Genomic DNA, 144,179 nt, shown 5'->3' on the forward strand with positions numbered 1-144,179 from the left:
CCTTAAGCTGTTGACAAGTTGCACACTTGGCTACAAATTCTGCTATATCTTTCTTCATACCACTACACCAATAAATTTCTCGCAAATTGCGGTACATCATGATGGCTCCTGGATGAATGGAATAATATGCACCATGCGTTTCTGCCATAATCTGCTGCCTCAAACCATCAATGCATGTCACACATAATCTACTCTGGTACCTCAACGCACCATCTCCCCCTTAGGAGAAAACCTCTATCTTTTGATTTTTAACTGACTCCTTCATATTAACTAAACTAGAATCCTTATCTTGTTTCTCTTTCAATTTCGAAACTAGAGAAGATTCGGAACTTCTCCGAACCCAAATATTTTCTTCCACTGAATCAACCAATCTCACACCTAATCTAGATAACCGGTGAACTTCTCGAACTAACTTATTCTTATCAATCTCCACGTAAGCAACACTACCCATAGACAATCTACTAAGGGCGTCTGCCACTATATTGGCCTTGCCCGAATGATACAACACACTCATATCACAATCTTTCAATAATTCTAACCACCTTTTTTGCCGAAGATTCAATTCTCTCTTGATTAAACACATACTGCAAGCTTTTGTGATCCGTAAACACATCAACATGCACCCCATAAAGATAATGTTTCTAGATTTTCAAAGTAAACACAACTGCAGCTAATTCAAGATCATGGGTAGGATAATTCTTTTCATGAGGCTTAAGTTGTCTAGAGGCATAGGTTATAACCTTACCTCTCCGCATTAAAACACAACTCAGACCAACTCTAGAGGTATCACAATACACAATAAAACTATATGTACCCTCAGGTAATGCTAAAACTGGGGCTGAAGTGAGTCGAGTCTTCAACTCCTGAAAACTCTTCTCGTAGAAATCTGACCACTGAAACTTAACTTTTTTCTGGGTCAATCTAAACATAGGGGATGCAATAGAAGAAAAACTCTAAACAAAACGTCTATAATAGCCAGCTTAACCCAAAAAACTTTTGATATTTGATGGAGAGATAGGTCTAGGCTAATTTCTTACTACTTTTGTCTTCTGGGGATAAACTCTAATACCCTCACTGGAAATAATATGACCAAGGAAAGCTACAGACCTTAGACAAAATTCACATTTTCTAAATTTGACGAACAAGTGGTGATCTCTAAGAGTTTGCAATACGATTCTAAGATGGTCTGTATGATCACCCTCACTACGAGAGTAGACAAGAATATCATCGATAAATACTATAACAAACATATCCAGATACTATTTGAACACTCTGTTCATCAAGTCCATGAAGGCTGATGGGGTATTTGTTAGCCTAAAAGACATGATTAGAAACTCAAAATAACCATAACAGGTTTTGGAAGTTGTCTTCAGAATATCACATTCCCTTACTCTAAATTGATGATAACGGAATCTAAGGTCTATATTGGAGAAGTAACTGGCACCTTGGAGTTGATCAAATAAGTCATCAATTCTAGAAAGAGGATATTTCTTTTTAACTATAACTTTATTTAGCTGACGATAGCCAGTGCAAATATGAAAAGAACCATTTTTCTTTTGCATGAATAGGATGGGAGCGCCTCATGGATAAACACTAGGCCTTATGAAAACCTTATCTAATAGATCGTTAAACTTCTCTTTTAACTCTTCAAGCTTGGCTGGGGCCAAACGGTATGGAGGAATAGAGATAGGTTAAGTATTTGGAAGAAGGTCAATCCAGAATTCTATTTCCCTATCGGGAGGCACCCCTGGCAAATATTCAGGAAAGACATCAAGAAACTCATTGACTACACTGACTGACTGAATGGTTGGGGTCTTAGACTTAGTGTCTTTGACTCGAACTAAGTGATAGATACACCCTTTGGAAATCAATTTTTCGCTTTAAGATAAGATATAAAATGACTCTTGGGAGACACTGAATTACCTTTTCACTCAAAGACTGGCTCATCTAGAAATTGAACTTCACCACTCGGGTGTGACAATCTATAGATGCATAACAGGAATGAAGCCAATCCATACCAAGAATAAGATCAAAGTCAACTATATCTAACTCTATTAGGTAGGCTAACATGATTTTATGAAGGACAGTGATAGGACACTTTCAATAGATCTATTTGCCAATAACTAACTCACCCACTGGGGTAGAAACCAAGAAGGGCTCAGGGATCCTTTCAGGACCTATTTCAAAATTGACTGCAACTAATGGGGTCACATAAGAGAAACTCAACCCAGGGTCTACCAACAAATAAACATCAAGATGAAAGACATGAAGTATACCAGTAACAACATCTGGCGGATCCTCCCATTCCTAACGGGATGGTAAAGCATAAAACCAATTGGAGGAACTAGTGCACTAGTAGCCTGTGTATGGGGGCGAACATATCTGTTCCCTTGCTTAGCATGTGGACACTCTCTAATTCCATATCCCAACTTACCACAACCATAACAACCTTTCTGTCTCATCAAACACTCACTGAGATTATTTTTACCACACTTGGCACATGAAGGATAACTGGGTCTTCCACTCATACTATTCTGAGATCTGAACATAAAAAACTTACCCCACTACTACTGTCTAGCTCTGGGAGCAGGAGCACTAGCTGAAGATGGTACTGGCATAGACGAACGATTCCAAAATTACAAATAATTTCCGCCTCTAGACCTAGTCTGGCCATACTCAAACTGACTAGTTCTAGCCTTCTTATTACTTATCTCTCTTCCCTTTAACTTTTATGCCTCAATCTGCTGGGCATGAATTATCAACCTATCAAGATCTATGTCCTCAATAAGCATGATAGTCCTACACACCTTGACTACCAAACCAGATACTCCAGTAACAAACTTACTCATACTTGCCCTAGGATTAGCCATCGTATCAGGGGCATACCTAGACAACTGATTAAACTTAAGGCAGTACTCCTTCACTGTCATTGAGCCCTGCCTTAGGTTCATAAACTCCTCTATCTTAGCTTTTCTCATTTCACGCAAACAGAACCTATCTAGAAATGTACTCTGAAACACTTGCCAACTCATAAGAGTTGTATTCTTACCTCTACTATTTTTCTATATAACTACCCAATCATACCCTACATCCTTCAATCTATAGGATATCAAATCTATGCTCTCCTCTTTAGAAATATGCATAATTTAGGTGATCTTTTTCACCTCATCTAAATAAAGTTACGGGTCTTCATATGTTTTTGACCCAAAGAACTCTGGCAGATTTATTCTCATGAAGTCTCTGGCTGCTACTAAGTCCCCATTCTGCTGAAGTGGAACTGACGCTAGATGGTTGCCCTGAACATTGGCAGTCACTGTCTGGGCCAACGCCTGAAAGGCATCCCTAAACTCAGCATAGGATACGTTCTCATTTGGAGGATCAGCGGGCTGGGATGGCTGGTTACTATTTGTGTAGGTGTTAGCTTGACGAGGAGGCATATTCAACTGTCACATAAAAGCATGAGTTAAAAGTAAATAGAGATACTGTAAGCACGATATATCACGAAAGAAACAGTTGATTTCCTAAAAATATCCCATAGCCTCTTGCTCATAAATATAGCATACTTCACACCCATGATCAAGACTCTATGTAACGCGGCTTGTCTGAATTCCTAGGACTCTTATGAACCTTATGCTCTGATACCAAATTTGTAACACCCCGAAACCTGGCCTCGAGACGTCACATGGTGCTCAAGACTATGAGTAGCCTTAAGCTAACCCTGTCTTCCTTCTACTAAGTCTGAATCTCATACTAATAGAAATATAGACATAAGAGTCATATTATATTAAGAAAACTGTCAGAATATAATATCTAGAAATAATGTTTGAAAGTTTAATACTAAATAATCTGAATCAAAACTAGCAGTCTGACAAGCCTCTACTACTAATAACTAGAGGGTCACTAGGACAAACTCATAGCTGACTTGAACAGTCTGAAAAGAACACTAAATCATCTAAGTTGAAAATATGAATAACAAGTCCACAAACTATGGGGACTCACCAACTGTAGATGTAGATAGAGATGTTCAAAATCACTCTCACTGCTGAAACTAACCACCTGAACCTACATTATAAGATAATATAGCATATAGACATATATGTGGATCAGTACTTTGAGGATGTACTAAGTATATGGGGGTGAAATACATACGTAAAAACATTATATCAATCATCTTCATAATTATTAAAATAATACATGTTAAATTGAGATGACTCACATAAGCTTGAGTAACTGAGAAACTAAAATCTGTAATCATGAGTAGTAAAGCATATTGAATAAATCTAGTGAGTCATAACACTTAGTTCTAAAAGCTGAGCTAGTGATCTGTCTGTAAATCATGTTGTCTAAGTGTAGAAAGGACTCACTTTTATATATGAAAGTTGAAATCTATAACTAATATCTTTCTATAAAGCATAATCTGAAAAAGGTTGTGAGCCTTTACACTTAGTTTTCTAAAAGCTTTTCTGTTATTCATTTCTATTAGTATTACTCTTACTATAGGGAAAATACTTTATCTGAAGGGAGGTTCGTCTAACCAACATAAACCATGTGAGCTAACATGGATTCCAATGTCTTGCTCCCCTATGGGGAAAACCTCATAATGGGCAGAGGTGTTATACTCTTGCCAAGGAGTATAACCTAATTTAAGTGATCACATTTTTATCCGTCATCCATAAAGAAATAGGAATAATTGATAATCTGTACCTACGTTGGTTACAAAGTTCTATGGAAGTTAGGGCACGCTAATCCCACACTTCCCACTCAGTGCTAAATACTGTAGACACGTAATTTTGTCCTTTCCCGAAAATATTTTAATCATTTTTATTTTATTTTATTTTTTTAATTTTTATTTTTATTTTTATTTTTATTTTATTCACCTTACCATACTTTTGTTTAATTGATAATTTCTCCCAAAAAAAAAGAAGAAAGAATTGAAAATAACTAAATACGTAGCATCTTTGCTACCTCACTATGCCACCTCAACACCTCACTTTCCATTTTTTACTGAATACATGCAAAAGGCACACGCCCTACTCATTTTTCCACACGCCACCCTCATCTTTCCACATGCCACACTAACTTTTCCACATGCCACAAACTTATTCCCACAAGCCACCAATTATATGCTTCAAAATAGGATAATAAATAAAGAAAAAGAAAAACCAAATAAAAAATATAAAAGAAAAATTCTAAAAAGGAAAAAGGGGGAGGCTCATTATTTCATCATCATCTTATCCACAATAACAACAATCACCAAATCATCTTCCTACCAAGAAGAATAAAAAAATAAGGGAGAGAAGAGAGAACGCTCGAGAAAGAAAAAAAAAATCAAGAGAGAAATAGTATCGTGAACAGTGCTGTGAATAGTATCATGAATAGTGTTGTGAACAGTACGTGAACAGTGTCGATTTTCGGGTTCGATTAGATTTATGGAGCTTCAGTTTTGGGTCTCAAATTTTTCAATACGGAGTTGGAGTTCGGCATTGTTGAGGTCCTATTAGAAATTCTATAGTCCAGGCTTTCTTGATTTTATTATCAACGAAATCGATTCTTCAAAGGTTCATCTCTCAACTCTACTTTTTTATTATATCGAAGTTGGTTAATATCGTAATTTTGTGGTGCAGTTTTGAATATTTCGAGCAAAATGTTAATTGTTGTTGTGGATATGAATGATTGGTATGCTTAAATATTTGAATCTTCGTTGGGGTATGTGTTGTTGGTTCGGATTTTGAAAAGTGATTTGCTAGTTGAACTAGTTTAATAATATGGTTAAAAATGGATTTGGGGGATGAAATTGAGAAATTGATAAAAAAAAGTTGAATTTAGTTCAGTTTTGGTTTATTATTGTTTTGTTTAATTCGTCATGAGCATGAATATTTTTGGACTGTGATAAAATTATGATATGTTGAAATGGATAGGCGAATGAAATGGATAGGCGAATGTTGGTTCGGGTAGGAAAAAATTTAGGAATAAGTTTTCTTGTTGAATGTTTGAATGTGGAATTTGAGTTGAACGATTTGGTTTTAGTTCTTGCATTTGGAAATGTATTCATTTCATCGGGGAATGCCCCGCGATCACTTGTATTTATTCGTCGGGGAATGCCCCGAAGTATTTGTATTTGGAGAAAGTCCGTGATGAAGGCCCGTGGCATCGGGTAAAGCATTAGAGCATAGTTTAGGATTAGTATAGGTTTACTTTTCAGTTCTTTTTTTTTTACTTTGGTTTGTAATAATTAGACTGAACACTATATTTGGATTTGTTTTGTTTCGTGTGTTTGATTTATTGTTTTATGTGCTTTGTGTGGTTTATACATTCGTAGTGTCATATTATTTGATATGCTCCACCAAGCGACCGTGGTCGAACCACAGGATCGAGGGGCGCCTAACATTTTCCCCTTGGTCTACAGAAATTCTTAGTCGGAATCTCTGTTCGTGGATCAGTATTATAGAGTCAAAACCGTTTTGGAAAGGGATATCCAAGGGTGAATTGGTACACCCGATTTATGCCAAGTGGCGACTCTGAGTTTTGAACATAAATAATTCTTTTCGAAACAAATTTTCATCTTTTGTTACTTTACTAATAAAAACCCTTTCGAAACATTAAAACAACCTTTATGGAGTTAAAAGCTGTCACACCCTTTTTTTTTACTAAAAAGATTATATTTTAGTTTTTAAGGTTCGAAAGGGTTTTTATTATTAAAGTGACAAAATAAAGATTTGTTCTGAAAAAGGATTACGCTTATATTCAAAACTCAGAGTCGCCACTTGGCATAATCCGGTGTGCCAAGTCACCTTTGGATAATCCTTTTCAAAACAATTTGACTCTTTAAAACTGGTTTGTAAACAGAGATTCCAGCTAAGGAATTCTGTTGACCGAGGGAAGGTGTTAGGCACCGGTCGATCTCGTGGTTAGACCACGGTCACTTGGTGGAGCGTATCAGCTAATTTGACATTATAAAATATATAAACCACACAAAAACACACGAAAACAATCAATCAAGCAAACAAAACAATCCAAAATTTAGTATCCAATCCAGTTATACAATCCCAAAATAGAAAAATGCAAAAATATGAACTACGCTAACCTACACTAATCCTAAACTATGCTCCAATGCTTTACCCGATGCCTTGGGCCTTCATCACGGAGTCCTCCGATGAGCATTCTCGGATGAATAAATACAATGTGTCTCGAGATACTCCCAGGCTAAATGAATACATTTAAATTAAATATGATAAACTAGAAAGAAACATTCACACGCACATTCCACATTCAACAAAACACACAAGTTCTAAGTTTGCTTACCCAACCTACATTTGCCTATCAATTGTCTGCCTAAACATGATACTATCAATTTTACAACTTGATATTTATTCTGAACGAAATAAAATAACAATAAATCAAAGGTAATCCAAATTCATCTTATCAACCTTGCAATTCCCATCCCCAATTTCATACTCAAATCAGACGATTAGTTCATTCTTCAATTAACAATTCAATTTTCTTCAACATCCAAAATCAATATCAAACATACATACAATAAAAATTCAAGCATACCAAACACACCAATTATTCATAATTATGTAAGATTAGAGGAAGAAAAGATAGAATTGGATCTTCAGAGCTTTCAATTGACTTGACAAGAGAAACAAGAACTGTTTCGAGAACCTCGAAGAATACCACGAAATCTAAACTCCCCAAATCAGTCGAGAATAACAGCCCAGAACCACGATAATCTAAGTTTCAATTGAAACAAACAGATTTATAGATGGAATCGATGAACAACCAAGACCGAACACCGAAGTATAATCCGAACAAACAAAAATCCGCAAGGAGTAATAAGTTCCAAAGATCAAGATTTAAAAAATACCAATAAAAACCCAACAAAACCAGAGTTCTGGTGAAATCCAACGTCGACAGAAGACGACGACGAGAGGGGTCGGATTTCGGCAGATTCTCGTCTAAAAATCAAAAGAAAAGATGGGGTTTAGAGAATTTTGAGGGCTGAACAGGTTAAAACTGACAAAACGAAGGTGATTCCAGGGAAGCACAGATCGAACACGATGGACTGCAGACGATTCTGGAGAAACAGTCGCCGGAACGGTAACCAAAAGCAAAAAATTCCTTCTCTCCCACAATTCTCACGCCATTTTTACTTCTTTTCTCATTGTTTTTTACTATATCCATGGTCTGTGCGTGTTTCTCCAAGTGTAGTGTGTGTGTGTCCGAAATCGTAAAAAAGAAAAGGAAAAAAAATGGCGTCTTCTCTGGTGTTTGTCTATTTTTCCTTTTTCTATGCGTATGTGTGTATTTGGTGTATCCTCAATGGAATTGCATGGGTGTGTACTCTATGTGTATATGGTGTTCCTAAAAGAAAAGAAGAAAGGAGCTGATGGCTCCCCCTATTTTGTTTTTTTCTTTTTTATTCATTTTTTTTTGGAAAGAAACGTGGAAGGGGTTAAAGGTAGGGGTAGGGGGTAGGTCGTTAGGTGTCCTAATTTAATAGGCAGGGTTGTTAATTAGTTATCACAAGAATAATTGGGGATTGGGTTTGTTATGGGTTTGTTTAGAGTTGTTTATTTTTTTGTATTTTTATAGAGGGGTTATCACATAGATGAGGGTACACGATAGGATAAAGTAAAAATGGGTAAAAGATATTAGGGAGGGATGAAATTAGGTGTCTACAAATACTACTCCCTTTTTAATATCTATGCTCATTCTGTTGGAAATCCACTTTATAAAGCTAGCATAAGGGTTATTACGAAACCAATTATGCATTTATCTGATTCAATCTGTGAATAAACTATTCTAATTTTTGAAATCTATAATAAATCTGTAAGGTGGATTCCAAATCTTATCTGAGGATTGAAAGATCAAAGCTTTATTAAAAATCTAAAAATAATCTGATCACGGGATGCTTAAAGCATCTTCTTTCTAGAAATATCAACATTTAATATTGGGCTTAGTAACACATGTATCAAGTTTATGTTAGAATATCATAAAGTTCATGCATGATATTAAGAATAATGATAATTCAATTCAAAATCTGAAATTTACTGCAATAGGCATGAAAATATAGAATTAAACATGCAACTCAACTCCATAAACACTTGAAATCTCATAACCTTGCAATTAGCAATAATGGGTATGAACCCTGATATAAAACTTATGTAAATTCATATAAAATCATACAAATTTATAGTTAAAAGCTAGTTTTAGGTACGAGGATGAAAGAGGATCCTTGTTCATAACCCCCACATACCTTAATTGATGAAATTTCTAAGAAAACTTGAACTTGAATCTCTATTTGTGCCTTTGAAGATGAACTCTTGATTATCTTGATGTAAGAATCCTTAATTTTAAGTTTTCTTAGAGAAACAATGGAGGAATTTAATTTCTTGGAGAGTAAGCTTTGAGCTCTTTTGCTTTGAGAGAGAATAGATGAAAATAAGCGTAAAGTGCTTAGAATAGGCTTAATTCCTTGTTTATAACAAATTGGGGTCTTGGTAATTGACCAAAGTGCCCTTTTTAAAATTTTTATTAGAACTGGAAATAGTCTTTTTTATTTATTTATTTTTCATGCCTCCGCGATGCGCTACTATCGCGGTGGCTCACTGGAAAAGGATGAGTGGGAACTAGAAGTTCAGCGTGATGCAGAGCTATCATGGTGCACTACTAAAATGCCATTATGGCTATCACCTCGATACGCCACTACCGCGATGAGCTACTGGAAATTGACAATTGAGAAATTAGACCTCACCGCGATGCGAGCTTATTGCAGTGGTCCACTGGAATTTAACGAATGGAAATTTAACCCTCACCGCGATACGTAGTTTGTCCAGATGGCGTACTGCTTTACTAAAATGCCATAACTTGTCAATCGAGTATCGGATTTGGGAAAAATTGGTGGTATCCATGGAAAGCTTATTCAATTATTTACACAATGGAGGGTCTAATCTGGAAAATTTCACATGTAACAAAAGTTATTCAATTTTTAAGCTAGCCTTTTACATTTTAGGGGCTAATCTGAGCTAGGAAAAGTGCGGCGTATTACATGATACCGCTAATAATTGAATGGTAATTGGATTGTTTGGACATGGTTTTAATATGGGCATTAATGGCGGGATGTGTAACTAAGCCGTGGAAGGTGGAGGCTTTGGGGGAACCAAACTGGAAACTCATATTTGCTGATATGAGGGGTCTTTGATGACCACGTGCGAGTATCACATTTTATATTTGAGGGATGTACTAGTTGATAACGGATTAACCCACAATACGGAAACAAGACACAAAACACATGATAAATCGAGAACTAAAAGGGGAATAAGTCTCGTCTAGCGATAATACCACAAGAACGAGATGATACAAAGTGTACTTTACACCAAAAATAGTCAACAACAAGATGAACACGAGATGATAAGACAACAACAAGAAGATAACAATACACGACTTTACTAGAAAAGAACACAAATACGATTACAAGAAGTGTAAGGATAGGAAGTGAGACATCAACTCTCACAAGAACTAAGAACCTAAGTGTATGTCACACACTAAGACCCTTAATACTTGTAATAGGAAACACCAACACTCTTACAATGACACAAGAGGGCGTGAACGACTCAAGCGCCAAGGTTTCTAACAATGTTTTGCAATACTAGCGATTCCACCCTAGCATCACCTTTATTTCGGATTTTGGTCGCTTTTCCAAGCCCTAAACTAAGGTGGTACACTCCTCATACAAGAGAGAGTTTGGTTCATAAGCCCATATCCGTGATTATTCTTGTATCATCTTCTCCATCTTGAGAGAAATTTGCCCACAAATTCACGGCTTCACTTTATGCAATTGGCCACTTTAAGGAAATCACTCAAAACAGTCCACAAAACATGAAGATGGCACAAAATAGTCCGCAAAACACATAAGGAAGCCGAGGGCTCAATAACACAAGGCTCAGCCAACTTCTTTATTTTGAACCTCAGTTTCCTCTCCATCTTGAGCCTTGTCTTCAATTTCATCCAAAGCACATCCCAACTCCTTTCTTGGTGGCGGGTTCCTTGTGGTTCTATACGTCTTCCCCTCAACTTTATTTCCATCATATAAGCATCATTGTAGACTCTATGTCCCTCATGTTCCTTTCTACCATACTCTTTTAAATGGATATATCGGTTTTGGGGAAGTGGAGTTTTGGTTGAGAGAATTGTTTTGGTAATGTGGAGCTTCGGTTGTAGAGATTGGATGGGAGGAAATTGGCTTTCAAGTCCCTCTTGTTGGACTTGATCAAATTAAGAGGGAAGTGACCTATTTAGGTCTCGGGTTGGAGGACATTTGGTGGCTTGGCTTATGTCTATGTCACTTAGTGGTGGTCTTGGAGGATTGATCGTTTGAGGTAAGGTTTCAGGAGTAGAAACATGAGAGTTCCTTCGAATCTCTACTCGTTCCATCATCTCAAGTATAGTATACATATTCGAGCTAACTTTTTCAAGGCCCGCATTCGCCTTAGCCATGTCTCGAGAAATAGCATCAAGGTGGGCCAAAATGGCTTCCATTATGGCCAAGAAGTTACCGATAAAATAGAAAATAAGTTAGTTGTACAAAGGGGTGATGTGGCAGCCTTTGATTGGTTGCGGATAGTGATATGGCAGACTTGGAATGATTGTGGAATATTGTGGAAATCTAAATTTTTTTTCTTGTTTTCAATTTGGATTTGTCAATTCACTTTGGAAGAGAGGAGTTTCGGTTTTGGGAGGAAAACAAGAAGATTTGGAGCCTTTTCAAATTAAAAAGGGCTTTGACTTTCCTTGCACCCTTTTGGAAAAACACCTTTTTGAAAGCTTTTTGGCTTTTTCCTCTTTTGTTAGTCTTGGAAAGTGCCCTTTCTCCCTGTGGTAACAAGACTTTTTGAAAGTCTTTTGGTCCCTTTCCTTTCTTGTAAGAGTCTTGGAATAAGTTTTAAGACTAATAAGACCACACTCTCTTTATTCACTCACTTAGATCAAACAAACAACTCTAAATACTTTTTCTTCAACAAAACATGAATATGGTGAAGAACACCAAGAACACACTTTTGAATCTTGGAGTCCTAAGGTTCAAGTTGGACCTACCAAACAACAACAACATCTTTTCAAGCTTAAAATCATAGCACAATATCCACAATACACGTTCAAACCTTGAACCAATAACACATCACACTTCCAAGAACAATAAGAACTTCAACAACTCTAGTCGGCCACAACCTTCAACAACAATCTTGTCAAGATCTTGGACTTTGACTCAACAAGTGTTAGTGAACAAGAAACTAACACAAGAAACTATTAAGACAAACAAAAAAACACACCAAAATCTAGACACAAATCTCAGCCCAAAACAACAAGAAGACATAATTTTGGCCAAGACAACAAGAATGGACAGATTTGCTTCTTTTTGGAATTTTCAGTTTTTCAACATTTATTTTTTTGATTTTTCAACTTAGAGAGCCCAAGATTGGTAGTGTAGGAACATAACCAGCCTTATCTCTGATACCAAATGATAACGGAATTAACCCACAATACGAAAAAAAGACACAAAACACAAGACAAACCGAGGACCAAAAGGGGAACAAGTCTCGGCTAATGATAATACCACAAGAACGAGATGATACAAGGTGTACTTTACACCAAAAACATCCAACAACAAGACGAACATGAGATGATAAGACAACAACAACAAGATAACAACAATACACGGCTTTACTAGAAAAGAACACAAACACGATTACAAGAAGTGTAAGGATAGAAAGTGAGACATCAACTCTCACAAGAACTAAGAACCTAAGTGTATGTCACACACTAAGACCCTTAATACTTGTAATAGGAAACACCAACACTCCTACATTAACACAAGAGGGAGTGAACCACTCAAGTGCCAAGGTTTCTAACAATGTTTGGCAATACTAGCGATTCCACCCTAGCATCACCCTCATTTCGGATTTGGTGGCTTTTCCAAGCCCTAAACTAAGGTGGTACATTCCTCACACTAGAGAGAGTTTGGTTCAAGTGTTACAACTTTCAATATCAATAAACAACTAAAGAAATAAAGACCTAATACTAGCCTATTTATAGACTTATTACAACATAAGTGAAATGTCCAAAAAGCCCTTAATGAAGGAAAGACAAAAGGCACCTATAGAGTGTAGTCCAAGTGTAGTGTATGGACGATTTTTGGTGCATAATTAAGTCCTCTTTGTCTCTTCAATTGCACACACCAAGTCTCGGGTCCAACGCGTACTCTCATAAGCCCATATCCGTGATTATTCTTGTATCACTAGTCATCCCATGGGATATTTCCTAGTTGTAGGGCTACACGTACTAGGACTCTTTCAGCAGTGGGAGCTAAACGCATACGGCCCATGGGTCTAGTTAAACGGCAAGGTTACACTGCCCAGGAAAAAGTTTTAAATACATGGAAAACTCGGATTCCCTTTCCCAAAAATTATATATATGTATGGTTGTATGCATCGTGGATGATTTTACTTGGTTTTTTAAATGGCATTACTTTATCTTTATCCTGAGATACATGCTAACGGTCACTCGTTAACCCATCTACTAGTAGTTTTATACCCACATTATGTAAGAATCAGCTATTTGACTCATCATACATAGTGATTGACTCGGGGATAACTTTTGGATTGAAGTGGTGAGCTTCCATCTTTCTGGAAGGCTCCATTTTATGATATGGACATTCCCAGAAATTTTTCTTTTGTTTTGGATATTGGTTTTTGTCATGGTTGGGGGCATGTCCCAACCAGATATTTGTATTCTCTTGGATAGAGGTTTTATGGTACTTTTGAGGGTTGGTATAGGCAGGATAGGTATTGGTGTTGGCCTTGGCACTGGAATAAACTGGGAGGCTGATATCATCGAACATGATTTCTCACAGTTCCATCGTATTATCTTTGGGGTTTGATTATCATATTATGTTTTGATATCCTCTTTGGTTTGGTATGGCATGGATGGTTGTTTTGGTAAGGGTAGATTCGGTTGTGTCGGTCATGGTTGTGACCCTATCCCAGAGTGTTCATGAGAGCATTTACACAATCTTGTTATATGCTCGAAATTCTAATCAACTAAGGCTGTGGAAGGTGGTTGGGTTGGGTTAAGCGGGCAGTCCCCGATCCTGGTTAGACTTGAGATGCCCATTACGTCTAGGTCATGATTCGGGTCGTGACATCATATCCTTAAGTAACTCAAGCCAATATCGCTGCCTCATATTAAGATCTCATTTATTGAAGAACTACTAAAGGCTACAACCACTACCAAAAATTGGGCCTATGGCAACGGACTTTTTGGCGATAGTTGCAAGTTCGTCGTTATAGATATTTTATAGCAATGTTTTTAATCATAACCAAAAATAATAGTTCTATTAGCACTATGACCGTCGTTATTGAAAATAAATATTGCAATAGGTGCATATATAGCAACACTTTTTTAAACCGTCGCTATAAAAACATCTATGGCAACAACTAATGGAAAAAAAAAAAGGCAAAATGGCTTTATTGGACCCCTGTACTATGTTAGTTTTGTAAGTTGGACACTTCTACTTACATGTTTGTCATCTGGACCTTTGAACCCATCAAAAAGCAATATTTCGCACTCTTTGACCATTGACCTTGCCTATGTGGCAAGGTCATGGTGACTAGGACAAAGAGAGTGTAACCACTCGCCTAGGGGTGCGAGTAAGGGTCAATTTTTGGCCAATTTTACATTAAAATAATTAAAAAAATAATACAGATAATATTAAAAATTTAAAAATAAAATAAAAAAGGGTCCTTTTTTCCCTCCATCTTTTAAAATTTAAAAAAAATTGAAAAAATTTACAAATAATTTAAAATATTTTAAAATTTTAAAAAAAAATTAAAAATATTTTTAAAATTTTAAAAAAATTTAAAAAAAGATCTTTTTTCCCTCCATCTTTTTAATTTAAAGTATTTTTAAAATAATTTGAAAATACTTTTAAAATATTTTTAAAAATTTTAAAAAAAAAAATTCCCTTCCCACCCCACCCCAGCCCGTCCCCACCCCCACACTCGTTAGCCCGTCCTTTTTTCCTTCATCCTTTTTAATTTAAAAATATTTTTAAAATTTTTAAAAATATTTTTAAAAATTTAAAAATATTAAATTTAAAAAAAAAATCTCACCCCCCTCTCCACCCCCCCCCCCCCCCACCCCACCTCCCCCACCCCAAGCAGTCCCCACCCAGCCCGTCCCCAGCCCCACGTAACCCCTCCCCCTTCCTTAGCCCCCCACACCACCTAGCCCGTCCCCATCTCACCCAGCCCCACACAACCCCTTCCCCAGCCTCCACCTCACCCAACCCCCTTCCTCCAGCCCCCAACCCCTCCCCCAGCTCCCCACCCCACCCCCACACAGCCTCTCCCCCATAATTAATTTAAATTAAATATTTTAAATATGTAAATCATATTTAAATTAATTAATTATTTAAGTAAAATTTATTTAAATTAGGTAAGAATTTTATATTTGATAAATTAATTAATTTAAAATTTAATTAATTGAAATAAATTAATTAGTTAAGAATTTTAATTGATTAATTTTTTACTAATTTAAATTTAAAATTTAAATTAATTTATTAAATTTATTTTAATATTTAATTAGTTTTAATGTAATATTTTTTTAATTATTTTTTTATTTTAAAAATAATTATTCAAATTTTAAAAGCATGATTATTCAAATTTTTCTACAATTTTTAATTTTTTTCTTATTTAATTAAATTAATTTTAATATTTAATTTGTTATATAATATTTTAAAAATGACTTGGAATTTAATGTAATACTTTTTTTTAAATAACGTGGCAGATGATGTGGTACGCATGACAGATGACATCACACGTGGCAGTTGATGTAGCGGCAGCTGATATGAGAGTGTGTAAACAAATATATCAGTAGAAGTATCAACTTACAAAATTGATAGAGTAGAGAGGTCTAATACAGTATTTTACCAAAAAAATCATCCATTGCATCACCACCATAATAATTCAGATGTGTCTGCAATAACAAAACATTTTTCTCTTTTCTCAATAGAAAATATCGATAAACCAAAACCCATTTCTCTTTCTCAATAGCAGCGTTCTTTTTCTTTCTTTCTCAGGTAAACCAAAACCAGTTTCTCTTTCTCGATAGCTGCTACTAGAAAAGGATTTTGCAAAACGTTTTCTTAGGTTTCTCTTTCTTAGCTGCTACATCACCCGTTTCTTAGGTTGCAAAACCAAATTGCAAATCTCAATAGCAGGTTTCACCGAGATTCATTTTAAAGGAGAGAGAAAAATGATCCATTTCTCAGTTTGGACCTTTTGCTTTTGCAACTTTGGCTTGCTAATCAAGTTTAAAGAGGAAGGTGAAGAAAACTAAAATAACAAGGCAAAGTTATTACTTCTCTGCATAAGGGGTTCTGAATCTGTAACAAATCTCAGTAAACATGTTTCTCACTAGGTAATATTTGCATTTTCTTGTGGCTTACATTTCCTCTTTTGTCAATTAAATCTAGGTTCAAATTTCAGGAGTGGAATTTGGGCTCGAAAACTCTAAACATGAAAAGGTTCCATTTCTCAGATTCGAGTTCTTAGCTTTAGTTTTAGTATCAAAATAGCATCTGGGAATAGATAAATGGAAAATCCATTTCTTAGTTAAATCGAAAATCAAGTATTGTAGCTTTCTTAGGTAAATCAAAAACCCTTTCTCAGATAATAAATTTTCAAAGCATCTGTGAAGAAAGTGTTACTCAAGAGGGAAAATTGATTTTCGAAGCGTCTGTGACAGAAATTGAATTTTGGGGGTGAATTTTGTGAGGAGAAGGAAATTGGAAATCGATTGAAGAAGAAGCTCGTTAAGGAAAGTGAAGGTTGGGATACCCCGAAGCTAGTGATAAAGTTGATTGAAGGTAATTTATTTGCATATTATTATTGGTATTATTATTTAAACTGCCAACAAATCTAAGCTTTGTTTATGTTTATTTGTTGTTTTTGCTCACAATGGTATCTTCATTACTGTCCCCTTCACGAAATAGTCGTGACTTTTGCTTTCTGAGATTCAATTAGGCTAATTTTAAAATCTAGATACCTTAATCCTCAATTGATTCCTCAGGTGCACTTTTCTGAACTTAATGTTCTAGAACGATAACAGTTTTTTCCTAATTTTCCCGATCACCTTTTCTCTCATGTGTATTAAATTGATATCCTCTTCGTCGAAGTAGCTACTTTCTTGTTTGTGTTTTTCGTAGGGAATGGAAAACTCGTAATTGGGGGTGATTCTTCTTTTACGATGTGTTGAAGTGTGTTTTGACGATTATATCGAGAAAAAAGTTAGATATGCTATTGATAGTAAAAAAAATTGTTTAAAACATCGGTGTATATCGTAACAAAAATGGAGTGATAGAGCTTGTGGGAGTTGTCATTGTCATTGGTGATGAATAAATAGATGATGTATTGATGTATGTTTGTCATTAACGCACAACTACATTGTGGGGTTGTTGGTGTCAAGTTTGTTGAGTGCATTCAATGCAATTGAACCACCACCTAAACTGAGCTTGTGGACAAGCAAATGGCACTTGAACCTAGACAAACTACCCATGTCACCAGAGAGATGCTGAATCAGAATGTGAACAAAATTTGAAGTGTGTTGCTCGTAAATTACTGAATTCTAGGTTAATAATTATATATAATAAATGGTTTTTAATATTATTAGCTTAGGACTGTCCTTGGTGTAAGAAAGATAGGAAGTGATAGGACAGTCCACTTGCGGAGTAAGGGCAAATTGAAGTATACAAGCATTAGATATGACATACAAGCACACCAAAGCGTTGCAAGAATTGGTCAATTTGATCAATTTCCAGCAGCTTGGTTCTCCTTAAAATACCCTAAGGGAAATTGGAATTCTGGATCAATGACTTGTGAAGTATAATTTCTTCTGAACTTGCCATGGTTGTAATGACACCTTGATATATGAGGATCTGGAGGTCGAGTTTAGTAGGTAGTCGAGAGTTGTGTAGTTTCTCTTTTTATTTATGTATTTATTTATTATTATTATTATTATAATTATTATTGTTATTATTATTATTATTATTACTCTTTAATTGACTGCAGTCTTTGATTTTATTATCACACATTGTTTCTTTTGCTACATTCCTTTGCTTTAATTACTGTATTATTTACTGTTGCTATTGTTTTCTTCTTCATTCTTTATTTTAAGTATGGCTTTTCACTATTGTATTTCCTTTTAGTATGATATTCTTTACTTGAGCAAAGTCTATTCAGAAATAACATATTTACCTTCACAAAATAGGGGTTAGTCCGCACTCACACCATCCTTACCAGATCTCACTTGTAGGAGTATACTTGGTATGTTTTGTTATAATAGGACTATCGAACTTTTTACTTAAACTTTTATGTCTATATGCTTGTGTATGCTAGTAAGTCGGAGAGTAGGTATAATATAACTGTGTAATTTTATAGAACTACTGGTTTTAAAGGACCACTAATTTGTCCTGGAAAACAAATTCTTGATTATTGGAGTGGGAAGGGAAGAAAATGGTATTTAATGGTTACTTAGAATCCATATTTTTGACTCAAATAGTTTGGGAATGAGATCTAGTTGTTACAGGTCTTAATGTACTGTACTCAAAGGTTGATATCTACTCTATGATTATCAATTCTTTTACTACTTTGAATTAAAGGTCAATTTTGTTCAGATGTTATGTTATTCGTTAGGGTTTTATGACTGAAATTATGTTCTTTAGGAAGTTGATCCAACTGTGGAGAATGACGATACAATTAGATCAAATGGAATGACGATACGATTAGATCAAATGGAAGTGGAATGGATGATTTTCTGTCTGATTTGGCAAATTGTTATTCCTGGAATTGATGAAGCTATGAGTTTTGCTGAGATGCTCAAGTAAGTGATGTTTCTCCATGACAGCTAAATCCCATATATGGTTGCTGCTCCCAAAAGAATAAGATGATTTATGAACTTCTAATATCAGGTGTTAAAGATATGCAGTTAATTATATGTAGTTTTGATGATGAGCAGATGACTTCAAGGGACCAAGTCCCTGGATGTTCGAGGCAACAACACAATTGGAACGCGCCAGCACAGCTTTGCCCATTTGTGTAACTAATTGGAAGGTGTTGTTTGTACTAATTAGGACACGTGGTCCTAAATTTGAAGAAAATTTTGAAGTAACCGGTGATATTTTAGGAAAAACTAATTAAAGATTAAAATCTGTATTGAAGGTCACAAATGACAAGGTTATAAGAACTTTGTCCGAAATTAAGCTCTAAATATTCAGTAAAAAGGCATTATTATAAAAAAAAAAACACATTTTCAGATATCCAGTATGAAGAAAATGAATTTTTATTTCATACTTCACATTCTGGAAAAGAAATTGCCGAATGGAATATAGATGGTTTAGCAGAACATCAAATATATAATAAACTACATGAAATGGGAATGATCATTACAACATATAAAATTGTCAAAATGTCAGATAAACAAGCAACATTTATGATTATATCAGGTTTTACAGGTACTATGATAAACAAGCAACATTTATGATTATATCAGGTTTTACAGGTACTAGAAAATACTGGTAGGATAATTATCTCACAGATAATAATAGACAAAGCATTTTAAATGCTACAACTACAACTCAAACTATTAAGATCGTGTCAACAGGACAAACATTTGAAAATCAAGTCTTACAAGATGCCACCGCCACTTTAATTTATAGTATAGCTGAATATTTTATAGGAGAGCCTCAGCTTTTCCAAGATAGAAGCTTAGAAATGTTATCAAATTTATCTTGTCCAAAATTAGATGATTTTAGATGGTATAAAGATATTTTCCTCAACAAAGTCATGATTGTAATCATGATTATTGGAAAGAAAAATTTATAAGTGGTTTACCAACTTTATTTGCAGAAAAGGTTAGGACAAAATTAAAAGATGAATTCTAGGGAAAAATTCTTTATAGTAATTTAACTTGTGGTGATATTATAAGCTTTATAAATGTCACAGGACTTGAATTATGTACAGATATTAAACATAAAAAACAACTTAAAAAAGATAATAAAATAACCAGAAATGAACTAGAAAGCTTTTGTCAAGATTTTGGATATATGAAGTTATCAGCCTCTACAAAGGAAGCTACCAAGAAGATTAAAATACAAAATAAAATTATAAAAATGAATCCAAAAAATCTCATTATTATAAAAGATGATTTAAAAGATCCAAAAAAGTTTGTAAAGGTGAATATAAAAATAATAATAAAATATATTGGAACTACAGAAAAACAGGTCATAACGCTAAAGATTGTCGGGTTCCAACTAAAAAGACAAGATAAATATGTTAGAATTAGTAAACGAAGTTGATAAATTATATTCAATTCTTGATGAAAATGAAAATAATTCTTCTGAAGAAAGTCTTAGTGATGATAATCAACTTAATGTAGCATACAGTTCAGATAGCAGTGAATTAACAGATCATTGTAATTGTGCGGTGCAATTTGCACTTGCAGTAGTTATTTTATAAATACAATAGTAATAAAGAAAAAGCGGCCTTATTTGGCATGATAGATCATCTAGAAAATCCAACTCTTAGGAGAAAATATTTAATAGCTTTAAAGGGTATTGTTCTTGATCAATTAACTTGATAATAAAGAAATTATTGAACCCTTTAATATGAAAAATGTACTAAATAAATTTACAAGACAAAGTCTGAAACTACAATACAAGATCTTCAGACATAATTATTATACGTAAAAGAAGAACTTAGGCAAGTTAAGCAGAGACTTAACAATCTAGAAACAGAATCACTTGCTAACAAAATATTAAAAGATTTAAGTCCAAACCAAGACCCCAAATCACATCAGTTTGAGCTTGGTGAAATATAAGGAGTGAAAAGTGATAATAAAGAAATAGTCTCTAGAAATAGAATCTCTAGAAAAAAATTCCTATAAACAAATCAGGAATTAATACAATTACTATAGTTAAACCACAAAGTAACCATATAATAATTACTATAATTATCAATAAAAATTATGAAATTCATAAGATTGCATTATTTGATATAGGTGCTGATGAAAACTGCATTATAAAAGGATTAATTCCTATAGAGTACCTAGAAAAAGGTACGACACGTTTATTCTCCGCAATAAGAAAAAAGTTTAAAATAAATTATATCTATGGCCAGAAGTGTGAAATTTTGATTTTTATGTTATTTGACCATTTTGCCCTTTCCCGTAGTTGCTATATGCTGATTTTGTGGTGTGAAAATAGTTGGTACATTCCCCAATGACTTTAGAAGAGTTTGAGGTATTTAGGGGGTTTAAGTCCGATAGTTGACTTCGGTCAACATTTGATGTTTCGAGTGTTGGATGACAATTTGGACAGTTTCATTATATCAGAAATATTGAATTTGGATTAGTAGCAGGGTTGGTTTGAATTCAGGGCCTTTAGTTTGTATTTCAAATCCCCATTTGAAAAACTAGTGAAATTTGCCTTAAAGGGATCTCAGCGGTTAATTAATTGAAAATGGTCTTTTTTCAAAAATCTGATGTCGCTATTGAGTTCGAATGCTCGAAAATAGACTGATAGCATAGTTTATTTGCATTCATTAAATATTGATCGAATCCCGATGGGTTGATCAATAACTTTACAAACTTAGCAAAGTTGTTGATATGCCGAAGCTGGTGCAACCGCTTTAGTGGCCAAAAGGCTGCTTTAGCAGTTATGCACCACTTAAGCGATCAATGGATCAGTCGTCCACAGCTAAAGCGGGGGGATTTACCACTTTAGCGGGTGCCACATTAATAATAAGGGTCATGTCGCTTTAGCGGTCACCAGCCGCTTAAGCAATGACTACTTTAGCGGCCATTTAGTCGCTTAAATGGCTAGCCTGGATTAGTATATATAGCTCATTTTTGAGATTTTGCCCCATTTTTGGACCTTTGAGCTTCAGAGAAGGAGATATACGAGGGTTTTTTCACCGATTTTCGTATAAGTAACCTCTAAATTCATATTTCCATTATTTTACATTGATTATGCCTTCGAAAATACTTGTTACCTCAATTTTGAATTGGATTTTTGGGGTTTTACTAGTAAAACTTAAAATAATTTTTCTTTAACTCATTTTTGCATGGGTTTTCAACTATAGACTCCTATAACCTTGGAGAATGTGTTTCTAAAAGTAAATTTCAGTTTTACCCCTTTTGTTTTCAAACTCATTTTTTGAACCCGTTTTGGACCTGATCTAGAAAAAGTTGATATGGGTATCATTAGCTTTATTTTAATGTGTTGAAGTTATAATTATATATTTTAGTTGATTCAGAGGCTGTTCAAAAAGGGAAAACACCATATTAAAGGACTTTAGGTTTAAATTTCGACACTTCGAGGTATGTTATGGCTCAACTTTCTTCACACTGGCCTGGATAGTTAATGAATAAGTAAAATATGATATGAGTTGGGAAAAACAACTATGGGAATCATTTTTCTAGCGATTACATGTTGCGTGATGCTTGAGTGGGGACTTATATTTTGTTGTTGTTGACTTGAAATGTCTGTCCCTTTTGATGCTTATATATACATATATACATATATATATATATATATATATATATATACTAGTGTCGTTTGGCCCATGCTAAACTCGGGCCCAAACTATATTAACATTTATATTTGTAATTTTTTTACTTGCTATTTTTTCTTTTTGTTTGTTTTGTATCATTATATTTAGCTAATAATGGTCTAGTTTGATTAATTTTTTGATATTTTTAAAATCTTAAACTATATATATGTTTCAATTTTTGTCCTATTTTTTTAGTTCGTCTTAAAAAAATGATCTATTTTCTTTTTGGATTAATTCAGCTTTCCACGTGGCACATTTAAGATAATAAGATCAATAAATATTTTGTTCTTGTCTACATATTTTTAGTTTAATACCATAAAATTCAAAATATTCGTTATTTTTTCCTTAACTTTGTGTTAAGTCAAAACAAAACAAATAAAATCAAACGGAGGGAGTAAAAACTTTTATAGGTTAAAAATAATAATTTTTTATGGTATATTTTAATCTTTCTTTTCATTTTCAAACAAATGCACACACAAAAAATTTTCTCCTTTTTATTTTACTAAAATTTTTTGAATGAACGCCTTTAACGATCTAAATTGATTTTTACCTTATGTATTATTAGTTTCATTATTTTTTCTCAATTTGGTTTTATGCCTGGTCGCTCCACGACTGAGGCAATTCACCTTGTGCGGAGACTGGTAGAGCAGTATAGAGAGAGGAAGAGAGATCTTCACATGGTGTTTATAGACCTAGAAAAGGCGTATGACAAGGTCCCTAGGAGGTTCTTTAGAGATGCCTGGAGGCGAGGAGGTTCCGGTAGCATACATCAGAGTGATTAAGGACGTGTATGAGGGAGCGAAGACTCAGGTAAGGATAGTGGGAGGAGATTCTGAGCATTTCTCAGTCTTAATAGGGTTGCACCAAGGATCAACTCTTAGTTCGCTTTTATTCGCTTTAGTGATGACGTGATGACGCAGAATATACAAGGCGAGGTGCCTTAGTGTTGCTTTTCGCGGATGATATAGTTTTGATTGATGAATCGCGACAAGGGGTTAATGATAAGCTGGAGATTTGGAGAGAAACCCTGGAGTCTAAAGGTTTCCGATTGAGTAGGACCAAGACGGAGTACTTGGAGTACAAGTTTAATGACTCAAGACATGAGGAGGAGGCGGTAGTAAAGTTGGATTCTCAGGCGGTTTGCAAGAGGGATAATTTTAAGTATCTTGGGTCTATGATTTAGGGGAATTGAGAGATAGATGAGGATGTCTCTCACCGTATTAGGGTAGGTTGGATAAAATAAGGGCTCACTTCGAAAATTTTATGCGATAAGAAGGTACCCCTCAAGCTTAAAGGCAAATTCTTTAGAGTAGCAGTCCGGCCTGCGATGTTGTATGGAGCTGAGTATTGGCCGGTTAAGAATTCTCATATCCAAAAGTTGTAGGTGGCGGAAATAAGAATGTTGCATTGGATGTGTGGATTCACAAGAGCGGACAAGGTTAGGAATGAAATTATTCGGGAGAAGGTGAGAGTGGTTTTAGTAGAGGATAAAATGCGGGAAGTGAGGTTGAGATGGTTTAGTCATGTGATGAAGAGGATGTCCCAGTTCGTATGTGTGAGAGGTTGGCCTTGGAAGGTTTCAAGCGGGGTAGGGGTAGATCGAAGAAATACTGGAAAAAAGTGATTAGACATGACATGGAGCAATTACAGCTGATTGATGACATGACTCTGGATAGGAAGATATGGAGGAAAATATTAGGATAGAGGGCTAAGGGTGTGGTTGAGTTATAGTCAGTAGGTAGGGGAATTGTGGTGTCCTTTGTTTGGCAATGTACTTTTTTGTGGATGTCGTATTTATGTTATTTTATTATGTTCTATGCTTTTGATGTTTTTGTATACTGCCTTTTATTTTGAGCTGAGGGTCTATCGAAAACAGTTTCTCTACCTCGTTAGAAGTAGTGGTATGGACTGTGTACACTCTACCTTCCCCAGACCCTACTATGTGGGAATATACTGAGTTTGTTGTTGTATTTTTTCTCAATTAAACTTTACATTGGCTAATTCATTTTTTTTAAATAGTACAATATTTGATTGATATAGAAATATTTGATACTACAAACTATTGTATGATTTGTGATAAATTAAATAATTAAAGTCAGACTCAATAAAATACTTTTTGTAGATGTTTCTTAAATGAGTTCTTACAAGTTTATTAAAGCTTCACAAATTTCTTGTGAGGAAAGTAGTTTTTTTAATTAAATTACTATTATCCCACATAAAAGACGACAATAAAATTTTGAATTAATTTTAAATTTAGTCGGATAATAGATATTTTATAGTGTCACTATCACTTCTTTATGACTCATCATTTTTGTATAGTATTTTAAATGCCCATGTAATTTTTCAAATTTACTAAAATGGATGAGATCTTGAAAGGTCATTAAAACTTAATTAATGATAAAATAAATAAAATATAATCATGTGAGGACTACCAAAATAAGATGTTCTCCCTTATATATAGTATAGTTTTATAAGGCCCGTGATAAGCTCGGACCCGAACTCAAATAATTTGATATTTAAGAATAACATGATTTAATATATATATATATATATATATATATATATATATATAATTGAAAAATATTAGCAAACCAATTTATGAGCATATAATTAATTTCTTTTGTAATTTCTCAATTCAAGTTCATGTTTGCAATTAGGAAGATGAAGACGAAAGTCATCAAGTGGATCAATCATTTTACTCAAGTCTTCTTATGTGTGATGAAAAATATATGATTTTATTTATAATTTCACGTGATAAAAATTCATGCTAGTTAAATGTGGTGCTTTCAGCGTAATTTTTTATTAAATTAAGAAAAAAAATAGACTCACTAAAATGAACATCGAGAATCAATTGATTCTCTCTCTATAGTTGATGCTTAAAAATATTGATTCTCAATGGACCAGAAAAAAGATTTTAAAAATAATTTAATTTTAATTTATGTTCTTACCTTAATTTTTAACTTTATCAATAATTTTAATTTCCAGCATATGAAATATGTTTGATATTTTAAAAAGTAATGGATGAAATTTTCCACAAAAAAAAATATTCAATTTATAAAAGATAATTAAGAAATACATTAGAATCATACTTGATTCGATAGAAATAAAATATAACCTCATACAATAACTAATTTTAACCCCTCTTTTTCATCCCAAGGTATTTGTACAAAACTCTTTCTTATGGAAAATAAATTATTAAAGATAAATACTAAGAAAGAAGAAAAAAAGTGATGAATTATTCACGCAACAGATAAAAGTTCTCCATGGCCAGAATATCTTTTTTTTTCCTAAACTATTTTATTCATATAAAATATTAATTTTGTTAAGGCTTTCACTTACAAAAATTAATTTTGATTAAAAAAATTAACAAAAGATAGTCAAATTAAAGTTTTTTTTACCTTGTGAGCAGCAAAGGAAAAAAATTAAAGCTTTTTAATCTTGTATTTCATGAAGCATGAAGTACAAGTAATTTAATAAATAAAATAATTAAAGGATATTCAACACTTATATTTTGCAACAAACTTGATTAAACAATATATAATTATGAGAAACAAAACATTATAATCGAAGATTCTAAAAATTATTTATTGATTAGTTAAACAATATAAGAATTTAAATGGTTCAATTGATTAACTACCTAAACTCCATTTTATTGGTAAATATTTGATTTTTGGCTTTGTAATCTCCTCCCTAATTTCCCTTGTCCTACTCCTAATTATTTTTTTAAATAATTAATTAAATATTTGAAATTACAAGAGAAAACTTAATAATAGCTTCTCATACTATGACACATGTGCCAAGTGCAAAGGTCCATATAATAAGAAAGAAGACAAAATAACTTCATCTATATCATCCAAATGCCATAATATTATAGGATTATAAAATTAATTAAATTACTATAAAAGATAAAATCATGACATAAAAGTAATTAATTGAAAAGATTAAAATTAAGTTGAAAACTTTTATAAGGACTACCAAAGTCCTTGGATTGTCTCTTATATATAATAGTAATATAAGCATTGCTAGTGGAAATGGTATGAGCTACCATTTGGGAACTTTTCTGCTTGCTGGTTGCGTGTTCATAGTATTTTCTTTATTTATCTTATTTTGCACTTCGCTCCGTCGACCTATGATACCTATTGAGTACAAGTAGACCATATCCACCCCTACTATGCACTTTTAGTGCAGATCTCAATTCGAGTACTACGCGTTGCGGTTGAGTTTCAGGTAGAGTTGATCAGATTCGAGGTACTGGTTTGCTCCAATGTTCGGGGCAAATTTCAGATCTCATCCTATCTTTTACTTTATCTTTCTTTTGGGATCAGAGACAAATTTGTATTTAATTTTCGTATATTGTACTTAGATACTCTTACATTTGTGGCACTAGTTTTAGGAAGTTTATGACATTCTTTCAGTTTTCCTTGTTATAATGAATACGTGACTTATCTTTGTTCTAGGAGTCTCGTTCATTTTATTTTCTTTTATTATCTCATACCTCTTTCTTCTTCAAGTGATTGACTTACTTATCAAGATTGAGCCACAATAAATGCCATAATGACATCGATTTTTGGGTTGTGACAAACCCTAAACCTACTTGATAGCAAGAATTGAATTAAAAAAATCAAAGCGTCCTAAAGTCAAATACACACAACATTTTTTCTCCACAAAAAAGATAGTAAAACCATGGGAAATACCTAAACAAAATAAGGCACAAACACAAGTAATACTACTGCTAGTAGAATTTTGAGACGAAATGTGAACTTAAATAAGCAAAGTTGTATAGTCTATTATGGATTGTTTTAGTGAAGGGCAAAAATTTTAAATCACTTTTGTAAGTTGTTCAAACTTAGTGCTTGTTTTGTGTTGCTTATTTCCATAATAAACACTTATTTTGAGAAAAAAAATATATTTTTTTTAAAATGGTGTTTGGTAAACTTTAAAAAGTGCTTTTAAAAAGAAACAGAAATAGTTTTTTTGCTTCTGAGAAGAAGCAAAAATTTTCTGCTTTTAAAAAAAAAACAGAAGTAGAAGCGAAAATTATTTTATTATGACAAAAATATCCCTATCACTCGCACACTCTCTCTCAAACACATATATATCCGTTATTAATTAATTAACATATCTTATAAATTTGATTAAAATTTGATTTCAAAACTTTCATAATTCTTTATTTTATTTTATGATTTATATATTATTATTATTATTATTTCATTTTCACTTTCACTTTGGTTAAAATTAATTTGAAAATATCATTGATGATGATGAGCGAAGAAATATATAACTTTTTTTAATTATTGTTAATGATAACAAATGACAAATAAATTATGTTACAAGATTAAATGATATTTTGATAGTATTTGTAATTTTTTTTTTGAATATTTAATTTTAAATAACTAATTCATGAAAAATGACATATTTGTTACTATGTATTGTACATTTATGAATATGACGATTGCTTATTCTTTTTTGTTTGATGTTATTAATTAATAGTTAAATTATTTAAGCAATATATAATTATTTAATATTTTTAATGAATTTATGTATATAAATATTGATTGAAAATTATAGAGTATGTACTTTTTAATTAAATAAAAATAAAATTTTAATTATAAATATTATAATAGATATTTAAATAAATTTCTATATAAATTAATTTTAATAATAAAAGTCTATTAATACATGTCCTTTTTGATCTTTTGTTTTAAAAAATAATTCTTGAAAAAGATTATCCAAACACAATCTGTTTATGAAAAATATTTTTAAAATGAATTTATTAAACATAAATTACTTTTTTTAAAAAGCACTTTTCTAAAAAACTAATTTTAAAAAGTAATTTTCAAATAAGCAGTCTTCCAACAGCAAAAATTCCAAACGGGCTCTTAATATACCGTAGATGTGGATAGATGTAGATGCAAAAATAAGAATATAAATGATTAAAAATATTACAAATAATTTTAAAATAATATTTTCTATTACCAAGCAAACAAAAAAGTCAAATTTTACAAATATTTAATTAGAAAGAAAGATGTGAACAAAAAGAGAGTACAAGGAAAAGAAAAGAAGAGTTACGTACGGAGCAGAGGAGAGAAGCAAAATAGAAATCCAAATGAGTAATAGCTGGTATGGAGTTTTTAGAAATTGATCTCACTTCTCTTTAAAACTTGCCCCGATCCGTCTCTTCTCAAATCTCAGTTTCATGACCCTAATTTTCTTGAAATTGATCCGTTGTTGAGGTGAATTGTCATTTCAATAATTCAGAAGATTCTAAAACCCTTTCAGGTACGTTTTATTTTGTTGCTTAAATTCATTTGGGTTTCTCTATTTCTTTTCATTTTTTGTTTCCATGCTTATTCATTTTTGTCTTCCTGCAAGTTGGGTGTTATAAATTTTGCTATCTTTTGTGTTTTTGTTATTTCCAGAAAAAGAGTTAGCTCTATATTGCTTGTACGTATGTATTTTTAGCAAAGCATTAGCAAAAAGTCTTGCCGTTTTTACTAATTCTATGCATCTGTTCAATCAAGAAAAGATTTTGATTTCTGTAACCTGTTATTATGATAAAAAGGTGGCTTAGCATAGCTATTCGTAGTTATGAATAATTCAAAGTTAACCAGAAAATACTGACTTCTTTATCAAATATTGGTGTTGCTGTTAAATATTGATAATCAGGTGCAAGTTTTAATTGACTGGAGTTCAGCTAATCGGAAAAAAATGGGAGTACCAGCATTTTATAGGTGGTTGGCCGATCGATACCCGCTCTCAATTGTGGACGTGGTAGAGGAAGAGCCTAAAGAGGACATTGATGGGTTGAATGTTATGGTGGATGTTTCAAAGCCAAACCCTAATGGCCTGGAATTTGATAACTTGTACTTGGACATGAATGGTATCATTCATCCTTGTTTTCATCCTGAGGGAAAGGTGAACGGGTGTTTCTTTTTGAAAGTCTCCTATGAATTTATTTGGTATTTGATTTACCTAATTCATTTAAGCTCATGCACAATGCATGCGAGATTTTTTTTATACAATTATTTAGCAAATAGTTTGTTAGCACTTATATAATCCCCTCGTTTCAATTTGCTTGTCTTACTTTTCTTTTTAGTCAGTTTTAAAAAGAATGCCTCTTACCTTTTTTGGGAACTCTTTAATTCTATCTTTTCACACGGCATATTTAAATTCACAAGATTAAAGGACATTTTTGTACATTTTACCTATCTTTTGTTTAAGGCCACAAGATTCAAAAGTTTTTACATTTTTCAAATCCGTGCTAAATTTTGACTAATTGAAATGGAGGGAGTGCTTTCTTTGTTAAAAGGATGTTATTCTTTTGTGATTGTACGCTAGACAGTTTCTAGGGGAACATGCGTGCATCATGATATGCATTTGGATAGGTAATTTTTTCAACCTAGTCATAGTTTCTAATGGAGAATGATGAGTGGCTGTGAAGCTTGCATTGGGGGAGATTGACCTCCTCTGAGTTGGATAGTATTATTAATAATGGGAAGAAAATTCCCGCATACAAGAGTTGTACCAAAAGTAGAGAAGCTATATCAAAACATGATTCTCTACAAAGACCACCCAATCTTCTATACAAATAGAAATATTCAGGGTGCACCAAAAGCAATTAGAGAAAGTAGGCTATTCCTTAGATGTGCAAAATCATATTTGATTCCCTCAAAAGTTATCCCATTTCTTTTACTTCATAGGTCTACATGGGGCTATTGGAGCAAACTTCTATGCCTTTTGTCTTCTATGTTGTATTCCCGCCCAATTGTGCAACACATCTTTAACTGTACTTGGCATCACTTATTGTACACCAAAATAATTCAATACCCTCTCCACAACCTCTATGCCACTTCACAATGTACCAAGAGATGATCAACTTCTTCACCCGTTCATTTGCACATGTAACACCAACTAACATAAGTGATATTTCTCTTTCTCAAATTCTTTGCTGTCATAATCACTCCCATCGCTGCTAACCATGTTAAAAAGCACACATTTCTAGGCATCTCGATAATCTAGATCGGTAAATGTGGAAAATATGTCTCCTCTATCATAAGCAAGCTCTGGCAGAGATTTTTGATAGTGAACAAACCAGAGCTCCTCAATGTACACCTCCACGTCCATAAGGGTTGAACCTAAATTGAGCCTGAATTAGCTCTAGCAACCTTTGAAACTCTTCCATTTCACAGTCTTGTATTTTTCTCCTGCATGCGAGGTCCCAAAGTACTCCCCCTTCATTCTCGCTATGAATTTGGTAGACCAAGGACTCCTTTTGATTTGAAATACTGTACATATTAGGAAGGATATTTTCAGTATATTCTGTCCACACCGCTTATGGTTCCACAAACTAATCCTTCTTCTCCTGTACCTAGGCCTAAAAGATATGTACCTAGGCCTAAAAGATATGTGATCACTGAAGCCTTTTACTCTTTTCATTATGCTTCACCACATACTACAACCAAATGGAACAATACTTTAGTCCTCCACCCTCCTTCCATTGTGCCATATTTCTCTACTACCACTTCCCTCTAAAAAATGTTTTTCTGTATCCCAATTATCCATAATCACTTTCCGATTAATTCCTTGTTAAACACCTTAAGATCTTTCACCCCTAGAAACCCCTCACTCTTCTTTGGAGTTTTGATGGCCTCCCAATTCACCAAATGAATCTTTCTAGTACTACCCCTCGTATCCCATAAGAAGTTTCTTTGGTGTCCTTCTAATTTTTCTTTGACTTTTGTTGGTGCTTGCAACAAAGACAAGATAGGAATACTCGATAAGGTTCTTTTTATGAGTACTTCCTTTCCACCCTTCCACAAGTACCGCTTTTGCCAACCTGTGTTAGTCTTTTTTCAACCCTTTCAATATTCCACACTACAAGGTCCTTATGCATCGTTCCCAAAGGCAAACCTAAGTAGTAGGAAGAGAGCCCATAGGGCAGTTGAACACTTGTGCTAGCTCTTCAAAGTTATCCATCTCGCCCACGGGGTAAATCTCACACTTTTTGAGATTGATCTTGAGCCCTGAGACAAGCTGGACTACCCCAAAACCTTCTTTAAATATGTCAGCTAACCCAAAATCTGCATCACAAAAACTAGCCGTAAAGAGTAAATGCGTGACCCTTATGCTACTTTTTTGGTCGAAGGCGTCAAACCCCTCAAATATCAACCACCCACTGCCTTATCCTTTATCTTACTTAGAGCTCAGAGCTTTCATGACAAGGATGAAAAGCATTGGGGATAGAGGGTCCCTTTGTCTGCGACCCCTCGAGCTCTCGAAGACGCCACAAGGATTACCATTAACAAGAGCAAAGAATTTGACGGTGGAAACACACACCTTGATCCATTTTCTCCATCTTTCCCCAAACCCCATCTTCACTATAATAAAATCCTGGAACTCTCGATTAACGTGATCAAAAGCTTTCTCGAGTTCCATCCTATAGCGGATGCCTGGTTCTTCTTTCTTCGAAAGTCCACAAGTTCATTTGCCACCAAAGCTGCATCTAAAATCTGTCGACCTTCCACAAACACATTTTGAGAGGTAGAAACAGTCTCATATCAATGGCGAGGCAGTGTCGCCATATGCCTCCATGGCGATGTGACCTGCGAAAGGCGACGCCTTTTTATTCTTTTTAAAATTAGGGTTTTAAGGATAAAAGATAATTTTAGGGCTTTTATTTACATTTTGCTTTGACTGCTACCATTGAGAGGTGACTGCAAGTACGACTGATTCCGACAACTTTGGCATGCAGCGACTGGTAAGTCGTTTCGCTGTTCTTTTTTCATTTTCTATTTTCTTCTTATTTTCTCAACTGGTCAGTCCTCATAGTCTATTGATTTCTTCTTGATTTTTATTCTCTTCTAATTCTTCCTTTGATTTTCTCTTTTGTTTTTCTTCTTCTTCTTCTTCCTTTGTTTTCTTTTTACAAAGAGTAAAAAATAGTATCTACTATCGATTTTTAATTTTTTCTTGAAATATTTGCTTATATATTATTGCTATTGAGATTTTGATTATTTATATATGCAATTAAATATTTTAATTTTTTGGTATTAATTGTCGCGGCACTGTTCGGGGTTGGGGACGAGGGGGAGTAGGGCTAGGTGGGACAAGGGTGTTTCTAGGTTGAGAATTGGGTCCTAAGTCTATAGAGCTGGTAAAGATTCTTAGAAAAAGGAGGGTTAGTATAGCGTGTGTCGAGGAAACTAAATGGGTAGGCACTAAGGTGAGAGATGTGGATGGATATAAGTTGTGGTACTCGGGTAGTGTGAGGCATAGGAATGGGGTAGGTATCTTAGTGGGTGTCGAACTTAGGGAGCAGGTGGTGGAGGTTAAGAGAGTCATTGATAGGTTGATGTCTATTAAGTTGGTCATTGGAGGGTCTTCGGTGAACGTTATTAGTGCCTATGCTCCGCAAGTAGGTTTGGATGAAGAGGAGAAGAAGGGCTTTTGGGAGGTTGTGGATGAGGTGGTGAGGGGCGTTCCGAGCTCTGAGAAGTTTTTTGTGGGTGGAGATTTCAATGGGCATATTGGGTTTTTGTCGAGAGGCTATGATGATGTGCATGGCGGTTTCAGTTTTGAGGAGAGGAATGAAGGAGAAGCTTCTCTGTTGGATTTTTCTAGGGCTTTTGGGTTGTGGATAGCGAATTCGAGCTTTCCGAAGAAGGAGGAGCACCTTATTACTTTTCGTAGTTCGGTGGCCAAGACTCAGATTGACTTTTTGCTCTTTAGGAACTTTTTGCTCTTTAGGAAGGGTGATAGAGCGCTATATAAGGACTGTAAAGTCATACCTAGCGAGAATCTTTGTAATGGACCTTGTAATCAATCAAGGCAGAAAGAAAAGAAGTGTTGAGGCTCGATCTAAGATTAAGTAGGGTAGCTTGACTTTGGCTAGTGCTTTGGAGTTGGGGGAGAAGTTAAAGAGTAGGGGGTTTTGGGAGGGTAGAGGGGATGTGGATTGTTTGTGGGAGACGACTGGCAGTTGCATTAGGGAGACCACTGGAGAGGTGCTGGGTATATCGAGAGGTCGATCTGGCACTCATCGAGGGGGCTAGTGGTGGAACGAAGAGGTTAAGAGGAAGGTGGAGTTGAAGAAGGTGGCTTATGCCAAGTTGGTTGAGTGCTAGGATGATAAGGAGAGACAGACGAATAAAGGGGAGTATAAGGTAGCTAGAAGAGAGGCTAAGTTAGCGGTAACGGCGGCTAAGTCAGCAGCTTTTGAGAGCTTGTATGCGGCTTTAGAGGAGAAAGGCGGGAATAAGAAGTTAGTTAGGCGTGCCAAGGCCAGAGAGCAGAGGGCTCGTGACCTTAGCCAAGTGAAGTGTATCAAGGGAGAAGATGGTAAGTGTTGGTTGAGGATGCCCTCATTAGGAAGAGGTGGCAATCATATTTTCATAAACTTTTGAACGACGAGGGGGACAAAGGTATTGTGTTGGGGGACTTGGAGAAATCTGAGGAGTGTCGCGATTATGGTTATTGTAGGTGAATCGAGGTTGAGGAGGTCAAGGAGGCTATTCGTAGGATGCGTCGGGGTAGGGCAACGAGGCCTGACGAGATTCCAGAAGATTTTTGGAAGTGCACCGCCGGGGCAGGTTTGGAGTGGTTGGCAAGGTTGTTTAACATCATTTTTAGGACGGCGAGGATGCCTGAAGCTTGGAGGTGGAGTACGATGATTCCATTATATAAGAACAAGGGAGATATCCAGAGTTGCAACAACTATAGAGATATTAAGCTGTTAAGTCATACTATGAAGGTTTGGGAAAGGGTGGTTGAGTTGCGGCTGAGAAGGATCGTGACTATCTCTGAGAATCAGTTCGGTTTCAAGCCTGGTCGCTCGACTACGGAGGCCATTCATCTTGTGAGGATATTAGTGGAGCAGTTTTGGGAGAGAAAGAAGGATTTACACATGGTGTTTATTGATCTGGAGAAGGCATATGACAGAGTATCCAGGGAGGTTCTATGGAGGTACTTGGAGGTTAGAGGGTTGCCCGTGGCGTACACTAGGTCGATTCAGGACATGTATGATGGCGCGAAGACTCGTGTGAGGACGGTAGGTGGAGATTCGGAGCCTTTTTTGGTTTTGATAGGTTAGCACCAGGGATCCACTCTTAGCCCTTTTTTATTTGCTTTGGTCATGGATGTTTTGACGTAACATATTCAAGGGGACCCTTGGTGTATGTTATTTCCCGATGACGTGGTTCTGATTGATGAGACTCGGGGAGGAGTCAATGATAAGTTGGAGATTTGGAGATAGATTCTGGAGTCTAAATGATTTCGGTTGAGCAGGACTAAGACGGAGTACTTGGAGTGTAAGTTTAGTGATGTGTGGCTGACGTGGTTGTGAAGCTGGACTCTCAGGCCATTCAGAAGAGGAAGAGTTTCAAGTATCTGGGGTCTATGATTTAGGGCAATGGTGAGATTGATGAGGATGTCACATATCGTATTGGGGCAGGGTGGTTGAAATGGAGGCTCACTTCGGGAGTTTTATGTGATAAGAAGGAACCCTTGAAGCTTAAAGGTAAGTTTCAATGCTTGCACATATGAAAGTGAGAGGTTCCAACTGTAATGGAAGATCCATTGCGGATAACCGATAATGTTTGATATAACCAATAATGTTTGCAGGGCAGATTGAGCAGCTTAAAGTAAATGATTAATGTGAAAGATACAGTGGGGAAAAGTTGGAACTGAAATAAGACGAGACAGGATCTTAGATGAGATTCAGCAGCAAAGCTATAGTGAAACTTATCTTGATTCACATAAAGACAGAAATAGGATGGAGGAATTTAAGGCATTTACTTGGTGGGGTGGAAGACAAAATGCGGGAAATGAGGTTGAGATGGTTCGGATATGTGTTGGGGAGAAGCACAGATGCCCCAGTCCAGAGGGTGAGAGGTTGGCTATGGATGGATCAGGAGAGGTAGAGATAGACCAAAGAACTATTGGGGAGAGGTGATTAGACATGACATGGCGTAGTTGCAGCTTATCAAGGACATGACCATGACCTTAGATGGGAAATTGTGGAGGACACGAATCAGAGTTGAAGGTTAGTAGGTTGGAGTGCGTCCTTGCTAGTAGGTAGGAGTGCGTCCTTACTAGTAGGTAGAGTGCATTGTCTTGTTTCCGTTACTATTATCTTAAGACTACTCGTGTAGTTTCTTGCTCTTCGATTTATGGTATTATCTAGTGTTTCAAGTAGTTCGATTGTAGTATTATATTGTTGTAGTATTGTTCTGCGACTATCTATTGTTATAGTTTACTATCTATTATGTTGTGTACATCCATTACGCCTTTTTATGGTGTCTTTTGTTATGAGCCAGGGGTCTATCAGAAACAACCTCTATCTCACCCCTGAGGTAAAGGTAAGGTCAAGGTACACCCTACCCTTTCCAGACCCCACTCTGTGGGAGTACAATGGGTATATTGTTGTTGTTGTACTTGGTCATTTTACTGTGGTAGCTGTAAACCAATATCTTTTGACATATTGGCTACCTATGAGGCACTTAATCCAAAAGTAGTTTTTGATGAATGTAATCAAGGATGTGTAGGATGATGAAGAATCACGTCATTTCATGCTAGGCATTGACAACTGAGATTTGAAATATGAAATATCAAAAAAATGCAAAATGTCCAATCAAATTACTTTATAGTTGGTCATTACTACCTTCAAATCTAGAGTTCACTACCTTAGTAGACATTATCTGGTCCCAAATAGGATTTTGACAATTTGTTGCAATTACTAAGTATATCTCCCCCTTTCTCTACTGTTTGTTCCTTTATTTGGGCACTACTTTTGTATCAAGGTTTTTCTCCACCTTGCAGTGTGCACCAGCATCTTATGATGACGTATTCAAATCAATTTTTGACTACATTGACCATCTTTTCTCATTAATCCGTCCAAGAAAACTCCTCTATATGGCTATTGGTAAGTTGTGTCTGATGATGTTTTATATCTTTACAGCTTCGATCTTTAAAGTGCTAACTTCATTATGTATTTCTTAGATGGAGTGGCTCCTAGAGCTAAGATGAATCAGCAGAGAACCAGGCGTTTCAGAGCTGCTAAAGATGCTGCTGAATCTGTATAACTTTTCCTTTATCTATGTGGTTTAACATTGTAAATGCATGCATGTCGTTCAATTTTATATGACATGCATCTCATTCAATTTTTTTGACAGGAAGCTGAAGAAAAAAGGCTGAGAGATGAGTTTGAGATGGAGGCTGCTATTTTAATGCCTGCAGGAAAGCCTGAGACATCTGATTCAAATGTTATTACTCCGGGTACTCCATTTATGGCAGTACTATCAGTAGCTCTTCAGTATTATGTACAGTCGAGGTTGAATAAAAATGCTGGCTGGCGGTCTACCAAGGTTGTTCTAGTATATTACTAAAGTTATCTTGCTTTATTATGATATTTTATGATCGGAGGATTCCTTTACCGGAGTAATCCTTTCTGGTTCTTTTAGAATACAATTCTGATTTTCAGGATACCCTGTCTCTCCTAACTTGTTTACTGGGCTGCATTGGGTGATTATTTGAAGGTTATCCTTTCTGATGCTAATGTTCCTGGTGAGGGTGAACACAAAATTATGTCCTACATCCGCTTGCAGCGTAACCTTCCTGGCTTCAACCCAAATACCCGCCATTGTCTATATGGTCTAGTGAGTGAAAGAGTTACATTATTGTTTGATATCCTTTCCATTTTTCTTGATACAAGAATTTGATATGTTTTTGATAGAATCTTGGTTCATCCTTGCTAGTTTGCTTTCAACCAGTTTTGCCTCATTTTCTTTTTGAGTTTGTCTTGATCATCTGACGTCTTAATTTCTTCGTAATTATTGAATGTACTTTGTATAGGATGCGGATCTTATTATGCTGTCTCTTGCTACTCATGAAATCCACTTTTCCATATTGAGGGAGGTCAGTAGCTGCTACTACCCAGTGGCAGTGCATTCAAATTAATTTGTTTTCAAAAACTGAGTCTGATCTTCTGTACAGGTTATTACTCCACCAGGTCAGCAGGAAAAGTGTTTTGCCTGTGGTCAGGTTGGACATCTTGCAGCAGGTTGTCGTGGTACAAATGGAAACCAAGGCGAAGATGGAAAGGCTGCGCATGACACACCTATTCACAAGAAGAAATATCAGGTCCAAAAATTGATGCCTGTGCTTTAGTTTCCAGTTTGAAATATCGTATCATCTAATACTTGGTCCATCTTGTTAACACATCTTTGTCTCATTTACAGTTTCTCAACATCTGGGTGCTGCGAGAGTATTTGCAATATGATTTAGAGATTTACAACCCCCCATTTCAGATAGACTTTGAAAGGGTTGTAGATGATTTTGTTTTTTTGTGTTTTTTTGTTGGAAACGATTTTCTTCCTCATATGCCAACACTGGAGATTCGAGAGGTATGCAGTTATCCTGATATAAGCCTTTTCTTCCAGGTTAAATTTCTGGTAATAATGAGCTTTCTCTTTTAGGATATTGTACTCTGATTGTTAAATTTCTGGTTATAATGAGCTTTTCCTCTATGGATACTGTACTCTGATTGTTAATCTTGGGGATGTTAAAATTCTCTGTCGCATAACATTGCAACTGTTATTCGTCCTTTTTTCCAAGTGCGATGCTGCCAATCTACTTATTCGGTTAATGTTTCCTTAATCCTGTTAACTTTTCCAGGGTGCCATCAATCTGCTGATGTTCATCTATAGAAGGGACTTTACGACAATGGGTGGCTATCTTACAGATGCGGGTGAGGTAATTTACTTTTTGACAATGCAACACTTCAAATTTCTCACCAGGACTGAAGTTATATGTGATGTAGTGCAGTGTGCTTGTATACTATAGATGTTTTCATTGTTCAGTCAGATGATCATTTTCTTGATATACCTACTTTCCTAGTGCAAGTACCGTTTGATAGTGTGATTATTTCAGATAATTTAGTTCATTTTATTTTTTGAAGGTTATGAGTCCGAACCCTTTGCATAGCCTATATTGGTAGTATGTTATTTCTCTGCTTTGTGAAATGTCCTTGGCTAACTGGCTAAAGTAATGCCCGGGGAAAAGGAACTTTGGTTAATTTAGGGGCTATCAAGACTTTTGGAGATCCACTTGACCTTTTTATTTGCAAGAGCATGTGGTAATGCTCAAATTTTAGACCTTCGTCTTTCTTGTTCTCAATCTTCTTTTCACTGTGGTGGTAAAGCGGAAATTTGTTTGATATTCCAAGAGATTATATCATCCACTCTGAGTTTATAGTAATGGAAGATCGAGCTCAGTGTGCTAAAGTGTTTGTTGAAGTTGAACTTTAAGATTTGCATCTATGGAAGATAACTGTTTGTATTAAGTCAAAGTCAGTGACCTTTTTTTTTTGGATCACCGTGCTGTCCGGGCCAGCTTGCGAGCACCTCAACCAATTCCATGGGATACCTGCCACCCGCCACCTCCCACCAGCAACAGGTATCAAGTAACTCTGTGAACCAAGGCTAAAACTGATCGGAAGAATGACCTAGTATTTGTCTCTGTTGCGAATTGAATTTGAGACCTCATGGTGCTCAACCCAACTTTATCGAACCAATAAGCCACACCCTTGGGTGCATTATAGTAATGTCTTGTCTATTCTCGTGCTCTACGTCTCTCTAGCTTAATTTTACACAATTGTAGATGAAACTATGTTTTTTAATTTATTTTTATCAATTGTTACTGTTTCTTTTTGGGATCAAGAATTGTATGTAAAACAACTAAAAGACATTACAGGAGAGCCAGGTAATATATCTGATAGTTCTTTTGTTTCATTTGCTTCTAAATATCACCACTTTGATTCAAGGAATTTGCTTCATTCTATGAGACATGGTTGCTTGAATTTTAGAGCTAATATATAACAAATTTTATTATGTAGTCATACAAGACACGACTAGCTTTGAGAGTGTTTCTTTTTCACTTTATATATAAGTTTGGTTTCTCTGTCCGCAATCCTATATTTTGGTTGAGTAATATGACCATACATTCACAGGTTTTTTTGGATAGAGTAGAACATTTTATTCAGGCGGCAGCAGTGTATGAAGATCAAATCTTTCAAAAGAGAGCTCGGATACAGCAGGTGATCTTTTCAATTCCTTTTTGAAAATTGTCGCTCAGACCATGACACAAAATTCAACGGAAAAGAGAAATTCTAGGCTGTTTCTGATTCTGAAACTATGCTTATAGTGCTATAAGATAATTATTTGTCAGGCATATTAAATATTGTTTTTCCTTCTTAGTTGCACTCCTTTTTATAAGAAATCCGGATTGCTTTTTATGAATTGTTTTACTGATTTTTTACAAGTCACTGCACCTTATTTATGCTGAATCTTGGATTGTACTTGCAGTTGACACTAGTTACTTTACCAAATTTCTGTGATGCTGTAGTCTGTTTTGTTTATTTGGCTCTAAAAGTTGCATATTTGGTAGAATAGCATGTTATTGTTCAACATGATGTATGGCTGCTTTGATCATCATTTTCTTGTTATTGTTATCCTGATCTATGTTGCTCAGATTCTTCATAGTCCTTGTCGCACCCCTATGACACGACATGGGTGTGATTCTGGGATTCACACCGGATTTGGTCAACTTACCTTGAGTGCTTCTACTACATATATGACTGGAAAGTACATATTGATCGAGTATTTGATTTGATTTTTGGGTTTTTATACACACACACACATACGTACATACATATATATTATACTAGATAGAGGAGCCCGTGCTAGCCCAAGCCCAATATATGTTACTTATCTGATCTAATTATGCGACACAAATGAAATTTGGAGTGTCAACCAATTAATTATTGTGATTCATTAATAGGGAGATTAACACCCAGAAAGTGTTAAATGCTGAAAGGACAGAAGAGCCAAGGATGGTGGAAGGAGAGAAACTTCAAGGAGCCTGTAAAGAGGTCTAGATGGATGTCGGGGGGATTTGAGTCGGACTATATGAAGGGCGATACCAGCGAGAATGGTATTTTCAGTAGGTGTGTGGTGGGGAGTTCCCCGGATTGCAATGAAATTCCTACCCAAACAATTTTCGAAAGTGGGCAAGTCAGACATGGATAGGCATCTACAATATCCAAGTCTTCGACATGAATGGTACCTAATTCTTGTTTGAATTCCAACAGGAAAGATATGCTGAACACATTCTAAGGGGAGAATGGAAGAAACAAGGCAAGAGCATCAAGCTGGACCGGTGGTCGCCAATGGCGGGGGCATTTCCATTGCAAACCAGGTTCAAACGTTTTGGATCTGAGTTTTAGGTCTCCCTCTACAACTCTGGTCTCCGGAAGTGATGATAGAAATTGGGGAGAAATGCGGTGGTTGGCTGGAGACGGAGGAGGAGATGGAACTCAAGAACCATCTGAGATGGGCCCGAATCAAAGGGCCCTATGGAGAAAATTCTGACGACAGTCGAAGTGAAAGACGGAGAATGGATTTTCACACTTTCGGTGTGGTTCGAAGCTCCGGCAAGGTACAGAAAAGTCAAAGAAGATGACACCAGTAGGTCGGATAAGACCTTTCGCAAAAATGGGGGAGAAAAGTCGGGTCAAATTGCAGAGGAGAAAGAAGCAAATCAGAGAGCTGGAAAAGTAGTAGTGATGGAAGAACCAGTGGACATTGATGTGAAGGGAGGTTTTTACACGAGGGATATAAACTACTCTCATCTGGCAGCAACCAGTAACCATAAGTGGGACCAAGGCCTTCTGAATTTTGGGCCACCAACTCATTTAAATAAAAGCGGGTCTTTTTCAAAGCCCAAACATTTAGCCCAGGGGAAAAACAAAAAACCCTTATCTGCAGAACCATTCACAGACACAATTAACTTTGACCTGAACAGAACTACTGAAGATAGAAGTTCTGCAAGTTTTAACCATGAAATTGAGATGATGAAGACAGATACGCACATGCAAGATGAACCTGACACTCTTGACTATTGCGAGTTCTGCCCAGGTGGAAACAAACTCAGAAATTGAGTCGCTGGTAATTGACGAAGGGAGAAGAAAAGCAACATAAAATCAAATAATTCCTCTTGAAGAGCCTTCTCCTCTTCAATCCGACTCCAGTAATTGTAGTGGGGAGGCAGAGGCAAGAGCGACCTCATGGGTTCAGAAGAACATCATTTGATTAAGCAAAGAATTTGGTGCAATGTTCGACGGGCTAGAAAAAGATGCCGAAATACTTTTCGAGAAACTCGACCAGAGAAGGGAAATACCTAAGACCAGCATCAACACTAATCAATTGTTCCCAAAAGAGGTTCAAAATTTGATATGTGATATAAAATACAAAGACGGGGAACCTAGAAGTGAATGGAGGAAAGGGAGGCCTCCAATTGGTGACCAATGGAAGTAAAAAATCATTTCTTGAAACAACAAACCCAGTATATTCCCACATAGTGGGGTCTGGGGAGGGTAGAATGTACGCAGTCCATACCACTACCTCCGAAGAAGTAGAGAGGCTGTTTCCGATAGATCCCTGGCTCAGGACACAATGACAGTAAACAAAATCGTCATTGAACATGAATAGTCTCTCTCCTACTTCTTAGGACTGTAGAACACTTTCCCGCTGACTTTTCCATCAGAATTCTCCACCGTTGTTCTCATCAACCCTAACTACAAACTTCTGTTGTAGTTTGCTGCCACTCCTTTCTTTTTCCTTTCTCTCTTTCTTTTGTCATGGGAGACAACGTGATTTTCTTCCATGCTGGTTTTAAGTCCTATGACATCTCAAAGTTCAGATCAAGTGCAGAAACCTGGTTTGAATGGACTGAACGTAGCAGACATCTGATGAGGAAAGCTACTGTTAGCATTAAAGTAATGAAATGGATAGTTCAGGTATTTATTACTGCCTCTAAGGAGCGTAAACAGACAGTTAGAAGATGGACAGTAAAGGACCATTTTGCAGAATTCTTTTGTACTCTTAAATACAATGAACATGGCAGGTACATTAGATTCATTGCTATACTGGGGGGCAGGAGGCCTGTTATTATAACACCTGAAGTTACATTAAATGCTGGTTGGGGGGGGGGGGGGGGGGGGGGGGCTCAGAAAATCATCAGGTTCATCAATGCCACAGATGAAGGGGAAGTTAATGCAGAAGCTGTAAGGCCACGCATTGAAGCCCCGTACATGGAAGCCTTCAAAACCAACAAGTGGGAGACGGAAGGAATGAAAAAGCCAGCGATCAAATCCTCAATCTCCAGAATAACCATTCCTGGAAGATCGGTGCCTTCAGAAGAGGATGTACTTGGAAGATGCATTGTTGGAAGCTTCTCGGGTCATGAAGCCCCAACTTTGATGACATTCGAAGATGGATCAGTAGCAATTGGAGCACCTTCTATGGAGTCAATGTTTATGGAATGAATGACGCTCACTTTCTTTTTGAAATGCCTTCCCGGAAGAAGGCAGAACATGTTCTAAAAGGAGAATGGAGCTGGAAGAAGCTAAAGATGAACCTACAATGGTGGTCTCCCACCTCTGGGTGCTGGCCAGATGGAATTGCTAGAATTTGGGTCTGGATTCGCCTTCTAGGGTTACCTGTGAACTTGTGGTCTCAAGCCACATTCCAACAAGTCGGTGACATAGGTGGCGGTTGGATTGAAACTGAAGAAGAAACCAATCTTAAGAACCATCTTTACTGGGGAAGAATCAAGGTCAGAGGAGATGGAAGTGCAGTCCCAAAAGAGATAGAGCTGGAATGTGATGGATTCATATACAAAATCCCCATCTGGTGCGAGATTCCGGCGACGGTAAGAAGAGGACAGCAGATCAACCATGAAAGAGGTGAAGGACCGATGGGTAATGAGGGTAACCTAACCTATATAGAAGAGAACAACTTTCCAACACTTCTCAGGCTGTGCAGGTCATAGGTCATGTGGGCACATCGAAAGATGGGGCTGATTTTAAAAATAAGTCATGTGATACACATGTGAGGCAGCTGGAGCAAGGTATTTCGACCCAATTTAAAAGAAGAGGTCAAAAATTGGGCCCAATCTCTTTTGACCCAATTGTACAAACCTGGCCCAAGCTCCACTTTTCAGAGCCCAGTAGTCAGATTGACTACTTTCTGGATATAGAAATTAACGCTAATATTGGCTTCAAGTCGAGTGGCATAACATCACTTACAGAAGGAACAGACTGTCATCGGGAGGAAGCTCTTGATCAGACATCTTCTTCCATGAGGGCTTCAATTACAGAAGAGGAAATCAAAATAGTTGAAATTCAGCGACATCAATCCTCCCAATCTACTCCAATTTCTGCTAAAACTTCAACCCCTTTGATACGACATGAGCTTTTAAACAATTTGCTTGCAGAGGTTCTGTCAACCTGCGACAGAATAAATTTGACAGAGGAGGACAATGGACAGTTGGTGAACACTAGTGGTGAATTGCCTCTTATAGTAATGGAAGATCCAAAGAGTGACTGCGCTGAAGTTCTTAATCAACTTTTACATACCGAATACGGAAATTGTGGGGAAATCTGGGAAGTTGAAGAAGCCGAACCAATTGTGGTTCAACATCAAGGTGATCATCAAGACAAATAAGTGGATACACCAATTTGGGTCCGTCAATATTTGATCAAATTACGCAAACTATTTGGAGTCGATTTCCAGGGACATAAAGAAGAAGCCATGGAACTTCTCATGCAGATTGATAGCAGTAGACAAGCTAGAAGAATGGAGTCAGAGAGTAATATCAGAAAAACAGATTCAAGGGGATACAAGAGCTGAAGGGACTGGTCTCTTTTGACGTTAAATTCAAAGATAGTGGAAGCAGGATCAGGGGGAAGGCTTTGACTTTAATTGATCAATGAAGATTAAATTAGTCACGTTGAATGTGAGGGGATTAAACAACATAGACAAGGAGAAGATTAGTGAAGAATTCTCTACTAGTGTGGGGTGCAGACATCATATGTTTGCAGGAAACTGAACTTGAGGGGGATGTAGAAGACATTGTTAAGCAAATTTGTGGAGGTAGATGGACAAGTTTCGCCTGTCTCGAGGCCAACGGAACTAGGGGTGGAATCATAATGATATGGGATAGAAGATAATGGAAAGGGGAAGTATTTCAGATTGGGGTTCATACTTTAACCTGTAAATTTGAAGGTCAGTTGCAGGATTTCAAATGCCATATCACAAGTGTATATGCTCCAAACTGTCACTTTGAAAGAAGGGAGATTTGGGAGGAAGTAAGTGCTGTGAGGGGCTTGATGGAGGGTCCATGGGCAATTTGCGGGGACTTCAATATAGTCAAATTTCCTACAGAAAAGAGGAATTGCAAGAGAAGGTCCATAGCTATGGTGGAATTCTCAGACTTGATAGAAGACATGAACCTTATTGATCTTCAACTGGAAGGTGATGCTTATACTTGGTATAGAGGGGACACATACACTATCGCCTCAAGAATTGACAGAATTCTAATATCCGAAGAGTGGGATGACAGTTTTAGCAATATCAGACAATCCCTTCTGCAGAGAGTAACGTCTGATCATGTCCCTGTTATACTGCAATGTGGAGATAGGGACCAACAAAAATCATACTTCAAGTTTGATAATTGGTGGCTGAACACTGATGGCTTTGTTAACAAAGTTAAAGAGTTGGGTGGACAACATTTGACTTTTCAGGAAAACCTGACTACATTTTTTCTTGTAAAATGAAAGCTTTGAAAGGAAAATTGAGGGAGTGGAGTAAAAGCAATCAAGGCAATCTGAAAGTACAGAAGTCAAACTTGCTTAATCAACTGGCAGTGTTCGACAAGATATTGGAAAGCAGAAATTTAACAAAGGAGGAATTGGTGGAGAAGGCATTCGTACTAATGAAGTATGAACTTTTGAAGAATGAAGAAGAGGCATGGAGGCAAAGATCAAGGGCCACTTGGTTGAACGAAGGAGACAAGAACACTAAGTTTTTTCACAAAACTGCAAATGCCCATAAAAGATGTAACAACATTGACCAATTAATGATCCGTGATGAATTAATATCAGAGCCACAGACTATCAAGAATGCGATTCTGGAATTTTACAAAGAACTCTACACGGAGACTGGAGAGTGGAGGCCTGGAAGCAACTTTGAAGATTGTCCCGCAAATTTGAAGGACAAGAAGTCCTGAGAAGTTTGAAAATGTGTGCCATGGTTAAGGCACCAGGCCCTGATGGATTCACAATGGGGTTCTTTATTAAATGTTGGGAGGTGCTCAAACAGGACATCATGGGGGTATTCCAAAATTTCCATTCTCATGCTTTCTTTGAAAGGAGTTTTAATGCAACTTACATTGCTTTGATTCCCAAGAAGAAAGGTGCAAAGGAGTTAAAGGACTACATGCCAATAAGTCCCATAGGAATCATCTACAAGATTATTGCAAAAGTACTTGCTGAGAGACTGAAAAAGGTAATGGAAAAGTTGATACAGATGACATTCATAAAAGGAAGACAAATAATGGATGCTATTCTTACAGCCAACGAAGCGGTGGACTCAAGACAGACGCAGAAGAAGCCTGTTGTTCTTTGTAAGCTAGATAAAGCGTATAAACGTGTAAATTGGAAGTTCTTACTTAGCATGTTACAACAAATGGGCTTTGGAGTGAAATGGATCAAGTGGATAAAATTTTGCATTTCTACTGTCAAATTCTCAGTCATCATTAATGGTTCCCCAGAAGTTTTTTTCCAAGCTCAAAGAGGTCTCAGGCAGGGTGATCCATTATCCTTTTTTTGTTCATAATTGCCATGGAAGGGCTAAACAACATGATCAAAACAACGAATCTTAATGGGTGGATTAAGGGCTTTGAGGTAGCCATGAATGGTCATTATAATCAGGAGATTACACATCTCCAATACGCTGATGACACCTTGATATTCTGTGATGCAGATGTGGAGCAATTGAGAATTCTAAGAATTATCTTAGTCCTTTTTGAAGGTATTTTTGGGCTACATATTAATCGGAGAAAGTCATCTTTTCCCAATTAATGAAGTAACACACATAGAGGCTTTGGCAATGATTCTAGGGGGAGAAGTAGGGGCTCTCCCTACTTAGTATCTTGGTATGCCATTGGGGGCAAAATTAAAATCTACAGGGATCTTGAACAATGTCATAGAGAAATGTGAGAAAAAGCTTTCAAGATGGAAGTGTCAATACTTGTCATTTGGTGTGAGACTCACTCTGATTAATTTTGTCCTAAATTCTATGCTGACTTATATGATGTCCCTTTTTCCCATTCCAGTGGGAGTCACTCAAAGACTAGACAACATTAGAAGGAAGTTTTTGTGGCAGGGCAATAAAGAAAAAAAGGTGTATAATCTAATAAAGTGGAAAGAAGTAATTCTAAGCAAGGTTCAAGGCGGACCGGGAATTAGAAATTTGAAGAATCACAACAAATCACTCAAATTGAAGTAGTTATGGAGATATTCTCAAGATCCTCAAAGCTTATGGAGCAAGGTGATCAAAGCTAAGTATGAAGTGGAAGATAACTGGATGACAAAGCCAGTTAACTTAGCTTATGGAAGCCTTTGGAGGTCTATCAGAGTACTATGGCAACACTTAAATGTAAAGTCTCTATCAAAGTACTGTTAGAATATAAGTAGAAATAGGAATATCATATAAAAATCTTACTTAGAAAAGGATTGTACTATAGTGTCTATAAATAGGGTTATAGGGTCTTAATGTAATTATGTAAACACAATTCAATAATATTTTTTCTCGATTATTTCTCACATGGTATCAAAGCATTGGTGCAAAATACACCACCACCAAGAGGATCGGAAAGCTCAGGCGACAACTCCCCGACCAAAACCACCGAAAAGTCACTTGCCACGCGCCCCCACACTCCTGTTGGAATTCCGACGATATCTGACCAGCTTTTGTTTTTTTAGTTTTAGCGAAGTTTCACAGATTTCAGTCGCCGAAACCTTAATTCTGGCGACTTTATTTTTTTCGGTGAATTTTAAGCAATTTTCAGAACTCTAATTCTATTTCTTGGTATTTTTAAGTCAAAATTTCCAAGATGTCTTTTGGATATGATGTTTTTGTCCCTAGAACTACTGGAATCGGAAGTTCAAGTCCTATGATCACTTCCAAACCATTAATGGGAAGTTCAAATTATTTAGCTTGGGCTTCCTCCGTTGAATTGTGGTGCAAAGGTCAAGCTGTCCAAGATTATTTAAAGATGAAGACAAGTACGGTAGATGAAAAGACAAAATCTAGCGCGGAAGATGCAAAAGCCAAAGAAATATGGGAGAAAGTTGATGCTCAATTATGTAGTCTCTTATGGCGATCTATTGATTCCAAGTTCATGTGCCCTTGTTTCGTCCATTCCAGACATGTTATCTAGTTTGGGAAAAGGCTCGTGCTTTATACACTAATGACATCTCGTTTTATAATGTGATATCTCGAATGACCAACTTGAAGAAACCGGGATTCAATATGTCTACTTACTTGGGATAAGTACAAGCAGTCATGGAAGAATTTGATACATTGATGCCCGTCACTGCGGATGTGGAAAAACAACAAGAGCACAGACATATATTGTTTTTAGTTTTTACACTTGCTGGATTTTCTATCGACCATGATTCAGTACGTGATAGATTTTAGCTAGACCTACGGTTCCTACAATTGATGAGTTATTCTCTCGTCTGCTTCATTTTGTCGTGCCTCCCAGTCACAAAGTAATTTCATCACCAACCGTTGACTCCTCTATTCTAGCATTTCAAACCATAGAAACACGAACATATCAACCTATGGAGAATCGGCGAGGAGGTGGTCGTTCTAGAAAATCTCGGTCAAAGTGTAGTTATTGTCATAAAGTTGGACACACTCAGGATTTATGCCATATTTTGCATGGTCCACCACCCAGTTATGATCCTATTATTGTAAAGGAATATAATGAGTTTCTTCGGAATTGAGCAAGTAAGCAGACATCTCCACAGCCTAATCGACCATCCAATAATGCTCATATTGCCTAGACAAAATATGATAAGTTCCTTGAGTATCGAGCAAGTAAGCAGGCATCTCCACAAGCAGCCTCAGCTGCCCAACCTGATACTTCTGTTGCTGGTAATCCTTTTGCTTGTGTTTCACAGTCTAGTACTCGTAGATCATGGGTCGTGGACTCAGGTGCTTCTGGTCATATTTCTGGTAACAAATTACTTCTGTCTGTTATTGTTTATTTACAATCTCTTCCTGCTATTACTTTAGCCATTGGGATCTGAACACAATCAAAAGGAGTTGGACAAGCCAAACCCCTATCTTCTGTCACTCTAGACTCTGTTCTTTATGTCCCTGATTGTCCTTTTAATCTTGCATCTGTTGGTCGTTTGAAACATGCCTTTCATTATAGCATAACCTCTTTTGATGATTCTTTTCTAATGAAGGACCGCAGTAACCTTTACCATCTTACCTCCTCAAATTCCTTCACAACATGCTCCGTTACAAACCCTCCAGACCAAATTCACAAATGTTTAGGACATCCGAGTCTATCAAAGCTACAAAAAATGGTGCCTAGTTTGTCTAGTTTATCCACATTATATTGTGAGTCATGTCAACTTGGGAAACACACTTGTGCTACTTTTTCACGTAGTATTGAGAGTCGTTCAGAGTCTATTTTCTCATTAGTTCATTCTGATGTTTGGGGTCCTAGTAGAGGCAGTTCACCTTAGGTTTTCGTTATTTTGTTAGTTTCATTGATGATTTTCAATATGTACTTGGGTTTTCTTAATGAAAGGTTGTTCTGAGATATTTTCTATATTCACAAGTTTTTGTGCTGAAATGCAAACTCAATTTGGTGTTTCTATTTTTACTTTTCGTAGTGATAATGCCTTAGAATACTTATCCTCCCAGTTTTGGGAGAAATCATCAAGGAATTATTCACCAGACATCTTGTCCTTACACCCCTCAGCAGAACGGTATAGCAGAAAGAAAAAATAGACATCTTCTTGAGACTGTTCGCACTCTTCTCATTGAATCCAATGTTCCGCTGCTTTTTTGGGGCGGTGCAGTCCTCACATCTTGCTATCTAATTAATAGAATGCCATCGTCTTCCATTCAGAATCTGGTTCCCCTTCTATATTGTTTCCATAGTGACATCTCTATTCTATCCGTGTCTTTGGGAGCACATGCTTTGTTCATAGCTTAGCCTCGGGAAAAGATAAATTAACCCCTCGTGCTCTTAAGTGTGTCTTCCTTGGTTACTCTCGAGTTTAAAAAGGGTATCATTGTTATTCACCCGATCTTCGCCGATACTTTATGTTCGCCGATGTCATCTCTTTTGAATCTTAACCTTACTATACATCTTCTGATCATCCTGATATCTCTGAAATTTTACCCGTGTCTCCAGTTTTACTCGCACCATCCTTGGTCTTACTCGTATCTCCAGACTTACTTGAACCAACCTTTGAGGAATCAACAATTACTTTTACGTCTCCAACTGCAGTGCCACCATTTCTGACTTATCATCGTCGTCCGCGTCCACCATTAGTCTCAGATGATTCATGTCATGCGTCGGACGCTGCTCCTATTGCGGACTTGCTTTTTCCTAGCCCATCAATTCCACTTCAAAAAGGTATGCGTTCCATTCGTAATGCTAACCCACATTATACTTTCTTGAGTTATCATCGTTTATCATCACCCCATTATGCTTTCATATCATCTTTGTCCTCTATTTTCATTCCTAAGACTATAGGTAAAGCATTTTCTCATTCAAGATGGAAACAGACTATGATAGTTGAGATGTCTGCTTTACACGCGAGTGGTATTTGGGAGCTTGTTTTCCTTACTGCAGGTAAATCTACTGTTGGTTGCCGTTGGGTCTATGCAATCAAAGTTGGTCTAGACGGTTAGGTTGATCGACTTAAGGCTGGCTTTGTTGCCAAAGGATACACACAAATATTTGGGCTTGATTATAGTGACACTTTCTCTCCAGTGACTAAAAATAGCATCTGTCCATCTTTTCCTATCCATTGCTGTCGTTTGTCATTGGCCTCTTTATCAGTTGGATATTAAGAATGCTTTTCTGCATAGTGATCTTGAGGAAGAAGTCTATATAGAGCAATTACCTGGTTTTGTTGCTTAGGGGAGTCTGGTAGCCTTGTATGTCGATTGCGCAGGTCACTCTATGGTCTGAAATAGTCCTCTCGAGCTTGGTTTGGAAAGTTTAGCACAGTAATTCAGCAGTTTGGCATGATTCGTAGTGGAGTCGATCACTCGTTGTTTAATCGACATTCTCAACCAAATCTGTGTATTTATTTGGTGGTTTATGTTGATGATATCGATATCACTGGCAATGATGAAGATGGTATCACTAAATTGAAGCAATATCTCTTTCAACATTTGCATACTAAAGATCTCGGCAGACTGAAATATTTTCTAGGCATTGAGGTTGCTCAGTCCAGATCAGGTATTGTTATTTCTCAACACAAGTATGCTTAAGAGATTCTTAAGGAGACAGGACTGATGGGATGTAGACCCATTGACACTCCTATGGATCCAAATGCTAAACTTCTGCTAGGACAGGGGAAGCCACTCAGTGATCCTGAAAGGTATAGGCGGTTAGTTGGAAAGTTGAATTATTACACCATGATTAGACCTGACATATCCTTTCCTATGAGTGTTGTAAGTCAATTTATAACTCCCCCCCGGGATAGTCATTTGGATGCAGTTCGTATTCTGCGATATATAAAGTCAACTCCAGATAAAGGACTACTTTTTGAGGATCGAGGTCACGAGCATATCATTGGATACACAGATGCTGATTGGGCAGGATCACCCTCTGATAGACGTTCTACCTTCGGATATTGTGTTTTAGTAGGAGGTAATTTGGTGTCTTGGAAGAGTAAGAAACAGAGTGTGGTTGCTCGGTCTAGAGTGGAAGCAGAATATCGAGCAATGACTGTAGCAACTTGTGATGTAGTTTGGATCATACAATTGCTGAGAAAACTAAAATTTGGAGAAACCGGGATGATGGAACTTGTGTTTGATAATCAACCAGCCCTTTATATCGTATCGAATCCCGTGTTTCATAAGAGGACTAAACACATAGAGATTGATTGTCACTTTATAAGAAAAAAAAATACTCTCAGGTGATATTGTTACAAAATTTGTGAAGTCAAGTGATTTACTTGCAGATATCTTCACCACGTCCCTCACCGGTCCTTGTATTAATTACATTTGTGCTAGGTACATATGACTTGTATGCACCAGCTTGAGGGGGAGTGTTAGAATATGAGTAGAAATAGAAATAGTATATAAAAATTCTACTTGGAAAAGGATTGTGGCACTAATTTTTTATGTCTTTAAAATAGCCCTAAATGCTGATGAATACAACAGTACTAATTGTCAAAAAACTTCTTGTGATTTATAGTGCTTTTTATATAATTTTTACATAATACATGTTATTCCCTCATTTATGTGGCACTAATTTTTTATGTCTTTAAAATATTTTAAGTTGTTAATTATTGTAATTTATAATAGTTTTTACGTCCTTTTCAAAGAATATATGTTACTCCATATATCTCAATTTATGTAGCACTGATAGAATTTTGAGAGTCAATCCAATTTTTTTATGTCTTTTAAATATTTATCGTTGTTAAATATTATAATTTATAATATTTTCTTAATTTATAAATATATAACAGATTTAGAAAAGTAAGACGAACATAAAAAAACTGAGAAAATACTAAGTAGCAACTATAGTACACGCATATAAATCTGCAATGAAGAACATCACATGGACCCCACATGTTATACTATAAAATCAGCACAAATAGTAGGTCTGGGACCCATGCTCAGAATGACATAATCTATACAAAATGGCAAGGGTGAGATAGTTGAGTCAGGAAAACATTATTAAAGGTGCTACAGTACTACTTTTTTTTTTAATTTTTGGTGAAACTGGTGACTTTCTATATATTTATAACTGATTCATTACATAGTAGTCAGGGAACACTGGTCCCTATTTACAGCAAAAGAAACTCTAAGAACCTGCAGCTATTCTTAACACCTAGATGGAGTCTAGTACATCCAGAGTTTCTACAGTTGCTACAGAGTAAGATAGTTCACGCCAAAGACAAGATGCAGTTCATTTTTATATGTTGAACTGTGTTGCTCCTATTCTCTAAACACCTTGAGTTCCTTTCTTTCCAAACAGTCCACCAAATGGATGCAGGTATCATTCTCCATCTTTCTCCGTCTCCTGTCTCCCTTCCTGCTTCTTCCCAGCTTGCCAAAGGTGATGCAATGTTGTCTGGCATAATCCAGGCGATCCCTCCGAGAGCCCAAAAAATCCTCCATACTTGTCCTGTTACCTTGCAATGGAGAAAGAGATGCTTTAATGTCTCAGCCGTTTCTCCACATGAGCAGCATTTGGGACATATGGTAATCCCCCTTTTTATCATATTCTCTTTAGTGAGACAGCTTCTCTGGCTAGAAAGCCAGACAAAACTAGATACTTAGAAAGGGATCTTGGTCTTCCAAATATGTTTCCAACCATCAATCTGGTGACAGCTAAAGTTCAACTCCTTATAGCCCCATATTCACTTTATAGTTCCCACTATTGTGCCCATTCCACCATAGTTTATCAACCCAATTCCCAATTATTTGGCAATCTTCTAAAGGTGATGTCCCATCCCTGATTTATCTAATGCTTGGCTACTGTTCTGTGTTGATGAACCACTAGATTGTAGATGTAAGGGAGCTTCTCTTTTAGGCTCTCGGTACCTAGTCACACATCTTCCCAGAAGTTGGTCCTGCTCCCTTCTGCAATTTTTATGGAACATTTGCTTTTTAGCAAAGTCCATAAATTTCTGATAGATCTCCATAGGCTTACTCCATAAGGAGTGCTCATCTCCTTAGTCATCCACTTATCCTCCTCATATTTTTCATTGATGGCTCTTCATAACATTTGGTCTTCTTTTGTGTTCTGCATAGCCATTTTAATTTTAAAACCTTGCTTTGCATTTTTAGATCCCTGATCTTCAGACCTCCTTTTTTCCTGGTCATTATTATTGCCTTCCATTGGACTAGTTAGAAACCCTTTTTTTCCTTATTACGTTGCCACAAAAAGGATCTTTGGATGCTGTCTAGTCTTTTGATGACACTAGCGGGAATGGGAGAAAAGGTTACATATGGGAAGGTAGGGCATCTAGCACTGAGTTGATGAGTGTCTCTTCCTCCTAGTGACAAATATTGACATTTCCACCTAGATAGCTTCTTTTCACACCTTTCTATAACATCATTCCAAATTTCCTCTAGAGTCATGCCTAGATAAGCAGTAGGCAAAGGCCCCCCATCCCCACCCAAGTATTGATGCTAAGAATTCCATGTCATGGACATCATTATAGGGTACAATATTATTCTTGCCTAACCAATTAAATTGCTCTATTATGATTTTTTCCTAGATTAGGTTACAATTTCATTAATCACAAGGCCAAAATCAGCCATATAAAAGCAGTATACCAGAAAGTAAAGAACCTACCACACGACATGGTTCTCTACAAAAGATACCCAATCCTCTATACAACCTAACACTACATGGGAGCACCAAAAATAAATAAAGGATCGGAAACTACTCCTCAACTGCCCAACAATCATTTCTACCCCTTCAGAAGCCCTCTTATTTCTCTCTGTCCAAACGATCCACATAAAAGCTAGAGGGGCATTCCAAGCTCTGCTGCTTCTAGTTTTCCTGCAAGCCGACATTTCCATCATAGATCTAGGCATCAATTAAGATAAACCAAACTAGCTAAACATATACCACGACAATCTCATGGTCTGGTTGCAATGTAATAGAAGATGATCAACTTCCTTACCCATCTCCTTGCATAAGTACACCAGTTAATGCATATGACCTTACTTTTCTTTAGGTTTTCAGCCGTCAAAATCACCCCTCTAGCAGCTAACTGTAAAGAATGGATCTTGGGCCTAATTCAACCTCAAAAGCTAGCTCATGAGGGGAGGATTGTCCAAGTCTATATAAGGAGACCAATTACCCATCCCTTTTCTGATGTGGGATACTTAACACTCCCTCGCATTAACACTCCCTCGCATGTCCAAGCCTCGTTAACTTGGTGAACAAAGATTGGGATGGGCCTGGCTCTGATGCCATGTAAAGAACTCAACCTCAAAAGCCAATTCATGAGGGGAGGATTGTCCAAGTCCATATAAGGAGACCAATTACCTATCTCTTTTACGATGTGGGATACTTAACACTAACCTTGAGAAAAACTCACCTTCCTCAGCATCTTAGGAATCCAAACCGACTTTACGGGGAAAGCCTTCCTTCACCAAATAAAGGACTGGATAGAAAAAACCCAATTACTCTTTAACTGCCACCCTATGGAAATAATTCGAATTGGCATCCCCCTCTTCTAACCACAATGCCCTAGATTTTTGTCTCCAGCTAATCTCTTTAGCCATCCCAAAAGCAGCTAACTCCCTATTTAAGCTCGCTTTTCTCTCTTTTGCTCTCTCCTCCAACTCCCTCCCCATTTCTAATCTTTCTAATTCCCCCACCTCATTTAAAATCTTCCTCATCTTCACCTCTACTCTCCCTAAAACTTTTCTGTTCCACACCCTTAAATCCACTTTAAGCATCTTCAGCTTTTTTCCAAGACGAAAGGATGATATCCCCTCCACGACATAGCTACTCCACCACGCCGCCACCTTCTCTCCAAAATTCGAGGCTTCCAGCCACATATTCTCAAATTTGAACAGTGATCTTGCCCTTACTCCATCTACTACCATCTAGCAAATGGGTGAATGGTCTGAGGTCAACCTCGGTAAAAAAACTTGAATCACACAACCTAGACTTGGGAGAAGATTCCCCTGATCTGGACCAAGTGAAATAAGCTCCTGTCAAAAGTAAATCAATAAGATAATGGTTAACAATAAACTCCGAAAATTCTTCCATGACCCTGGAAATAACCCTACAACCCACCCACCCTCTTCTCTGGAAACCTAATAGTATTAAAATCCCCCTAGCACCCAAGGAATGTCTCATCTCCCCAATCCCTCTCCTACTTCTTTCCAAAACATCTCCTTTGAGCCTTCCCCCATAGCCCCATTTCCAAAGTTTCTAAACTTCATACTAATTATAAACTCCCCCTTCAAAATCTCCACACATTCCAACTTGCCATCATCCCACATAACTAGTATACCACCCGCGATTCCCCGAGCTGGTAGGTAATCGTACTTCACCCATCTTCCTCCCCACACACTTCTCACTATTCCATCTGTCAAAGTCTCCATTTTAGCCTCTTATATACATATCAAGGTTGCCTTCCATTTTCGTCTCTTATATACATATCAAGTTGCCCTTATTCTCTAAATCCTACTTTTAGGATTGCCCTTCTGTTGGGGTTGTTCATCCCCTCATGTTCCAACTAATGATTTCACTATCCATCAACAAATACTTTCCTCAACCCCCCTTTTGAACCCCTGACATCCCTTGCTCATCTCTTTATTTCTCCTACCATACACCAACAACTTTCGCCTCCCTTCAAGCACCAAATTAGGATTGCTCTCCTCCTCCAGTCCGTTATTTTTCAACTCAATCCTCGCTCTGGCCTCTTGATCGATGGAATATAATTGATCAATAACTTTCCCCTCCATACCTTCAAAAGACACACCTAAGAACTTCCCGAAATTAGTGTACTTTTCTTCTGCTCATTTGGAAAAATTCCTTTCCCCCATAATATTTTTGGCTTCCACGGAGATGTTCCCATCAATATTCGCAGCTGAATTGAAAGAAGAGATAAATCTCCCACATAAGCCTCTTTGCCAGCACAAACCCGCCAAATCTCCCCTTATCCAAAACCCCACAAGTGCCAAGGGAAAATCTGCTACCAGATCAGTGCTGTGCAGGGGTGTTCTGGCCCTTTGTAATATACATTTATTGGCTGTATCCACACTAGGATCCATACCCTCGAATCCTAAAATTTATGTGATGAAGAATCTGACCATTAGATCCGCACCCGTATCGGATACCTGCGCCCGAGGCTGAGCAACTTAGATCACGATGATTGTTGTTGTTGGCATTCTTGTTTCATTATTAATATTATATATAATTTTATATTTTTCTGATTCTTTTTCTCATTGCAGTCAATAGAAAATAATGGAAGGGCAAGAAATGAGGTTAATGATCAGCCACATCCTCCGGCAGAGGACAAGGTGCAACGTTTCTTTTAAATGTTACACTTCCTGATACTAGAGAAGTTTATTGAAGTGATAAAGCGAAAATCTGGGTCCGCTCAATTTCGGATATCAGTACTTTGTTCCAAAATTTAGTCCCCGACCCCAACACATCTTGGGGTGGTTATCTGAATTCTGTAAATCTGTTTCACTCTATGCAGCCTATATCTTTCCAATACTAACTAATTGCAGTTTAAGGCAACTTGGCGTTCTCTAAATCACACACTTATCCCATCAGGATAACTATTTAATCACAACTAATTGGTATCCTGCCTACATGGATCCTCGCGTCGATTGTATTCTGTTCTAACTTCTAAGTTAAATATCCAATAGTTTTGAGAGATTTTAGGTCTTCTATATGATTTTAAAATCTTCACTTCCACGACATTACTATTGTTGAATGGTGTGTTTACCTTTACCTGATCAAAGTAAAAAATATTACTTATTGAATAGTGTGTTTTATACTTGAGAAAAAAATTAAGGATTGTGATGAAAATCTTAAATTTGTTGAGGAACCCATGTTGCTACAGAATGTACTAAAATAGAGAGGAGAATAAATGAAAGAAAAATGTGTTAGATAGAGTAACTCTATGGAAGTCAGAAATTTTACTCAAAAATTGTGCCCAATTTATACCTTGGCTGATAAAAAATTATGCCCTGTATGTCGTAGTTTGCGGCTGGCTTTAGTTGCTTCTAATGTTCAAAACATTGTAGGAGTTGTATGTTACTGGATTTTGAAAGTAGAACTATATTTCTAAATGTTATATCATGTTATTGCAGAAAAAAGGTTTGGCTGCATGCATGCAGCATATATGTAATTCATTTTATGGATGCCATCAAATGTCTATTACCTTTTAGGTGAAGCTAGGAGAGCCTGGATACAAGGAAAGGTATTATTCCGAGAAATTCGGTGTATCAACGGCAGAGGGTATTCATGAAGTCAGACTAGATGTAGTAAGTTTTATAGAATGTTGTTTAACTCCTCTTGCCCTCCTCTCATAATCTGTTCATATTATATTCAAGTGGATTACTTGTCTCTACTTCTGGGCAGTATTCCCTCCTTTCCATGTAATGTGCCATTGTGCTATTGGGCACGAAGTTAAATAAAGAAATGACTTTTGGCACATACCAAAAGTACCCTTAAAATGTACGATTGGTTTTTAAACACGCAATAATAGTTCCATGGCTATATGAAAAGTATCACTTAAACATGCGATGATATATCTGGCTATAAGAGTATCATTATGGGTAAAGTAGGAAGTAAAGTTAAAGAGTTTCCAAGGAGAGGAAGGTGTCATTTTTTTTTTTTGGAATTGAAAGGTTGTCATAGAAAATGGAGCATTGAAGGAAACTAACAAAGGAAAGAGTGCCGCATAAAATGGAATAGAGTATTAGGAAATGTGAGAAATATAAGAGAAAAATATTATTGAATTGTTGTAACTACATTATTACATTGATGCCCTATTTATAGACAATACATTCCAATCCTTTTCCTAATAGGACACTACATTACAATCCTTTTCCAAGTAGGATTTTATATGTTATTCCTATTCCTACTCATATTCTAACACTCCTCCTCAAGCTGGTGCATAGAAGACATATGTACCAAGCTTGTTATGGATGTAACTAATATGAGAATCGGTAAGGGACTTGGTGAAGATATCTGCAAGAAAACTGATAAGGACTGCTTTGGACGTCGGGGAGACCTTAATGGAACGGAACAATCTGAAAAAATAATTCGAAAAGTAGTAAACATCGCTAGAAAGTTGATTTGTCACTAGAAATTTATAGAAAACTGGTATAAAATATATGTATCATCTCAAAATCAAGAGATGAGTAGATCTTGAACAAGAAAGTCACCGGAAACTTAGCCGAAATATGCTCACACACCGGATTATAGATTTGATGGCTGAAAATTGACTATAATCTGAGGAAAAAATTATATAGGTAGGGTCGGAGTGACAACATGACCCTACTGAGAAAGAGAAATATGGGTAGGGTCCGAATGATGGCATGACCCTATTGAGAAATAAAAATTATATGGGTAGGGTTGGAATGACGGCACGATCCTACTGGAAAAGAGAAATTATATTGGCAGGGTCTAAATGATGGCACGACCCTACTGAAAAAGAAAAATTATATTGGTAGGGTCGGAATAATGGCACGACCGCACATAAATTAGATCTGAGGAGTCACCAAAAAGATGTACGGAACTACGTAAATTAGATCTGAGGAGTCACCAAAAAGATGCATGGTGCTATGCATCTTAGATATGAGAAAGTAGTTCGGAAAGATGCACGGTGCTACGCAAATCAGATATGAGAAAATAGTCACCGAAAAGAAGAACGATGCTAAGAAAAATAGATATAAAAAAGTAGTCACCGAACATATGCGTGGTGCTACGCAAAGATATGAGAAAATAGTCACTAGAAAGATACACAGTGAGTCAGTGACCCAACTTTTGGTAACATAATCATTGGCCAGACGGGTAGCATATATGGATTATAGCCGTCGGCCGGCAGCGAAAACTCTTTGATTCTTTACCAAGATCGTGAAGCTTTGATACCATGTGAGAAATATAGGAGAAAAATATTATTGAATTGTTGTAACTATATTATTACATTGAGGCCCTATTTGTAGACAATACATTCCAATCCTTTTCCTAATAGGACACTACATTACAATCCTTTTCCAAGTAGGATTTTATGTGTTATTCCTGTTCCTACTCATCTTCTAATAGGAAAGAATTGCTAACTTTCACTATGTCATGTAATCACATAGAATCACCTTTGGCCCTAGCTATAAAGTCTGCAACAATCAGATAACATTAACAACATACCCAGTGTAATCTCACAAGTGCGGTCTGGGAGTGTAGGATGTATGCAAACCTTACTCCTACCTGTGTGTGGTAGAGAGGTGGTTTCTGGTAGACACTTGGCTCAAAGGAGTATAATTACAACCAAATAACAAGAGGAAGAAAGCAGTTGAATTAATAGGTGGTAGTAAAATTGAAGAACAAGATACAATGCGAATAATAACTAATACTACTTTTTTTTAAAGCATAGCGATTACTACTAAATAAGGAGAAGATTGGAAAAGGAGATTACCCCTGCCTTTCCCACATAAAAGTGATACAACTAGACTACATACTACCCTTATACTCTAATCCTCGACCTCCATACCTTCCTATTTAGGGTCATATCCTCAGTAAGCTGGAGATGAGCCATGTCCTGTCTTATTACCTCCCCTAGTTCTTTTTCGGCCTACCTATACCTCTCCTAAAATAGGCAACTTCTCACACCTCCTATTCGTGGATCCACATACCTCTTCTTCACATGCCCAAAATCATCTTAGCCTTGCTTCTCTCATCTTGTCCGCCACGGGGACCACTCCCTCCTTGTCTTGTATAACTTTCGTCCTTAATCTCATTTCTCCTAGTATGATATGATAACACATCTATCTGAGTGTCCTCATCTCCATGACCTTCATCTTCTGTATGTGTGCGTTCTTTACTGGCCATCTCTCTGCCCAATACAACCCTAAACACCACCCTACAGAACTTACCTTTTTAGTTTTGGTGACACATTCTTATCACATAGTCGCTGTCATTTCACCCACCTTCGCTCCGATTCGATGTGCAACATCATCATCCATCTCCCCGTTCCCTTAGATTATAGACCCAAGATACTCGAAATTTCTTCTCTTGGGTATGACTTGTGCATCGATCTTCACTTCCACCTTTGCTTCATGTGTGATGTAAATAAACTTACACTCCAAGTACTCTGTTGTAGTTGCTTAACTTGAAATATTTAGATTCTAAGGCTTGTCTCCAAATTTCCAGTCTATTATTAACTCCACACCTGTCTCATCGAAAATACGATGTCATCCACAAATAGCATACGCTGTGTCACCTCTTATTTCTAAATTTAAGTTAAACTATTTTGTCAATATTCAGTTTTGAGAAGGTGATATCTGGCTTGATTTCTTTCTGGAATTTTGTATTGTGTGTGTATGATGTTCTAGCGGTTGGAGCTAGACATGTAAAAACTATGAAGCTTAGAACAAGGCAAACAGGCTTTGTGATGGTATTTTTAGTGTTTAATGCTGATGTAGGAGGTATAGTACAACTTGCGACTCATTTTGTTCAAATTAGGAATAAAAAAAGGGCTGGTTGGTGCACTAAAGCTCCTGCTTGCACAGGGTCTGGGGAAGGGCCAGACCCCAATGATCTACTAAAGCTCCTGCTTGTGCAGGGTCTGGGGAAGGGCCCGACTACAATGGTCTATTGTACGCAGCCTTACCTTGTATTTCTGCCAAAGGCTGTTTCCAAGGCTTAAACCCGTGACCTCCTGGTCTCATGGGGGAAACTCCACCCGTTACTCCAAGGCTCTCCTCCAAATTAGGAAGTGTGGTTATAATGGTAATATGCTCTAACCTGCACTTCCAATAAGTTGGTCATTCTGTTCATTGTTTGTTTGAGTTACTCCTAGAAGTAAAGAACTAGCTGCTTTTAGGTTGGAGTGTTGTACAATTTTACTTTTCCCATCCCGATCACTTTACTATGATGGGTTTGTAGTTTCAATGAATTTTTTGGACAAATTATTAGATTGCATCGTTAGACACATGGAACAAACTAGGTGATTTTTCAGGTTACTCCTTCCATCTCAACTGCTTGACCCAACACTCTTGGTGTGGAGTTTAAGGGTAATATATTTGAACAAATAAATGTTTGAATTTGGATGACAAGGGTTGGAAATAGTGGTTCAAAATTTAAAGATGTATAGAAGTCAGTGAAAAGGTAGCACATCAAATATGAAATAAGATGAAGTAGGCTTAAATATTATACTGTTTGAGGGAGCTTAATATTTCCATTTAAACAGAAACTCAAGTTCTTTTGGGTAACACAAATTGGAGTAGGTTTTAGTTTTATCACAGAGAGAGTAATTAATACTTTCAAGATGTTTTTGTAACATTTTTGTATCTGAAGCTCACATTTCTGAATGGAGCATATTTTCGTTGGAAATATTTGATCGATTATGTTTTTGGCTCCCGTGAGGATTTTCAGTTGCAAAATTTTCACCCCTTGTTTACCTTGTCTGCATCTCCAATCACCTGTTGGGTAGATGTTTCTCAGCTAGATGTAAAATCCGTTCCTCAGGTGTGCTGTTCTTCTTTCTGAAAAGGCATAGATGTTAGCCTTTGTTTGCTTAATTTTCTTTGTTAGGTTAATTTGGCTTCCATAGCTCTTCTGTTGCTTCGTGGCCTTCATTTGGGCTATGATTCTATGACTTTACTGTCCAGGAATTCCTTATAATTACTTTATTATTTAAGTCCTCTAAGGTATATGCTTTGTCAAGTTATTCTCAACAATTTTGTTGGGAAAAAGCAGGGTAGATTTTATCATTGCCAAAAAGATGCCGAGGGAGTGCTGCGAATTACAGAAGTTTGTTGAATGTGCCCAGTTGCATAAAATCAAAAACAATTTACAAAATCATATCTATGCCAGTAAGCTAGTGGCGCAAGACAAAATCAGTCTCTGGGCTGGATCCCATTTCCTTCAACCTATTCCACCCACCACCCAATTCATTCAGGAAAAAGGAACAAGAGTGAAAATTCCTTCAGACATTTATGTTTTTCTCTTCTTCCACAATGTCCAGACAATGCATAATTGTGTATTATCATATTTCAGATTTGCTGCATCTTCCTGTTAATTTTTCCTATCATAGTGTCCGGACAATGCATTTTTTTTTGAAACTGGTATGATATCCACAGGTATACTACAATTAAAAGTGTAGTTCCCCTCCAAAAACTATTACAACTTATTATCATTTTCGAGCTAACTGGTTCCTATAAATAGTCTAACACATCAAATGTCTTTTGTTTGAGCTAATACATCATGTTTACACCAAAAATAAGAAAGGCCTAGACAAGTTCATTTTGATCTTCTGCAAGCTGTTTGCACATTCTCAAAACATCTGTTGTTCCTTCCTCTCCAAATTATCCACCATATACATGCTGGGACAATCTTTCATCTCTCTTCCATTGAAGCATTAACATCCCTGTTCCAGCTGCTTAGGACTCCCTTATACTCCCTGGTTTCACCCACCTGATTCCTTTCAGGCAAATGAACATTCTCCGATGCCTGATTTGTCCACTTGCAATGCAAAAAGAGATGGTTTATTGTTTGAGCTTGTTCTCCACAGAGAGAACACCTAGAAGCCAACTGGTAGCCTTTTTTTTGTAAGGTTTTCGTGAGTCAACTGCTTCTTTAGTCAGTAACCATAGAAAATAGTTTACATTGTATGGCACCTTAGGTTTCCAAATAATCTTCTATGGCCAACTAGTCTCCTGTCCTCATGACATGAGCTCCTTGTAAACCGATCTGATAGAGAACTTCCCTTGACTATCTCCTCCCATGTCAACAGATCTTTCTCATCAGTGAGACTAGTGAAGGAAGCTAAAGAATTTTGAAATTCTGCCACTTTGTCAATTTTCCAGGCATATAAGTGTCTTCTTAGGGCTAGATTCCACCCTTGCCAGTCCACATTGTAGCCATAGTGGCCAGTTGTTGTTGGCTTAAAGTAAACTACTAAGGATGCAGTTGTTTCATTGTAGAGTCACCATTCCAGTTATCTTCCCCAAATGGGGTCTTTTGCCCATTGCCAACCTTTACTCTTGTTCTATAGTGTAGTATAGGCCACAGATTCCTAATTGCCCTCCACACAATGCAATTATATGGAGTACTTACCATCTTTGTCATCCACCTATCTTCCATACCATATTTTGCTGTGATGACATCCCTCCAAAGCACGCCTTCCTCATTAGTAAACTTCCATAGCCACTTCATCATGAGACTTTGATTTTGCTTTCTCAAATTTCTAATTCCCAGACCTGCTTTCCTGTTCACAATCAATTCCTCCCATTTAACTAAATGAAACTTCTTCTTGTCTTCGCTTCCTTGCCACAAAAATTTTCTTCCAAGGGCATCAATACTTTTAGCTACACTGGATGGGATTGAGAATACAGACATCATATAGGAAGGTATTGCATCCAACACACTGTTCACTAGGGTCAATCTACCTCCTAGAGAGAAATATTGACTCTTCCAGTTTGTGAGCCTCTTTTCACATTTCTCCAAAACCCCATTCCAGATGCCTTTTGATTTACTCTTGGCACCTAAAGGCATGTCTAGGGAAGTTGTAGGGAGCTCCTACTCTGCCTCCCAGTTCTTTTTTGTTTTTTTGGGGAGAATGGTAACAATTAATCTTTATCTCCACAGGTATACTACATCAAAATATGTAGTCCCCCTTCAAAAGTATTACAACTTACAACTTAAACATCTATTTGTTGTTCCTATGAATAGTTTAAAACATCAAAACGATATTCTGTTTGAGCTATTAATTTCTCTTTACACCAAGAATAAAACAGAGCTAGACAATTCATTTTAAATTCTGCAAGTTGCTCTGCTTGTTTTCAAAACATCTACTATACCTTTGTTTCCACACTGTCCACGAAATGCATGCAGGAACAATCTTCCATCTTCCTTCCTTCCTGGTTGCATTGCCATCATTGTGCAGTTTAGTAGTCCTTTTATGGTCCCTGTCCTCACCCATTTAATCCTCCTCAGATAGGTGAACATCTTCCGCAACTGGTCTGTCCACATATGATGTAAAATAAGATGATTGATTGTCACAACATGTTTCCCACATACAAACCATCTGAAACACAGTTGAAAGCCTCTCTTATTCAAATTCTCATGTGTCAATAACTTTAACCAGAAGCAAAGTAAAGCAGTTCACTTTATTAGGGAACTCTGCCTCCCATTTTTGTAGCCAACAACTATCTCAACAATTGTATTGATGGGATAAATGAAGCTCTTCCCCAATAGATGTGGAGACCTGATACTGCCTCAAAAATGATAAATATGACCCTGAAAATCAAAACTTGATCTACCTCTTGCTTCACAAAACACCAAAGTATCATCTGCATATTGGAGATGAGCTATCTCCAAATTGTTAGGTCAGCTTGACTTCCCCTAATCCATCCCTTCCCTTTTGCCGTGTTGATTAGACTATTCATCCCTTCCATAGCTCATGGGTAACCCTGCCTCAAGTCTCTCTGTGAAGGGAAAAATCCGTTAATTAAGATTGAGAACCTCACAGTGCCAATGCAATGTTTGATCCAGCTTATCCATCACCTTAAAAATTCCATTTTCCTTATATGTGAAGCAGAAAGTTCCAGTTCAGAAAGTCTATGACTTTCTGAATATCTAGCTTGCAAACCATCCTTGGCTTGTTGCTTATTTGTCTACCCTTTACACACTCATTGGCTATCAGCACAACATCCATGATCTGACTCCCCTTATGAATGCCATCTAGTGCCTATCCACTAGGCTATATATCAATTTCTTGAGTCATTCTGCTAGAAGTTTGGCTATGATCTTGTAGACTACCCCAATACTATTGGGTCTAAAGTCTTTTAGTTTATCAGCACCCCCCTTTTTTGGAATTAGAGCCACAAAATTTGCATTTAGGCTCTTTTCAAAGAAACTGCTTTCATGGAAATTCTGGATAGCTGCTACTAAATCAACACTGGTAACATCCCAACATTGTTTGAAAACTCCATAGTAATGCCATCAGGTCCTGGGGCCTTACCTCCAGCACATGCCTTGATGCTATCTAAAATCTCCTGGGCATCAAAAGGGACCTCCAGCATGGATTTTTCCACATCACTGATTTTTGGACAGTTTGCCATCTCCAGTTGAGGTCTCCAATCTTCTGTCTCTGCATACAAGTTTTAGTTTTCATATAAGGATATTACTTCTTTCTTAATGTCCTCTGGATTTTCTATCCCTTCCCGTCCACTTTCAACCTGTCAATTGTATTTATTTCTCCTGTGTGCATTGGCTGTTTTGTGAAAGAGGCTCATATTTTTGTCCCCTTCTTTTAGCCAGATGGCCCTAGACCTCTAGACCTCTGCCTCCAAGATTTCTTCTCCTCTAGCAATTTCTTCAAATTCATTGGTCAAAGACATTCTGGGGGCAATTTCTTCCTCCTGAAGGATCCCGTGTTCCTGTAATTTCTTTAATACTCCAGACAATGCATTCTAAGATCGTATACCAGTTTCGCTGCATCTTCTTACCAGCAAAGCTTCGAAAAGGTTCTTTTAGGGATATTGGAATCACCTAGTTCAAACCAACAAAACCCACAACTACTTTGCTGATTTAAATGCAAAGTCTTCAGTTCTCATCACCACACCAGTAACACATTGCAAAATTGAAGTCCTGTTTCCTTCAGAATTTTCTTGAGCAAGACATGCCTACAAGGCAAGCCATCCAATAGAGGAAACATAGGAGGAGCCCTATTCTTCCACAGTACCTTTCTGTGGCCACCCCTTTCCATTTTCTAACAGCATGCATTTCTCTTTACCTTTTCCATCTGATGCAGTCTGGCTGTCCTGCTTCCATCACCATTCTAATCTTTCCAGCAAAAAAATCAGCCTATTGACCTCCCAGACCTGGCAATGGCAATTTCTTCTGCATGTAATAGTCCAGTTTCACTGTCACAGCACTGGGCAATGTTAGCAATTTCAAAAAAAAAAAAAAGGCAGTGGGCGATGTTAGTGTCAGCATTAGGAGTGAAACTGAATAGTTTTGGAAACTCATCTTTGAGTGGCATATGGACCAACAGTTGGTCCTGCCAGAACCTCATGTTCCTGCCATTTCTCACCACAAATTGACTGTAGTTTGAACTCTTTCCACAGGTTTTACCCTTTACTTTATAAGGTAAAATAACTCGATCATGTACCCTTTGCTGAAAAGTTGACTTGTCGCTGGAAAATTGTCGAAAATTGGTATAAAATATATGGGTCATCTCGAAATCAAGAGATGAGTAGATTTGAACAAGATAGTCCCTGAAGAACTGGTCGGGACATACTCACGCGCCAGATTATTAGATTTGGTGGCTGAACAGTTTTACCATTTGAGAAAAAAATTATATGGGTAGGGTCGGAATGACGACACGACCCTATTGAGAAAGAGAATTATATGTGTAGGTCGGAATGACGACACGATCCTATTGAGAAATAGAAATTATATGGGTAGAGTCGGAATGACGACACGACCCTACTGAAAAATATAAATTATATGGGTAGGGTGGGAATAACGACACAACCCTACCTAAAAAGAGAAATTATATTGGTAGGGTGGAATGACGACACGACCCTACTGAAAAAAAATTATATAGGTAGGGTTGAATGACGGCACGACGCTACTGAAAAAGAAAAATAGATGAGTAGGGTTGAAATGATGGCGTGACCCTACTAAAAAAGAGAAATTATATGGGTTGGGTCGAAATAATGGAACGACCCTACGTAAATCAGATACGAGGAGTCACCAGAAAAACACAACGAATTGCACAAATTAGATTGGAGGAGTCACCGGAAAGACGCATAGCGTTATGCAACTCAGATATAAGAAAGTAGTCTGGAAAGATGCACGGTGCTACCAAATCAGATTTGAGAAAGTGGTCACTCGAAAGATGCATAGTGCTAGAAAAAATAAATATGAAAATGTGGTCACCAGAAAGATGCACGGTGCTACGCAAAGATATGATAGAGTAGTCACCAGAAAGAAGCACGGTGGTGCTATTTTTTGGTAGCATGATCATTGGCTAGACAAGCAACATATATGGGTAATGCTACTCGCCGGCAGCGGAAGCTTGTTGATTCTTTGCTAAGATCGTAGAGGCTCTGATACCATGTGAAGAAAGAAGAATATTATTGAATTGTTGTAAGTTCAATATTACATTGAGACCCTATAAAATAGATAATACATTCTAATCCTTTTTTAAATAGGACACTACATACAATCCCTTTCCAAGTAAGATTGTACATGCTATTCCTATTCATACTCATATTCTAACAAGTCCCATGTTCCAAGACCCAACTCTCAACCTAAAGGTTCCTTTATCCTGCTTAACCCTACTACCCGTCGCCACCAACCTCTACCTCGACCTCGACCCTAACCTAGCACATGGCCTAAACCCCGACCTCACCATGGACCCTGGTCTTGACCCCAACCCCGAACCCAACCCAACCCTAACCCTGACCCGTCACATGACCCTAGTATACCATCGACCACTACAACCACTACTCCATAAGAGAAGAAAAATAAGATGCATAAATAGGTAGGGCTAAAAAGACGCAATGGTAATAACGAGTGAAATCAGTGATGAAACTTGAAGCTATGACCACTATATGCTAAGGAAACAAACAGAAATCTACAGGAAAGAATCAAGAAACAACAACATATGCCAAAAGCAATAAATCTACAGGAAATAATCAAGAATCAACAGTGTATGCCAAAAGCAATAAAACCAATATACTACAGCACAAGTTTTGATAAACAACAATCAATAACAAGAATTATACTATCCATAAGAATCTGGCTGGCTTTAGAAAATAACAACAATTGAAAATAATAACACGTACGACAGTAAATAGATATGCTGGTCTCAGCTAACTACTACGAAGTAACAGAGAAAGAGGAACCAGTATTCCAACAAGAACAATCAAAGATAATCAGACAAGAAACCAAGAGAAAGGACTGAAATACAAACATCAAAAGAGACATGGCGTATCTGCCACCTATAGCCACCTATAGTCAAGAAACCTAGACAAGATAACTAGAGGTGATGAAACGAGTGCACCTGATTCGGAGAGAAGAAGAAGTGAGAGCGTTTTCTTGATTGATTCGTTGGATTCCAGCAAGTTGCTGCAGAAATTAGTTGCCAGAATTTTGCTGCCGTCGCCTTTACCTATTGTTGATACCGTCTTGAATTTGGTCAATAGAAAATGTACGCCGCGAGACACCGGACATGTAGTACATGAAAGGGGTTAGAAAGAAAAGAGAGAAGAAAAAGTGCAGATTTGCTCTTCGGAGGACGGAGAAGATGGTCGGAAATTATTCGCCTGAAATTTGAATGCAGGACGTCGCCGAGAAATTGAATGAAGAACGTTGCCGGAGTCCGCTATAGAGAAGGTAACAATAATCCAACATAAAACATAAAACACTTTTTATTTAAATTGTATATTATTATTTGCATATAGATTAGTGCTACACATTTGATGCGGAAAAACAATCTTAATCATTCAACATTCATATCTGAAGACACCATCTGAATCATTCGGACCTCCCCAGACCTCACTTGTGGGATTTCATTGGGTATGTTGTTGTCGTTTTTGTTATTTGATTTGGACATTTTCTTTTTTGAAATTAAAGATTCAGACATCTTAATCTTAGTAAAAAATGACTTCTAAGTCTTTCCCCATAGTATATAGTTCCTCACATCACATCACATTGCTGGACCACCCCTTGCCATATGTCTACAAATTTATAACTTGCTCTCAACACTTGTTTCAAAATAAGATAGTGTATGTGCTTTGCACGTATATGTCACGTCAGTCAGTAGTAAAATTATATGCACGAATAAGCTGAGAAGGGTTGTTGGAAGAATAGCTGCGATGAAGATATCAAAAAGGATTCCTCATTCGTTCACAAAATTGTAATGGTGGTAAATTGAAAAAGCTTGAACACTTCAACTATAGGGACTTGTTTGTTACGACTCTTTTTCTTATTAATATATTTTTTTGGACTTTTTTTTTCATATACAAGTGACAAAATCTACTCACATTAATTCTCTATATATTTTCCTTTTATTTATTTGTTATTTTCATTATAATACATAAAAATATTGAATCAATAAATAACTCCTAACTACATTTACCAACTCTATAGTGATTATGATAAAGTAGAAGATGACTACTTAAAAGTTACAATTAGAGAAAACTATAAAACATTTACTAAGAGGCTAACAACACCAACACCAACACCAACAATATATCCAGTATATTCCCACATAGTGGGGTTTGGGGAGGGTAAAATGTATGCAGTTCATACCCCTACCTCCGAAGAAGTAGAGAAGCTGTTTTCGATTTACCAAGAGGCTAACAGTGCTATAATTTTTCCACTAAATCAACTTTAATAACCATGTATTGCCTTAAAAAATAGAACATTATGGAATGTATATGCTATATAAAATTAAGTCGTCATATTGCTATTGCTAGAAAGATAGATGGACCTGGTTTGGGTCTGAGAAATATTCATTTTTTTAGAATTTCTTTTTGGCTATAAAAACTCACAAGTCTCAATCTGTTTTTTTCTTTTTTCACTTCCACTTCTATCATCAAAATTCAAAAACTACTCTAATTTATATTCATGTCCAAACGCAACTTGAAATACAACAATTCCGAAAATTTTTCTTTTTCATGGCCAAACGCCTGCCAAATTTCAATATTTCATTAGAAGTAAACTACCTGAAAGAAATAGCAAATTTTGTTAGGAATATTGCACTCATATTTGTTGTTATCAAGCTTCTTCCTTTTAGTCATTAATCATTTGATAAGAAACCTCAACTACTTCAAAACAATGTAGAGAAGAACCTTTCTGATATTAAACAAAGAATAAAAAACATAGGTCTAATATTGAAGATGAACACCTGACTTATGATAGAAGGCTTTTACATACCCTACAATCTCAAAGGAAGCGAAAAAGGAAAAAGAAAGAAAATTCAAAGTCATTACATACTATAACATATATGGATGTGAATAATAAAGCTTTCTTTTTACCCACCTTCTCCCTCCCCCACCCTTCTGATATTAAACAAATAATAAAAAACATAAGTCTAATATTGAAGATGAACACCTGATTTATGATAGAAGGCTTTTACATACCCCTACAATCTCAAAGGAAGCGAAAAAGGAAAAAGAAAGAAAATTCAAAGTCATCACATACTATAACATATATGGATGTGAATAATAAAACTTTCTTTTTGCCCACCTTCTCCCTCCCCCACCCCCAAATGTAATGTAATGTCACATTCATCGAATCTATCCTAGACACTAAAGGCAAATGTAGGAGCCAAAAGTATATACTCGACCTAATTAAAGCTTTAACACACTGGGTGCAAAATACAATTGGTTTATATAGGCAAATGTAGGAGCCAATTACAATTGGTTTATATAATCAGCTAATGCATTCAATAGTATTGACCAATCATCACATGATCAATATGCTTTAATACAATCACGAAAGGATGTAATGCTGTGGGATGGAGCTGCTCTTTCCTTAATCATGGTTTTGAGTTTAGGAAGCACATTCCCCAATAAATCTTACATGACGCAAATCTAAATTAGTCGGTTTCCAATTCAACATTCAACTATCAAACTCCGAAGGAGAAACCAACATATATATAAACATGGTTGTAAAAATTCTTTATGACTAAACCAAAGTTGAAGACATTTTTGCATCTCCATCTAAATACGTGCATCTCCAATATCCAAATATTATAAAGGTGAGTAAAATAAGTTATTTAAAGGCAAAATGGCTTGATGGACCCTTGTACTATGTCGGTTTTGTAATGTGGATACTACTACTTATATGTTTGTCATTTGAACGCCTCAACTTAATGAAACTCAATATTTTAAGCTCTTTGACCGTTGACCGGATCTATGTAGCATTAAAATTGGTGAGTAGGATATGACGCGTGTATGAGCCAGTAAAAGCAATATGTTTATATTAAAATAAAAATAATTCAAAAAAGGGCCTTTTTTTCCATCTTTTTAAATTTAAAAATTAAAAAATAATACTCTTTTTTAAAAAATATAAAGGCACCCTCCCCAGCACCCCCCACCCACCCCCACCGCCGTACAGCACCCCCCAGTCCTTCTCCCCGAGTACAGCACCCCCACCCTAGCCTCAGCCCCCCCCCCGCATCCAGCACCCCCACCCCACCCCAGCCCCGTCCTACACCCTCAGCCCCCTTCCCCCGCGTCTAGCACCCCCACCCCACCCCACCCCCAGCCTCCTCCCCCACATTCAGCACTTCGACCCCACCCCAGCCCCTTCCACCGCGTCCAGCCCCCCTCCCCATTCCTCAACACCAGACCCCATCCCTTCCCCCCCAAACCAAAAAACGTTTGAATTCACTTTTTATTTTATTTTTTAATTTTTCTTCTCAATTCAAATCTTTTCATATTTTTTTGAATTAAAATTTAAATTTGAAATTTTTTCATATTTTTTTGGGATTAAAATTTAAATTTGAATTGAAAGTGAGTGATAGTGGTTATTGAAAAAATAATGAATTTCATGAATAAGCTTGAAAAAAATTAAAGTTTTTGTGAATTTGTTAAAGATATTCAAATTTAAAAATTGAAAATTCATTATGTTTGTATATATGAATTTATAGTTAAAAATTTAAGTTAGTTGGAGAAAATTTTTTATTATTTGGATTGAATTTGATGTTTAATTTGTGAGCAAAAATAAAATATGATTATTTTAATTTTTCTACAATTTATCAAAAAAATATTTAATTAAATTTATTTTAAGATTTAATTTCTTGTGTAGCATTTTAAAAATGACATGGAATTTAATGTAATACCTGAAAATGACATGGAAGCTGACATGGGGCGAGTGTGTTACACACACCAAAATAGTGTTTAAATGTTGCTTTTTAATGGGTTTAAGGATCCCGATGACAAACATGTAAGTAGGAGTATCCACATTACAAAACGTATATAGTACAAGGGTCCATCGAGCCATTTTACCTATTTTAAACTAAGAAAATAACATATGATAAATGCCAATATAATACATTTGAAAAATATAAGACAAATTGATTAATATAACATAATTGCATATAAAAATGCAATAAAAAAATATGAGAAATTTAGATCAATAAACTAGCGAAAACAGTGTTATGCAGAATAGAGGAGAAAATAAAAAGTCAATGTATTATTCTTAATTTGCAATTGAATTTATATATTTCAAGGGATAAAATTGTTCCTTTCCTTTTAGAATTGGTATGACCATAATTAGAACTTCAATTTGACAATTAAAATACCTACTTTTCTAATACCAAAGTGCCATGAACCTACAATGGTAATACCACTAATATAGTCCTAAACCTAAAAGTGATAAATCTAATCAAAAAATGGAAAAGTAATTCGGGTAAAGAAATTCTAATCTAACATTGAAACCTAAAACTAAATAAAAAATAAATAATAATTATAATTTAAGAAAAATAGTAAATGACAGTTTTATCTATTGTAGAGTCTTTTAATGAAGAGAAAAAAGTTTAAATCACTTTCTAAGAGTCTTCACACTTGTACCAGGCGTTTGGCCATGAAAACTATTTTTTTTTTTTTTTTTTGGATTTGGAGTTTGAATTGGAGTTGAAGTTGAAGTTGGAGTTGTGTTTGACCATGCCTTTTTGAATTATTTTTTTCGACTTTTGGAAAGACTTTTTTAAATATAATTTTATACCCTCACTTTTTAAAAACTATCAAAATCATCCAAATTAACTAATTACTTACAAGATACAACCAAATGTGAGAGGAGACAATAATGTTGCCTTTGTTGTTGGTGTTGCATAAAGAATCACAAGAATGGACGAGTTAAGGTTCCGTTGTATCATGAGGAGAGTTTGAGGAAGAAAAAAATTGAAGGCAAATTGAAGTTGCCTTCAATTTTGAGGTCTTTTATTGATGGACATAGGAAGAAGTGGGCAATGTGGTAGTTAGACATTTAATTCCGGTTGTTGGATGAAATTACTAGGTTGTCTTTGTAAAAATAAAATAAATTTGGGTCATTGTAACAATAACTAAAGTTGAAATTGAAGTTGGAAAAAAGTGAAAACAAGTAAAACTTGTTTTCACTTTTCCAAAAATAATTTGGAATTCTCATGGCCGTCAAACACCCAATTTTCACTAAAGTGAAATAATTTTTCTGAAAATTCTTGTGGCCAAATGGGTCCTTAATATATTATAGATATAAATATGTAGTCGAGAAATCTCCAACTCTACATTAAAGAAATTCTGCTGGAAACTTAAGGGTCATTTGGTTTGGGTTTTAGGAGAGCTAATCTCCACATAAAAGTCAATATAGCTTATGCTTGTTTGGTGGGATTAGGAGAGATTCAATTTTCACATAACTTGTCTTAATTGCTACAACGTGTGATAGCTCTTTTCTATTTTCCAAATAAATCATACTTGTATAAGTTATGGAAGAATCTATAATTATTTTATGTGGGGTATTCAGTGTTAATGATACATGTATTAAAATGGTTAATTGACAACTAATCCTCATAATAGTAAGAAATTTTTTATTTTGTTTAAAAAAATAGACATATTTTAAATTGTATGTTGTATGCTAATATGTAATATATCAAATTAAACATTCTAAAAGATATCATCCCCTGCGTTGTATAATCCTTGCATTATTAGACCCTGTTCCTTGCGTTATTAGTCCTTGTATTACTAACTCTTACATTGCATTTATTATTCCCTGCATTACTAATCCCTGTATTACTAATCCTCGCATAACTAATCCCTGCATTAGTAATCCTTGCATTACTAATCCCTGGATGACTTGTTTGTAAACCAAGCTACCCCTTAATGTTACTGTATATATGGAAAGAGAAAAACAAAAGAGCATTTGAAAGATAGGGACTTACTTTGTATATTTGAGGAGTAGCCTCTTGTTCTTGGTTCCGTCTTGGTGCATGCATGGTGAACTAGGTTTGTCTTGATTATTGTATGTCCTTGTAGAGAACCATGTTATTTTGTATGTCTCTTTACTTCTTGGTTTACAGTCAGTGACGGATCTACAGTGATAATTATGGATTTTGATGAGCTCATTCATTTGGCTCAAACTTTATATACACATTAACAACTGTAATGAAGCAGATATATCTGTTGGATAAACCATAGTTCCGAGAGTGATAAGTTCAGTTACAAAAGCCTTTGGGTGAAAGAAAATTAATACAGTTTATGACCTATAATGCATCTACAACTTTCTGTTTCCCTATCCACAAGACATTGCTTTAATTCACTCTTGTTGCTCATTAGTGCTTGCAAGCACTAATGTGCAGCAAGAATAAGCACTAATGTGCAGCAAGAATTTGGGAATGCAATATCTTGACCTTGTAGAACATTTTTTAGACATCACTAGTGGCTTGTTTTCTTACATCTATGAATTATGCCCTTGTTTTGTTGTGCACCCAAGGGTGTGGCTTAGTGGTTCAATGAAGTGGGGTTGAGCACCATGAGGTCTCGGGTTCAATTCCCAGCAGGGACAAACACTAGGTGATTTCTTCCCATCTGTTCTAGTCTTGGTGGACAGAATTACCTGGTAGTACCTAGGTGGAAGGTGGTAGGTATCCCATGGAATTAGTCGAGGTGCGCACAAGTTGGCCCGAACACCACGGTTATCAAAAAAAAAATATGCACTTGTTTTGTTGTAGTTCCAATGAGCCTGCTTTGATATACCTTTACGGAGCACAAATTGACTGTGTTTCACCGTCCAACCAATTGGTTGGAAGCAAGAGTAATTAAAAGAAATATAGGATGAATAAGTAACTTCTAGTTCCAATGAAGCACAATAAATTAAAATAAAATGAAATAGACAATAAACATCTGGATAAGTAGTTATCTACAGTCTCCCACTTTACCTCCCACTTTACCTGAGCTCTCTCTTTAGAATTTTAAAAGCTTCTTTTGTTACTCCACAATGCTCATTAGTGGAGTAGGTTCCCTTGTGCTGAGAGATCCCATTTTCTTCTTCGTAACTCTGTGGGCCGTTCATGTCCAACTAGGATAGATGTGTCGTGCAAGAAAGATCTTTCTTTGAGGAGAGGGCCAATTCCCTTCTTCATGCCTTCCTTTCTTTTGCAGTTAAACATTGTTTTGCACCTGTAGCTAGTAAGATGATTGTGGAATTGAGTTTTGTTGCAAATTTTTTAGATGATAAATGTCATAATTTCAGGTTCAGAAGTATGTGGAAGGATTATGTTGGGTTTGCCGGTATTATTACCAAGGTGTTTGCTCGTGGCAATGGTTTGTTGTTTTCCTGGATTTCAATAAATAGTATTTTCCACTTCATCTTTATGCATTTCTTGTTAGTTGCTGCTTCATTGAATACGTACTGGTATATCGATGGAGCTGCTGTTTTCTGCATGCTTGCCACATTATGCTGATTACTGTTTGACAATTGTACTTATCATTATGAGGGATGTCATGTACAACTCTTTTTTTATTATCAAGTAAACAATTTCATTAATCAACATGGCCAAAATCGGCTGCATACCAGAGGTATACCAAAAAGCAACAAACATACAAAAACAGATGGTTATCTACAACACACTCCCAATCCTCTATGCAACCAGGAACTCACAGGTGCACCAAAAATAAATAGGGATCAGAGACCACTCCTCAACTAATCCCAAACTATTTCTACCCCTTCAAATGCTCTCCTGTTTCTCTCTTGAAATAATCCACATCTGAGCCAGAGGAGCAATTTTCCAGGCCCTGCACATTCTCCTTCTTCCAACAATGTCCTTTAAAGATTTAGGCATCACCCATGAAATGCCAAACCATCTAATAATATCCCACTACAGTTTCGGGGCCAGGCAACAATGTAGAAGAAGACGATCTACATCTTCACTTGCCTGCTTGCATAAGCAATTCCTCCTTTTGTAGTATACTAGTTGAATTTTCTATTATCCATATATTCATACTTTGCCACTTTGTGAGGATATATTGGGTATGTTGCTGTTGTTGCATATATTCATACTTCATTTTTAAATTGGGGGTGAGAGGTTTGTGGTCTAAACCTGGGGACCTCTCTTCTTTCTACTTTTTTAGATCTCATTATATTTGTGTCGGAGGTGATTTTTCGGTGATAATGGTAGCGTCTGAGTCAACTTGCGCGCACCAGCACATGTATTTTTTGGGATTTCAATCCTGGTTCAAAATTTGTATACACTGCATTGACCGCTTGGCAAGGCTACTCCATACTTGTTTCAAACGTTTTCGGCTAATTCCATTTTGTATGACAACATTAGACTGGATGCAATTTAAACTGCTAAGTTTACTTGATGAATTGTACTAGTGGAAAAGATTTTAAAATAATGTGTGAAGTTAGTTTGGTAGAGAAAGCATCACAACAAAGTTCAAAGTTTGAATAACAAAATTAATTTGAATTCTTGAAAGTTTTGAAAGTCATAAAGCATAATATTATTAGCGGCATGGTGTCAAAACATTTTTGGATGTCCCAAATTGGAAGATTTCATATTAATTGGGATAGAGGGAGAATCTTAGCTACTCTAAACACCTTTTGTCCTTCCTAGTTTTCTGATGGTTCAAGTGACAATGTGCATTTATGATGTCGCTTTTCTTTATAGGTTTTACCCGTATCATTACGCTCCATTTGCTTCTGATCTCAAAGGTCTAGCAGACTTGGAAATTACTTTTTTCCCTGGGGAACCATTTAAGCCGTTTGATCAGCTAATGGGTGTTCTACCAGCTGCAAGGTTATATTTATGTTTTTATACTCCGTATTGAACGAAATGTCGAAGGAAACATCTTTTGGAAAGTGTTGATTATTTCTCTAAGTTATTGGTTATTTGTGGTTCTTTTTGTCTCCCTCTTCACCTGTCCTGCAGTGCAAATGCTCTTCCTGAAAAGTACAGGATGCTAATGATGGATCCATCGTCACCAATTTCTGATTTTTACCCAACAGGTGTGATGTCAACATTTTATTGTAATTCAGTTTACGTTATTTCCCTTATATTCAGAAGTCAATCATTCACCATAAATTCTTTTGTGAATGCAGATTTTGAACTTGACATGAATGGGAAGCGTTTTGCATGGCAGGTAGGTTTACTGCAATTTTCATACGTCTATTGGTTCTCGAGATGATTTATTTTTACTTATTTGAAAGTTTGATATCCTGTACTAATTGTTATTTCCCCTGTAAAATAGGCTGTTGTAAAATTGCCGTTCATCGACGAGAAGAAGTTACTTGCTGAAACAAAGAAGCTTGAAGACACGTTAACGGTATGAAAGAAAAGATTATTTTAGACCTTCTACGGTCTTGTCTCTTGTTTAATACAAGAACAAACCTAAAACACACAAACCAGCCACTAAAGGAAGCAAACAAACACTAAAAATTCGAAATTAACAACACATAGAAGAAAGGGGATGAAGTAGAAGACTCAAAACAGACATAGACATTTTGGATTCAACATAAAAGAAGATAAAAGTGCATAAAATGTAAAGGATAGTAGTGAGACATACACTCACACCAATGAATAGCACCAAGGTGTGTATCAAAAATCAAGACACACAACACCAATGAGAGATAACACCACACTCTTAGGTGGACCAAAGGAATTCACACTCCTCAATCACACCTTTCTTGCCAATTGATCAACACAAGTGAAATCCATCAAATGTATTAATCTCTCAAGTTTCGGCTACACTACACTAAGCTAAAGGAAACTATGAACTACAACTACACTAAGAGTAATACTCACTTTCAATTCATCAAAGTCTAAAAAGAGAAGCTAATTTGTCTATTTATACTATTACATAGTAAATGTCAAAAATACCCTTAATGAATAAGGGAATAGGGGCGCCTCTTGAGTGTGACTTTAGTGTGTAAAATGTCTTCTATACCCTTCACTTGAGGCGCCTCTTGAGTGTAAAGGTTCTCCTTGCTTCTCTTGAACAAGGCTTCAAAAATGCTCCAAAAGGCCTTCAATCACTTGTCAATTCCGAAGCTTGAACCTTTGATAATGCCTTGTACTCTTTAGTGCTCTTTAGGCTTGTATCATTGTTAATAGTATCTACTGTCACCGTAAAAAGGGTAAAAGAGAGCAGTTTAAGTACAACTAGTTTTGCCACCTTAAAAGGACAAAAGAGAGCAGTTTAAGTACAACTAGGTTTACCATCTTCAATTTATGTTACCTCGAATTAAGGTTCTCTAATTATTCCGTCCTTGCTGTAGGTATCTTTTTCAAGAGACACATGCACTTCTAGTAGGTTAGATTGGTGAGTTGTTGAATTGGGACTTACATTGAAAATGCTGAGTTGTCAAACTTTACAGACATTGAAATAAAAAACTAAGGCAATGCATCGTAATTTTCTGGATGGGATTACTAGTGTCTTCAGAATATCTTGAATTCCTCTGTCCAAACTATCCACCAAATGCAAGCAGGAGTGACCTACCACCTGTCCTCTTCACTGTTCCTTCTCCCTACATTCTTCGAGTTGCTCAGAAGGTCTAGCTCTAGCTGGAGCTAGGCATAACCCATTTTGTACCTAATATACAAAAGAACACGCGCCATAGATTTATAGTTCTCTTGCAGTGTAGGAAAAGTTGCTCATTACTTTCACTTTCCTGTCCACATAATATACATCTTGAACAAATCCGTAAACATCTTCTTTGTAACTTTTCTTGAACCAGGCATGCTTTCCTTACCATCAATTATACAAAACAAGATGCCTTCACTGGAATTTTATCTCTCCAAATAAGTTTCCTAGGCCAAATCACATTCTGATGGCTTCTGTGATTCATATGCCAGTAACAGACTTTAATGAAAATTTTCCTGTGCTGTTCAACCTCTATTTAAGTTTGTGTGAGCTCTCAGTAGTACCAGTAAAAGAGTCCAATGGCTGAAGCATTGAGGTAAAACTCTAAATATCCCTATCATTGAGAGCTCTTCTGAAATTCAAACCAAATCTTGTTGACTCCATATTTTATCTATCTTAGCATGCTTTTGTAGACTTATAGATCAAGGAAGGTGCGCTTCAAACTATTAAGACCAAACGAGATAGTCCCTCTCTCACTACCCACAAATGATCTCCACTTTGCCGAAAATTCTTGTCCCCCATTTCTAATGGTTCTCTCGACACTACTACCATGGGAGCTTTTGACTTCATAGGTTATCGTCAGACAATGTAGTGTAAGTGAGGATAGCAATTGCCTTGTGAAGAAGCAGACTAAGCAGACTACAATGGGAGATGAAGGTGATGTGGGTTTACCATATAATGCAGAGCTTGCAAGGCAATTCAGAGATGTTAGCAAGATGTAGAAGCGAATGAGGGTTCAGCGCTTCAGCTGGATGAAGCGAGGCATGTGAGAAGAAGCGTCTGCTTCTGGGCTTGAAGCGCGATGCGACCTGAGCCGATGAAGCAAGCGCTTTTATTTTTTAATTAATAAGTGATCGGTTTTATAGAATAAAATGAGTTGCGATGTACCTGGTTCTTCAGAAAGCATAATAGATAGGGTTTCAGCATACTCTTAATTGCTTCAAGAACTTTTTCTTTTCTTCTTCTTCTGGTTCAGCGGCACAGCGGCACTGCTAGCCTGTTTTTCTTCCTTTTTCCTACTATGTTCTTCACTCTGTTTTCCTCTAGCCTATTTAGCTTTCATTTTCAAATTATATGTTGCTGAATTTGTTTTCTTAACAGTGATTAAATTATATGTTGTTTTTTTTTCTTGTGAAAAATATGAGAGAAAATATTATGAATTGTTGTATCTAAATTATTACATTGAGACCCTATTTATAGACACCTATGTTACTCGGACTGGGCTGTTATGCCGTCAAACCCGTCTCGACGCGACACCGGTGCGTTCGCCGGCGCATGATTCGTCTCGGATTCGGTCAAACGAATCCGGAGACGTTGACCAACATCAAGAAGAAAGTTGGCTTCGTTATCGAAAGGGAGAAACCGGCGAAGGGAGAAAGTCGGCGACTGTGATTGTTGTCGCTGGCGAAAGGGTTGTCGCCGGCGGAAGGGTTATCGTCGCCAGAATTTCGATAGGGAAGAAAGAAAAATCAAATCTGTGCTTGTGGGTTGTTTCCGACGAAAGGGTTGTCGCCGGTGAAAGTGTTATCATCGCCGGAATTTCGATGGGAAGAAAGAGTAGAATGCTCAGATCTGGTGGTGGTCGCCGGAATTTCGCCGGAATGCTCACTGTTGGTGGTCCTATTTTTTAATAATTATATTTTTTAAAAAATAAATTATATTAAAAAGGTAAACCTAATTTATGCAGATCTGGTGAGTGTTTGACTTTTCAAATACTTCTAATTAAAAATAATTTTTTTTTTTCATATAAAAAAAATACTATTCCTAATTTAAAATGTAACTAAAAGAAATTACCTTAAAAGTGAAAAAATTAAAGAATATTTTGTAAGGAATAAAATTTTCTTGACACATAGGAAAAAGTAAATTGAAATGACTATTTAAATATAGAACTATATTTATAATATTTAATTTTTTAGCCGAATCTCTGCACCTGTATCCATAATTGGATTCGCACCCCCGAATCTTAAAAATTAAATTTTGACAAATCTGACTCTCGGATCCGCATCAGTCTCGGATACCCGGACCCGAGTCCATGCAACTTAGATAGACACTACATTCAAATCCTATTCCTAATAGGACACTACATTACAACTCCTTTCTAAGTAGGATTCAATATGCTATTCTTATTCATATTCTAACACTCCCCCTCAAGCTGGTGCATACAAGTCATATGTACCAAGTTTGTTACAAATGTAATTAATACGAGGACTGGTGAAGGACTTGGTGAAAATATTTGCAAGTTGATCACTCGACTTCACAAATTTTGTAACAATATCTCCCGAGAGTATCTTTTCTCTGACAAAGTGACAATCAATCTCTATGTGCTTGGTTCTCTCATGGAACAATGGATTAGATGCAATATGAAGGGTTGCTTGATTATCACATACAAGTTCCATGTTACCAGTTTCTTTAAATTTTAATTCTCTCAGCAATTGCTTGATCCAAACAGCCCGCAAGTTGCTGCAACTATTGCTTGATATTCTGCTTCGGCACTAGATCGAGCAACCACATTCTGTTTCTTACTCTTTCAGGACACCAAATTAGCTCCTACTAAAACACAATATCCAGATATAGAATGTCTATTAGAGGGTGATCCTGCCCGATCAGCATCTGTATATTCAATGATATGTTCATGGCCTCAATCCTCGAAGAGTAGTCCTTTACCTGGAGATGACTTTATATATCGCAAAATCCGAACAACTGCATCCCAATGACTATCACAGGGGGAAATCATAAACTGACTTACAACACTCATAGGAAAAAAGATGTTAGGTCTAATCTCAACTTTCCAACCAACCGCCTATACCTTTCAGGATCACTGAGTGGCCCTCCCTGTCCTAGCAGAAGTTTAGCATTTGGATCCATAGGAGTGTCAATGGGTCGACATCCCATCATTCCTGTTTCCTCAAGAATGCCTAAAGCAGACTTGCGTTGAGAAATAACAATACCTGAGCTGGACTGAGCAACCTCACTACCTAGAAAGTATTTCAATTTGCCAAGGTCTTTAGTCTGGAAATGCCGAAAGAAATGTTGCTTCAAGGTAGTGCTACCATCTTGATCATTGCCGGGGATAACAGTATCGTCAACATAAACCACCAAATAAATACATAGATTTGGTACAGAATCGCAATAAAACACTGAATGATCAGCTCCACTACGAATCATGCCAAACTCCTGAATAACTGTGCTAAACTTTTCGAACCAGGCTTGAGGAGATAGTTTCAAACCATAGTATGACTTGTGCAATCGACATACAAGGCTACTAACTTTCCCTGAGCAACAAAACCAGGTGGTTGCTCCATATAAACTTCTTCCTCAAGATCACCATGTAGAAAAGCATTCTTAATGTCCAACTAATAAAGAGGCCAATGACGAACGGCAATCATAGAGAGAAAAAGACGGACAGATGCTATTTTAGGCACGAGAGAGAAAGTGTTACTATAATCAAGCCCAAATATCTTTGTATATCCGTTGGCAACAAGGTGAGCCTTCAGCCGATCAACCTGGCCATTTGGACCAACTTTGACTGTATAAACCCAACGACAACCAAAAGTAGATTTACCTGCAGGAAGGGAAACAAGCTCCCAAGTACCACTCGTATGTAAAGCAGACATCTCATCAAACATAGCCTATTTCCATCCTGAATGGGAAGTGCTTTACCTATAGTCTTAGGAATGGAAATAGAGGACAAAGATGATACAAAAGCATAATGGGGTGATGACAAATGATGATAACTCAAGAAAGTATAATGTGGGTTAGCATTACGAGTGGATCTTATACCTTTTTGAAGTGCAACTGATTGGCTAGGAAGAGGCAAGTCCGCAGTAGAGGAAGCGTCAGGTGCAGGACATGAATCATTTGGGACTGATACTAGACGTGGGCGGTGGTGATAAGTCAACAGTGGTGGCACTATAGCTGGAGATGGAGAAGTAACCGTAGATTCCTCAAAGATTGGTGTGGGTAAGACTGGAGGTATGGGTAAAACCTCAGAGATATTAAGATGATCAGAAGATGTATAGAAAGGTTGAGATTCAAAGAATGTGACATCAGCGAAAATAAGGTAGCGACCCAGATTAGGTGAATAGCATCGATACCCTTTTTGAACTGAAGAGTAACCTAGGAAGACACATTTGAGAGCACGAGGGGCTAATTTATCTTTTCTTGGGGCTAAGTTATGAACAAAACATGTGCTCCCGAAAATACGAAGGGGATAGAGTAGAGATGTGACTGAGGAAATAGTATGGAATGGGGAACCTTATTCTGGATCGAAGATGATGGCATTCTGTTAATGAGATGACAAGATGTGAGGATCGTATCGCCCCAAAAACGCAGTGGAACATGGGATTCAATGAGAAGAGTGCGAGCAGTCTCAATGAGATGCCTATTTTTCCTTTCTGCTATACCGTTCTGTTGAGGGGTGTATGGACATGATGTTTGGTGAATGATTCCTTGATGAGTCATGAACTCCTGAAACTGGGAGGATAAGTATTCTAAGGCATTATCACTACGAAATACACGAATAGAAACACAAATTGATTTTGTATTTCAGCACAAAAACTTTTGAATATAGAGAATAACTCGGAACGATCTTTCATTAAGTAACCTAAGTACATTTGAAAAATCATCGATAAAAGTAACAAAGTAACGAAATCCTAAGGGTGAACCGACTCTATTAGGACCCCAAATATCGGAATGAACTAATGGTGTTATGGTGTAGCCGGGTTAGTAATCCGAGGCTTGTACATAGGTGTCCTTGGTTTGTGTGTGTATGGTACGACTAGGTGGAAGCCCTATGTCTTATGTCTTAGTCCCTATTTTCTTTTTTCGCGTCGCTCTTATTTTCGCATATTTCGTATTTCTCTGATTTTCAATTTACTATTTCTTATTCCTGATTTTATTATGTCATCCATCCACTTGTTACTATCCTTTAGCTTGAGCCGGGGGTCTATCGGAAACAGCCTCTCTACTTCTTCGGAGGTAGCGGTATGGTCTGCGTACATCTTACCCTCCCCAGACCCCGCTTGGTGGGAATACACTGGGTTTGTTGTTGTTGTTGTTGTAGACTTTAAGCGACTCTCAATACTACGTGAAAAAGTAGCACGAGTGTGTTTCCCAAGTTGACACGACTGACAATCTAATGTGGATAGACTAGACAAACTAGGCACCATCTTTTGTAGCTTGGATAGACTAGGATGTGCCAAACGTTTGTGAATAAGGTTGGGAGGATCTGTAGCGGAGCATGCTGTGAAGGAATTTGAAGAGGTAAGATGGTAAAGGCCCTGTGGTTCATGTCCTATGCCAATTGTCTATCCCATTTTGCGGTCCTGCATTAGAAAAGAATCATCAAAAAAAGTTATACTACAATTAAGGGCACGTGTCAAACAATTAACAAATGCAAGATTAAAAGGACAACCAGGGACATAAAGAACAGAGTCTAGAGTGATAGAAGATAAGGTTTTGGCTTGTCCAACTCCTTTTGGCTCTGTTCGAATTCCATTAGCTAAAGTAATAGCAGTAAGAGATTGTGAATAAACAAATATCAGACAGAAGTGATTTGCCACCAGAAATATGGTCAGAAGCACCTGAGTCCACAACCCATGATCCAAAGGTAGGAGATTTTGCAGTTGAGGCTATTGGTAGAAATATATGCTTACTTGCTTGATATTGAAGATACTCATTATATTCCTTGTCAGATAAATATGCACGTTGATCACATGTGGTGTTAGACTGAGCAATATGAACATTTTTGGATAGTCGACCATGCAAAGAATAGCATATTCCACGAGTATGTCTTAAGCCTTTTACAATAACTACACTTAGGTCGAGAATAGCATACGCCACGAGTATGTTCAAACCTTTTACAACAACTACACCTAGGTCGAGATCTTCCAAATCGACCTTCCCTTCGTTGATTTTAACAATGCTTAAACTGTCTAAGATGTTGCTGAATTTTTGTTTCTTAACAATGCTTAAATAAGTTGTTGAATTTTTCTAAATAGTGATAAAATTCTAATGTTTATTATTTTCTTAAATCTTAACTGCGATAAAAAATGGCTGACCCGACATGAAAATATGGGGAAAAAGAATTAGTGAGACCAATAGGACAACAATTGTATATCTGTTTTGTGCTAAGACAACTCAAGCGGAACCTTTTTTTAGTTTTTAATATGAACTTCCACTTATATATATTGTCTCTATTTATTTAGGTCATTTTTCTTTTAACTTGCATTCACTTCAATGAAGCGAGCACTTCGTGTCATGCTTCGCTTATAGCATAAAGCAGACCCTTGTCGCTTCTTCTCACTTCACACTCCCCTAAACCCTGTGCAGCACTAGCTAGGTTGGCGTAGTTGCCATAAAAAAGCTAGCCAGTAAAGTAGGTCAGTCAGTCAGGCGATTGTACAAGGAAGCTAACATGCGGATGAGGTTGAAGGGGTCTTGCTCAACCTTTGGATTATCGCAAGCACAACCTTTGACCTCTTCGTGGACAACCTCTCCATCGTTCAATTATTCTTGGGGCTTGCTGCGGTTAGGTGTAAGAAGCCCCACCGGGGAAAAGTGTATTTCATTTATCAATTCTTTGTTGCAATCTCTTTGATCCACCCCTTATGAAAAAACGTAATACGCCTTGAGGAAGTACGTGCATACTTCTTTGTATTCTAAGTTAATTATCTCAGTGTTTGTTTTCCAGCAGGGTGATGAAAATTTACGAGAAACAATTGGGCGTATTATATGTGCTAATTGCCATTTAGCTAATAAGCCTGTGGAGATTGAGGTTCCATAGGGAGCCATGCATTCCTCACGGGCTGGGTCTTGCATTTGCGGTATCCAATCAGATCTACCTGCTACTGGCTAAGGAACAATAAGTTAAGCAAGGTCTAGGAGATTGATAAAAGAACCTGGCCAAAATCGGTCTTGTGTTCAATTCCTCGGTTGGAAGAATTTCTATCTGGTAGCTGTCTTTCCCTTCTCTTAGAAAACATAGTTCAATTTAAGCTTTTGGCTTGCGGGATCCACTGATTTTCCATTCCATATTTCTGTGTGATGAAATTTCTCCATGATGCCCTATCATCGTTGAACTTCCATCTCCATTTTTAGAGGACTTCTATTGTGTAACCTCAGATTCTTAATGCCCATAGCCATTTCTGTGTGATGAAATTTCCTCATGGTGCCTTATCATCGTTGAACTTCCATAGCCATTTTTTAGTAGACTTCTATTGTGTAACCTCAGATTATTAATGCCCAAAGCACCCTGCTTCTTGCTTATAGTTAGGACTTCCCATCTCACCAGATTGATGCTTCTGTTCACGTTGCCTTACCAAAGGAAATCTCTCCTTAGCGGCCTAACTTTTTGCTACCCTTGTAGCAATTGGAAAGACAAACTTCATATAAAGTGGGAAGAGCATTCAACACTGAGTTGATAAGTGTCTGTCTTCCTCCTAAAGAAATCTTATTTCAAATTTGAGCAATGGTGGATGAGAGTGGAAGGTTTGTCTGAGAAGATCAAGGAGTGGTGGGAATCCTTCAACACTAAGGGCACAGTTTCCTTTGTTCTAGCCTCTAAATTGAAGATGTTTAAAGTAAAATTAAAGGAGCGGGGGTTGGAAAACAAAAATAATTCAAAACAGGAGGAGGAGGATATCCTCCCTCAATGGTCAATCCTAGAGAAGATACAGGAGTTGAAGACATTGATAGAGAATGAAAAACTACAGTTGTCCATGGAATTTGAAGAGGTGGCCAGTAGTCAAGAAATAGGCTGGAGGCAGAGATCAAGGGTGCAATGGCTCAAACAAGGAGATAAAAACACCAAATACTTCCATAGGATTGCCACAACTCATAGAGGTTTGATACTATAGATTTTCTGATGATGGAGGTGGAGCTCTGTTACAGAACCAGAAGACATCAAAGGGGCTATCATCAGTTCTATCAAAACCTATACAGAGAAACCAAACAGTGGAGACCTGAGTTCAGTCTACAGGGGTTGAAAGTATAAGTCAGGAAGAGATTCAGTGCTACAAAGACAATTTGTTGAAACTGAAGTGTACAACTAGGTTATGCTCTGTGCTAGTGATAAGGCACCGGGACCAGATGGTTTTCCTATGAGTTTCTTTCAGAAATTTTGGGAGGTATTAATAGAAGACTTCATCAATGCAGTAAGACAGTTTCAATAGAGACAGAAATTTGAGAAAAGCCTCAATGCCACTTATGTGGCCCCAGTGTTTTGGACGACGAAAGGTGACAAGGCTCTGCTGGCGAGGCAAGCAGCGAGGTGGTCGCCTTTTGGAAGTGCGGCGACAATTAATACCGAAAGATTAAAATATTTAATTGCATATATAAATAATCAAATCTTAATAACAATAATATGTTAGCAAATATTTCAAGTCAAAAACTAAAACTAGATAGTAGATATTATTTTGTACTCTGGAAAAAAAAAACAGAGGAAGAAGTAGAAGAAGAAAAACAGAGGAGAAAATCTGAGGAAGAAGTAGAAAGAAGGAAAAAAAATCAAGAAGAAATCAATAGACTATGATGGACCAGTGAAGGAAATAAGAAAAAAGTAGAAAAAGAAAAAGAAAACATAGAAATGACTTACCAGTCGTCGCCTACCGGAGTTGCCAGAATCACCCGTAGTCGCAGTCACCTCTCAGTGGTTGCAGTCAAAGCAAAATAGAAATAAAAGCCCTAAAATTACCTTTTATCCTTAAAATCCTAATTTTCTTCTAAAAAAAATAAAAAGGCGTCGCCTTTAGCGCTTCGTCGCCTTTTGCAGGTTGCATCGCCACGAAGGCATATGGCGACACTTCCTCGCCTCGCCTCGCCGTTCGCCATTGGCAACATGGCGCTTGCCATTGATAACGCTGTGTAGCCCTCATACCAAAGAAAACATGGGCTGAAGAACTCAAAGATGCCATTAAGCCTCACTGGTGGAGTTCATAAAGTTTTTGCCAAGCTCCTGACAGAGAGATAAAAGGGTGGTGAGCAAACTAGTCAACAAACACCAGTAGGCTTTCATCCAGGGCAGACAAATCATAGATGCATCGCTCATAACCAGTGAATGTGTGGATTCTAGATCAAAAGGGGAGGTCCTGGAATCATGTGCTTGACATAGAGAAAGCATATGACCATGTAAATTGAGAGTTGCTTCTCAACATTTTGGAACAAATGGGTTTTGGGGAACTAAGTTGCTCGGACTCTTTAAAGATGTGGCCACACCTGTGTCGGATCCTTCAAAAAATGCACTATCTTGAAGGATCCGACACGTACCCAATGACATTTTTGAAGAGTCCGAGCAACATAGTTGGGGAAAAATGGTTGAAGTGGATTGGATTTTGCATCAAAACTGTCAGGTTCTCAATTCTCATTAATGGAGAATTTGCTTGTTTTTTTTTTTTCCATCAGAGAGTCTGAGATCCTCTATCCCCTTTCCTCTTCATACTAGTCATGGAGGGTTTCAATAGCATGATGAGGGTGGCCATTCAGAAAAACTGGTTTAAGGGGTTCAATGTTGGCAATCAGGCAGGATGGATATGAAGATTTGCCACCTTTCATATGCTGATGATACTACCATCTTCTATGATGCTAAGACAAATCAAATTAGTTTCATCAGAATGATTTTAGTAATCTTTGAGGCAGTTTCTAGGCTTTCAGGCAACTGGAGGAAGAGCAGCACCTTTCAAGTCAAGGTCTCTAACCTACAATGCTTGACCAACATCCCGAATTGTCGAATTGAGAATTTTCCAACCACATACTTGGGGATGCTGTGAAGCAGAAATGAAATAAGAGAAAATCAGCTTTTTAAGATTAGTCAACCGAGAAATAACATTATAACAAAGATAGATGTCATTTGGGTACAGCCCATGAGCATTTTCCCAAACCTAAGGAGCACGTTTGGAATGGTCGGAACAACGACATCAACTTCGATTAATAGATTTCCGTAATAGACCACACAATTGAGCATCAATCTTCTCCCGTTTGCCTTTATTATTTTCATCAACATTCTTAGCCTGTTTAACCAAGTGGTCTTGAATACCCTTGTCCGTTGCACCATAGAGCAAGCATTAGATGAAGCCGACTTTGTCCATCTTGCATATCAACTTCCTCTATCGATGGCATCGCCGCCCAACACAGAGAATGAACATGGTCGGTAGGTAATTAATCTTTGTTTGGATAGCAATATGGTACACGCATCAAGCGATGATCTTTGCTTTTCTATCCCCGACATTCAAAAGAAAGGGGAAAAAGGAGAGTTAAAAGAACCATATAGATAAAGATCGAGAGCCTTGGATCGGGGTTGAACCATATCCCCCTTTGCTGAACAGAGGAAGACCAAGATAAGTAGTTAACACTGCCTATCAAGGGTTCAGTGGTGATGGAGTGGTTCGGGTTGCTGGAAACCATGGGTTTAGAAGAAAATATATGAACTGAGAGACATATTGTAAATGTTACCAAATTTGAAAAATCTGCAATTGCAGGAATCTAGATGCAAACGTTGACCGGAATCCCAAAAAAAATGGATAGTCATTGAGAAAGTTCAGATCGGTCTATCAAAATTTGAAAGCTACGATCAACATGGGATGGCTATTGATGGTGGACTTGACTGGGTTTTGCTCGCACCGGAAGTCTGAGTGTCGTGTGGTATTGGTTTGGTCACAACACCTTCGAAAACAGATATATGTTTAGACAACCAAAAAAATAGCCGAAAAAATGCATTTGAAATTTCTCTTCCAATGTTGTTGGCTTTAACCAGGCTCGATGCCATCTGAAGTGGAAGAGAAATAAGAGAAAACTCAGCTTTTTCAAAACCGAGAAATAATATTATAAAAATGATAGATGTCATTTGTGTATAGCGCATAGGCCTTTTCACGAACCAAGAAGCAGGTTTGGAATGGTCGAAACGACGACATCAACTTCGAATAAATAGATTTTGCATAATAGACTACACAAGTGAGCATTAATATTCTCCAATTACCGTTATCTTTTTTCATCCACATCCTTAGCCTATTTAACCAAATGGTTTTAACCCCTTGTCCTTTAAAAAGGATGGACAATTGGTCCCCTTAAATGAACTCAGCATTCCTTCCCTCAAGAGCTAACTTTTGGGGTTCAGTTTGGCCCAATATCCATTTCTTTACATGGTATCAGTGTCAGACCCATCCCAATTCTTTGTTCACCGATATTGGGCCTCTATATTATAGTCAGCTCCAGTTAACAAGACCTTAACCAGACCCGAGCGTGCGGGGAGGGCTAAAGAGTCCTACATCAGAAAGTGGATGGACAATTGGTCTCCTTAAATGGACTTGGGAAATTCTCCCCTCATGAGCTAGCTTTGGAGGTAGAGTTACACTCGGGATCCATTTCATTACACATGCCATTGTGAAATTATCACAAGCAGCTACAAATTTGGGATGGGATTATCGAGAATACTGAGATTGAGACTCTCGCCCAGGCACGCTTAGTTGTACTGTATTGGCCAAATGGATGCCCTTACCAGAAAGTGCACATGAACTGTTGGAACTGGTTGGAAATTGTATTGTCTGGTTGATTTGAATAGTTGATTACTGGAGAAGAACAACTTTTGCCGAATACTGACCAGCGGAACTCTCATGCGCCGATGCATGGCTAGATCTTGCCAAAAAATCTGAGGTCTTTTTGTGTGTGGTAAATAGTCTGCTGGTGGAGTTTATCCGTTTTTGGTTGCGGATGGAGGACTTTGTGGTGGTGTTGGTTTCTGCACAATGCCAAGGCCAACAGAAAATGAACTCATAAACAACAACTGGAATAAACAAAGGACGTTCTTTTCTTCCTAGATGTTGCTGATAAGATACATGACCACTTTAGGGTAACAACACTGATACCATGTTAGAAAGTAAGACAAAGGTTATGAGAATTAATAGAAACTCAGCTTGATTATTTCCTCAAGGCATTGGGTTTTAAATTGCTAGATGCACAGAGTTTAAGAAAGTAAAGAGAATCAAAATACATAAGTACAAGAGTAAATCAAACTATACTGTATTTACAAGATCCTTAATATTCTAGAATATCTACGAGATTCTAACAAACTACATACAGTTATATAGCTTTCCCATGTTCCATCGAAATCACTACAGCAGAATACCGTATGTTTTCACTGTGGCTATCTCGGATCGTCTCCGTCTGTGTGGCGCTTGAAATCACTGATCATAGTATTTATATTTATTGCTATATTTTACCCTAACTAGCTGCTTAAAGCTGCGGTGTTTGTAGTTAACATGGATGTTCATTGTTCAGAAGTCTCAAGGTATTAGCCCTTAAACAATCGCACCTCCTTTGTATGTCCATAAGCAAACAATCATACTTAACATTAAGAGAGTTTTTCATGGGAGTTTAGTGTGGTCATGAGTATCCATCGAGCCCTTTTTAGTCTCTGGAGCTTAACTGCAGAAAAATCCTGGAAGATGGTGTAATATTTGTAATGCATATTAGAGTAGTTCTTTTCTCATTGTCATTTTGTATTTTGGCAGAATGAGGAGCAACTAAGGAACAGTGTAATGTTTGATTTGCTGTATGTTCATCATCACCATACTTTGGCTCCATATATCATTTCGTACTATCATCACAATTATAAACAAAGGCCATGGCCTATTGATGCGAATCTGAGGTTGGTCATCTGATTTAATGCTCAAATTTTCAATTCTTTTTTTTATGCTGATTGTTTTATGGTTCCTCAAGCGCTCTTCTGTTCCCTTTTTCACAGCAGTGCAATGAATGGGTTCATTTGGTTATCTGGGAGGAATGGCCTGAGAGATAGGGTTCCTTCTCCACTTAATGGATTTGGAGATATCTTAAATAATAAGATTTTGTGAGTTTACTTGTGGCAATTCTAGACTTCTATCCTTTCGAATTGTGATTGTGACATGTTCAATATCTCAATTGCCTGAGAAAATACCTCTTTAAACTTCTTTTTTGGTGGCCAGAAATATTACCTTTTTGAATCCAGTACCTCACACACACATTCCAAGGCCTCCTCCTGGAGTATTTATGCCCAAAAAGGTTTGTAAAGGATCCATGATTTGCTTAGTTGCTGTTGTACATTTGGGAGCATTCTAACCAATAATAACCAAATCATAAAACTGCTTAACCATTGATTTCATGACAGATTTGTAATTTAACAAGAGTATGTACAGTAATGATTTTTTCAGTTTCTTTATTTGAATCAGCGTATACCTTTATAAAGTGGATTCTAGTTCCAACTTGATCTAGTCAGTGTAGTTATTTATGTGGTGTTTCCTGCTATGATAGATTAGAACATATCCTTTGAGATTAAAGAGATGCCAACTCTTTGAGATGGCGTAGGAGCTTGAGTTTATTTAATAGATAAATTCTAATATTTCTTCAATTCAAGTTAATCTGCTGTTCATATTTTCTTGTAATTTGATGCACATCTTTGCTGTTTAAGGTCCACTGTCTGGCTGAATAGGTTGCATTCCTGTTTTTAGAAAAATTGAGTGTATTTTTTAAATTTGTACTGCAGATACTGAGAGCTGTTGATATAAAACCTTTCCCTGTATTATGGCATGAAGATCACGGTACCCGGCGCCAGCTTGGCAAAGATAGGTAAATCTGATCTTTGCCGTGTATTGTGGCCCTTGGGGTCTCTGCATTTCAATGATAATCTACAAGTAGTAGTAATCTACAAGTAGTAGTAATAACAGAAATTTTCTGTACTGAGTAATGATCTTGTGAATGTAATTTCGTCATACAAGTAATCAACTGATGATATGAGTGGTTTTTTTGTTTTGTACAGGGGTTCTGTACCCGGGGCAATAGCAGGGCCTTCTCTGGGGGAAGCAGCACATCGGTTGCTTAAGAACACATTGAATATCAAACCTGATGGAACAAACTTTGGAGTGTTGGATCAATCAAATTCTCGAAATTTTTCGAACCATGTTTTGAATAGGTCAAGGCCAGCTGGATCATCTGGCTATGAAGATGGATTCTATGATCAAATGAGTCGTAGGAATTTGTCTTCTAATCACAGGCCACACTTTCCTGGACCTGCTGGGCGTGCAAGTGGCTTCTTTGAGGACCCTTCTTATTTCCCTAACAATTTTATGCCTCGTGGTGCATCTGGGAACTCCAGATATGCTCCTTCCCCTTATGAGTTGCGAAACACTAGGCAAAATTTCAGGATGCAAGATAGACATTCATATCTAGACCAGTACCATGGCATGAGAAATGAGATGTCAGTGTTGACAATCGAAAGTGGTGCAATAACGGGGCCTTATTCAACTCTGCCAAGAATGTCAAATTCTGGACAACTATCTAACGTCCGTCCACACCCATTCACACAAAATGTGGGTCCTCTTCCTTCACCCCCGCTGCAGTGGATTAACAAACCTGCAAGGGGAGCCACACCAATGTGCATAAAGCATGAAGAAACTTCAAAAGGGCTGGGGTACGACAAGCAAGTCAAGCAGGTTTACCAAATCAAAGCCCGGCCTACTCGGAGTCCTCAAGTACCGGAATAAAACGGTGATATTTGAGTTATTTTGATCTTTGCTTTTCCTGTTGATAGTGAATCTCATAGACATAGTGAGAGGACTTGTCTCATATTTGTATCCTCACATGAAGGATTTAGCTCGTCTCTTTAACATTATATATGGATGGGAAGCTCCAGCATTTTATATTTGGTTTGTTAAAACTCACTACACTGCGATGCACATTTCACACACAAGGCTAAGAAGCAAAGCTTCATTTGATGAAGAAGAAAAGTAGTTACGTTATAATATACCTAGTATATTTCCATCAAGTGGGGTTTGGGAAGGGTAAGTGTAGGCAATCCATACAACTACCTCAGAGGTGAGATAGAGAGGTAGAGAGGTGGTTATCGATAGACTCCCGACTCAAAATAAAACAATCTAGACAAGGAGTATTAAAAGGACAAACATACAATAGAAATCAACACATCCATCAATACTATATACAAGATACACCAGGTCATACAACAAATGATACATCCTAAACTAATATTAACCTTCTACCCTAATTCGTCTCCTCCACAACTTTCTTTCTAGGGTCATGTCCTCGGTAAGTTGGAGCTGTTCCATGACATGTCTAATCACCTCGTTCTAATATTTCTTTTGGTCTACCTCTATCTCGCTTGAAAACATTCGTAGCCAATCTCTCACACCTTAGCATAGGGGCATCTGTGCCCCTTATCACATGATCGAACCATCTTAACCTCGCTTCCCTCATCTTGGCTTCTACCGAGCCCACTTTCACCTCTCGAATAACCTCATTTCTAATTCTATCTTTCCTACTACACTTACACATTTATTGAAACATTCTCATCTCCGCCTTCTTCATTTTGTGGATGCGGGCCTTCTTTATAGGCCAACACTCTGTCCTATATAACAAAAACGGTCTAATCACTACGCTGTAGAACTTGCCTTTTAAGTTTAAGAGGCATCTTTTCGTCACACAAGATTTTAGAGGTGAGCCTCCATTTCGTCAATCTGATAAGTGACATCTTCGTTAATCTCTTTGTTTCGTGGAATCATAGATCTCAGATACTTGAATCTATCTCTCTTATGATAAAATGAGTGTCAAGCTTAACAACCACATTGGACTCGTGAGACACCTCGTTGAAAATATTTTGTCTTGGACCTACTTAACTTAAACCCTTTAGACTTAAGGATTTTCCTCCAAACCTCCAATTTAACATTAACTCCACTATGTGTCTCATCAATCAAGACCACATCATCCGCAAAAAGCAAACAATAAGATACCTCACCTTGAATTTGCTGTATTAAAATGTCCATCACCAAGACAAAAAGAAACGGACTAAGCGCAATCCTTGGTGTAACCCCATCAAGACGGAAAAGTGCTCCGAGTCCCTTCCCCCAATCCTAACCCGAGCTTGGCTCCACCATACATATCCTTAATTACCCTAACATATACTATAGGTACACCTTTAGCCTCCAAACACCTCCAAAGAACCTCCCTGGGAATTCTATTATAGGTCTTCTCTAAGTTGCTAAACGCCAAGTGCAAATCCTTCTTCCTTTCCCTATACTACTCCACCAATCTCCTAATGAGATGGATGGTTTCAGTAGTCGAGCGTTCTGGCATAAATTCGAAACAATTTTCAAAAATAGTTTCATTGATAGGGAAAAGTTAGTTACAATGAGACTGCTAGGCTGAGTATTTGTAGACTCACATGAGTCTCACATGAGCTTCTAGAATTTTCTAAAACTACCTCTAACAACTTGTGCAACTTCCTAACTAATTGACTTGCTTGACTTAACTAACAAATTAAAATGTGAACAGTAAATCAATGAAATAGTAAAAACTGTTTCAATGTAACAGTGAAGCTAACTCTATAATGTGTATTTTAACATCGATGTTAAGCACACCAAGCTTGTCTAAAAGATGAAAATGTTGATCTTGATTCAAGATTTTGGTAAGAATATCTGCAATTTGATGATTTATGGGAACATACAATGTCTGTACAAGCCTTTTCTTGATTTTGCATCTTATAAAGTGATAATTAATCTCAATATGTTGTCCTTTTATGAGAAATATGATTGGTTGTCTTGTTGAATTGCAGACTTACTATTACTGAAGACTGTAATAGGCTTGTTAATAGGAATATTTAGTTCTATAAATAGACCTGTCAACCATGTGATTTCTGTTAAGGTTGAAGCCATGCTTCTAAATTTTACTTCAGTTGAGCTTCTAGATACAGTGTGTTGTCTCTTGGACTTTCAGGATATCAAGGAATTACCAAAATGCACCATATAACCTGTAACATATCTTCTTATGTATGGAGATGCAACTCAGTCTGAATAACACCAACATACAAAGTTTGTCGTAGGTTGAGCCTTGAGCCAACACCCTAACCTACAATTCCTTTTAAGTACCTTACCACCCTGTTAGCAACTTCCGAATGAGACTGACATGACCCAAAATTGGGCCTTGTCGTATGGGCATCTCAATCCCAACATGAGCTGGAGATCGCCCCATTAATCTAACCTAACCATCATGTCAATCCACAAGTGTCAGAGAAACTCCGACTATATATCAAAATAGCGTAACAAAACTAGTAATCATAACTTAGACAATGTCTAAATATTTCATTTACATCAGCATACTAACCAACATACCCAAGTCTACAGTCATCCACAAGCCTCTACAAATTTGATGTCTAAATATGTCAGGATAAGCCTCCAACAATAGCCAAACCAACTCTAAATAAGTCTATGACCAAAGATAAGAGACTCTGAAATATATGCCTTCTTATATAGGGAAGATCACCACTTCAAGTCAACACATGATCTGCTTCAATCACCTAGTCCACTGCGCAGGAAGAGAAGAAGAAGCTCTAACCCCTATGTCGTGTGGGGACAGCGTCTGAAGACGGTTAGCGGTTGGAACGCTAGCATGTAACTCAAGGATAAGGATAAAAAATAGTCATCATTCAAAATCAATTCAAATCATCATATTCAACCACATTCATATTCATGGGCATGGATGTAGATATATATATATATATATATATATATATATATATATATATATATATATATATATATTACATATCATAACGTGCCAAAGGAAACAAGACTTAACAAGCATCCTTGATGCATTCAATCATGAGCCATGAAGTAGAGGACTCCGACCTTCCAAACTTATAGATTCGAACGTTTCTTATTAGACAGGGGACTTTAACCACATACATTTTCATTAGGCAAGGGATTTTAACCACAAGCCATTTCGATGGGAAAGGGACTTTAACCTCAAGCCGTATTAGATAAGGGACTCTAACTACAAACTTACGTACTTAGGCAAGGGAATCTAACCTAAAGCAATCTCATTAAGCAAGGGACTCAAACCACAAGACACTTTAATAAGAAAGAGACTCTAACCACAAGCCGTTGTGACTATCATTAGTCGACATTGGGTCTCTAACCCTTTGTCCATACATCGTAATTTATTCACTTCAACACTTAGGGACTCTAGCCCATTTAACCAATTCAGCAATATATATGACCACGAGGTCTTCATGGAGCCATTTATCAATCAAACACTTTTAATAAGCCAATGCCTTAATTCAATTCATCATTCAATTCAATTTATGGTCATCAAGACTTTTACAAACCCATCATTCTTCATTAGCAATCTTATACCACACTTTAGTTCAAACACACTTCAATTTCATGTTTAGGGACTTTAACCCCCTTTTAGCCATCAAACCAACAAGGTCATCAATTAACTAATAACATGGCTAACATTGCCTTTACAATACCATTTACCAACCACTCATACTTATTGGGCCATTTCCTTAGTTCAAAACATCATTAACATATGATTAGATATTTCACTTAGACCTTTTCACAAAAACCTTGTGTGCATGCCTTTACCAAGGCCAAAATTAAAGTAGAAATCATCAATAATATTAGGGTTACTCAAGACCCATTTGTTAAACCACAAACAACAGGAATCCACATATGAAAATCATTACCAACATTATGTGAAAACACAAATCTAAGCAAGAACAAACATTACTTATCATTAGGCAACAAAACTCTTATCATTTGATTTTAAAATCACCATTTACAAATAATAATCCAGGTTTAAAGTACATGGTTTTTGAGTTAATAAGAAGGGAAAGAGTCACATGCCTTAAACAAGATGATCCACCAAGAAACTGGACTCCTCTTTGCCTCTAGATTAACACCCCTTGGAATCTTAGCTTCAATCTTGAGGGAGAAATCTTTGAGAGGATTTTTTTGTGTTTTGATCTTGTAATTGTAAAGAATGAAGGGCCAAAAGATGTTATATATTGAGGGTTTTTAAGGGTTTTGGGGTAAGAAAATGTCCATAAAGCCTTTGCTCAAAAGCTAAAAATTTTCTTCCCAGGTGGGTACGACTCACTTAAGTAAATCGTACCCTAGGGTACGAGTGGTACCCTAACTCGTACCCTAGGCCTTCATAAGGACCCCTACACTAACCAAGGTAAGACCACACACCCTTGACTCATACCCAAGGGTGCGAATAGTACCCTAAATCATACTCACAAACCCTACCCACAATAGTGTCAACTAGGCCAAGTGCCAAACATCACACGACTTAGCTTGGTATGACTCGTACACTAATATACGACCATGAGGAGGTGAAGTCGTATCTTAGATAGTGTGTAACCCCTACCACACTACCTAGGATACGAGAGGGGTCACTAAGTCATATTCCAAGAGTATAATTGGTACCCTAAGTCGTACCTAGTCTAGAAGCTTCAGTTAAAGAGATTTTACTAAGGGTCCAAAGCTTTGGTGTTTCAGAGACCTTTTAGGCTGTTGCATGAATTGACTTAAGGCCTGCACAACATAGCTAATATCTGGTCTGGTTATGGTTGCATACATTAACTTCCAATCGGTCTTTCATAAGAAGTAATGTCTTTGAGAACAACATCACCTGTGACACTTGCCGCTTTATCAAACTCAACTAAGGCCAACGTGGCATTTGTCTCTAGTGAAGTAGGAGCTGGTTTAGCATCAGACAATCCTGTATCTAAAATAAGCTCTAAAATATATTTTCTCTAGTTCAATATGACTCCATTTGCAGACCTCAACACTTCAATTCCTAGAAAATATTTGAGTTCTCCTAGATCCTTGGTTTGAACTTCTGATGTAGGATTCCTTTTGCTTTATTTATCATACAACATTGCCACCAGTAATGAGAAGATCATCCACATATACAAAGACCACAACCATTCCTTGTTTCTTTTTTCAAAGAGAACAGAGCATAGTCATATGTGCTCTGAGTAAAGCCTGCATGAAGCAAGGTTGTAGTAAACTTGATGTTCCACTGTCTTGAAGATTTTTGAGTCCATATAAGGACTTAATTAATCTGCAAACCTTCTTTTTCCCTTGTTCTTTAAAATTATCTGGCATTTTCATGTAGACCTCTTCATCTAGATCACCTTGTAGGAAAACATTGTAGACATCTATTTGGTACATACCACCCTTTTGAATCTGCCAAGTAATGACACACCTAACAATAACCATCTTAGCCATAGGGGAAAAAGTATCACGATAGTCCAACCCTTCTTGTTGACTATATCCCTTGGCTACTAATCTTGTCTTAAACCTCTCCACCCCTCCATGAGATTTGTATTTAATGTTGTACACCCATTTTGATCCCATGATATTCTTATCTTGAGGCATATCAATTTCATGACCCAAAAACTAAAGGTCATGATGAAACTTGTCACGGAAAGCCTTAACAAGTAAGCCTATTATCCAAACTGATATAAAATGAAAGATAATATCAAAATTCAAGGCAAAAATTTTAGAGAAGATTTGAACCACATAAATGTAATAAACGCGGAGATGTATAAAAGCATAAGAACTAACTAATACAACTCGAATGTCAAAATACATAAGATATCCAAAAAGAAGTAACTTTGTCTCTGAATACAAATAAAGCCATAGTTTAGATGGGTAAAGGTAGAAGCAAACTCCAGATGCATAGATCAATTTCTACCTTGAATGGGCTCTTAAGTATCGCCCGAATTAACAACTGTGAGACATACTTGTACCTAGATCTGCACCCAAAGGGCGCAGTAGGGAGAGTTTCCATTTGTACTCAGTAGGTATCATAGGCCGACTAAGTAAATTAGAAAATAAAGCATGTAAACATAAACTATGGGCAAGTCATCTGTAATCAGAAAATGTCCTAAACAGTAGCCCACACTGTCTTCACTTACAACTCTAATATATACACTTATATCAACTACAGGTAGAGAAAAGAAGAGTAAATATACTCGTGCATCAAATACAAGTATGGGAAGATAAAAAAAATGAATAGATACCAAGTCAAAGTCAGAAATACATTCACAAAAAAAACACAATATATGAAGTGCAATAAAGATGATTATGATGGCATTGGACGAGGTTGTCGCACAACCTCCGCATACACCTATTGAGTTATGCTCTCGAGGTAGGACCCATGGAGGGTTCATCAAACCATACACAACCAATATCGAATATCAATATCCATATCTCCTCTGGCACATACATCGTAGAGGGTTTTAAGATGTCACATTTTGTGTCAGAAATAGCCAGAATTTTCAGTATTTCCACAGTGGTACCAATGTTTTATAAAAGAATCTGATATGAGGATGTAATGCTCACAATTAACCAAATTGAGAATATCCAATATCCAACCAATATACCAACCAGGTGAGCCAAAAATCCTCTTAAATCAAATAACCATCCATGATCCGATATAGTTTAGCATCCATCAAGTGAAACATGAAAGATAATTTCATAGATACCACATAAATCTCAAAATTTAGGTTTTTTCCCACCAAAAAGAGTAAAACCTGACTTGCATATAACAATACTAGGATACAACATCATATAAAGACCCCATACGGTCACACATATAGCAAATACTGTCTCAAGATCACCAAATAATATTCACATAGCCCCCCAACGGGCACGTGAATCACCTAACACATTTTCCATGATACAACCCTATACCCATAGCATGCTTTTACATTATTGTTAACTACCAACCCATTCTGAAGAAAGTTAAGCCATAACCTATCTCGAATGCTGAAAACCTGTTTGAAAAGCCTTCAATCTGGAGCTTTCTCTTCACGAATAGACCTAGAATCAACTAAAACATGCAAATATATAATCTATGCATCAAAGAAAGCCAAATGACACACATATTGTCTGCTTTCAAATTGGAATCAAAACGAACCCTCAAAATAGGTTTTCCAAAAAGAAGGGTACAATTAAAATTTTTATCCACAATAACAACAGCAATAATAACATACCCAGTGTATTCCCGCAAAGTGAGGTCTGGGGAGGGTAGAGTATATGCAGACCATACCACTACCTCATATTAAGTAGAGAGGCTATTTTTGATAGACCCCCGGCTTAGGATCGCTAGCAGTATAACAAACACAAAATAAATGCATATAAACTAGTACAATCTGCAAAATAAAGTAAGACCACTAACCATAAAATAATCCTACATCCACAAGCTAACACTAAAAAACTATCTATTCAAAACCATACACAACACTCAACACCACGATCAAGAAACTTCAACCGCAAAAAGTATGCTCCCCTATTGTTACCAACACACTTTTACCCCCTAACCCTCTATCTTAATCTGCATCCTTTACCCCTTCCTATAATGGGTCATGTCCTCCGTAAGCTGTAACTGCTTCATATCATACTTAATCACCTCCCTTCAATATTTCTTTAGCCTACCTTTACCCCGCCTAAAACCATCCCTAGCCAGTGTCTCACACCTCCGTACTGGAGCATTAGAGCCCTTCCTCACTGCTTGCCTGAAGCAATGTAACCTTTCTTCTCGCATTTTGTCCTCCGCCGAGGCCATTTCTACCTTCTCCTGAATAATCTTATTCATTACCTTATTTTTCTTGGACACACGTCCATCACAATATCCTCATCTTCACCACCTTCAACTTTTGGATGTGGGAGTTCTTAACTGACCAACACTTTGCTTCATACAACATAGCTGGCCGGACCACCACTCTGTAGAACTTTTCTTTAAGCTTCAAGGAAACCTTCTTATGATATAAAACTCCCTAAGTGAGCCTCCATTTCAACCACCCTGCCCAGTACGATGCGTGACATCCTCATCAATTTCACCATTGCCCTGATCATAAACCCTAGATACTTGAAACTCTCTCTCTTCTGGATGGCCTGAGAGACCAGCTTCACAACCGCGCCAGCCTTCTGCAACACATCACTAAACTTACACTCCAAGTACTCCGTCTTGGTCCTGCTTAACCAAAATCCCTTAGACTCAAGGGTCTGTCTCCAAATCTCCAACTTATCATTAACTCTCCCCGAGTCCCATCAATTAGTATAACATCATCTGAAAATAACATACACCAAGGCATCTCTTCTTGAATATATCGCGTCAAAATATCTATCGCCAAGGCAAATAAAAAGGGCTAAGAGTCGATCCTTGATGCAACCCTATTAAAATTGGAAAGTGCTCTAAATCTCCACCTACCATACTCACCCGAGTCTTTGCGCCATCATACATGTACTGAATCGACCTAGTGTACGCCACAGGCACCCCTATAGCCTCCAAACACCTCCACAGAATCTCCGTGGGCACCTTATCATATGCCTTCTCAAGATCAATAAATACCATGTGCAAGTTATTCTTTCTCTCCTAAAAATATTCCACTAATCTACTAACAAGGTGAATGGCATCAGTAGTCGAGCGACCTAGCATAAAACCAAACTGATTCTCAGAGATAGTCACACACCTTCTCAGCCTTAACTCTACCACCCTTTCCAAACCTTTATAGTATGACTCAACAACTTAATACCTCTATAGTTTTTGCAACTCTGGATGTCTCCCTTATTTTTTTCAATGGAATCATCGTACTCCACCTCCACGCTTCAGGCATCTTAGCCTTTTTAAAAATGATGTTAAACAACCTTGTTAACCACTCTAAACCTACCCCGCCAGTGCTCTTCCAAAAATCTATTGGAATCTTGTCTGGCCCGGTCACCCTACCCGGCGCATTTTGTGAATAGCCCCCTTAACCTTCTCAACCTTGATATGAATACAATAACCATAGTCGCGACACTCTTCATATTTTTCTAAGTCCCCCAACACAAAATCTTTGTCCCCCCTTGTCATTCAAAAGTTTATGAAAATAGGACTACCACCTCTTCCTAATAAGGGTATCCTCAACCAACACAATATTAACCTCTTCCTTAATGCACTTCACTTGGTCAAGGTCACGAACGCTCTACTCTCTGGCCTTGGCAAGCCTATACAACTTCTTATCCCCACCTTTTCCTCCAAAGCCACCTGCAAGCTCTCAAAAGCTATCATCTTAGTCGCCGTAATAGCTAACTTAGCCTCTCTCCTAGATACCTTATACTCTTCCTTATTCTTATATCTCACCTTATTATCCTTGCTCTCAACCAACTTAGAATAAGCCACCTTCTTAGACTCCATCTTCCTCTTAACCTCTTTGTTTCACCACCAGTCTCCCCGGTGCTTGCCGATCGACCTCTCGAGACTTCCAACACCTCTCTTGTAGACTCCCTAATGCAACTTGCAGTCGTCTCCCATGTACTATCCACATCCTCTCTACTCTCCCAAGCCCCTCTGCTTCTCAACTTCTCCTCTATCTCCAAAGCACTATCCAAAGTCAATCTTTCCCACTTAATCCTGGGCCAAGCCTCCACTCTTCTCTTATTCCCTCCCTTTTTAATTACCAAGTCCATCACCAATAACCTATGTTAAGTCGAAAGATTCTCGCTAGGTGAGACTTTATAGTCCTGGCATAACGCTCTATCACCCTTCCTAAGGAGCAAAAAGTCTATCTAAGTCTTGGCCACTAAACTACACAACATAATAAGATGATCCTCCTTCTTTGGAAAGCTCAAATTCATTATCCACAACTCGAAGGCCCTAGAAAAATCCAAAAAAAAAGATCCTCCGTCATTCCTCTCCCTAAAATTGAAATCGCCTTGCATATCATCATAACCTCTTGACAAAGACCCAATATAACCATTGAAGTCTCCTTCCACGAAAAGCTTCTCAGAGTTCGAGATGCCCCTCACCACCTCATCCAAAACCTTCCAAATGCCCTTCTTCTCCTCCTTTTTCAAACCTAGTTGTAGAGCATAAGCACTAATAACGATCACCATAGACCCTTCCATGACCAACTTAATAGCCACTCTCTTAACCTCTACCACCTGCTCTCTAAGTTCTTCATCTATTAAGATACCTACCCTATTTCTATGTCTCACACTACCTAAGTACCACAACTTATATCCATCCACATCTCTTGCATTAAATTTTTTATCCAAAAATATATTTTCCAAGATTAAAGGAACTTATAGGAGAAAATTTAAGTGAAAATGAGTTGAAATTGAGGTTTAAATCAAAGAAATATTTTTTTAGGCCTTTCGGGCTGAAATCCCCAAATTTCACCTTTAAATCCAAGTTCTTAATGAATTATAAAGGATCAAAATCAAAGAAAAGTAATTAAAATAAGAATTTGGAGCTTACCCAAGCTTAGAAATGGAAGGAAATGCTCAAAAACTCAAACCCCAAGCTCCAAGTCTCGAAAATGGTAAAGAATCACAAAAAATGAGTATTTAAATATACTAGGTGCCACTAAAGCGGATCATGGGCCACTTAGTGGTCAGTGCTAAAGCTCCCAAATCCCGCTAAAGCGGTACCCATGTAAGGGTGGTAGTTTGCTAAAGATCCCAGGTTACCGCTTTAGTGGTACTTGCTAGGCACCTAAGGCCACTTTAGCACCAAAAGGCCGCTAAAGAGCCCTTCGCTAAATCGCCCAAATGGCCGCTTTAGTGGTCACACCAGTAGTTGTGCACCAGGTTTCTCCTAAAAAAGATTTAACCTCTAAGGCCAAAGGTTTCTCCTGAGTCAAAAGATGCGCCAAGCTACCCATGCTAGTCGACTTTTATCTCAGGGCATCCGTAACCATATTAGCCTTGTCCAGATGATAGAGAATAGTCAAGTCATAATCCTTAAGCAACTTAATCCAATGTGGCTATCTCATGTTAAAATCTCATTGGCTGAAGAAATTTTGAAAGCTTCGATGAACCGAGAAAAATCTAACAACTGACTCTATATAAGTATAGCCTCCAAAACTTCAAAGTAAAAACAGCCGCGCACAATTCCAAATTATGTGTAGGGTGATTCCATCATGGGGATCCAACTAACGAGAAGCATAGCTAATCACCTTACCCATCCTGTATCAACACAACACCTAACTCAACATCAGAAGCATCATAGAAGACGATAAAATCCCCACCCTCCTAAGGCAAAGTCAATATAGGAGCTTAAGTCAATAAGTCCTTAAGCTTTTGAAAGCTCGCCTCACAAGCATCGGGCTACTGAAAGAAAATCTTCCTTTGAGTCAACTTGGTCAATGAAGCTACAATAGATGAAAAACCATCAACAAAACATTGATAATAACCTGGTAAACCAACAAACTTTGAATCTTGGTTGGAGAAGTAGGCCTAGCTCAATCACAAATTGCTGCAATCTTAGCTGGATTAACCATAATACCATCCTTGGTCATCAAGTAACCCAAGAAAGAGACAAGCTCCAACCAAAACTCACACTTAGAGAACTTAACATACAATTTCTCATCTCTTAATCTTTAGATAACAACCCACAAATGCTCTTCATGACCGGCCTCACTCTTGGAATAACCAAGATATCATCTATATATACAATAATAGAGGAGTAGAGATATGGTCAAATTACTCGGTTTATCAACTCCATGAACACGGCTAGGGCTTTGGTCAACCCAAAGTACTTAACCAATAACTCATAATGACCATACCAAATTTGAAAAATTATCTTCAAAATATCTGAAGCTCTAATCCTCAATTGGTGATACTCGAACTTCAAATCAATCTTTGAAAATATTGAAGCACTCTGAAGCTAGTCAAACTAATCATCAATAAAAGGAAGAGGATACTTATTCTTAACCATTACCTTGTTCAACTGTCGATAATTAATACACATATGCATAGACCCACCCTTTTTCTTTACAAACAAGACAGGTGCACCCCAAAGTATACTCAGTTGGATAAAACCCTTATGAAATAACTCCTGTAACTGATTCTTTAATTCCTTTAACTCTGCTGGGGCAATCCTATAAGGAGGAATAGAAATGGGTTTAGTTTCCGACTCAACATCAATAGCAAAGTTGATGTCATGACTCAGTGGCATACCAGGAAAATTCATAGGAAAAACATCCTCAAATTCGTGGACAATTCATCCAAAATCCAAAGAAGGAGGTGAAACAACACTAGTATCATGAATATAAGCCAAATTTGACAGATACCCCCTCTCAACCAAGTGATAAGATTGAATAAAAGATTAACTCTCTTAGGACCCGAATGAAGCACACCCTTCTGAGCTATCCCCGGTACACCTGGCGAAGCTAAAGTCATGATCTTAGCATAACAATATAGCACAATATGATAAGGAGCTAACCACCCAATATGACATTAAAGTCTATCATATCTAATACAATTAGATCTTTCCAGGTCTCACATCTAACAAAAGTGACAACACAAGATTGATACACCTAATCCACTATTAAAGAGTCTCCTTGGGGGGTGATACACGAATAGGCATATCAAAAGGCTCTCAAGAAGAGTAAAATCTTGAGGCAAAACATACATACAGACACATAGGAGAAAGTCAACCTCAGATCAAATAACATAGTCGAAGACCTTAAACAAATAGGGACGATACCTGTGATGATAACATTGGAGGACTCTGCCTCTGGCCTGGAAGGTATAGCATAGTACTGACCATGTCCACGACTTGACTTGGTAGTCCCTTGACCACCACCACGGGCACTACTACTTTTGTCTCTCGCACCCCTAGTAGAACCTTTTCCTTTCATAGACGATTAGGAGTAGCTTTGAAGACATGATGGGGACAATCCCTGGCCAAATGGCCAATCTCATCACACACATAGCAAACCCTACAGCCCGACTAAATAGAAAGAGGTACGATTAAACTAGGATGACGACCTGAAGCTATCGAACCAGAAGAACCACCACCTAAACCCTGCAAATATACCTTCACTATTCTATTAGGATACCAATGAAAATCTTTAGTATCTCTACCTTGAGAGATGTGACCTAAAACTTGCCCTGTACCGACATTCTCTTGGCACCTCCCTGAGATGCTCAAAGAATAGACTCAGTCATCGTAGAATGGTCCACAATTTTCAGAAATGATGCTCCATATACTATCATATAAGTCGTAGCAAGCTGAAGAAAAACATCCAACCCCTTCATGAACTTTTGAATCTTTTCAATTCCTGTGGCAATACTGGCATAAGAATATCTTGACATGGCATGGAATTATGCCTCATACTTTGCAATAGTCATAGAGCCCTGCTCCAACTAATCAAACTCATCCCTCATTTGATCCCTCAAACTGGAGGGTACAAATCTATCTAAAAAGCTCTTTGTGAACTGATCCCAAGTCATCTCTGGCAAACCAAGAAGTCGAAAACAATTAAGTGAACTCCACCAATATCTGGCTGTATCTCTCAACTGATAAGTAGTATAAGCAACCCTATACGACTCAAGCAAACCAAAGTTATGCAACTTCTTATGTCAATCCATCAAGAACTCATAGCTATCGTCTCCTACAAAACCACTGAACCTAGAAGGACCCAAATGGTAAACCTCTTAAACCTCTTTCAATTCTCAGAAGATATAGCTACACTCACAATAATAGGAGGCATAGTAAATCTGGATGGCTGAGAACCCATCTGAAGAGGCATTATAGAAGAAGGTCGAACTTTTAACCTCAAAATACCATACTCTAATACTGGCACTGAAGGTGGAATTGCACTCGGGGTCTATGGAGTATCATAAGCAGATGTCAGTACAATAAGAGGATCCATGCTTAAAATTGGAGGAACACCATAAGTAGACTTTGGAGTAGATGGAGATACAATAATTAGAGCTGGAGAAATACCAGGTACACTTAAAAGATCACCCTCTAACTGGGTAAACAAACAATTTGTAACCCCTTCAAAACTGGGGGTAGAAGAATTGGTGGAATTGGAGTAGGGCCCATATTTCAACATGCTCATATCGAGGCTCAAGTGAGAGTCCCCTAGTGCTATCTCTGGATTGGGGAGATCCTCGCACCCATCTTTCATATAGAGTCTGACTTAGAACACAAGGTACAAAAGATCTGCATGACATAGAATGAAATAAGAGAAGTTCCCTAAAGATATCTTTAGCCTATTGAAGATAGATATAAACATCTATGTATCAATCTGGGTGACTCTGACACCTCATTCTATACTTTTGAGAATAGTAAACCTGGTTGCTCTAAAACCAACTTGTCAGGACCCAAAAATCATAGGTCATGATGACACTTGTTGCGGTAAGCCTTGACAAGTAAGCCTATCATCTAAACTGATAAAAAATGAACCATAATACCCAAACCCAAGGCAAGAATCTTAGAATCGAGTCGAACCATGCAAATGTAACAAAAGTAGAGATATATAACCAAGGATACCATACCATAATCCCAAAACCTGGTGTCATAATGTAAGAACTAACAAATCGAATGTCAAAATACATAGGATATCCAAAAGAAGTAACTTCGTCTCTAAATACAAAAAAAGACATAGTCTAGAAGAGTAAAGGTAGCATCCAACTCCAGATGCATAGATCAGTCGATAACTCGAATGGGCTCCAAGTATTGCCTGAATAAACTATCGTAAGGTACACTCATACCTAAATTTGCACTGAAAGAGCACAGTAGGGTTGAGTATAGTCCACTTGTACTCAGTAGGTATCATAGACTGACTTAGTAAAGTAGAAAGTAAAGCATATAAGTAGAAACTATAGGCACGTCACCTGCAATAAAAAAATGTATCAAATGGTAGCCCATACCATCTCCACGAATAGTTCTAATACACATATAAAACACTTACAGGTAGAAAAAAAAGAGCAAATATACACGTACATCAAATACAAGTATAGGAAGGTAGAATAAATGGACATATATCAAGTCAAAGACAGGAATACAATCATAGCAAAAGCACAATATATGAGTGCAATGAAGATGATGATGATGATGCTACACGAGGTCACCGCACAACCTTCGTACACTACTACTGAGCTCTGCTCCTAAGGTAGGATCCATGGGGGGTGCATCAACCCATATACAACCAATTTACAATATCAATATCCATATCTCCTCTCAGAGACATACATCGGTAAAAGATTTTAAAGATGTCACATTTTCTGTTAGAAAAAGCTAGCATTTCCAGTATTTCTTGTATTTTAACAATGGTACCAATGTTTCATGAATGAATATGATATGGGGATGTAACACTCACAGTTAAACATAATGAGAATATCTAATATCCAATTAATATACCAACCAAGTAAGTCAAAAATCCCCTCAAATCAACCAACCATACATGATCCAATATAGTCTAGCCTCCATCAGGTGAAACATGCAAGATAATGTCATAGATACCACATAAATACTAAAATCTTGGCTTTTACTACTAAAAATTGTAAAACTAGACATGCATATAACAATACCAGGATACAATATCATATAAGACCCCACACGGTCACACATATAGCAAATAGTGTCTCAAGATGACCAAATAATATTCACATAGTCCCCACACGGGCACATAAATCACCAAACACATTTCCATGATACAACCCCATACCCATGACATGCTTTTACATTATTATTAATGACCTAACCCGATTTAAAGAGAGTTAAGACATAACCTACCTTGAAAGCCAAAAATTGATCAAAAAACTTTCAATCCTGAGCTTTATCCTCACGAACAATCCAAAATCAACTAAAACATAAAAATATAGAATCTACGCATCAAAAGAAAGCCAACGACATCTACATTGCACACTTTTGAATTAAGGTCAAAACAAACTCCGAAATGGGTTTTCAAAAAAGAAGGATAAAAGCAAATTTTTTTTCCAAAAACATACTTTCCAAGATTAAAGGAACTTATGGAGAAAACCCAAGTGAAAATGTGTTGAAATTGGGGTTTAAATCAAAGAAATATTAGTTTTAGGCCTTTTGGGCTGAAATCCCCAATTTTAACTTTTAATCCAAGTTCTTAATGAAGTATAAGTGATAAAAATTGAAGAAAGGTATCTAAAATAGGGATTTGGAGCTTACCCAAGCTTAGAAATAGAAGAAAATGCTTATAAACTCGAACCCTAAGCTCCAAGTCTAAAGAATAATGGAGAATCATGATAAAAGAGTATTTAAATATATCAAGTATCGCTAAAGAGCCTAGCTTCCACTAAAATGGTACCCACGCAATGGTGATAATCCGCTAAAGTGGACCTTGCACTGATTTAGCGGTAGGCGCTAAAGTCCTAGGTTACCATATTAGCGGTATCTGCTAGGCACCCAAGGCCGCTTTAGTACCAAATGGATGCTAAAGCCCCCTCTGCTAAACCACATAATGGGTTACTTTAGCGGTCACACCTGCATCTATGCACCAGCTAGAGACCTAGAGAATTTGAAGTCTCTGTGGACCCCTTAGGATTCATCCAGAATCTTGAGAACACAAACAAATTATTCTATCCTATCAAATTCAATGCTCCAGACTCAAAGATGATATCATATTTTTGAAAAAAATGTCATTTTCACAGAGTTGACCCCCGAAACCTAATTTCACAATATTTCAAATTAAGGGTCAAAATGAGATATAAGAGCTGTAAAACCACACCAACTATGCTACTAACCCCAAATCAACATTTTGGATCTGCTGGAATAGTTTATTTTGTCATTCGATGCACAAATCAATAAATTTTGATAAAGTCAACTATAAGACTTTTCAAGCCACCAAAAACCACAAATTCACATAATTTACATCTAAATACATGATGACTTGTCTGAAATATCCATACACTGAAGAAATATCATAATACAACCATGAGGAGGGGTAAAATGATCAAATCACATAGAAATAAATATGCCACACAAATCACCAAAAGTTAAGTCATTATAATCAACCACCTGTATGATTATCGTCAAGTGTTTTGATCTCCTGATTTCTAGCTTCAATCCACCTTTCATCCTTAACAGCTTGAGGTTCAACTAGTGTTGAAAGATTGGATACAATGCACTGATAACTTGGAGTGTTAGCATTGGATAGATAAATTATTAAGGGATACCTGGTCCCTTTCTTATTCCCCGTTGAGGTGTAATCCATCAACCAAGTAAGTTTTTTAGGTACACTTGATGATCTTCTTAGGATAATAGTTATATGTGATAATGATGTTGATGCATCTGCATCTGATGAACTAGAAAACATGTCAATTGGTGTATTGACTGGAATATGTGTCTGGGGTATATCCTCGCCTGGTGGCTCAGTAACCTGGTCATGAGAATATGATACCTCAGGACAATCTTTGTAAAGATCAATTTCTCTATGATCGGTGGTACCTACACCAAGCTTAAGAAAATCTGCAGGTGATTCTAAAGGTGATATTTCTGCAAAAGGAAATGCATACTTTTGAAACATATATCTAGTAATAAAAAACTTCTGAATGATCAAATCCATAAAAAAACACCCCTTTGGAGTAGCAAAATACCCCATAAATATTACAAACTTTGCTCTTTTTGAGAATCTTTTAGCTTTTGGCACTATTGATGCATAACATTTAAAACCAATAACTCTTATGTTAAGGATGGAACCTTGTAAAACAACATTTATAAGGGACCTTACCTCCAATATATGAAGAAGGCAGTCTGTAATAAGATAAACTATAGCTTTAACAATTAGTCTCCAGAATTCGATAGGCATTTGAGCTTGAAATCTAATAACTCTAGCAACATTCAATATCTATCTGTGTTTACTCTTAACTACATCATTTTACTGTGGTGTATAAGGACAACTTCTCTGATATATTGTGCTTAAGGATAAAAATAACTCTCTACACTAAAAGTTAAGGAATTTTTTCCCATTATCAAATCTAAGATCCTTTATCTTTGCATCAAATTGATTATGAATCATGCTCAAGAAGTTCTTAATAGCTACAATGAATTCAGATCTCAAGTACAACAAATGAAGCCAAGTATACCTGTTGTAATCATTTACAACTGTTATGAAATAATGCTTCTTATCAGAAGTTGGAATTTTATTAGGCCCCCAAAGATCCATGTGCACAATATCAAAACATTTTTTAGCTCTATAGTTACTGGTAGGAAAAATTAGTCTAGTTTGTTTAGCTAATGGAAAAACATGACATTTATTTAAGGACTCTAAGTCTTTAGTGTGTCTTAATAGATTAAGTGACTTCAGAGCTTGAGGAGAATCCGCCCAAGCCTCATATACCACAGATTATAGTCTTATACATTCACTTTACAACTAGTTTTTAGTAAGTGTTATCTCTATGAATCTCATCCATTCCACAGATATTCTTGAGGATGTATAATCCTTCCTTTCCTTACCAATTCTCATTACCCTGCCACTGTGAAGGTCTTGAAATAGATAAAAATTAGGGTAAAGTAAAACAAAATATGAAATTTTTTTACTCACTTGGATACTGATAGTAAGTTGAGGTTAAAGTCAGACAAAAATAATATATCCTTCACAACTTCATCTTTAAGAACTTGTGCTTCTTCAAAATGTGATATATTTGCTTTAGCTCTAGTAGAATGATTTACTTTATTCTTTTTGTGTCATCTATCTTATGATAGTGGGAAAAACACCTCCATATGTTGCAACATGATGTGTGTTACCAAAATCTACTATCCATTTATGTGTAACAACATGAGATAACAGGAAAATAGCTATACCTAACATGTTAGCTTTCTTGTGATCCTGTTTATCTTTGTTCAGCAGTACCATAATCTTCTTATATTCCTCATCTAAGAAACCTTGTCCCTTAGCTAGAACAACACTAATAATATCTTGGCTCCCTTGACTGTTGCATGGAATCACTTGAGTTGCATCATTACCTTACTGATCTCCAGTGAAGCTATGGGCTAAAAATTAATTATTAGCTTGACCATGAAACTGATGTCCACCAAATTTTCCATGAGATTGATTATTATGAAAAGGTTGATGTGATCCCCTTGAGTCATTATTGTAACCTCCCTTCTTTTTATGCTTCCAATCAATAGGATATCTTGTCAACTTATAATAATTATCTCTAGTGTGTCCAGTGAAGTGACATTAATCACATTTTTCCATTTGAACTCTGACTTTCATGACTATTTTCTATAGTATTCCTATGCACTTGCATAGCCACAGGGCCAGTCGTATCACTTATAGTTGAAATATAAGCTAGTTTCTAAATATCATCTTCTACTATCACTGCATATGGCTGGTTAAGAGTAGGTGTTATCCCTTTCATCAATATTTGCCTCTTCTATTGATCATATGAGTTATTCAAGCCACTCAAAAATTAAATCAACCGTAGTTGATACGAGTGATCTGCATAGTCTTTAGATTTGGGAAAAGTACATGATAGAGCTGGAATCACAACATCATATTCACTCCAGAGATTTTCAGCTTTGTGAAGTATGTAGAGACTGAGTCAGTTCCTTGATTGAGATTATTGATCTCTCTATGTAATTGATAGAGTCTCATGTGATTTACTTTGTCAAATTTCTCCTTAAAATCTTTCCATACCTTAGAAGCATTTATTTCATACACAATTCCCCTCAGCAGTTCTTCATTACCTAAACTCATTAGCCATGATAACACCACTGCATTACAAGTTTTCCATTGTTCATGTAGCTCCTTTGTACATATCTTTGCTGTATGTACCAATTATAAAGTCATTCTTTCCCCCCCTAGTAATGCAATATTCACTATCGACTCCATACAATACATTTCTCTAAGCCAACAGGTTTAATTAGGATTAATTAAAACACCCTGGGTTTTTGGACCCTTAGAAAATTTCTTAGATTTATAGTTTTTGGAAAAGATACGACTAGGGGGTACATGTCGTATGTTGAGGTATGGTTGGTAAGGTTTGGTCGTACACAAACTAGTGTTGGTTGGTAAGTTGGATTGGTTTCTAGAATGGGTACGATTTGAAGGGTACGAGTCATATAGTTGGATACCAGTTGTATGGTTTGGGTCTTTTCTTCACTTAATCTAATACTTAGTAACTTAAGTTAGATCCGAGTATGAATATCTCACCATGATCGTAAGATAGGGTACGAGTCGTACCACTGAATCATATGAAAGATATTGATCAAACATCCCTTTTGATTCTATTCTGCTAGGTATACGATTTAGGGGTACTAATCGTATGGGTTGGGTGCAATTTTGTTTAGGTAAGTCATATGTTGTATAGTGTTGGGTCTAGAGGGGGAGACATAGGGTACTAATGGTGGGTACCACTCTTATTGGTGGATAGGACCGGTATGGGATAGTCGTACCTTATGGCAGGGATTTTGTGCAGTTTAAGTGGGGGTAATCTAGACATTTCCCACTTAGCCACTTAAGGCCCCACAACTTTTAACACACTTGGGAGGTTATTTACCCTATTATTCTAATCTTAAACACTTAGAAACTCTCTCTAATTCTCTCTAAGGCTCTTAAAAGATGGAAGACTAGGGTTTTATCTAGAGGAGCAATTTGGGAATTGTTTGGGTGATTTCTCCCCATTATCTTCATAATCTAAGGCATGTAATCCTCCCTCATTGTTAATTCCAACTAAAGGCATGATTTATACAATATTTTTATGGAATAATTATTGTATTTTTGGGATTTTCAAATATATGTTGGGGTTTTGGTATTAAATGCTTGGTTATGGTTTTCTCATATTTTAATTATGTAATTACATGCTTTACTGGTTGTTTAGACAATTGGGTGCATGGTAATGGTTAATTGAAATTTAAATTGATTTTTAAAACACTATGCCCCCAACATGTTTGATAAAATGCCTATGATAAAGCTTTTACTATATTATTGGACTTTTAATGGAACTATTGCATGGTATGATTTGGTAATGGAACCCTAAATGGCATAAATGATTTAAATGGTTTGGAATGGTTAAAATGGTAAGGTTTAATGGTCATGGTTAGGGTTAATTAAACTTTCTTTTGGGGTACAAGGGAATCCCTCAAGCAAACATGTTAATGAACAACTTGTGGGGTATATAAGATTTCCCCAAGCAAACTTAATAATGTAACACTTGTGGGGTACACGGGATTCCCAAAGTTAACTTGATAATGTAATCCATGGTTACATGGGAATCCCTTTACATAAAAAGGTTATCTAAGGACATTGCTTGCAAGTTATAGTCGGCATGACGATACCACTACTCATAGACTTTGTTAATAATAATGGACTAATGGTTTAGTTGGATGATAATGGTTTTGATTGGGCAATAATGGCGAAGTGTGATTGCTAGCCATTAAGGTGCGAGTCCAATGGGCAGACACTGGAAACTCATGTTTTCTGACATAAGGGTTGGTCATAGCGACCATAATAATACTATGAGGTACATGGGAATCCTCTAAGTACACTGTACATATGTATCACAGAGAGCGAAGGGTACTCAAGAATCCCCTACTCTTATGGTATCTCTCTGGTTCATGCGGCTATACACATCGAGGCCCATTCAAGTGGTTACACTGGACCCATATACCCCGTGGGTGGTTCTAAGACAGTTACGCTTCACATACCCAGATTAATAGTTTTTAAAGACATGCTAAACCCGACTCTCTTTCCTGGCATAGTTAAATAAATATATCTGTATGGTTTGTATGCATATGGTTGGTTTACTTGGTTTTACTGGATGATATTCATTTATCCTTATCATGAGTTCATGCTAGATTTTACCTGATAACTCATCTTCAAGAGGCTATATCCCCATACGATGCAGGAATCAAATGTTTTATTTCTCCTGCTTAGTAATTGGATTTGGAATCAGCTATTATATTAAAGTGGTGAGCTTTCATATTTCTGAAGGCTCCATTTCATATCATGAATGTCTTTATATACTTGGTTTATTTTATGGATGTTTGTTTTGTCTATGGTTAGGGGCATGTCCCAACCAGATATTATTTTTCTTTCGGCTAGAGGCTTGTGTGACTACTATGGGTTGGAATGGGTGGGATCAGTATTGGTGTCAGCCTTATTATTGGCATTGGTATTGGGGTTGATACCATTGAACTTATTTATGATTGTTCCATCCTCTTTTATTATGTTATGTATAGGAGCTTGGTTATTATTTTGGTTGTTGGCTTATGGTCTTGGTTCACTCATTTGGTTATTGGTTAGTTTTAGGACGGTTGGACTCGTTTGGGTTAGTTACAATTATAGACCTATTCTAGAGTCTAGGTTTGTGAAACTAGGCTATCTTGTTATATGTTCAAAATTCTGACTTAGTTTATGTGTTTGTATGGTTGGGTTGGATATTGGGGGTGGTCCCCGGTCCTAGTTGGACTTGGAATGCCCATTACGACAAGGCCCCGGGTAGGTTCGTCTCATTAATGCAGCTCCAGCTACATTGAAGCTCCCATAAAGAAAGGATCACTATGATAAATTTTTAGGTGCCATTGCAATTTCATAAAAATGCAACTAGACTTCACCACTTCAGCTAAATTTTACCACAACAAAAAATTACGACTCTAAAATTCAGCTCACAAACTAGAGAACTAAGATCTTTGCAACTCATTGAACAGAGATCTAAACTTTGTGATGATGGAGATTTAAGCATAGACGACTTACTTCTCAATACCTCCATGATCGATTGATCTAATATCATGTTAAAACTAACTACACTGCGATACACATTTCACACGCAAGGCTAAGAATCATAGCTTCATATGATGAAAAATAAAAGTAGTTCCATTGATAGGTAAAAATCATTTACAATGAGACTACTAGGCTAAGTATTTATATCTTAATTAAAAAAAAATTAGATTTGGAGTTCATTTCTAGATGGTCAAACTGGTCAACACTTGAATATTCATATTGTTCATCCATGATCTTCATATCTTAGTGAAGAAGAATATTCAAAGGTGTTGTTTGATCCTATGCTCTATGTAGATTTTATGTAGCACTTGTGGTTCGTATATGACTAAGGTATGACTTAGAAACTCTTCTAAAACACTCCATAATTCTCTCAAGAGCTTTTGGGTTAGAAAATCTAGGGTTTCAACTAAAGGATCCATTTGGGGCTTGTGTTGGTATTTTTTTCCGTCATTATCTTGATTTAAGGCATATTTCTATTCCCTCATTGTTAATTCTAACTTAAGTCATGGTTTTATGAACATTTTCATGATTTCATTGATTGTACAGTTTTGATTTTCAAATATGAATTAGGGGTTTTGATGTTAAATGGTTGGTTATGGTTTCCCATGGTTTTAATTACGCTTTTATGTGCATTAATAGTGGTTTTGGATAATTGAATTTCATGGGAATGGTTTAATAGTAATTGGAATTGGTTTTGGTCATATTGTGCCCCGATGTGTATGACAAAATGCTTATAAAGAAATGTTCATTACATTGTCTAATTTTTATAGAACTCTTGCATGTTTTAAAACTTGGTAAAAGAAGTATGCATGGTTTAAATGGCTTAAAATGGTAAATGGCTAATGGTTATGCTAGGGAAAGGGGGCACATGGAATCCCCCAAGTGGTTTAATATGATAAATAGAAGGGCACATGAAAGTCCCTTAAACCTATAAATGGTTGGCTATGGATGATACTTACAAGTAAGGGTTGGTATAATAATACCAATATCAATGGAATTGGTTAATAAATGGATAATGGTTTGGTTATTTGGAAATTAGTTTTAATTGGGTAATAATGGTGGAAGGTGTAGCTAACCCATGAAAGGTGGAGGTCCCGAGGGGGGGGGGGGACCAAAACATGAAACTCATATTTGCCGATATGAGGTTGGTCTTGGTGACCAGCATGATGTCACACTATATTTGGGGTATGTACTAGTCTTCCCAAGGGTTACTTCCCTAGTAGTGCAACTACATACACTGGTTCCCTTTCAATAGAGGGAGCTGAACCCATATAGCTTATGGGTGATTTAGGACGATAGAGCTACACAACCCAGATAAAGGTTTTAAAGGCATGCTAAACCCTGTCCCTTTTCACGCCATGGTTATATATATATATGTATAGTTGTGTGCATATGGATGATTTAACTTGGTTTTATAAATGGCATTCTTTTATCCTTACCCTGAAATCATGCTAGCGATCACTCGCTAACCCCTGGTGGCTGTATACCCATGCTATACAGGAATCGACCGTTCTACTCCTTCTATATAGTGATTGACTTAGGATCAGTATTTGGATTGACGTGGTAAGCATCCATTCTTTGGGAAGGCTCCATTTCATGTTATAGATATTTTTAGATATTTTGATTTTATTTAGATATTAGTTTTGTCTTTGGTTGAGGGCATGTCCTAACTGGATCTTATTACTTATTTAGTTAGAGGCTTTGTAGTATTTCTATAGGTTGGAATGGGCGGGATCGATATAGGTGCCAACCTTGGCATTGGAATAAGCAGGGAGGCTGGCATTATCGGACATAATTTCTCACTGTTCCATCATATTTCATTTTGGGATTAATTATATTATGTTTTGGAACGCCTTTGGTTATGGCTTGGTTTATGGCCCTTGTTTTTGCATGGTTCATTTTGGTTGGATTATTGGTATGGATGTTTAGACGCGGTTGGGTCAGTCATGATTGTAATCTTATCCTAGAGTCTTTGTGTGAGCTATTACACTATTTTATTGCATGCTTGAAATTTAGCCAACTTAGAGCAGGTGACTGGAGGTTGGGTTGGGTAACGGGGTGGTCTCTGGTCCTAGATGGACTTGGGATGCTCATTATGACAAGGCCCCAGGGCGGGTCATGTCAGTTGTTAATTAAATTAAAGTTTTGGGTTTTCCAGTTGTTGATTATTATGTGATTGTTGAATGTCTTCAAATATGAATTCTTTTAATTATTACACCTGTATGACCATCTAATCTCCCTTAGCTAGGGTTGTGGGAACCTTAGCTACATAACGAAGTAGGGGAAGTGTTTAATTCTTCTAGAGTAGTACTGCTGCATGTATTGGGGTTTCATTAGCTTTGATTGTTTTCTTACGGGTGCACACGTTAGGATCCAGTATGTATTCACTATGAATCTAAGAGAGAGGTAGATATTTGAAAAAGACAATCACAATGATAATTAGGGTTAATTGTCGAAATAAGCTTACTTGTACTATCTTTTTAAGCCAGCTAACTCCCAACAAATCATCTTTAGATCGATATAAGATAGTTATAATTTGGGTCCAAGGTAAGAGTTAATTGTGCGATACTCTGAGATTGAGAGGAGATAAGTGATATTCACCAAATGGTGCCGAAAGGCGGTTGGCGATACCTATCTTACCAGACTCTACATGCACAATAGTTTTATAGTTGGATTGAGCACAAGAAGTTTATTAAGTTAGAAACAAGGGGGAACACAACCCTAGTTTTCATCTACGGCTAAATTACAACCAAAGTTACTACTAGTTACTTGTTTGAGATAGTCACTACAGAACCCCCTCATTTACTTTTCCAGTTCTGCCCGTTGATTACAATATTTAAGAGCCATAATTCCACATATTCCATTGGGATTTGACCCCAACCTTTGTTAGGTTACTACATTTGACAGCGATCGCATAATCTTTAGATTGAAGGAGTAGCTAAGGTGTGATCAACGTTTTGCGCCGCTACTGGGGAATACGATGTTGAGTTGTGAATCAAAGTTGTTGCAATTTATGGGTATTTTTGTTTTTTTTCTTAGTTGGTTATACACCGGTGTATGCCTAAAACATAGAGTAGAGCCATCTTTTACTCCTGCTGAATCCGAATCCAGAGAAGGTCCTAAAAACCCTAGTTGGATGATAAAGTAGAAAAGAGATGATATTCCTAAAGGGGTTTGTGATGATGCATTCTAGGTGCCTCCCCCTTCTATTGAAGGAGTTCAGGACATTATTGACCAGCAGTCGAAGGTACTGTTAGCAATAGCCGCTAATCAGAAGAGGGAAGAAGATGCTCAGTACATAGCTTGACAGGTAGAGTTAGCTGTGCAGAGGCAGAAAGCAAACCACCGAGCAGCACTCGGTGGTAACCAGAATAGAGTTAGGGGTGGCCGTGCTTAAGTAATCCTAAAATATTAGTATTTGTAGCTATATCAGGATGATGAAGAGGATTTGGGTTATTTGAGCAGCCAAAGATTGTAGCTATCTTTCCTCCTATCTTTCCCCCGGTGCTAAGTTTAATATCTCTAGTGCTATGATCATTATTATACTTGAAGGGTGTATTTGTGGGGTTACCTACAGATGATTCTAACATGCATCTAGCCAAGTTTACTAGAATTTTCACTTTTTATACAAATCTAGGGGATAATTAAAAGGCACTTAGACTGAGGTTGTTCCCTTTCACACTTACAGAAGAAGCATTGTTATTGTTGGGGGAACTTCCAAGAGTATCTATCACTGATGTGTGAGAAGATGCTAATACATTTGAGACTTTTAACTGAGAATAATTGCAAAGTCTTAAGCAACTTTTGTCGTTTTTGATTGTTTTCTCTTTGATATTACAGTAAAAGTCAAGATGCATGAAAATATATGAAAGCTTCATCAAGAAGGATGATTTTTGGTGAAAGATGGATAAAATTAAGTTCTAAAGATTTTTTCTGATGAATTGGTCTGATAAGCTATCATATTTGTGATAAGCTATCAGACCATATCGGCACACATAGGCAGAGAATAAGAAATTTGAAGATTTTCTGACGACATATCTTCATAAGCTATCAAATCTCTGATAAGCCATCAGGTATGTTGTCACTCAGAAGCAGAAAGCATAAATTAGAAGCAAGGTCTGATGATAAGTCTGATAACTTATCAGACTTGTGATAAGTCATCACACAGGTTATCAGACAGATGAAGAAGACCTGGCGACATTTTCTGATAACTTATCAGATTTGTGATAAGTTATCAGACATGTCGTCACCTAAAAGAAAAATTTTGAATTCTTAATTCTTAATTTTGGATTTTTCTTAAGTCACAGATATAAATAGCATCTTTTAGGGTTCACTGAGGGGCCGCATCTTCTTAGACATCTTGAAATGGCTGGAACTCATTACAAAGGCCAGTTTACCTCTTTTTGGTCTCTTAACTTAGAATTCAATTTTCAATTCTTTGATTTAGTTGTGGGATATTCTTCTTGAATTTGGGAAGAGAATCAATTTCTGACTACATTTTTTGTCAGTTTAATCACTTTGAATTATGAATTCAGTTATTGCTATCGTTTTCTCTTTCATGTGGAACTAAAACCCACAACTAGGGTTGTGGGATCTATGATTATTCCTCCATGGATTTAATAGTTGGCTAGGGTTTGAGAGATTGTGGGGATATCTTGATAATTCCTTTGTTATGATTGTTATTTATTGGTTGCAAACAATATATCCCGCCTTATGTTGATTTTCTCGAATTGAGAAATAAACTAAAGGTAGCAAATTATCAAAAAGGATTTGGGAAGGTTAAGTTCTCATCTAATGATTAATGCTGTAATAAGATTGATCAACTCAAGATAAAATCAGTATGAATAGAATGCTTTCCTAAGTTCAAGAGAATTAGGGAGTTCAACATCTAGGTAGGTTGAGAAACACTTAGGTGGACTGTCGAAACTGCTAATTTAGTGTTTCCCATAAGTCAGGAGAATCCAATACTACAACTATTATTCAATGGAGGATTACTAATCATAGTGATCACAACCCTAGTTTCTCTCTATCATTGATTTGAACCATTGAAATTTTAATTTTGAGCTCTGAAGAAAATTAAAACTTTAGTATTTGTTTGATCATTGAAAACCCCTATTTTATCTTTTCATATTATTTGTTTAAATTTAACTTGTAGCTTTAGTTTCAAACTAGTTTAATCACTACTCACATTGTTCCCTGTGGATTCGACCCCGACTCTAAAGTTAGGTAAATATATTAACGACGACTGCCTTGCACTAAATTGATGTGTAAGTTGAGAGTTATCAAAAATAGCGCCATTATCGGGGAACAATTTAGCGTATTGAATTGATGTAGAATTTTAGCCTATTGCTCCAATTTAAACTTGTAAATATTTATTTTTAGTTTTCTTTTATTTCTTGTGTTAGGTAGATTTTTATTTTAGTTTACTTATTACTATGGCATTGTGGAATGAACATGATCTTGGTGTTTGGAAATCTTATCTTGATGATCCATGTTCATATTGTGATGGACCTCACTTTTGGCAAGATTGTAGATATGCTCCCCGGAGACAGATGTGTGCACTATCTCCATCCTACCAGGAGTATGATTGTTCTTTATGTGGTGATCAAGATGGACATTGGAGTGATTTCCCAAATACCCCCTCCCCCTATTATGCTAACCAAAATTCTAGTTCTTCTTATGAATTTGATAGGTCTAATGGTCAAGAAAAGGAAGAACAAAGCACCAGAAAGAGTGAGTTCTGGTTGAATGTCATAACTTTTGTAGGTCATGTCATTTCTAGTGACGGGATTATGGTGGATCCTTAGAAGGTGGCTATGTTTAAGAAGTGTCCTAGACCTATGACTCTAACCGTATTTGGAGCTTCTTGGGTTTAGCTGGGTATTATAGGAGGTTCATCGAGAGTTTTTCATCTATTACTTCTCCATTGACCAAATTGACTCAGAAAAAGGTAAAGTTATTATGCTGTGATGCTTGTGAGGGTAGCTTTGAGAGGTTAAAATATAAGTTGACTTTAGCCCTCGATTTGACTCTACATGAGGGTAAAAAGGGATTTATGGTTTATTATGAAGCATCTTGGATTGGTTTGGGCTGTGTTTTGATGCATCATGGTAAGGTGGTTGTTGTTTATGCCTCTAGATAGTTGAAGTTTAATGAGAGGAACTATCTAGCCCATGACTTAGAATTGTTAGCTATAGTGTTGGCGTTGAAAATTTTGTGTCACTATCTATATGGGGTCTATGTTGATATCTTTCCTGATCATAATATCCTACAGTACGTGTTTACTTAGAAAGAGCTTAGTCTCAGGCAAATGAGGCGGCTTAATTTACTGAAGGACTATGATATGAGTCTTCACTACTATCTAGGTAAGGCTAATGTAGTTGCTGATGCTCTTAGTCAGTTGTCTATGGGAAGCTTATCACACGTGGATAAGGATAAGCTAGAATTAGTGAAGGACTTTCACCATTTGGCTAAACTTGGAGTTCATCTGTTGGACTCTGAGGATGAGGATGTCTTTATGCAATAGGTGGCCCAGTCATATCTTGGTTCGGAAACAAAGGAGAAATAGGTACTTGATTCTCTTTTGATAAAGGTCAATGATGATATGGGTAAGCAGAAGGTGATGGCCTTTGAGATCGATGATGATGGTATCTTGAGGTACCAAGGGAGGTTGTATGTTCCATACATAGATGGGTTGCGAGGTAGGATTTTGGATGAGGCTCATGAGTTATGGTATACAGTTCATCCAGGTTCAACAAAGATATATCATGATCTTAAGGAGATGTATTGGTAAATCTATATAAAATGAGAGGTAGCCAACTTTATGGCTCAGTGTATAGTGTGTCAGCAGGTTAAGGTGGAGTACCTGAGGCCTGATGGGATACTTTATGAGATTGAATTATTGATGTGGCAGTGGGAGATAATTTAGATGGATTTCATTATCGGTCTACCGCGGTCACGAAACTAGTGTGACTCTATTTGGATCGTGGATAGGATGACAAAGTCTGCTCACATCTTGCCAGTGAGGACTACTTCTTCTGCCAAGGATTATGAAAAGTTAATCCTTCGACAAGTGGTAAAGTTACATGGTGCAGATGTCTCGATTATTTTGAATTTTGGTACTCATTCTTATTGCATTTTTGGCGCTCTTTTTAGCGTAGTTTGGGGACTAAAGTGAGTCTTATTACGAGCTTTTAACCCGCAATTGGATGGGCAAGCATAAAAGGACCATTCAGACTTTGAAGGATATGTTGCGAGCCTATGTGATTCATTATGGTGGTAGTTGGTTCGACCATTTTCCTTTGATTGAATTTGCTTATAATAATAGTTACCATTGTAGCATTAGTATGGACCCATTTGAGGCATAGTATGGTAGGAGGTGCAGATCTCCTATACGGTGGTTCGAGGTTGGTGAAGTAAAAAAGTGACTCGGATTTGGTTTACTAGGCTGTAGAAAAGGTGAAGGTAATTCAGGATAGGATTAAGACCGCCAAAAGTTTCCAAAAATCCTATGCATATGTGAGAAGAAGGGACTCGAAGTTTGTGGTTGGAGATTGGGTGTTCTTGAAGGTATCTCCTATGAAGGGAGTGATGCAATTTGGAAAGAAGGGAAAGCTCAGGTCCCCGATATGTCATTCGGTATATGGTTTTGAGAAAGGTTGGTAATGTTACGTATGAGTTGGATTTGACCTATTGCATGAATTCCATTCATCCGATATTCTCTAGTAGGAGTTCCATTCAACCGATAGTCCATGTTTCAATGTTGCGGAAATATGTGGCTGATCCTTCGTTGGTTATTCTCTTGGAGAACATTGGAATTTCAGATTCTTTGTTCTATAAGGAGATCCCAGTGAGGGTCTTGGATCGGCAAGTGTTTTGGTTGTGAACAAAAGATGGCTTCGATGAAGGTTCTATGGCAGAACCAAAAGTTTGATAAAGATACTTGGGAAGCCAAGGAGGACATGAAGTCCAAGTATCCGTTCCTATTCTCGATTCTGGAAAATCATGCTTGAGGTATGTGTTGTTCTTAATATCTTTGTTTTATGTCTTTGTAAAAGGTATATTGTGAATTCCTTGGTGTTTTGTTTTCTATCTTAAAGGTAAGAGTAGGGATATTTGGGGTTAATCATACTTGTAGCGCCTCATCCTATCATTCAAGGATGAACTATCATAAGGGGAGAGACTGAAACACCCCGCACTTTAGCCATTGCCAAATTTCTTGAGTCTTAAACCTTCTATTCATCAGACGACTTACACTATGACTCACATGGTGTAGATATGGGTCTAGGACCTTAGTCTTATATTGGCCAGTTTCATATTGGCCAAGTTCTGTTCAAGGAATAAAAGACTCCATACGAGTCATATGTTCATGATACGAGAAGTATAGTGCCTAACTGTATGTTGTCTAGTGTCTAGCATAGATATCCTTTGTAGGGTATGACTTAAAGGATACTAGTCGTATAGAGATGGTACAAGTTAGGCCAAGGGAGTCACATGTTGGACAAAATGTGGTGTCCAACTTTCTGATCAAGTTATGAGTTGAGGATACCACTCGTATGATATGGATATGAGTTGAGGGGTCCAACTGTACCCTTCTGCATTCTTTTTACAACTTTTAAGATGAGGGTATTTTGGATAATTCCCACCCCAAGCACTTAATACCCCACATCTTATAACACCTTTTTGTACTTTTATTCTTTACTTTAGAAGATCAAAACACTTCCTAAACACTCTCTAACATCCTCTTAAGAAGATTGGGTTAGGGTTTCATCAAGATGGTCATCTAGAGGCTTAAGGATCAAAATATCTCCGTGAATCTTTCTAACTCGGACATGTCACTCTTCCATCATTGTTATTTCACAAAATCATATGTTTAATTCATTTATCATGATTCATTAATGGTGGTTTTGAAAGCCATAGTTGAGGGTATGAATGTATAATGTTGAGTATTGTTCTCTCATGATTTCAATCGTGTTTATACATGTTTTTATAATGGTTTTGCACTTATAGGTGCATGGGAATTATGGTTTAATTAATGGGTAATGGTTGACTGTAACGACCCAATTTTCTAGAGATGGAATGTCACACGGTGCTCATGATCCCAAAGGACCACAAGCCAACCCTCTACTGATATCTATACCTGAACATTGCATAATATAGATAATAAATACGAAAACTGGCGATAAGGTTCAAAGCATCTAAAAATACTCAAAATTGGAAACTGAATACTGATACATCTATTCGAAAAGCCTCTAAACTGTCTGAATTGTGGAGTTGATGGGACATGTCCCCAACTAACTCCGTCTAATGAAAATAACTAAATCTAATGTTATAATAAAATAAGGATCATCCTCAACTAAAGAGGAATCACTACTATGTCTACTGCTGCTGACAGGGATTGAGTTGCTAAGGGTACTCTGGATCTCGTGCCTCTGAACCTATGGTGTCAAATAAAACACCATAGCGCAAATGTATCAGTACGAGAATGTACCGAGTATGCGGACGAGGTGCGGATAAATGCAAGGGCTAATGCATGAACAATTACTTAACTGAATAATCATGAGAGTACTAAATGAGAACACATGCATGAATGCACAAACCATAAATACAACTATCATGACTCTGAATATTAAAACTCAGATACTATATTACTGTCATCTAAACTCACTACTAATACTGAGATACTGAGCAACTGAATTATCTAATACTGATAACTAAGTACTGGAATTGAGATTAGTCTTATCTAGTGAGTGATCTCAGAATCTGAGGATACTGAAGCTGATTGACTAAATATACTCATGTCATTGACTGAATTTTGAGCTTTCTACTCTTCACTGACTACATCAAAGATCAAACCTCTCTGACGGATGATTCTGAAATCTACTAGCAATGAGAAGAAAAGATCATATGTGAATCTGAGAACAAGAATACTTAACTGAATCTGAGACTGAGATCAAGCCTATCTAACAGGTGATCTATAGATCTGATAACAAGAATACTCAATTGAATCAGAGACTGAGATCAAGCCTATTTGATGGGTGATCTAAAAATTTGATACTAAATAACTTTATATGAGACCAAACCAATCTGACGGGTGGTCCATGAATCAATAGAACTATCTGAGTTCCTCACTAAGATAGATGACTATATCTGACCGTCCTGATTTCTGAAGATTAATACTGAAACTATAACTGTGGGAAGTAGTCACTTAACTAACATACCCCAAACTCAACCAGTGGGGTCCAACCTGTAACCCCAGCTGAAAGGGTGTCAATACCCTGCCACAGGTAATACCTCTCTAGTCAAGCCTATTTGACGGGTGACCCTCGCAGGAAGTCAAGCTTAAGGCATATAATAGTCAAGCCTATCTGACAGGTGACAAGCCTTTCCTGATGGGTGACTCTAGCATCATGCGTTGGCTATGCAGTTCTGGAGTTCAGGGATTTCTCCTTACAACTCTGCCTATCTGACGGGGAACCTCCATCCCTGCCCTCGCTCAGTGCTAGCTCCTACTCCCAACTGAAAAAATCTGAACTGATTCTTAACTGAACATAAACTAAGCTGAATTTGATACTGATCATGTTTCTTGAATGGTGTGACTGAGTTAAGCTGAATTCACTTGGTTTCATATCAGATGGAATACTACTAAATTTTGTTATCTGACTGAATGACACTAATCGTTGAATAGAGTGCTCGATTACTACAGAGGTCAGAACTGAACATTTGAACACTACTAGATCTGAGCTGGGTACAGAACTGAGGCTAAATTTCAAGCGATACTGAGATTACGATGATTACAGAGATTACTAAAATTTCTTAAGTTCTGTATCTGTCTGAGAATATAGAGTTCTATAACTCGCGGAGTTCTGAGAATCATGGCTTGACTGGAATTATCGTGAAAACTGACACGGGCTCTAGACAACAGCTACTTTATCGGGTATAAATTCCCCCAAGACTCGATAACATAAAAGTAAAACATAACCATTCTTGAATAATCAAGACCATGGACAATCATTCACCATCACAATCACTAAGGCATCACTTCAAGCATATAGGAATCCTAAACATATAATAACATAGGGGGACATGCTATTGGATCATAGTCCATTCAACAAGGTCTTACATCAAACACTTGGCATGTATTAAAGTCTTAGCATGTATCAAAGAGCATATAATTGGGGAATTTCATGCTATCATGTCATAATTCATTCACTAAGGCTTTTCAACAAACACTTAACATGCATAGATTGCACACAATTGGGGATTTCTAGTCAACATGCTATAATGGCTCTAATTCTTTCACATAAGCATTTTATCAAACATATGTGGAGCATGCTTTGCTTATTCAATAATTTTCTTCACCTAATTGATATGAACACATCACTTAACAAGCAACTTGAAGACGGTTTATCATGAACATCACATGAATATCACATACTAGGGTCAAATCTTGAAAACCTTACAAAGAAACATGAATCAAAACTCAATAATAGCATGAACATCAATTTCAACTCACATGAATAATGAAAACCCACAAAAATAAGATCTTTGAATTTTAGAAAAGGGTTCTTGAGCTTCTTGGATGAAAGGTACCCAAGAATCAACATCTACATACCTTAGGGAAACTCTTTCTTGAAAGCTCTTGGAGAGATTCTTGATTTCTTGATTTCTCTTGATTTTTCTTGAAGAAGAAAGAAGGGTTTTGATTTTGCAGAAATTCTAGTTTTTAATGTTAAAGATGAAGAATGAAATTGTGAGCCTTGATCGAATATAAATAGGGGTTGAAAAGAGCGGGAAAATGATCAAAAACCCATTTTAAAATCGAGTTAAAAATGCTGAACAAGGGCTGCAACGGTTGAAGTGACGGTCCGTTACTCAGTCTGATGGTCTGTTGGATCGCTCGTCGCATAGAGGTTAGAAAAAAGAACACATTGCCTTAATGCGACGGTCTCAGTGATGATTCGTCACAAACCTGAAGGTCCATCGGATCGTCTGTTGCACGTTGCCTAGGATGAGGCCACACTATCTCAGCGCGATGGTCCCAGCAATAATCCATTGTATCCTCGATGGTCCGTCATCCTGGCCATCGCACTTGGGCGTCACTGCCTTGTTTACGATTGGCTGCGCGATGGTCCATTGCAATCTCGACGGTTCGTCAATCCGGCCGTTGCACATAGGCATTTCTGACTATTTTTAGTAAAACGACCATAACTTCCTCGTCTGATGTTGGATTTTTACAAAATTGGTATCGATGGAAAGCTTATTCAATGATTTACATGTCAAAAAGTCTATATTAGAGAAATTATACATGGTTCAAAATATTTCCCACTTGGGAAGACACTTTTCAATCTCGTTGGACCGGATTTACGCTTCACTTGACACGTTCTAAGGCTCAGACAATTAGAGAAATTTGTGGGGTCTGACATTATCTCCCTTGGAAAAATTCATCCTTGAATGTCGGTTGATAGGCTAAGATTACTGATCAACTAAACTTACTCAAGGAATAAGAACATTTGAAACATGACTAAACAATTGGAACCACTGATACTCTGAGTTCTCATATTGGACATGCATACCTTATGCATGGAATACTCGACTGAAGCTACTCATAAGATGAATTCTCATAACGAACATGCATATATAATGCATGGATGCATAACTGGGCTGATCTCATAAATGCATGACTAAACACACTGAAAATCTGAACTCCTTCTACTGAACATGCATATCTAATGCATGAATGTCTGATTGAACTGGCTCTCGAAAGCATGACTGGCTATGCAATAATCACTGATGTTAACTACATAAGGGAGTCTGAACATGCAAATGAATGAGTTTAAGAACATGAGAGCATCGCAATATCATGGGGTATCTCCCCCTTGAGACTCTATATCCCTCTACAAGAACCTTGCTGAAATACTGGGGCGGTGCATGGGGCACCTACGAACTGGGTCATGATTGACCGACTTAGATATGAAACTCATGCATGACTCATGCTAACATTTAAGCTTAAAATGGAAGAAAAGGATCAAGTAATGCATACCACAAAGATGACAGACTCATAATATACTCGTGTCTATATCAGGGAACCTTTCCTGATCATGAAGAGCCTGAAACACATAGAGACTGTTCTGATGCTGACCACTATTGACACTGGAAGGGGCACCCTGCTGATGAAACGTCTACCCCTATGAGCTAGTATTCTACACCCTCGCATCCTGTGGCCTGGCTCACCACACCCAAAGCACACATCACTACCGGCTCTACACATACCTAGGTGGCTCTTACCATACTCTCAATAAAGCAGATTGGTACGAACACCACTAGCACTACTCAGGGCTTTGGAGCCTCTCTCCCCATCATAACTGACATCCCTTAACTTTGGTGTGGGTATAATAGTTGAGGATAGAGATGGGACTAAAAATCTTTGACTATGATGAGAACGACTACCACCCTGGGACCCTACCTGAGAGAAACCATGACTACATATCCTGGCTCTCTTACTCACTCTCTCCCTTTTTTGTCTTATCTTTCTCAATCTACTATGCATGTATCATCAGACTAGCAAGGTCTATATCTCTGTGAAGCATAGCAGTTTTACACTCTTTCAACACTATCCAGATACACCAGTTACAAACTTACTCATACTCGTTCTAGGGTCAGCTATCAAGTCAGGAGCATACTTAGCAAACTAGTTAAACTTAAGACAATACTCTTTCACTGTCATGGAGCCTTACCTTAGTTTCATGAACTCTTCTACCTTATCCTCTCTTATCTCTAATGGGAAAAACTTATCTAGAAAGGCATCCTAAAATTCTTTCCAAGTCAGGGGAGCTGCATCCTCTCCTCTACCCTTCTTTCATATCACTACCTAATCATGAGAAATATCCCTCATTCTATAGGACATTAACTCTACACTCTCCTTTTACAAAACATTCATAATCTAGGTAATCTTCCCTACCTCCTCTAGATAAAGCTGTGGGTCCTTACCTGCTACTGACCCAAAGAATTTTGGCGAGCTCAATCTCATGAAATCTCTAATTCTGGATGCAGCTGAACCCCCATATTGCTAAGGTGGGGCCGTAGCCTGACAGTTCCATTAAACATTAGTCGTCACGACTTGGGCTAGCACCTGAAAAATTTCCCAAAACTCGGTGTGTGACACACTCTCATTCTCAAGATCTACTGGTGGAAGGGGCTGGTCATCAACCCTACGAACATAATCTCTAAGAGGAGGCATACTCTATAAATAGAAAAAAGAGGTGTATTAGACTGAGGATCAACGATCTCATGCTCACTCGCACGATATGAATACTGAAAGAAGAAAAACTGCTCCTAAATATATCTTATAGCCTCTTGTACATAAATGTGGTGCGTAACAAACCCATGCACAAGACTCTACTAGATGCGACTTTTCAGTCTCCCTAGGAAACTATTGAACCTTAGGCTCTGATACCAAGTTTGTAACAACTCAATTTTTTTGAACCAGAATGTTACACAGAGCTCATGAATCCGAAGGACCACAAGCCAACCCTCTACTAATATCCATACCTGAATACTACGTAATATAGAAAATTAATGTAGAACTTGCCATAAGGTTCAAAACATCTAAAAATACTCAAAATTAAAAATTGAATACTGATACATCTGTCCGAAAAGCCTCTAAACTGTTTGAATTATGGAGTTGATGGGACATGTCCCCAACTAACTCCATCTAATGAAAATAACTAAATCTAATGTTATAATAAAATAAGGATCATCCTCAACTAAAGAGGAATTACTGCTATGTCTACTGCTGCTGACTGGGACTGAGTTGCTAAGGGTACGCTGGATCTCGTGTCTCTGAACCTATGGTGTCAAATAAAACACCATAGCACAAATGTATCAGTACGAGAATGTACCGAGTATGCAGACGAGGTGAGAATAAATGCAAGGGCTAATGCATGAACAATTACTTAACTGAATAATCATGAGAGTACTAAATGAGAACACATGCATGAATGTACAAACCATAAATACAACCATCATGACTCTGACTATTAAAACTCGGATACTATATTACTGTCATCTAAACTCACTACTAATACTGAGATACTGAACAACTGAATTATCTAATACTGATAACTAAGTACTGGAATTGAGATTAGTCTTATCTAGTGAGTGATCTCAGAATCTGAGGATACTGAAGCTGATTGACTAAATATACTCATGTCATTGATTGAATTTTGAGCTTTCTACCCTTGGCTGACTTCATCAGAGATCAAACCTCTCTAATGGGTGATTCTTGAATCTACTATCAATGAGAAGAAAACATCATGTGTGAATTTGACAACAAGAATACTCAACTAAACCTGAGACTAAGATCAAGCCTATCTGATGGGTGATCTCTAGATCTGATAATGAGATTACTCAATTGAATTTGAGACTGAGATCAAGCCTATCTGATGGGTGATCTCTAGATCTGATAACAAGAATACTCAACTGAATCTGAGTCTAAGATCAAGCCTATATGACGGGTGATCTCCAAATCTAATACTGAATAACTTTATATGAGACCAAGCCTATCTGAAGGGTGGTCCATAAATCAATAGAACTATCTGAGTTCCTTACTGAGATAGATAACTGTATCTAACAGTCCTGATTTCTGAAGATTGATACTGAAACTGTAACTGTAGGATGTAGTCACTTAACCGACATGCCCCAGATCTCAACTGGTGAGGTCTAACCTGTAACCCCAGCTGGAAGGGTGTCAATACCGTGCCATGGGTAAATACCTCTCTGGTCAAGACTATCTGATGGTTGACCCTCACAGGAAGTCAAGCCTAAGGCATATAATAGTCAAGCTTATCTGACGGGTGACCAACCTTTCTTGATGGGTGACTCCTGCATCCTGTGCTGGCTATACAGTTTTGGAGTTCAGGGATTGCTTCTAACGACTCTACCTCTCTTATGGGGAGCCGCCATCCCTGCCCTTTCTCAGTGCTAGTTCCTACTCCCAACTGAAAAACTCTAAATTGATTCTTAACTGAACACAAACTAAGTTGAATCTAATATTGATCATGTTTCTCGAATAATCTGACTGATTTAAGCTGAATTCCCTTGGTTTTGTATCTGACAAAATACTATTGAATCTCGTTATCTGACTGAACGACAATGAGCTTTGAATAGAGTGCTTGATTACTATAGAGGTCAGAACTGAACACTTGGATACTACTAGATCAGATTTGGGAACAAAACTAAGGCTAGATTTCTAGCGATACTGAGATTACGAAGATTACAGAGATTATTGAGATTTCTTAAGTTCTGTATCTGTCTGAGAATATAGAGTTCTACAACTTGCTGAGTTTTGAGAATCATGGATCGATTGGAATTATCATAAAAAATGACACGGGCTCTAGACAACAGCTAAATTATTGGGTATAAATACCTCCAGGACTCGATAACATAAAAGAAAACATAAACATTCTTGAATAATCAAGACCATGGGCAATCATTCACCATCACAATCGCTAAGGCATCACTTCAAGCATTTAGGAATCCTAAACATGTAATAACATAGGGGGACATGCTATTAAATCATACTCCATTCAACAAGGTCTTGCATCAAACACTTGGCATGTATTAAAGTCTTAGCATGTCTCAAACAGCACATAATTGGGGAATTTCATGCTATCATGTCCCAATTCATTCACTAAGGCTTTTCAACAAACACTTGACATGTATGGGCTTGCAAACAATTGGGGATTTCTAGTCAACATGCTATAATAGCTCTAATTCCTTCACGTAAGCATTTTATCAAACATATGGGGAGCATGCTTTGCTTATTCAACAATTTTCTTCTCTTAATTAACATGGATACATCACTTAACAAGAAACTTGAAGAGGGTTTATCATGAACATCACATGAATATCACATACTAGGGTCAAATCTTGAAAACCTTGCAAACAAACATGAATCAAAACTCAATAATAGCATGAACATCAATTTCAACTCACATGAATCATAAAACCCACAAACATAGGATCTTTGAGTTTTATAAAAGTGTTCTTGAGTTTCTTGGATGAAAGGGACCCAAGAATCAACATCAACATACCTTAGATAAAATCTTTCTTGAAATCTCTTGGAGAGATTCTTGATTTCTTGATTTCTCTTAATTTTTCTTGAAGAAGAAGGAATAGTTTTGATTTTGTAGAAACCATAGTTTTTTTTATGTTGAAGATTAGAAATGAAGTTTTGATCCTTGATTGGATATAAATAGGGGATGAAAAGAGTGGGAAAAATACCAAAGAGACCTTTAAAAAAATGAGTTAAAAATGCTGAATGGGGTCTGCGGCGGTCGAAGTGATGGTCCGTCGCTTAGTATGATAGTCCGTTGGATTGTCCATGGCATAACAGTTGGAAAAAAGAATACACTGCCTTGATGCAATGGTCTCAACGATGGTCCATCGCAAACACAATGGTCCATCGAATCGTCAGTCCCACGTTGGCCAGGATGAGGCCACACTGCCTCAGCGCGATGGTTCCAGTAATGGTCCGTCGCAGCCTCAACGGTCCATCATCCTAGCTGTTGTACTTGGGTGTCACTGCCTTGGTTGCGAAGGGCTGGGCGATAGTCCTTCACAAGTTCGATGGTCCGTGAATCCGGCCGTCGCACCTGGGCGGTTCCAACTATTTTTAGTAAAACGGCTATAACTTCCTCGTCCGATGTCAAATTTTGACAAAATGGGTATCAATGGAAAGATTATTCAATTCTCTACATATAAAAAAGTTGATATTATGTAAATTATATATGGTTCAAAATATTTCTCACTTGGGAAGACACTTCTCAACCTTTTTGGACTGGATTTACGCTTCACTTGACACGCTTTAAGGCTTATACTACGAGAGAAATTTGTGGGGTGTTACACTAACCCTATCTTAATGGTTTTGACTTAAATAATGGTTTTATAATGGTATGCCCTCAACCTCTTTGTGAAAATGTCTACATGATGAATTGTGTTTTGAACTAATGCTTGGAATAAGAATGTTAATGAAGGAATCGCTTTGTAAAGGTCCATATTTAGCTTGAGGAAATGGGTTCCTTAGTTAATCGATTCTCTTGTTTTCTATCTTAGCTATCCATTTATACTTATTTCATAGCATGCATTGATGTGTCCAATTTAGTCCATGCATCAGTTATAGATTCAGATATTCAGTCATGATTCAACTCATAAGTGTTTAGTGCATAATATTAATTTTTTACAATATTCCAGCTCAAACAGTTTCATTCAAGGAAGAATTATCCCAAGGGAAGATAGTGTAATAACTCAAGTTTTTATGTTCTAAACCTCTCAAAAGATTGGCCGTTTTGTTAGATTTACAATGCCACAAGTGTCACCCAAATCCAACCTCATGGTAAAAAGTGATGAAAACTTATCCCCAGAAGTCTGTCACTACCAGATCCATGACTCACTTGATGACTCATAAGTAGACCTTATGAGTTGTTATAAGTAGTCGTAGTCATAATAGTAAGGGTCCCAAGTCTCAGCTCAGCGATTGCGACTCAATACGATTCGTTACCACACGTTATGAGCATAGCAAAGAACTTGTCACCTAACTAGTGTATGATCCAAGGACCAACCCTTAGGGTACGACTTCACCCAATGACTCGTAGTCAGTCATAATGACTTGTTTGGTGATGAGTAATTGTCATAATAGAATGTACCAAGGAACCCAAGATCCTAGGTTACGACTCAGACCACAACTTGTAACCAATCGTAATGAGTTGTAAGGTGAGTCATAACGATTGGGAGTGATTTTTCATACACGTATTTCCAAGAAGGTTTATGTCTTTTTCTACTCTATTAAAGCCAAACCCATGTTGTTATGGCTTTCCAAGTGGTGGTATTAAAGACCCAAATTCCCCAAGCAACAAGGGTTTCTCAGGGGCAAGGTGAAATTAAAGAAATTCTCCAAGGGTTCCACTCTTAGGTATGTGAGATTTAATTAATGATTCCCTTCCACCCATTGAGTCCCAAGAATTCCATATTTTTATAAGTATAAACCCTTTTCCTCTTTTATGGAATTTTAAGAAAAATATGAAGTTAATTAAATCCCTCTTAACTGCTTGAATACGAATCATGAGAATATGTTTTCCCCATGTGAATTGTATTTCTATACATTTATAATATCAGTCACCCATACCATGTTTAGTTGATGCTATGTTGAGTACTATTTATGATTTTTCATCTTATGATTACTTTATCATCACCATGATCAGTTGCATAGTCTGTATTGGTGGGTTATGAACACCCGATACCTAAGTAATCATACATATTATAGTTTTTTGGTTACAAGTCATTTAGATCATGCTAGTAATAGTAAGATTCAAAATATTATGATGGTGAAAATTTATTAGTGTCAGATCATATTAAATGAATATCAGTACCAATGTTATTTTATTGGGAGTAATACTTAGCACCGAGTAAATGCAGGGATGATGGTTCCCTCGTTAGTTAGGGATGAGACCATTAGTAGCAGTCCCTGACTTCAAGAACTACACTACCACGATAGATAATGAGGGTTCCCCTATTAGTAGAGGCATTAAACCTAGTCCTTTGGTATATCATATTAGCGGATCCACGACAACCAGTGTTGATATCCTTGAAAAGGTAATAATAGCCATCCAATTGGGATTACTAGTTGGACCCCAACTTTGCTCAGATTGGGGTATGTATATTGTAGTTAGCTCCTATAGTCTCCAGTTCAATTTTAGATTAAGTTTATTCTAAAATTATGTTCTCAGTTAGATATACATGACCTTGTATTCAGTTATTCAGCTTATTCAGCATATGTATATACATGGTTTTGCATTTAGTTATATGTTCATGCATTTATGCTCAGTTATATTAGTTAGCCTTACCATCCTGCATATTTAGTACATTCAAAGTACTGATTTCATGCTCATTTGTGCTATATTCTCTTATAATATAAGTTGGGACGCTCAGTTCCTCAATCGTACTTAGACAGTTTGTGTGCCACTCGGCAACAGTCGTGGTAAATTCTCATCCATTGAGGACTAGTTATCAGTTGTTATTTTAAGTACCTTATACTTTTTAAGTTAGTCAAAGTTAGTTGGCAGTTTGTCCCATCAACTCCCTATGTTAGAGGCTTTCAGATAGTCAGACTTGGTTTTAGTCTTATTAGATGTTCAAATATATTAAGTATTTCCTTAGTATTATTTGTTATTCAAATTTTTAGCTTAGCCTCCGCGTATTACTTTGCTATTGCTCTTTAGTGTTCATAATAGGTACTAGATCATGGGTTAGCTTGGGTTCACTCATGACTCTAGGCATCGTGTTACGACTAAGGGGTGGCCTCGGGTTGTGACAAGTAGCATAGTTCTATTGTTTTCTCGGGATTCTAGATTAATTCTAAGGGGGGTCAGCAGAGACTTAGAATTCTCCAAGTCTCTTGCTGGTGCACCACTTAGCTGGTGCACCGCATAAGTGACACTTTAGTCGCTTAAGCAACCTTGATTGACATCTAAAGTGTCGGCTAAGAAACATCAGGATCACTTAAATGATATCCTGGTTTCTTACGGGGTAAGGCGGGCATCAGCTAAGTGATGCCTGGGCGGGTAATATCCCCAATTTTTGCATTTTTTTTTACCATTTTTAGGCTTGGAGCTTGGGGTTTTGAGTTTTTGGAAAATTTCTTCCATTCTTAGTTTGTTTAAGCTCCAAAACTCCTAGTACAATCACTTTTCTTTGATTCTCACCATTTAAATCCTTTTAAAATGTAAATTCAAAGGTGGAGTTTGGGAATTTTGGCTTGGAAGGCATAAATTAGTAATTTTGCAATTTAAACCACAAGTTAAACTCATTTTTCCTTAGGTTTTCATCTATATGTTCCTTTAATCATGGCCAGATTTTTTCTGGACTAAAATTTTAGTTTTACCCTTCTTTTTTGAAAGTCTATTTTGGGGGTCTATTTTGACCCCGACATGGAAATTGGTAATATGGATATCATTTGCTTTCTTTTAATGTATGGATTCCATATTTGCATGTTTTAGTTGATTTTGGGTTCATGAGGTGAAAGCTTAATATAGAAGGTTTGTTTGTATCATTTTTGGTGATTGAGGTAGGTTATGGCTTAACTTTTTTCAGGCTGGGCTGGGTAGTTAATAATGATATAAAATCATGTTCAGGTGTTGGAACTAATCATGGAAATGACTGTAAATATTGTCTTATGCCCATGTTGCTGCCTATATTATTTTGAATTGATAGTTTTGAGACATTATTTGCTATGTGTGACTGTGTGGTGTTTTATCTGATGTTGTTGGCCTTGTGTATGTACATTTGATTATATCTTTTCTAATGAAAAAGCCTAAAAGAGAGTTTATGTGGTATTAATGGCATATTATTGTGTAATTTACTCAACCGACATATGGATTACATTTGGATTCATAGATAGGCGGATTATTGAGTGGATTCTAGATCACATGGTTGGTATATTGGTTGGATTTGGAAATAAACATTCTGGTTGGTTGTGACCAATACATCCTCATATCATATACATTCATGAAACATTGGTACCACCATGGAAATACAGGAACGCTGAATTTTTCTTTTAGGAAATGTGACATCTTTAAAACCTTCTTACAATGTATGTGCTAGAAAGAAGTTGTGATATTGGATTGGTATTGGATATTGGAATGTATATGAGTTGTGAAACCCCCATGGGTTCTACCTCAGAAGCAAAGCTTGATAGGTGTATCATAGGTTGCGCAACAACCTTAGACATATTGATAACGCTCAACTTACACGTCAATTTAAGTGCAAGGAAGTCGTCGTCGATATATTTACCCAACTTTTGAGCCGGGGTTGAATCTATGAGGAACAATGTGAGAGTCTTTCAAATTATTCCATAACAATGGATACTTGTTAAATTCAAACCTAGAGTACGAAAAGATAAAAATGGGGGGTTTGGAAGATATCACAACTAATATTTCTTTTTGGGGTTTTCAAGTATTAATTCGGGGCTACGAATAATTAGAGTCTGTTCAATTAAGAAAAGATCTTGGGATGATGCTTTACTAGAGGAAACTTATGCATGGGTGTGTGACGACTTGATGTAAATTGTAAATGTTGATGATGTGGTAGGCTAGGTTGGAAATCCTTGAGGCAAGTTTGTCAACAAAACCTCAAGGGTGTCACTCATTGACCCTTTCAAGTACCTAATAATTGCTTCAACCAAACCCACCTAATACCTCAATTAGATACCCCTATTTCTAGGATGGTGTCCTAAGTATAGTCACTTCATAATCACCTTTATGTCTAAGATAGTGAAAATTAGCAAACTAAACTTGATAATTGTCTACTATTGCCTTGGTTCCCGCATCCCTCTTTCAAGGATGATGAGGGTTCCTATATTTCACCCAAACCTCTCTTACAAGGATGGTTTGAGCTTTTAAGAGATTGGGATTTTCATCCATAAAACCCATTTTGGTATTTGGGGCTTTCACCCATAAATTCCAACCAATTTACTAAAGCAATAGTGGAACCAAACAACACAAACGAGTAAATGAACAAACAAATCACATCCTATACATATTTACACCCTAAGCTAGCATAGTTACACATAGAAGTAGTAAGTAAGATATACCCAATACCTCCATTGATTTGAAAGATTTAGTAAATATTACTTCAAACTTTGAATATCCACATATCTTCAATGGGAGTTAGCTAATCCTTCACTTGGAAGCTACTCCAAAGTATTCTTCACCCAAAATTAATACAATATTTTCTACTCCAAGTATGGAGACTTAGAGATATAAAAATGTTCAACAATTAAGAATTATAGAATATATGATGGAATGATAGGGTTTTAGTCTTATTTAAGGAAAATTTAGGAACAGCCGTGTGCATTTACATCTTTGCCCTTGGGCTAATTTTCCCCTAGGCCATGATCGCACCAGTTTGGCCGCAATTGTGCCTACCGCAACCATGGAAGATGACATGTGATACAATATCTTGACCATCCTGACTAACCGTGATCACGATAATTGAGGCCATGTGCTGCTCCATGTCTTCAATTGCACTTCTTTGCTCCCCTTTTTTTCCTTTTTAGCTCCAATCCATATCTTTCCATCCTATCATCTTGGTGCCTACAAAATATTAATATTAGTGCATTTAATTAAAAATTATGTCTCACTTGTTCATTCAAAGCATGGTAATGTACACAAATATGGAGTATAATTGAGTAGTAGATTCACCACTCATTAACACCCCAAACTTAAAGCTTTGCTTGTCCTCCAGCAACACTACCTTTTAACATGAGGAAATGCATATTTATGGACAAAATAGATCAACGTATGATCACATTGCCTTTAAGCTTAGTCACCACCACAAGTAGATCTTTGCACATGGGCCAAGCTATTTTTACTTCACCCCTCCATATAAAAAGCAATATCTAAGGATGAAAAGACTTCAAACAACAACAATGCAACAACAACCAATACTCGATAAGTGACTCACTTTTGATAATCACTAAGCTATACTCCTTTTGCCTCATTTGTTGGAAGGTGACAAAATCACCCACCTCAACTTGTTCACATACCTCCCCAGAAGAAGAAAATTTTCACACACCAAGCTGCCAAGTATGCAACAAGGAATTTTAAGTGCAAAATCTCTCCATCACAAGAACTCTGTATGTTAATAAGCGTTATACCCTAGGATTGCCCCTATTTTCAATTGCCATTACAACAAAATCAAATGGTTGGAGATCTCGAAAGTCTTATTGAGCTTGTAACATAGGTTTGGGTTAGGATAGCATATCATTTAGGAAAAACATGGTTATACCCTCCTTGAAGATCTATATCACACTATCTGATCAATCCTTTGACTATGGACCACTTCCCTTTATTTTCATTCTTTGGATTTTAGAAGTGCTTACTATTGCTTCCTTATTTCACCCATTTTCTTTCATTTCTTTTTCTTGAAATTTTCATGCAATTCTTTCCTTTGTTGGGTCCTTTCTTTTTCTTATTCATTTATTTTAATGCTTAAGCACATAGGTATTTACTTAACACTCCGTAGCCCAAAGATTCTTCCTTTACTCTTCACTACCCCCAACTTAGGCTTTTATCCTCAAATTGCAATTCTAAGTTCAAGGAGGGTATGGTTTAAAAGAAGGATACAAGTTAAAAGGCTCACAACTTGTAATGTGTTTTCCAAATAAAGTTCCAAAGGCTCAAAATGGGTGGCTAAGGCAATATTTATGAACGGGTAAAATTTTTAGGCTATAGTGGGCTTCCAAAAGTCAAAAAGATGGCATAAGATCATTTTTCTAACCAAATACAATTAAAATTTAGCCTTGAAAGACCAATGGGGAAAGTTCTAGATGACACAAGTATACATGAGATTTTGACAAAAACTCACCACACATGGCATGTGGACTCGCCAAGGAGGCTCAATTTCCCCTCACATTAGAGAAAAAATTGAATTATCTATCAACATGTACAACTAAAAAATTTTGGAGTCACAAAAAAAACAAAGATTTATTACACAGGTTGCTCCCTGTGTCTCTTGCTGTTTCTTGTACTTCTCATAATCTGCGAGTGACACATACAAGTGATGCCTAGTGGATGGCTCTCCTGGCCCTGAGGCAAACTTGATACAAGATCTCTGATGGCCCTAATATCAATACCAATGTCATCTATAGGCCCAGCATCTGAATGACTCTGACTCTTCTGCTGTCAACTTGCCTAAGCCAACTTTTCTCTTCTTACTCTGGTTGGAGCACTCTCACCCCGATCTTTATTGGGAAGAAGCAGTGAATAAGATACACCCAGGTATTTGTAGCATATTCCTCCACTTCCGCTCTCTTACATAGCTTAGTGAATGAAAGAGAAGAAGTGTACCCCCTTAACTTTTGAAGTGCCTCTACTCTGAAATCATAATCTCTCCATATTCAACTCAATGCCAGCTAAGATACAGGCCACTAACCATGCTTGCAAATCTATGATAGCAGTCATATGTGTGTATGGCAAAACCCAACTGCTTATGATACTTAGCCAAATTTTGGTCTTGGTTGTGAAATCATTGAGGGAGATGCCCCTTTCTGTAGTGGGCCAGGGAACTTTTCTACCAGGGCACAATATGCTAGCCATCTAGGTCCTTGGATCAAACCCTTTTGATTGGAACTAAGCTATGTCTATATCCGGGAGCCCATATATTTCATTTATCTGCTCAGCTCCAAAATGTACTTCCTTTTACATAATTGTCATCACTGGGTTTGTGAGAGATACTAAGCGAAGATAACGTAGAACATATGAACCCTTTGATTGTTAGCATAGCAGGGGTCTAGGAAAAAGCACATCCACCCAGTAGCAGTGAGTCTAACATGGAATACCGGGAGTTTCTCCTTTACTTTATCTAAGAAAATTCCCCTTTTTGGGAAAAACTTGGTCTTAAGAGGTCAGCATAGTAGAGGTTATGGTATTCAGCTGACATGAATCTGGTATTGTCAAACTCTTCCATTTTGTGGCTGAGTACCTATAAGAAACATAATTCGAACCATCATTAGAATTCTCATACCAAAACTATGCTAGATTAATAAGTATGCTTATGTGGTAATATTATAGGAGATTTTGGGATAAAAAATGGATTTACAGAAATTTTAAACTAAGCTGGAAACTGGTCTAATTTATGGTGATCGCGGACCATTCACCACGACTGTAGTTCCACGATTGCGGACAAAGGAACATGATTAATCATCCGCGATTGCGGTCATCAGGACCACAATCACGGTAATTGAGACCTTGCTCGACAGTTTCTGTGATTTTAGTTCAAACCAAATTTAATGCAAAATTCTTGTTCCAACTAGTCATATAAACATCATACACAAGGAACTTAAGCAAAAAATATGTGATTATAACCTTAAACTCAAAGAAATTAACATGGAATTTGTTGGAGCATTAAATCAAACAAATGATGTACATGTTTATTTCAACAGTTTTAGGCCTAAATCCGGGTACTGAAGACTTTCCCAAATACACTAACTACAACAGTCAACCACAATCATAATCATAAACATGCATAGATTTAATATTGAAAATACTAGTTCAGGCCTATTCCTAAACTACAAGGTTCTAAGCCTAAAACAACACTAAAAATGAGGTATTTAAGTCAACATACTGTATTAGATAATGCAGAAAGATTGGAATGCACTCTTGGACCCTCACACAAAGTGTAAAGTCAAAGAGAATTTGGTAAAGGGGTGCATGTGGGGAGAATAGTAGTCAGATAGTCTTTTAATCTGATTTGACCATGTTGTGTCCTCATTTCAATATTGTGAACACTCGGCTACCGTAAATACATTGACACGGGCTGTGATCGTGGCAACTGAGACCAAATTTTAGGTCCTCTGTACTCCTCTATTCATGTTCAAAATATGATATTTTCACACTATCCCCTTTTTCAATTTCAATCAACACTCCTCATAGTACCATAATTTCATGGATTATGCAAAAAAAATTTACTCTATCATGCATAAATAAAAGAATACGGGTGACTTTCACGGAATGATGGGTTTCTTCCCATCTTTTGTGGAAAGGCACCCCTTCTACTATTATTTGTGTTTCCACTTAGAAGATTTGAATCTCTATCCCAACTTTCACTCACTATGTGTTAAGCGGCAAAGGGACAGAAGATTCAAATCTTCTAAGGTAAGGCTAGATAGAGGCGAGGACATGATGATGAAGCTTCTATCTCTCCAATTCAAAGACTTTAACCTTTTACCTAAATTCACATCAAATTTTTGATTTGGCTCCTTAAGGGTTGGAACACAATAGGACATTAGTTGAACATCGGAATTTGAGCTCTTTGGCCTTGGAGTGCGGGTTACCCATATGATCAGTAGTAATGTCAAACTCCAAAATATAGGGTTAGTGATCCTTCTCCCCAAAATCTATCATTTTCTTGGGTGGATAGATTTTCATCAAATCGACTGAGCATGATGTTGAAAAATGGTTCGAATAAGGTCCATCCCTAAATTTTAAAATTATATCCCTTTTGGAACTCTCACCCTGAGATGGGCTAGAGTCTCCATAAGAGATTTGCTTGGCTTCATCTTTTGGATCTAGCATTATTTCATCACTTTTGTCATCTTATACAGTATATTATTTGGTTGGTTGGGAAATCACTGAGTATATTTTTTTACCAAGCTCATCATTAAACATATAACTTTGATTCTCTTCTTGGTTCACCTCCTCTTAGAAACTGGGAAAGGTGATGGTATTTACAAGATTTGTTTCTTTGTCCCTTGTCCTATCTTATCCATCTTATCTTTACATGCCCCATGGATTGATATATGTCTTGTACATAAACCCCCGTTGTAGTTACTCGATCCAAAATAGTTTGAAGCATTGCTTCAAAACTATTGGACTTGGCTTGTTGTTCTTCCTTTATTGGATCATGATACATGTCAAACTTATATAAAGAACTACTAATTGGGTTAGGATAATAGGAGGGGGGAGCCTTTGGATAATCACTCCAATGTACATCTCGACCACCACATAAAGAATAACCATACTCCCAATAGGATCTATATGGTTATTCCATATCTCTCCAAATAGCATCTCTACAATCTCTTGGAAAGTTGGGTCTGTCATAATATGGATATGGATCGTCAAGATAGGACTTCCAACTACCAAAATCATACTAGTCCCGAGATTCCATTGATAAAAGTAAATATAAACAAAAATCTACCTA

General features: G+C 37.1%; 1 protein-coding gene and 1 long non-coding RNA gene across 12 annotated transcripts; both read left to right on the plus strand.

Annotated features, from left to right (window-relative positions):
- Positions 1–16,009: 16,009 nt before the first annotated feature.
- LOC107851629 lies at positions 16,010–19,370 on the plus strand. 2 transcript variants are annotated; one of them, XR_001669099.2, is made up of 4 exons: positions 16,010–16,476; positions 16,545–16,924; positions 18,779–18,936; positions 19,072–19,370. It is a non-coding gene; the product is annotated as an uncharacterized LOC107851629 (long non-coding RNA). The 2 variants fall into 2 exon arrangements; XR_001669098.2 differs by having other exon boundaries at positions 16,017–16,476; positions 16,804–16,924.
- A 9,255-nt stretch (positions 19,371–28,625) lies between these two features.
- On the plus strand, positions 28,626–93,782 carry LOC107849685 (5'-3' exoribonuclease 4). Of its 10 annotated transcripts, none has more exons than XM_016694237.2 (24): positions 28,681–28,784; positions 28,898–28,943; positions 29,331–29,579; positions 36,480–36,582; positions 36,660–36,736; positions 36,833–37,024; positions 37,196–37,315; positions 37,512–37,574; positions 37,653–37,799; positions 37,898–38,098; positions 38,334–38,411; positions 39,667–39,753; positions 56,759–56,827; positions 57,707–57,802; positions 75,729–75,799; positions 77,146–77,274; positions 77,407–77,483; positions 77,577–77,617; positions 77,726–77,800; positions 91,618–91,754; positions 91,851–91,955; positions 92,071–92,146; positions 92,628–92,710; positions 92,901–93,782. In XM_016694237.2, the coding sequence occupies exons 3-24, from the start codon at positions 29,373–29,375 to the stop codon at positions 93,622–93,624; spliced, it is 2,958 nt and encodes a 985-aa protein (XP_016549723.1). In that variant the 5' UTR covers positions 28,681–28,784; positions 28,898–28,943; positions 29,331–29,372; the 3' UTR covers positions 93,625–93,782. The 10 variants fall into 10 exon arrangements, with proteins under 10 accessions (XP_047257811.1, XP_016549724.1, XP_047257810.1 ...); XM_047401853.1 differs by having other exon boundaries at positions 37,898–38,062; XM_047401856.1 differs by having other exon boundaries at positions 37,898–38,062; positions 91,854–91,955.
- Positions 93,783–144,179: the final 50,397 nt, after the last annotated feature.

Source organism: Capsicum annuum, chromosome 12, assembly GCF_002878395.1.
Source record: "Capsicum annuum cultivar UCD-10X-F1 chromosome 12, UCD10Xv1.1, whole genome shotgun sequence".
Taxonomy (NCBI): Eukaryota; Viridiplantae; Streptophyta; class Magnoliopsida; order Solanales; family Solanaceae; genus Capsicum; species Capsicum annuum.

Coding starts and splice junctions, on each gene's coding strand:
- LOC107849685 (XM_016694238.2), top strand. CDS start 29,373: ATGGGAGTACCAGCATTTTATAGGTGGTTGGCCGATCGATACCCGCTC. Junction 37,025..37,195: donor CTGGCTGGCGGTCTACCAAG/GTTGTTCTAGTA, acceptor GATTATTTGAAG/GTTATCCTTTCTGATGCTAA. Junction 77,618..77,725: donor GGAAGCGTTTTGCATGGCAG/GTAGGTTTACTG, acceptor CCTGTAAAATAG/GCTGTTGTAAAATTGCCGTT.